Source organism: Schistocerca gregaria, chromosome 6 (assembly GCF_023897955.1).
Source record: "Schistocerca gregaria isolate iqSchGreg1 chromosome 6, iqSchGreg1.2, whole genome shotgun sequence".
NCBI classification, from domain to species: domain Eukaryota; kingdom Metazoa; phylum Arthropoda; class Insecta; order Orthoptera; family Acrididae; genus Schistocerca; species Schistocerca gregaria.
In genome coordinates, this window is record NC_064925.1 from 483,138,193 (window position 1) to 483,282,371 (window position 144,179).

Here is a 144,179-nt window from a genome sequence, read left to right on the forward strand (position 1 = left end):
AAAGCTTACATCGGTCAGACGACGCGCACAGTACATGAAAGGTGCGTTGAACACGAACGCCACACTCGCCTTTTGCAGCCCAGTAAGTCGGCCGTAGCTGAGCATTGTATTACCACAGGACACGCTATGGAATTTTCGGCCACGAAAATCTTGGCCCCAGCGAAAACTTTTTGGGATTCCGTTATTAAAGAATCTGTGGAGATACGCCTAGCGCAAAATCTTATAAATCGTGACGGCGGTTTTCAACTGGACAAGGTTTGGGACCCGGTGATCTCTCTAATTTCCTCTGAGAGAAGACGGTTTATTCTAAATGACACGTCTAGCGACAACTGACGTCTGTTTTTAGCGACGCGGGCGCGCATTCCGACAGAGGGCGGACATGTAGTTTTCACCTTTACGCATGTGCCTGCGCTCCAAAGATAGAACAGTAGCTCCAGAGGGCGCGGACTTCGACAGAGGACGCTCCTGTGACGGTGGCCAATGCGCATGCGTTTTCGCGCCAATTTTTTGCTATAAAGCTGACTCCCGGAACTTGCAGTCTCCAGTGACGCACACTCACCTGAAGATGGCTGGACGATTGCCAGCCGAAATATCGTGGCAAGAAGTCAACGTGATCCGGCTGCAATCCCGAAATCTCATCGAATACTCAGTACGCCGGGAAAACTTCAAGAATCACATGAGCGTCATCGGTTGGTGTTGAAGGGCGTCCTGAATGAGGGTCATCTTTAACTTCCATTCGGCCATTTTTAAACTATGAACCATTTGTAACACCAAGTATGTCCTAAGCACTCATCACCACAGGCTTCCTGCATCATTTGATTTGTCCCTGTAAAGGTTTTCTTGAGTTTCACGCAAAATATAATGCAGACGCATTGCTTCCCTAACTCTGCCATCTTGAAATTCGAAAACTGCATGACACAACATTCTACTCGAGACAGTACTGAACAATAACTATCAAACATACAACAATAAAACTTCCAGCAGTTACACATTAAAGAGGCATGTGTTACACATTAAACAGAGGTGTGTGCAGGGATGCCGATTGCATTTCGGCCCAACACGCTATTGGCACAAAATTATGGATCTTCTGGAATTTTTTGAACAGACCTTCTATTCCAACACACGAAGACTCATTTCTCGCTTTTCGCAATTTTGTCAAGGTGCTGCACTGCTAATGCCAGTTGGTTGACATAATGCAAAGTCTTCAAGTTTAAGGTTCTATTCATGCATAAATCATTCTTGTGCATGTAGAACTTTAGAAATTATAGAACTTTGAGAACAAAGGAATCGTGTACAATTGCCCTGTATAATATTTGATTCATCTCTGACAAGCAAATTTTCTTTTTTAGCCCAGTGATTCAAAAATGTGGTTTTTAGGAACTTTAATTGTAAAGAACATACAAATATAGAGAGGATCGTCAGAACAGAAGAACTCGATAACAAATATAAGAGAGGGAGATATCCAATTCAGCAGTATTTGATAATTATTAAAATGAAAATAAATAAATAAAGTAAAATAAATTATTTCATTTGCTGAACAGGCCTATCATCCTTTCTTGACCTATTTTGGTAATAACTTCATTGTTTGTATAGTGGAATGACGTAATTAACACTGCCAAATGTTCAAGCAGCAAGTCTTAAATGAATCTCAGTCAATTATTAGCCATGGTTTACCTATTTTCTGGGAGTATCTACTAGATCTGGAGACAGTGCCAGAGCCTAAAAATCCAAGAACTTCCAATGCTGTTTCATTGTATTAACAGACATTAAGCACTGACAATGACTTCAGATCTCATTCCATCAATTTTGGTGGCTACATAATTCTGAACATCACTCTGTCTACCTATTAATAAATTTCTGCACCAGCTACTTTCCCCAAAAATTATTAAATATCTTCATTTGTTAAAGTGTACTCTTCTCAGTGTAGTGACTCTGTGGACTAACAGCTTCTTCCTATCCTATGACTAACTTTATGTAAATTCAGACTGAAACTTTAAGCTAAGTTCAGCATTTTCACTGACATTTGTTTGGTATGGTCAAACACAACAAACTAACATAAAATGGTATTTAATGTGTAATCTTTATATCTAGTGGATTGTGAAAGCAATGTTAATTTCACCCATCTACATGACAGTTTTATTTGAATTTCCTATTTATTAATTTCCATAATTGTGAAATTAATTGTGATAATGCAAAGTCCTTAGTGGGTCATCAGTATTGTTGAGGTGCTGAGTCTCGAAACATGCATAAACTAGACTGAGAATAGTGCTAGCTTTCGGATGAAACCTACACTGTAGCTAATATAATAAATGTACACTCACATTCACCTGCACTGCTACTTTTCCCTGGCTGACCACATAGTGTCCACACTGCAGCTCAACTGTGGTGAGGGCTTGTCAGGTAGGATGCATGAGGGGATACAAGAGAGACTGATAGCTTGATGAAGAAGAAAAAGAAGAAGAAGAAGAAGAAGAAGTGTGGAATAGGAATGAACCACCAGTGAGCTTATTCTGGCTGTAAGCAGGAAGAATTGTGTGCAACATACAATAACCTGGAGGAGTGAATTAGGATGGAGAGAGAAAATGGAGAGGTAGGTGTGAGTATTGGATGACTGAAGTTAGCAGGGCTAGTGGAGATGGAGGCCAGGAGGAGGCATCACTTCCAGAACAGCTAATACGAACCTTCAGAATTAGTGTAACATATTGAGTGGGGAGACGATGTTGTGTTAAAAATTTGAAACTTTTTTGTTTATATTATGCATTTCTTACCATGTGAAGCTTCTCTGTCTGTTTATCTCTGCAAACTGTGCATTTGGATTTCAAGTTTTAGGTGTATGAAAAGGAAAGAAACAGGGACACACAACATTGTTATCTATGGGCAGTTTATTTCCACAAAACACATTCTTTGAGGATACCAGATGCTCTTCAAAAACAGTGTCTTGAAATACATACACTATAATAATATACTGTCTTGTTACACACATGTGCACAGTTAACATGTTGACAGCCACACACTTTGTGATGGCTGATTCACTGCCAAGCCAGACACACAGCATTAGGCTCTGCTATGTCAGCAGATGGCACCTGAGCCTTTGGTCGAGATGTGGCCACCAGCGGCTACAAAGCAGTCAGTGTGTTAAGATTTATTAGATTAATCGCCCACCATTGTCATCACGTAAACACAAGTCTGACAATACCTGACAATACCCCTGTACTGCACATTATGCATAGGCTTTCAACATTAACATACTCCTTGCTCTCACATATTCACAGTTTTTTGACTCATTGCTCCGGACTAATGTCATCTAATCTCGCCCTTTGCAGAGATCTCTCATTTCATGGTTTTTATTGGTTGAAAAGAAAATGTGACAATAATTAAGGCGACAAAAGAAAAAATTATAGAGATAACCTTCTGGTATTTTAGAACCATTTAATTCATATATCCGATGTTTTGTATCCTTGTGTTTTATAGAGAAAAAAAAAACAAACAAGGCACTACTTGGATGTACTTTACTGATACTGTATATTTCATATTCAATAAAATTCCCCACCTTCTGGCAGACCAGGCCTCTAATGTATTCAATAAAAGTTTTGATTGTATTTCTTCTAAAAATAAAAATATCTTAAGTCTAAAACAACATAGAATTTGGAAATTTTCAGGCTTTGAGATTATCAGATCAGAATTTAGAAATTATTGCAAGGTATGGGAATGGTTGGTGTCTTGAGATTGTAAATTAATTAATTAATAACTTCTGAATTATGAACATTTATGCTGAACTAATTGTTTTCTCAGAATCATGGACAGTTGCCCAATAAAGTTAATTTTGTTACTGGTTCTTATATTTAAAGTTTGATACAAGTAGTTTTGTATGGTGATGACATTATAGTATCTTCATATCTGGACATATCCTGAATGTATAACCGAGTGAAAAAGATTCCACCGCAGTGTCCCTGGCTTGATGCAGTATATCTGCAATAATAAGAATATTATCATTTACCAAACGAGAAAGTTGAGTAATTCGTGTACATTTATGGTGCAGTCATGATTCTATATTTGTTTGGATTAAACATGTTTTGTTTTTAATTCATTTCAATTTCTACTATTAACTGTAACAATGGAGAAGGAAACCTAACTGTTGGCAAACTCTGATTTACTTATATTTCCAAAAATTTGTTTTGGATTTATTTACCATATTCACACAGAAATGACTGACCACAGCAGCTATAAGAAAGAAAACTTCTGACTATTTTACATGTGTTCCAGTTTTCAAGGAATTATCTTTTTTAAATATTGCAGATAATAGGCCTGTGTGCCGAGTTCAATATTGGTGAGACTCAGTCAGCCATCCAGCCTAGTTATAGCCATAATACTTGTTTGTATCTTTTGCAACTTATGTGAAACATTCTCATCAATACAGGAGATCAACATAAAATCATATCCACAATTGCATTTTAACATAGGGCTTAATTTGGGCTGTAATGCACCAGAAACGGTTCTGGCATCTCCCAGGTGCTCACTGGAACATGTCAGCACCAAAGATTTTAAGTAGTACATGTATATTAAATCATCGCAACATGACTAATTTGCTGCTATGTTGGCACCAATGAACATGATGCTGGGTAACTAACATGATGTGATGGGCAGGGTTGTGGGGTGAGGTGTAGAGAGAGAGAGAGAGAGAGAGAGAGAGAGAGAGAGAGAGAGAGAGAGAGAGAACGTTCATTTATTGTAATGATCACAGCAGGCGATAGCGTCATGCACATCTAAAACGATTGTGACAGCCTCACCCTTTCATTTTTATTTTGTTTTTGCAATAATTCAATGCCACACACACATGCTATACAACAGTAGATTAACAGAACAGTTATCATACACCAAGTATAGATATACATTTGGAAGAATGTGATTTGCATTAAGACATTTGTTCAATTGAACGACATTACCCATTACTGGAGAGAATTAATGCAATCTGATTTAAGGTAGGGGGGAAGTGAAGGAAGAACCTTCAGATTATGTTTTCTGTGTCTTGAACCTTTAAAATTACAAAAAAAAAAAAAAAAAAAGGGAAAAAGTAACTGGGGGAAATTCAGGCAACAGAATAGTTTCAAAATTAATGCTTCATTAAATTAAACTTACCTATCTGCCCTCCCCTCTCCAAATGACACCTAAAACTGCAACACAAAGCAACTGGCCCTCACACAATTCGAAAGCTAAGCTATGGCCACAATCCTTGTACATGCCTATCCTGTGTACTGCATTGTTTCTATGGAGGTAATGATCTTATCAAGCTTTTGATAATTACATCAGATCTATTGATAGGGTATAACTGGACACACAGATGTTTCAAAAACTAGCTATAGACATTAAGAATGTGATCTGAAAGAGACACAGGAACGGAATGCTTTCAATAGGAAGGAAGACATTCCACACACTTCAAATAGTTTGTCGTCAAATTAGTAGGCAGGAAAAGGAAATGATTAGCAAGCTAGTTTCTTAATAAATATTACTTGAATAAAAATTTCTCTAGCAGTGAGGAGAATTTTTCTGCCGATTTGATTACTTTGTTCACATAAAATACCTCAGACATTCTGAACTAGTACACAGAAATGTGTAATTTATGCATATTAGCCATTCGATCGTAATTATCTTACATTGTCCATTTTTCTATTATATACTTTCACATTTTACTACCTTGGGCAACTCATACAGAACTCTCCTGTTGTCTTGCCTTTTGGCCATCACAGAATGAAGCTACCTCACATATGATTGTTAAATCAACAGACTTTCAGCATGTGTTTTTCCTAGAGAAATAATTTGAAATTGCCAGCATTATTTTCATTCAGATCATGATACATAGACTACGTAAAGCTTGTTGCGGACCCAAATTGCTGCATTTAAGGAGGAAGATTGGGGTTTAGCATACCATTTATGAGAGATACCTCAAGCTCACATTGAGCCAGGATTTCAAGTATATCTTTCTCAAAGGAAATGCTGGCACTATCACTATAATTTTTTTCTACATCAATGAAACTTAAATCTGAATGGGCTTTTGTAGTCCCTCAGAGTCCAAGCTCCAATTACAACCTTACTTCATGCATTTCAGACACTGTGAATCATCAGAATCTGTCCAATGAACAGAACAAATGAGAAGTAATATATTTCTACGGAAATTACATTAACACACTCACAGACTTCAGTGAAGGCATACCATTTTTCAAATCCCAATACACTGCATGTGGTAAGTTCACATGTATACTTGTACCACAGGCTAGTGCCATTTGGTGAGGCATCCTACCTTAAATAACAATCAAATTGGTACTTTGATATCTTCCAAGACAGCACTGCAAGTGGGATGGACTGGGCTGAGGACTATGCTTTCCTACCTTTCATCCTCTGCGCGTTGGTTGTGGCAGATATGGCCATGTTCGCAGTGTGAACACCACATGCAAACACTACAGCTGTTAAGAGTGAAGTCACCAAAGTCTACAGTTCTTATGTTAATGTCTTTGCTATGTAGTTTAACAAAGGATTAAGTTGCATATCCTAATTTTACAAGACAGGTTTCATTAGCTTTACATACTGTCCAGTACAGGAAAAGTTACATTTTCCTGCCATGCATAATTTTAAGCCATACTTCATATCAACATACTTGTCCATTTTATTGATTATTTTTCTGAAATCACTGTATGCTTAATATGTTGAATTTATTTGAATTTTTACTGTAAGTCCAATTGCATTTAACCCACCAAAAGGCCACAAATTATCGTTCAATGCATATACTACCCCTAAGGATGGCAGTAGCAACACAGAGCCTTGTGCTCGACACTAATGCCAATGCCAGTGCTAATGCTAGGACTGGTGATGAAATGTCAGTCACTATCTTTGCAGCAGCCCGTGTGCTGAAGTAGGCTGTTCCATTAAATATCACTAGTCTATGGCACAAGTGTACTGATGAGATTCTGTGTATCGAGATTTTAAATGCGGGCTGTCTGTTTTTTTCTAAAGATGTATTGTGATTTCAGTATAAATATTACTTCTCATTTGTTCCATTTATCTGAAAGATTCTGAAGATGGCTGTGCATGAAATGTATTCAGACATACCTTTTCAAAAAAAATGAAAGTGTAAGTAGTTATCGAGATGGACAGTTACAGCAGGTGTTTAGAAATGAATATCTGGGTCTTAAGCATTTATTACATTGAACTTAAAAATTATGAACAGTACTTCAGATGAAATAGCTCTTTTTCTTTTAAGTGTTGAGTGAACACCATTCGTCACATGGAACAAATCGAGACAATAAGTGAGTTCTTTCCAAACCTTGATCAGTGTTTTGCAACAACTGCTTCAATCCTGATTCTAGAGTCATGTAGATGAGTTGGTAGTGGAAGTATGTGCACAGTACCCGTTATGAATAACTCAAAGGTAAAAATTTCATCTCATCAGATCAGAACAGGTGAATGTGGAGGCCATGAGAACAAGCTCTAATTTAGCCCCTTGGGGCCAGTCCAGCAACTGGGTACGACATTGTTAACTAGTTGGGTACTGAGCTATGCCAATGATGCTTCACACGATCTTGCTGTCAAATAAAGTGCTGTGATTCAGTTTATAACAGATCTTTTATGTTGGGATAAATTCATTTTATTTTTTTTAGATGTTTTCATTAAATAGCTGAATAAATTGTAATTGGGAATAATTTAATTAAGCAGAGTAGAGAAGGTAAATTCAAAGAGGTATTCATTGGGTGGACATTGTCGTAATATAACGTCATTGTGTTGCTTGGTTGTTAAAACATGTTTGTGTTCCATTCTGCTGTTCGGTCGTTTGTGTATCTGAAAGGAATTAATTTGGGGACTAGAATAAACTTCCACATAATAGTTATGATTCGATGTTCCGACAAAAGGGGTTAATGTCAGTGTTAATTTGGATTGCGGGCAGCAGGATTAGTTTTGACAGATACGTGAAAACGGACGTAACAAAAGTTGTTCGCGTATCATCCTTGAACGTGACTTATTTAATTAACGACTGCAGGCTCATTAAAAGCTATTATCTCATGATTAGAATCAATTGCTCTTTCCTCCTAGATAGAAATCATTCATTCACATTTACATCATAAGAAAAGGATTATTAATAAAAGTGATGTTAAATGACATTTACATGTTATTCCATTAGTGTGGAACCGACGTAATATCTCTGAAATGACGTTGATATATAATTTGTGTTAAATACTGAACTGAGATAGGAAGTAAATTGAAATTAGTGAACATTTGATACTGAGACTATAGAAGCAGAAGTCCTTAAGGTTTCTCTTCTCTAAAATGGCAAAATAGGTACGAACTTTAACTCAATAGTCGACATTATGTATTGCAAAGACATTAGCATTTCATACTTATTTTGCTGACGCGCTGTTAAACAAAGGAACGTCGAGTCTGTACGAGTAATAAAATTAAATCTAAAAACATAATAATGGTGAACTGTATTGTGTGTTGTCATTGGGCAATAACTGCTCAACCCTGGAGACTTGTGTTGTGAAATTAGAAGTCGGGCATATAAAACAAACTTAAAAATCTATTCAAGCTACAGTGGAGTCGGCACAACACGATGTGGGCAGTTCTAAGTTTCTTCCAATAGTGAAAGAGAATCCTAGGTCTAGCACATCAGGATGATGAATACCAGTTGTAGTTGCTTCACCAAGAAAGAAAGTCCCTTAAACTTTCTCCCAGGATATGGCACAAAAAGACATGCAATTTAGAGCACTGTCATTTGAACTGTACCATATCATGGGGATTTGCTGACTCCCAGTTTACACACCTTGTGTGTGATCACATTTCCACTTAGATATAATGTTGATTAATCACTGAAGACGACATGATCCAGAAGAATCATTATGCAAAAACATTTTGTTCGTAAAGGTAGTACATAAACCATACGACACAGTGCATGTACGTAAGTGTACAAACAGAACTGTTTGCGTTACTCTTTCACCTGATATATCAATTATAATTTAAGTTGAATGTAGTGAAAGATGAAAATTCAATGTGAAACATCTGTTTGTTACTAGTGACATGGTGTAGTACTAAAATTTTGTGTGTGTATGCTTGAGAGAATGCACTGAACATGAAGAAAGAGAAAAATATTCAGTTTCAAATTAATGCACGTCATGTGCCCATTTGCAATTATGTATCAGCACGTTGAAAAATGCATTTATTATTAGGAAAAGGGAATGCAAACAAAAACAAAGATGTCAGATTAAATAAAGCAAATTTATTGCTCAAGGCAATACATTAGAATTATCATGTTTCCAAGCGAAAAAGCTGCCTCTTCGCTTATTCAAACCTATTACATCTTTCTGATAATCAAATGACTTTCCACCACAGTTTTGGCCTGCATCCTCCCAAACATCGCTGGAGACAAATGCATTTGCTTACATAACTTGAAATGACCTAACATTTCAGATAGTTAATGATAAAAAGTTACAGGTTGTTTAAAATTAGTAACTTAACAGTACATAAGAAATGAGTTTTAATTCGCTACGTCTGTCACCCAATTATATCCAAACTTCGATCCTATAAAGAGTTTCTAAAGAAGTTTCTTAATAAAATAATATAAAAATTATACAGAACCAGTCAATTTAACATAAAAAAGGTGAAATACGTTCAAATAGTTAAAAATAAATGCATCAATACAATATGGTAATAAAGATTTGTATTGGTGAAGGATGGCAATGAATTTGTGTTTATGAAATTGTTTTCACAATTTGCTATTGAAATGTATCTGAAACCTTTACCTTTTTCATATTAATAATTTTGAAATGGACTTACAATTCAAACAGTTTGAAATGTAGGGCTATTACACTTTTTCCACACTTCCGAGTTTATGATTAGATACAGACATCGAAAAAATTAAAACTATCTTAAATTTTCCTATTGTAGCAAATCAACATTTGAGACACCACATCATGTGCATCAGCAAATGACTTCCGACTTGTGCTGGTTTCAAAAACACCTATAGACTTGACAGAAGTAACATTGTAAATGAATAGATTACTGTAAATGGCTGTGTTGTATTCTTGTACAGTTGTGGAATGTAACCATATACCTGAACACCCAAGCAGACCCTTCCATAAGTTAATATTTTGAGATTCAAATCATATTTTCCTCAAAATCTTAGGCATCAGGATACAGCACTATAACCCTGTCATATGAAGTGTCACCTCTCTAGGTTGTTGGATCTCCGTTTTGAGGTGGATGTTCATAACATTGAAATTGTCCCCCCTACAATACTTAACACCATGGGATACTTCCCAGATTTGGTCTCTGTCACCTGTGGAATGCTGTCGTGGAACAATAGAATGTCCCGATAATAATACTATACAGATATCTATTAACAATTGCTCTGAATAGTTTTGAGACTGTCATCACTGCTACATATAGCAACTAGTCAATATGTTTGGTATGCACACATTCAGTCTTTCTTGAAATAAAACAGCCACAGGAGAAGATGGAATGAATGGCTGTATATATAAATGTCAAAAAGATTTGCTATTGAAGAGAATAAAGTACCAGCACATTTCAAATGTCATTGCTTAATCTCACAGATGCCACCTTCAAAGACCTAACTGACAGGTCCAACCTCAACTAACTCATATAAAAATGCCGGTCCTGCAGATGCAGGTGGAACAGGATTATTTGCAACCCCATCAGGAGCTGCAAGAGGCATGGCAACTTCCTCCCATTCATCTATGTTGCCACGCCCATCTATGTCTAGCCCCAGGTGGAGATTTGCTGGTGTGCTGCCGATCACGAAGTGCTCTTCTGTCATTGGGTGCAGGTCTTTCAGCAGCAACCTGGACACAGGTAGCAAAATGTTTGAAACATAACATAAAATGCTGTTATATACTTAAAACACAGAAATTTTAAGTTATCAATAAGGTGTACAAATGTTCCTGCTCACCAATTGTGATCGTCAATCACAGTGTGCACCTTGGGCACTGGGAATCCATTGAATGGAGATGCCACAGGTAGTGTATAGGCACCCATGTTTTCAAATACAATCCAGTCTCCCACTTCCAGCTCTGGCAATAAGGTGCGTTCAACTATTTGATCCAGACCATCACATGTTGGTCCCCACACAGAACACTGGCGTATTTTTCGCCCAGCAGCCTACATAAGAATGAAGCTGTGGTTCATACATTATCTTTCAACATGTAAAAACATTTTTACAACTAATTCCTATGGCTTGTTTATTGATGAAAGCATAATAGAGTGCTACTGTGAATAAGAAAAACTATAGTAAAAGACAATATTTCTGTACACTTTTTAAATGTGTTAAATACCACTTGATTATGTCAAGAAGTGAACTGGAAAGGAAATGATTACTACATTTTCAACTGAGTTTTTTGTAACAGTTTAGGGGGAAAAACAAACATTCATTAATAGACTGTCCTGGTAGAAGCATCTGTCAATAGATGTATAATTCTCAAGTTATGTACTGTTATCAACTTACATTAAGAGGTATTGGTGTTACTTCCATATGGTCATACAGCAGGCAATTAAAACTGCCATAAACACCATCATTGACATAGTACATGACTGATGTGATGGATCCGTCCTCATGATTAATAAGTTCTCTCTTGGAATGGACATTTGTGGCTAGTGTGTACGCTGACGCAACATAGTAACGTCCTGGTTCTGCTATAATGTGAACTTCAGGATCAGGAAAGAATTCTTCCAGAGCATTATTTATCACTTCTGCAATCTAAAATGAAGAGAAAACATTTTTATTTCAATACTCTGTTATACCATTAGAAAGTGTATTAAGCATAGTACTGTTACTTTTCAAAAAAGAAAATCATTACTGTAACACTAGTTACTTATAGACTATTAAAAATAATGCTCTCCATAAACTTTCTTTGAAATTGTATGAAAACTCTCTGTGGCTTAGTGCAAGCACACATTTATTGAGTTGATTGGACAGAATAACAGTAGTAATGAAATGAAAATTAGTAGCATTAATACTCTTTCAAATCACCTTTACGAATCTGAAGTCTAAATATAAATAACAACAAGACATAATGCCACAGTATTTCCAAAGCAGAAGCTCAGTAAAATTAAAAACCAGTTCTAGAATAGCTTCACATGTAACTGGGCAAAGAAGTGATTTTATATGATCTCACCTTGTCTATGTAGGAACCCTTGATGCCAGGATAACCACCACCGAGATCCAGCAAATTCATGGAGAAACCTAAAGTTGCACCGAGCTCAAAAAGGTTGCGGGCAGCAGCAATGGCTCTGCGAAAAACAGGTGGATCTTGACATCCAGAACCAACATGGAAACTGACTCCCACAATTTCTAATCCCAGCAAGTGTGCAATCTGCATCAGACGAGGTGCATCAGCTTCTGGATCACAACCAAACTTCATACCCAGTTGACACTGAGCAACAGCTGCATCACATCTGATGCGTATCACCAATCTGAAATAATAGAAGACACACTTTATGAACAGGCTTTTATTTATACTTTTCCAAGCTGTCATTTATTTTTCCATAATGACCAAGAAAAGGCAAGAAACCTGCATGAACTGAGGCATGGATGAGCTGAAACAAGAAAGATTCACTCGAAATTTGGAAAAAAATAATGAAAACAAGTTATCCTCTTGCACTTTCTTCCAAGTCCGTGATTAACTGCTTTTGGCATTGACACTGCCACTCAGTTTTTGATTCCATATAAGTACTACGCCAGTTATGCTAGTGTACAAACCCATCACTGCCATGTTTGTTTCATTGCACATTACTGACAAAAATATAATAGATTTATAGTGAAAGGGTGGAACAGATGCTAATCACGATTTGAACATTTTTATCCGCGAATGACACCCATAAGACTTATTTATGTAGTTGCAAGTATGCTACAAAAATGTGACAGCATAGCATTCTTGCACAGCACAACTTTATCATACAACAGTTGGGTACTTTCTTGTATTATGACATTAATTGCACACAAATTCTTTTTATGGATACTTAATCTCTATTTGACTATACATATGTGACAAAATTTAAGTGTTCAAAAGCTTGCAGTGTTTATTTTTTAAACAGAAAATTCAATTTGGAAAAGGTTTAGATTTACAAAGACACAAATCAAATGTGCATGGTGCAATCTGTTGGTCTGATCATTAAGTTCTGTGACTAAACCTCTTTTACTTCTGGGAATGACCTGTTAATGTGAAAAATGTGAAGTTGCACCATGGTTCACAATCCACATGAAGCTATTGCCACTGGCTAAGTGGCTGGATGAGTCAGTTGAAATGTCATATCGTGTACCACACTAGAGGACAATGCCTAATGAAGCATGGGAGTGTTTAAACCAACCATGTTCATCTTTATCTTACCACAAGGCAACCTCCATCCCCTCAAAAAACTAATAAGATCCTATTTTATCCTGTAAGAAAATATCTGATTCTGCAAGTTAGAGGTGCCATTATCTAATTGTATGGGATCACATCAGCACTACTTAGAGTTTCACTTTCTGTAGGCTGCTACTGGCTATTCCATATTCATTTTAATGTAAGACCAAATATACAGAAGTATCATTCTCTTCCAGAATTACTTATTTAGCCTATTATTCAGTAAATTACAAGTTAAATTCATTAAACCGCTTTTAAATGAAAAGTACACCATTAAGTGCAGAAGTTTCCAGCAAAGAGTCATTATTTAAAGAGGACAGTATTTTTTGGAATTTGGAAACAATCTTGATCTAACAAATGACACCATTTCAACAATTTCATTACACCATGAGCTGGAAATTACCAGTGTGTAGCAAAAGAATGCAATACCCTCATTTAGATGAATGTCAAGAAACATACATACCACACACTCGTCAGTATTATTATTGTGAAGTACGTTGAGGAAGTGGAGAAAATGGTCAATAGATTACAGTGCAATAAAGCAGCTGGAGTGGATGAAATTAAGTTGGAACTCATCAAATACAGTGGAACATCAGGTCTTAAATGGCTACACAGGATAATTGAAATGGCCTGGGAGTCAGGACACGTTCCATCAGACTGGACAAAAGCAGTAATCACACCAATCTTTAAACATGGAAACAGAAAAGATAATCATCTCAGGTATTGTTGAAAGGAAAGTGCGAGTATTAGTTGACGACCAAACGGATGAAAATCAGTGTGGATTTAGGCCTCTTAGAGGTTGTCAGGACCAGATCTTTAGTTTACGGCAAATAATGGAGAAGTGTTATGAGTGGAACAGGGAATTGTGTCTATGCTTTATAGATCTAGATAAGGCATATGACCAGGTTCCTAGGAGGAAGTTATTGTTTGTTCTACGAGATTATGGAATAGGAGGCAAACTTTTGCAAGTAATTAAAGGTCTTTACATGGATAGTCAGGCAGCAGTTAGAGTTGACGGTAAATTGAGCTCATGGTTCAGAGTAGTTTCAGGGGTAAGACAAGGCTGCAACCTGTCGCCACTTGTTTATATTATTTATGGATCATATGTTGAAAACAATAGACTGGCTGGGTGAGATCAAGATATGTGAACACAAAATAAGCAGTCTTGCATATGCGGATGACTTAGTTGTGATGGCAGATTCGATTGAAAGTTTGCAAAGTAATATTTCAGAGCTAGATCAGAAATGCAGGGACTACAGTATGAAGATTAGCATCTCCAAAACGAAAGTAATGTCAGTGGGAAAGAAATATAAACGGATTGAGTGCCAAATGGGAGGAACAAAGTTAGAACAGGTGGACAGTTTCAAGTACTTAGGATGCATATTCTCACAGGATGGCAACATTGTGAAAGAACTGGAAGCTAGGTGTAGCAAACCTAATGCAATGAGCCCTCAGCTACGATCTACTCTCTTCTGCAAGAAGGAAGTCAGTACCAAGATTAAGGTATCTATGCACCAATCAATCTTTCGACCAACTTTGCTGTATGGGAGCGAAAGCTGGGTGGATTCAGGTTACCTTATCAACAAGGTTGAGGTTACGGATATGAAAGTAGCTAGAATGATTGCAGGTACTAGTAGATGGGAACAATGGCAGGAGGGTGTCCACAATGAGGAAATCAAAGAAAAACTGGGAATGAACACTATAGATACAGCAGTAAGGATGAACAGGCTTAGATGGTGGGGTCATGTTACACGCATGGGAGAAGCAAGGTTACCCAAGAGACTCATTGGTTCAGCAGTAGAGGGTAGGAGGAGTTGGAGCAGACCAAGGAGAAGGTACCTGGATTCAGTTAAGAATGATTTTGAAGTAATAGGTTTAACACCAGAAGAGGCACCAATGTTAGCACTGAATAGGGGATCAAGGAGGAATTTTATAAGGGGGCTATGCTTCCAGACTGAACACTGAAAGGCATAATCAGTCTTAAATGATGATGATGACGTTTCTTACATTATCGAAACAATGCAATTATTAAGTAGCAAAAACGAATACTGTCAAATGTGTGTCTCATTGTTAATTTGCAGTCTTACAATACATCTCAACAAGAAGAAGAAACTTGATTTAATTGCAAACAGAATACTCACTTTGCTGTGGGAAACAGGCTTTTTATCTTGTGGAGTTCACACTCATTGTCAAAGGTCATAAGATCAACACCTACAGCTGCTGCATGTCTTATGTGAGAGGCTGGTTTTGCTGGATTTGCAAAGATTATGCGGCTCGGATCCACACCGATGGACAGAACCTTGTTGATTTCAGCCTGTAAAAACACCAATGAACATTTTGCTACAGCTGACGCATCTCTCAAATGGAAATGGTTTTTAACATAAAATCATGTGACAATGATTCCACTCACCTTTGAAGCACAATCAAAGGAAGTACCAAGTGCAGCCAGCACTTCCAGTATAGTCAGACTGTCATTGCACTTCACCGCTGAAAGACAAAAAATGGAATCAGATTACATTTGGCAAAGAAAACCAGACTGAAAAGGTACTTCACAAATTATGACATTGGTACTAAATAGGCAAAACTGTTACAATATGCATTATACCATAGTATGGCTGAACTCTTGGCATTTTAAGTTTCCATTCTTTGTGTTTCTTCATTATATCTCCTATGTCACAAACATAAAATGCTTCCTCCTGGACCTAGAACAAGAAGTAGTTTGCAAAATTAGAGGCAACAGATTTAATTTTAATAAAATGTATTAAAATGCAGTTAAAACAATAATAGTAACATACTCCTGATTCAGCAATGTCTTTGATGATGTTCCAGACATTTGCACCTGCATCCATAACATGGATTCGTTCATCAAGGTTGCTCAGCTTCATGATTGCTGTTGGTTACAATTGGTGGACGATATTTGGGAGAAACTGTGGTCGACTGGACCTTGATTTTCAGAAAAACTGGTTGGAATAAGCAAACTGAAAAGAAAGAAGAATTTTAGCCGAGGTAACATACAAATATCTCAGTTTTAAAACTAAATGTTGATCTCACGCAATACTAAAATGAATTTAAACATGTGTAATTGTGACCTAAATGAAATATATGAAGCAAATTACACAAGTTATTGAATGAAATATTGCAAAATACTTACGAGGCAGCCTTCGTTCAGTTTTGGGCAGCTTGTACGGAAGGCAATTTAAATACGGTTAGATATTTTTGTCAAGCTGTCAGCAATGTGCTACCCAAGGTGGTTCACCGTTCAAAGACAGTCTCCAGTTAGACTTGTACAGGCAGAAACCTGCCGTCGGGCTCTGAACCAGCCGACCAGAGGTATCACTACCCTGTAGGTAAAGGAGTTAGATGTAAATCAGAAACATTATTCACAGCAATTTGAATGTTTGGTTATGGTACGTACCAAACGGCTAACATACCAGTAAAATTTAAATGACAGTAATACTCGTAAATCTTAAGTACACCCCAAAAGAAACAGGTTTTACGTGACCAATGCAGTTGACACCAAACATTATAGTATACAGTCATAATTATTTAAAACTAAAGAAGATTTTACAGCATAACCTCTAAGTCAAATTTTGATGGTTATTAGCTTTAAGCTAATTTATTACTAGTATAAAGTGCAAACAAAATACCCTCACACAAATACAACAAAATCAAAATGAAACAAAAAAAAGGAAGTTACTATTCTTGTACGACTATAACTTGACCGAACTTTAGTTTCAGTAAATGTAGATATACTCACCCAATTAATGTGCAGACCAAGTTGCACAATCAAAGCTTGTGAACGCATTCACTAAGGCCTTTCAAAATTACTTTCTGTGCACCAGCCGGCTGGCGGGTAACTATGCTGTGCCGTTGAGCCTGTGTTGATGCCGTTTTTTGGCTAATACTGAGCGAACTCCGGACCACGCAAGTACCCTGCCTCCTCGTCAGCGTCCTCTGCAAACACTGTGCGTCGGATTCTGCCGGCCGGGCGAAAGTAATTTGTGGCTCAAGAGAGCGCTTCGCTTTTGACACCCATTCGTGGTTCTGGCGACACTGTGTGATGTGGCTGACCGAGCTGCCTTTATATAGATAGGAAGCAGTGTGAGGGGTGGGGTACAGGACCTTATCTAGCCAGTGGTGTTGCAGGGCCAAGGAACAGAGTCCTCTTCAATGCTCTTCCCCTCCCCAGACAAGTAGATTGAACCTTAACATCTGACTCCAGTATTATCACTTATCAGTTGCCACTATCAGCTCCCAGTTCACTCTTCACATGACCACACAGTCAAAGGCCCTATACTTGTTAGAACACCATGAAGTGTTGGACAAGGTCATTTCCCATTTTCAGTATTCGACTAAATATTTTGTATGAGAAACCAATGATGCTCTGAAAATAAATCTTGGCACACCCCTAGCATGTGTTACATTACTCATAAAAAACAACCCTCGTATATGGAAGTCAGAATTCCAAAATATTGTAATAAAAAGCAGTAAGTCCTGCAAAGGATCAACAGCTGATGCAGGTACTGACAGGCTCTTTAAGTATATAAATGTAGCATTTTGCCTTTAAACAGACGAATGATCTATTATTGTTCATTAACAGAATAAGTGACATATCTGGAAATGATAATGGCCATGAAACTTGTACAAAGTTACCCAAGATGGAGTGGTTACACGAAACTATGGACAGAAAAAGTAGATAGAAAGCTTCATTGGAGCAATTCTAAAGAAACGTTATTCAATCATGATTGAGGTTGCTTATAAAGCTCTTTCTCAGAAGACTTGTGATTCCTGCTTGTCGACATAGAACACTGACCAAGAGAGAGAGAGAGAGAGAGAGAGAGAGAGAGAGAGAGAATGAATTTCGTAAATGAGAGAGCATCACTGAGATGCTTGTCAAACTCCAGTATCAGGTGCTACAAGATAAGGTTTGTGCATCAAGGAGGATTCTATACATGGTGTCCTGCGGGATCTTGCCGATCATGACGTAAATATGGAAGAAAAAAAAAAAAAATTCTACTTGCTCGCTGTGCCTTGAAGTACCTCGCGCGACTCACTGCAATTGGGGGGTGGGGGGGGGGGGGTGGTTGGTGGTTTGCTGAGTACTGCGGTATTGTGGCAAAGATGTCATCCTGAATTCTTGCCACAACTTTAGTCAAATAAGGCGAACTTTCAATGGAGGCTAAGTTTGCCTGGTATGTGACAATCTATATTCAGAGATCATACCCACTTCCACGCAGTGTATTTTTCTAAGATGCACTTTAACAGTCAATAGACCGTATAGGTTAAAGAGTGCGTAATGCGATTGGAACCAGTGTTACAACACTGTAATAGTCTGTGTGCTGACCTCAAACATAGAAAGCGTCACAAATGACTTGACTGCTAACGGAAAACGAGGCAACAGACTGAAAACGTCAAGCACACTAATCGACAGGCAGAACATCGGAGTGGATTTTCAGGGGGACACACTGGCCTTGCCCGACAATTGACGAGAACCGTTAATCACTTTGAGCCTATCACGCAACATCCGGCCCACAGGCAGGCAGCAAACGCGGGAGTTTAGCCACGCAAGTCTACTAACCGACAACTAAATGATTGCTCCTCCAATTTGTCAAGTCGGCTGCTGTGAAACACGTGCGTCTGCACAATGCACCAAGGACTTGCGCACTGCTGCAGGTAGACTAAAACCTGCTAATCGAATGTCTTGTAGGAATTTATTTTACCTAAAGCTACGAGCGGGATTTAATTCTGGCGATAGGAACCAAAATTTTAGGCTGAGCAGCGTCGCAAGAGACTGTCACGCGTCGTAAGTAAATTAGCAGTTAGAACTGTATTTCACGTAGTATGGGGATCACTAAGAGTCACTTTCAGCCAGCCAGTCAGCCACCAGGTTTCTGAATGTCACCCACCCAGCCGTCGATGGCAGCTACTTTGAAGTCGTGACCTTTGTCGATGGAACAAAGCTTCGCGCTAAGTCTTATTTTTAGAGCGGAGGCGGGTTAAGTAAACGCCCATAGGCCATTCACAACTATTTCCGGTTCAAATATTTTAAATTCGAGGTTATCCATGTACTGATCGCTATTTAATGACTGACATGTTCTTTTTATGTCAGCAACGCAGTCCACTGCATCCTCAAGAGCTGGTGTTGATCACACTAAAGTTAAATGAGCACATGAAATGTCAGAGGACATTGCCTTTTAAAGGTTTTCGAGTGAACTAGATGTCCCAGCCGACACCAGCGTCAGACGGCTTGATGTTGAACGGGAAAGGGCATAACAAAACACGAAGCCAGAATCTTATGGTTTACAAAACAACCCATAATTATATCTCTTGCAGTAGCTGTTGTATCAGGTTACATGTTTTAACATATAATCGAAACTGTGAGGACGTACAGAATTTTATGGCGATGAGCATGACGTTTCAATAGCGTTGCGACACTCATTCCTGCCAACTGTTTCCGTAAACTGTAATGTTACTCCGAGAAGTTAAATGAATGATTCGATAAAGAAGATTTATAAGTTCTCTGTCTTCCACAGGAAGACGTTTACACTTCTGCTATTCGATAACGCTTGTCTTTGCTTCCAAGGCATGTAGGTATTAAACTAAGGTAGCAAAGATGGACATCACGATTTTTATGTTACGTTTCTCCGACTGTTTCAAGAAGCACGGTTTCATTGTGGCTCTCGTTTCCATTCGTAAACGGTTTTCCATGAATTGTAATGGTGCCATGTGCCTGAGCTCTCAAGAATCTTGTATAGGATACGTAAAAAGTAGCAGCAGCAGCAATGCTTCTTCTGTCGCTAGTAGTACGTGCTAGTAATATGACTAAGCCAGACTGATGACACGTAGCTGTTTTTAACACTGGGATGCTCGGGAAGTTTCCTGACATTTTCCTATCTTGTGTTAATGTCCGATTACATTAGCACAGTGGAGCAATAACGGAAAGTCTACGACGAGTAATGGAAACCATCCACGTCGCATACCGTACTTCTCGTAATGTATATTTTCTATGTTTTATGAAGCACCTCTCGAATATCGTCGTCGTCGCCGCCGTCGACCTAGCCGCTTAAGCAGTAGCAGTAACTCGCCATTTTATCTTATGCAGTGAGGGACCCGCTGCCTTCGATTGAAATGACATATTTGGTCCTTATTTCCAAAGTAAGTTTCACCAGCCCCTAAGGAGCTGGATGTAACGAGTGAATGAACACACGGATATTCATGTAACACTGAGTATATTTTTCAGACTTCCTGAAGTGCAATATCAGTTTATTTTAGGCGTCCTAACAATGGGACAGTGACATGCTACAGTATCACTCCTGTGTGGATATGCCTATTTGTACACATCTTGTATACAAAAATTACTATGTACATTATTGAAACCTACTGCCTTTACATTTTATGAGAGTTTCTCCACGGTAAGCAGTAGAATGAAATATTCTCATTCTCTTTCACGTTTTACAATACCAGGTGGCTAAAAGCATGCTACGTGGACTTACAATTTTAAGTTTGATGAGAACTAGAGCTATGAAGTCAGTGAAGATGATGACTAAAAATTGATTATTCAGTGCAATATGGATGAAATAACATATGAAGAAGACACTGAAAAATGCACTGAACAATTACTGTATTTTATAACATTTACGGTGTACTTTTTAGAACTTATAACCAGAAGGAATGAAGAGCATGTTACAGATTTTGCTCCAGAAGCTAAGCATTAGGACATGGACTGGAAAAATGAACAAAAAACCCTAAGAGTGGTATAAATGCGAACAAACATACACAAACACTAATGAACCTATTACAGAATGCAGCAGAATATGATTGCCAACAGAACAAATTTTCTTTTAGCCAAAGAAAAGGTAAAATCTTTTATAGGTGTAGTACTACTGAGCAGATAACGCAAGCTTCCCCATGAGGGTATGTACTGGGAACAGGCTATTACCTACTGGAATAGCAGGTATTTTATAGGACAAGGACCATATGAAAGAAGTGGTGGTGGTCATTATTCACTCAGATTTACATCTACATAGTAAACAAATTGTACACATATAGAACTGAAAACCCAAATCAGATGCTCTCAGTTTTGGATGCCCGAAAGAGAACAGTGCTGTACTTTTCAAACCACTATTGTGCAACTTAAATCACCTAAGGGATTTGCATACTTCATGGCGTTTCTTATAGTCTTCAGTACTGACATTAAAACTTCATTTTCATAGCTAGTTTTGCCACTGTTCCAAAAATAGGAAATTATAGTTTTCGTACTAATATACCGATTTTTTTACAGAACGTTGTTTTTCATTTGTCACTCAGGGTATCTCAGTGACAAAAACGGTAAGAAAAGTAAGGTCTTGACAAGTAATGGGCTAATGCAGCAACATTACTCGTGCCAAAATCGGTGGGCGAATGCAGCAGCATTACCCGCGCCAAAATCTCTATTTTAGTCATTTATCTCCAGTGTGAAGTTTCAACGTCCCGTCGACACTACAGTTTGAGAACACAACCGGGCAGAACAAGGACACGAAAGGTAATCGCTTGGGGGAAAAGTCTCGAAACATGGCTCAGGGTAGCAGATTACGAGTCCGCTAACTTGTGGCGCAGTCAACTTTTGTCTCGCAGTTTGAGGACATATATCGATATTTACAATTAAACATACAAAATGATTTTTGTAGGCGGGTAAAACTTTTTACGTTAATTTTTTGGCTTGGCCAGCCTGCTGCAGTAGTTACTGGTCCTGAATCGATACTACGAATTTATTTTTATTACGTACAAATTACAACATCAATGACGCATTACTTATTCCCTTTGGCTCCATCCTTGCCCACCAATAAATTCAGGAAACCCTCTGAGCTGTGAAGTCAGTTACAGGGGGCTCTATCGTTTAACATGGGTTTCGACCCACAGTTCAAATTGATGTTTTCCAGATCAACAAACCATTGTTAGAGTTGAGGTATGAATCCTGGAATGTTGTCTCACACCCCAGACGTATACTGAAACGTGAAAGGCGCATTTAACTACGGAGGGGGAAGAAACACTTGCGCTTTAAGACAGTCTTCCGCCACACTGCGCCTAAGCCAGACTTCTTACATAACACGTCCCGGAAATGGCTTAGCTGGGCACGGCAACGACAGCAAAAAGTCCGTCTGATAAGAGGCTTTGTGACACCGGCTGGGCGGCCGCGAACAGCATCTGTAGCAGACCCAGCATCGAGTGTTGGCGCTGGCCCGGATATCGATCTGTGGCGGCAAGGTGCGTCCCCGCCATTGACGCAGTTTGGCGCTGCTACTGAGGAATCAAATGTTAATACTGGCGTTCGCGCAGAGGGCTCAGAGTTTAAAGCTTAGTAAGTGAAGCCGAATTAGCTTTACAGCAGAGTTCTGTCGAACCGAGAAAGAAAAGAATAGGCAACACTCGCCCTAATTGATCAAGATCTTCGTGTACAACATGCAGGGTAGAAACATTCGAGAATACGGCCACAGTACTTTAGAACTGACTGAACATTTGTTTCCTTCACCATGCACTGCAATTTGGCAGAGAATGTAGCTTCAGTGACCTGGCTTAATTTTACACGCTGTTGGGGCAGTTGAGAGAACGTTTGGCACTGGTATTCGAGATATTAAGTGTTCGCGTGAATCTACACTGCGATGTAATCCTACACATCAAAGCCAGGAAATGAACGACTGCGCCTAGATGGGAATGTTACTGGATGGGAACCATTACTATTGATTATTTCACTGTAAGCTTCGCGAATTGTAGAAGGAAAATCTGCGTTAGTGTCCCATCGACGACGCGGTCACTAGAGCGAGTTTATCTGGGTTTGGGGGGAAATGTGGAAGGTAAGCGACCGTATCCTTTTTCAGAGAAACCATGCCGTAAATTGGCTTAATCGATTTAGGGCAACTACGGAAAACGTGGATGGTTGGACAGTGATCCAAACCCGGTCCCTTCGAAGTCCAGTGTCTTAACCACTGAGCCATCTAGCTCTGTTCCCTTACAGAGCACCTTCTTCCTAACGAAATCATAGTGTGACACTACTGTGAATTATTCCTCTGGAAACGCAGCCGAAAATTGCCGGTCGCAATGTCCACTTTACAGTTCACTCAGTACTACGTAAGTAATGTCCAAATTATTTCTACATCTGAACAAACGTAACAGCTAACCACAAAAAGTTACTTGAACGCTGCTTCGCCAGCAACTGTATGGAACTGCGCTGTTTACTGCTCCATCTATTTCAGAATACGTATGGACAGTTCATTTTTGTGCAGATGCAGATTTAGTTATTACATGCTAATTTCTGAGGCACATCCGCACATTTATCACTAACATGGCCACAGAGACCGATATCGATTGTCTAGGAAGTATAGATTTTTGTCTATTACAGCAGGAGAAATGATTCAACAGGCATGTACTGAATATGCACCACAGTTCGAAGAAATTAACTGAAACGGCAAGAGTTTAAACTCACAAAGCTGGTAGAACTGCATTGCAACCGATCCTCTATATTAAAAAAGACAGGCTCGAGAAAACATGTCAGTGCAGTGACTGACGCTCGTCCGGTTACTCTTCCACGGCAGCCAGTCATCCCAGTTCTAGTCAGCAACTATTAGATTCCCAGTTAACCTTTTCAAAACATGTCTAAAATCCTCCTCCCCCCAGCATCATTTGAGGAAAACATGATTTTTCCATAGAACCGTGTGATTAAGCTGTTTCACCTTTTGCATTATTTCCTCAAGTTGCCCCCCCCCCTCCCCCAACCCTCCTATGAAATAAGGTAGCAACCCACTATCAGAAAATTGACATCACCACAACGCTAGTGTAATCATGTCCTCTAATTGTCTATTAAAAAAAAGTCCGTCTCAGTACACCCAATGCTGTAGCCCAGGCTACCTTGCCACGAGCAAGAATGCCCTGCGTTAAGACGTCCGCAAATGAGAGCTAGCGGGGCAGTCAAGGCTACTTCGGCCTTCAGGCGCAACACGCGCAAACGTCATAGGTCTTACCTGCATCGGCTGCCACCGAGCAAGTTGTGTCGCTGCGGTGAAACGCCACAAATTCATTGCAAGGCTACTATACTAACTCGTGTTTCAGACGATACTGTAACAATTACCCACGTTCGTCCAGGAGCGAGGACGACTTATGACCACCTCTCTACTAATAATCTGCAATTTACGTTCGGTGCTCCAGGTAATTTGTTTATCACATTTTCATTTCATGGCATGCTTTGAGAAATTCAAAGTAGAAACAGCTGATAAGTGAGTTAACTCTCACGGCGGTGGTAATACGCGATGCAGGAAACCATAAACATCCTCAATGTAGCCCCTTTCCAATTAAAAACCGTACGCTCCCACGCGCCGACAGCGAATGGAAAGCTTAAATGACGTAGGTGGTGTAACTACACAATGTACATGAAGCCCATTGCCCCTTCAGTATTTTGCTGTTAATATGTAAGTATGACCATGTAAGTCTTACTGGCTGTTATTGAAAAGGGCGGCCTTGAAATGCTCTATCACAAGGATAGCGATAATAGTATGAACTTGCGAAATTGCACTATACAATGGAAGTTTCGTGTCCCATTAGCTACAAGCATTCACCTGAGGTGACGGTCAAGAAATTTAACACCCTCTCTTCCATGCATTTGGCCCGATTTTATCAAGGGATGTAAACTGCCTACGGGGCAGTTAAGTTTTCCTGTCCAACAGATCTAAATCTTACTTTGCTTTTGACTAACAAATTGCAACTGGTGTCCGACTGAACTGTGATGGATATTGTGTAATTGCGTAAATTCCCTCTTCTATGTGTGGAAAATTTAAGGCGAAACCGAAACAGGTCTAAGCTGAAATTCACTCGCCAAATTTATGACTTAACGCATGTTGCATTTATGATATTAAAAAATGCCTTGCATGCAGGACTTTTAACTGCTTTTGTCTAATATCAGACGCATAATTTTGGAAACCTGTCACGTAATCCTGACGAACTATAATCCTCCTCTGGCGAATGTAGTGCACACTGATCGCATAGTCATCGAAATCTATCAACAGTTATTACTTCAGATTAAAAATGCTGCTGTATATAGGACAGTCAGATTGAAAACATTTAGACCTTAATAGAAGAGTTAAGTCTTCAGTCTAGTGTCTCGCATTGTGGTAAATAGCAAATCGCCGCCCCCGCTTTATGTGACGGGGAAAGTAGAAGCAGCAGTATGCGGTCGAGTTAGCAGACTGTCGCATGACCTTGCAGGGCCTGGCGACAGGACCTCAGGAATGCACCCAAAATAAGTCCGTACTTGCCCACTCAGGGGTCTCCCACTATTCACGTGATACACTTCTTTGGAGCAGGATTTCCCAGACCAGTCACAAATCACTTTGTGCAAAGCAGTTGGAAATTTCTTATTCATCATTTAATGTTATTTTTGAACCGGTTAAACGATTACTACGCAGACAGTCAGTCGCCTTAATACTATTACATTCCTGTACCAAAACAATGTAGTTACTCTGGGCAAGACGTATTGAATTACAGCTCCTGAAAATTCATTGTTAAGAGTTAAAGATTTGGTAGTACTTAGTCTGACACTAATTTCTCACGTCAAAGTTCTTCCTTTGAAAAAATTTCTGAAGAGTAAAGTCGTTGCTCTGTTGTATAAAGGAGTCTCAGTTACAAGTGCACTCAAGTGAAACTCACATTTGTATCATCTATATTTAGGTTTTGTACAAATTTAAAGCCCCGTGCAATTATTTTGTACTATTCGACAGACAGCGGTGCAGGATTGGCATTCTGCACATAGTACCGCTTTACATTTTTGAATTACGATGAGCTAGTGTTTGATGATGTACGGCCCTCCTTCGGAAGAGAACTGACTTCTGTTAGTCTAGGCCCATGACGCACACGCCCAAAGAAAACTGTGGTCCGCCACCCACTTCCAAGTTGCCCATGAGTCATCTTGTGCGACAGGGGAAGGCGGTTACTTACGAACGTAAGTGTTGTATTGTTCGGAGAAAAAAAAAAAAAAAATGGAACATCTAGCTGATGCCTATCCAGACGACGCTTAAGCAACGGAGCAAATCCTACGAGCCAGCTACTGTCACAGGCCGGTGAGATCCAGTTTGAAGCGGAGAAACGCGCCTGCGCACCAAGTTTGCAAGCACAACACTCCAGCCACGTCAATCGATAGAGACCTGCAGCTCCTGTTTACGACTTCCCTGGCCTGCTCCTGGAGCATTTACTGTTTGCAGTAGAGACAATTACAACACACCAAGGAAAACAACCTATACATGTACGGTTTTACAAGTTTTCAATCGGTAACAGGAGTAAAATGTGCACAAAGAAGTATCTACAATGACAGAAATATGGTCACTGCAGTTTGGTGCTTTAATGCAGTTAATGAATCTTACTATTGTCCCATCTTACTTCCCTCAGATTAAACTGAACCGTTTAGACCTGCTATGCGTACATCTATGGGAACAAGTAATACTTCTTTGCAGAACACTGCGAAACAGTATACCTAACAGCAAACTGAGAACAGGGATTGTAATTACACCACCACGGACGGTATCACCTTTTTGTCCAACAGAAAACCACCAAAGCTACAACATTGTTATTCGATTGGTTAAAAATTCTCCAGATTTGTGTGTTAGTATACTAAAATGTTTTACTGCTTGCCTAATAGGGATGGGTGTCTACTATTACGGCGCTCTTAAAATGGAGCAGCCTTTCTTGCGTAAGAGTCCTCCATCTGGCTACCTGTTAAAGAGGCCGTCTTAGCTGTTAGTACATTGCGGAAGCGTTTGTTTAAACTAGATATGGGGCGTACTGTGGCTAATTATGCTGTTTTGCTTATACTCTCCTCTGGATTTTTTAAAATTCGTTTCGTTTCTTTAAAAACTATCAAAACGAATGGTCTTTACGAAAACAATAGTTGACAGCTTAACATTTGTTACTGCTATGTGTTATTCCTGGCATGGTTATTGGGATGCATTCAAAATCCTCGACACAAAGTCGTCTGAATTGCATAGAGAACTAGATCTAGTTCACAGATTTTCAGCGTAATATAGCTAGCACTCTCCACTTTCGTTACAAAATATGGGTTCATTATGCTATGCAACAGAATAAAAAATTCCGCCAACAAGTACTAAAACAAGTCTTAGTCACTCTTCACGGTAAAAAATTTAACCTAAAGAGACTTCACTAGGAAACTCAGTAGGTCTTCACACTCGTCAGAGATCACATGACAAATAAATGCATGCAGATAAGCGTTTCAATTTACGGGAGACTTAACACAATCGCTTTGATGACGTTTTGAATTTCACAACGTATTGAAATAGAGTACATCGTTCTGTGACATCACAAGTAACTAATTAAATTTAGAGCTACAGCTTTTAACTGCAAACACTACTACTAAAATTTAACCACGTTATATTCACGTATCTGTCATAATATTCGAGAACAGCAGAAAGGCCACAGCTGAAGTTCTGCTCACTCGCAAATATAAGAAAAGGATACTCAAAATATAGACAATATGTGCTTACCTGAACCGAAGCTAGCCACCCTTTGGGCAGGCGCCTAATTGATGACGGAATGGTGGATGGTTTTTAATCACTTTTGAAGTAATAAGTTAATAACTTTACGAAGAGCTGCGAGGTGGACTGTCGCGCGACCACCACTAAGCCTCCATTACAACAAGAGAGCGCTCTAGTGGCTGAATTTCGAACTACGACCCACCTGGCTTGCTAGTGTCTCTGACCTATTCCAACATAAAGATCTTTGGAACAAAAGCAAGTAACGTTGTGCCAACATGACACAGTCGAGTCCTTACGTGGGCAAGCAAAAGCTAAATGAAACAGGAATCTTATTTTACGCGCTTCTTTCTTAGAAGCAACTGTGCATAAAATTTTGATTCGCGTATTAGTCCGATTCCGCGCACTACGTCCTTTGCTTTCTCCTTTAGGTGTCGTATCGAAAGGCAACAAGCATTAGTTAAAACCAATATATTCGATACCTTCTGACTTTGCACACTCAATTATTTCAGTATATCAGGAAGTGACTGCGAGTCACAATAAATACTGAACGCTTTACGCAGGAGACACTTGTCTTATTCATTCATTAATTCTCAATCTTTATTGTAGCGTTACGGATCGCTCAACCTACAGTTCGTAACGCTCAATAGTGTGTCCCATTCACAAAGTTGGTAACAGCATATGCGTGTGTGGTTATGCATTATAGTAATTGCGTAGAAGACTACGATCGCAGCAGAGCGCGTACTGTGTTTAGTGTCCTCTCATTGTAGACTTGCGCTACAAAAAGATATTTAAGCCACCACGGCAAGGGCGGCCATACCCAAGGTGCAAGGGGAGCCGCGAACACACCTCCCCATAGCTCTCTGCGAAAGGAAAAACTACAATGCAGTCAGCGACGTTTTCTTTTAAGAAAGTGATTTAAGTTACACAGTTTTTTTAGCGGGGTCAGAACTATAACTTTTTTATGGCAACTTAACGAGCCTCACAGGACATAAAGTACTCCGTATTCCAGGTCTTCCCTCCCCCCCCCCCCCCGTCCCCCCCCCCCCCCACTCCTTTGCAACTATCGTTTGGGCACCGTTGTACCAGGCCGTAGGCCGTAGAGTGTATCTACAAAGTAGTAGTCAACCTGGCTCCTGGAGGCAGGCAGTAATGGTTCAAATGGCTCTGAGCATTATGGGACTTAACATCTATGGTCATCAGTCCCCTAGAACTTAGGACTACTTAAACCTAACTAACCTAAGGACATCACACAACACCCAGTCATCACGGGGCAGAGAAAATCCCTGACCCCGTCGGGAATCGAACCCGGGCGCGGGAAGCGAGAACGCTACCGCACGACCACGAGCTGCGGACGCAGGTAGTAGTGATTTTAAAAATATTCTCGTTAGGTATTCGTAAAAATCTGACGTAGAATATCTGGTAAGAACTTACTGTTATTTGCTTTAAGTTGCTTTTGCTCCACATTATACATATTATAATGTATATTTAGTTTCCTACTTCATAAATCGCCATTACTGTGGTACTAATGAGCGGTTAGAAAATTTTGTAGCTAGCAGAGATACAAAAGTAGACGGCAGGTAGAAGAGGTCGACTGCGCGTGATATACATTGGGTGGATAGCTTTTATTGCAGTCATCGTTATTTAATCTATAAATATTCAACGGAATTTCGTTTATCTGTTTTCGCTTAACGCAGCAATATAGATTACACAATTGATTAAATTGCTCCAGTAGTTGGAATTTATGCCGGTCATATTATTAACAGTACTATTTCGTGGCAAATATGGATTCGTTTCATTCACATCATCTCGTGGCTATAGATAGTAGAAACGCTGAAAATCCAATTATTCTTTGGCTTTTCAACAACTCATTAATGCGGTATCACCAAGTGTAAAATGTGTCCTGATACAGCTGGTGTATCCTTAAATTGGAAAGTACTCCCTCTAAGAAGCAGTGTTGTAGTTAAAGTTCCGTTTCATTATGAGTTGTCTGATAGATGGAGTGATAACTTCGTACTACAACTAAACGCGTTCTCGTCATGTCTCATTTTCGTTGTCCTACACTTTAAATTGATATTAATGCCGTCTACAAGAGAGAAGGAACTGGAAATTAGCTAAGACAATGGTGGGCTAAGTTCTTTTTAGGAGCAACTGAGTCAACGCATAGGCAATAAGCGAGACATTTTTATCAGTATGTGATTTTATTGTCAGTTGTTACGGAAATGGTGGATACGCTAGAGTATACTATTTGTGATCCCCTGTTTCTTCTTACTTCAGTACTGTTTCTCGAATGGCGAGATGTTTTGTTCGAAATGACGCTATCTATTTCCTCCCTTATCTTCGTGTTTCGTCTCTTATCGCTTCGCCGTTCACGAAACTTTATTCTTCAGACTCCCTCCTCCTCGCAGGAATGAACGTCATATATGTACGTCACATTTAAATGCCGGTTACAGTACTAGACGACACTAAGTTCTTGTGACCTCGACTGCAAGTAATAATTTTAGGCGAAAGTACGTTTGGCCAATATAGTAAGCAATAGGGTGCGAGGACGCCTCTGATGGTTGAGATCAACTGCTGGCAGAAATTTGTTTTCCTTTGCTTGTAGATTTACTATCTTTTAACATTTTTTAGGACGTGATCGCTGCGTAGAAGGCTGTTTCCGATATTTATTGTGTTTAGATGGGCGTTTACGTTATTAAATGCTTCAAAATGCCGTCGTGAGTTTCTGTAAACACGACTGATTACGACAGTCGGTATATCATTGTAGTACCAAGTACACATTTGCATACGAAGAACTGCGTGTTACTGAAGATTTATCAATGCCCTGCCTGACATCATGTTGGCAGTGGCGCAAGAGAACCTAAGTCTGATGCGAATAACAGCTATTGTTTTCGCGTGAGTGATATCGCGACCACCAAATGATTTTGTGTGAACGACTAAGCAAGTTGTAAGAACTTCAGTGGTATTACTGCTATTCTCGTATCAGAACACACAAACTGAGAAAGATGGTCTTTTTAAGAGATTGTAAACTGCCTATAAAACTGAATGTCTGTTTCCAAGGATAACTTCTTTACATCACATGTACTGCGTGGTGCTATATTAGATATTGCTTAGTTTTTACCACGTGAAATCAGTCACGTGGCCCGAACACAATGCCACAATATCACTTAAGAACAACTCACGGTATTTTGTAAATAATCGAAAAGAATGGCATTTATTGCCTGTTTCCATGATGTTTTATCTGTTATCAGACTGTATGTAGTATCCAAGTACTTACACCGGTCTTAATTATCGTGTGTAACGAACTGCTGGCTGCATGCAGAAATGATAAACAACTGTCGATTACTCCCTATTGGACGGTGATATCTCTCGAGATGTATTCGCTACATAGGATGGCCTTGTTCCTTTCGCTTTCTATGCGAAAATAGTAAGAATATACAAAAAACAAAGAAAGAAAGAATGAACGAAGGAAGACCAGATAGGGAACAACGTAATATTCATTGATTTCAAAGGAGCACCAGCTCAGTCGACCTTAGTTGTTCTTAAATCAAATCGCAAAATACTCCTCGTCTGCCCACTACGATAGGTCATGTTATGATTTTAAATAGGTTGTAAATCTGAACGTATTTCGTCGGTATGTATTTAAATGACAACGGAATATTTTTGATCGTAAAAATTTTATTTTCCTCTGAAGTTATCGTAATTATTCGTTCTTTTTTTGGGTGCTTCTCCTTCGCACTCGTTCTTACATCGTGTGTGAGAAATCCATAGTACTTACAAGGGGAAGCCACGAAGTTCGGATGATGTATTTGCTTCAAACTTTGAATGCTTTCAGTATTCCTTCGAGACAACATGATGTGCAGTAGTGAGGCGTAACACTAATGCGATTTCGAGAAAACCGCAAGAGAAATTTTACACGTCAATGATGTTATTGGCGCGTTGCGACGCTCAGAACGAGCTGGCGGTGGTCATGTAGTTACGGTTCAAGCTCCGTATGCAGTGGAGAGTTTTCCTGAAAATCTGTGCCTGTGGTGGTTTCTGAAATCCTTCATACCTGCAATCGGGCAAGGTAGAGAGAACTGCTTTGCACCTGGACTCTTCGATCTGCAGGATCAGGTTTCAAGGACGGGGGACGGGGCTGGAAAGCCCATGTCAAATATTGATAAATAAAGATGTAAATAACTTCGTCCAGTAATTCAGTGAATTAAAGTGTGGCATAATACGAGGGTAAAGTAAGATTAACCGTCAGATGTGCTGGATGGAAACTTCCATATGCAGAGACGGGAAACATATATTAAATTGGCTACAGTGTCTGAACGCAATTTTCCCGCATGCACATGGAATCTCCAGCATTTCTGAGGAAAAACAAAGCTCGTTGACATTTTAAAAATCTTTCTCTCTTCTGACAATCTGGGTGCAACCTCTGAGTAACGCAACATTTTCGAAAATATCGGTGCCGAAAATTGGCGATGGACGTTTGAATGCATTTTAATAGCATCTTCACGGGAATCAATTTCTCAATCGTTGTCAGCCAAATACGAACAAGTCTGAAAGTGCTTGATGAAGTTTTTCACTTGCATATAGATGTAAAAGTAACATAATATTTGTTGTAATAATAAAAATTAGTTAACAATGAAATAACATCGGAAATCGAACGAAATTTAGTGAAAGTAACGTATCTATTCATCATATTACTTTTCAAATGTTATATGTACGAAGTAACATGATGAGAGTTAAAGGAAATATAAATCGAAGAAAGACATGAGCGGGACTTGATACAGCACTCCATCGATTACGGAACTTGAACGCCAACCACATAACCGCCGACAGCTTTTGCAACGCACCAGTACATACTTGACCCGAAACTTCTACTGCGATTTTATCGAAATCGCCTAAGTAGTAGATTATGTTGTGCTAATAAACTTTTAAGAGTGTACGAAGTTTGAAGCGAATCCGCGTTCCGAACGTCGCGGCCTTCCCTTGTTAGTTCTGTTCTCGTACAGTAATGCGTAGTATGGGATCTGAGATGCCATTGGAAATACATTCCTGGCCATTAAATTTTGCAAAACCGTGAAGGCGGCTTGCGTGAAACGCCATATCGGTATTAAGTGTGCTTCATGCTTGAATATGCAACTGTTTAGCATTACAGGTGAATCCCACAAATCAGGTAGAAGTAACGGCTTCTACATTCGTATACAGTATTACGCAGTGGGTTTCTCATTCAGAAATCGCATTTGAATGTCGGTTGTGTGTGGGAGGAGCAGCGCCGGAATTCAACAGCGGCAGCATCGTCGGCTGTCTAGACTGAAGGTGACGTGTTGCCGCTCCTGTGTACAGTATCCGGTCGAACCACTATCGGCGCGCATCTCTCTTCTACAGTCTGGGAACACAGCCAAAATGGTCGCCTTGATGACAGCCTGCTGTGCTCCAGGTGTCGTCACACTCTCCATTTGGGTACTGGTCTTGATGCAAACGAGTTCATTTCATAATTCGTGCACGAGACGCGGCCGGTGCGATACTGCACGGCCGAGCGGAAAAATGTACGGCTTTTCGGGTGCTAGTCCCGTGGGCCCGTTGAGACCGTGCAGGGAGTAACCTGGCCTCATTGATCCCACGTACACATGGCAGTCACGGGGTCCCTACCAACGCGAGCAAAAGTATCGGGGAACGAAAACCTCAGTCGCGATGGGGCAAGATACTGCCGCTGTCGAATTCCGGCAAGTGCTTGTAGACGTATCTCATTCTTGCGAAATCAGTGGCGTCGAGTGAAAAATGTGTGCCAGACCGGGACTCGAACCCGGTATCTCCTGCTTCCTAGGCAGCTGTGTTAATCACTGCGCCATCCGGACAATAGGTTTATCGCTAATGCACGCTCCCCAGCCGACTCAAACAACACGACTGTTTAGTTAGTAGTCAAGTCCCGGGTTCAAGTCTGGACTTTGCACGCATTTTTTCGTACGTAGTCCCGATGCAGCTGTTATCATTAGTTACTTTCCTTCCCTTTATCCTCCCCTCCTCCTTCAATTTACATAATATGTTCCTCATTCTTACACGAGCTATATTTAGAATTTCTACAGAACTTTGCCAATCTCGGGGATTTTTTTTTTTTTTGTTGCTTCTGCAACAGCGATCTGACCCATTTTGTGTACCAAGGTGAATCGGTACCATCACTCCTTTATTTATCTGGTATATATCTCTCAATTGTCGTCGATACTATCTCTTTGAAATCATTCCACATCTTTTCTATGCTTACATGATCAGATCGCAAGGAGTAAAGGTTGTCTCTTAAAAAGTCGTTAAGAGAATTTTTATCAGCTGTTTTAAATAGATGTACTTTCCGTTTCTTTTTGATGGTAGTGGGTGTTACGGTATTCAGCCTATCAGTAACTGCCTTGTGGTCGCTAATCCCTGTATCTGTCATGATACTCCATGTTTGTCCATGATTAAGTGTTGCTTTCGCAACCATTTACGCCTCAAGTGGGCTCATGAACTAATTGTTCTAAATAATTTTCTGAGAATGCATTTAGTAAAATTTCGGGTGACGTTTTATGCCTGCCGCCGACTTTAAACATGTAATTTTTCCAGCATATCGAGGGTAGATTGAAGCCACCAGCGACTATAATTGTATGAGTGGGGTATCTGTTTGAAATAAGACTCAAGTTTTCTTTGAACCGCTCAGCAACTAGATCTTCTGAGTCGGGGGGGTCGGTAAAACGATGTAATTAATAGTTTAGTCCAATTGTCAAGTTTAACCTCTTCCCGTACCATTTCGCAGTAACTGTCTACTTCAGTTTCACTGCAAGGTGACAGCAATAAATGCTCCACCACCAACTGTATTTTATCTGTCCTTTCTGAACATTGTTAGGTCGTTAGAAAAAATTTCGGCTGAACTTATTTCCGGCTTTAGCCAGCTTTCTGTACCTATAACTGTCTGAGTTTCAGTGCTATCTATTAGGGCTTGGAGCTCTGGTTCTTTCCCAACATAGGTACGACATTTTAGATTGTTGCTACAACTACCTTACTGTGTTTTACCTGCCCCCTTTTAGACGGATGCCATTTCTGTGGTTTCCTGAGACCCTCTAACCTAAAAAACCGCCCAGGCCCATCCATACAGGCCTTGCTACCCGTGTAGCCACTTCCTGTGTGTAGCTAGAGGACTTCTGGTCTATTAAGCGGAACCCGGAAACCCACCACTCGATGGCGCAAGTCAAGGAATCTGCAGCCTACACGGTCACAGAACTGCCTGAGCCCCTGATTCAGACCCTCCACTCGGCTCTGCGCCAAAGGATCACAGTCTATCGACGATGCTACAGGTGGTGAGATCTGCCTTGATCTCGTAAGCAAGACTGCCAGTCTTCACCAGTTGCGCTAGTCGCCCGATACCAGAGAGAATCCCTTCCGAACCAAAGCGACACACATCACTGGTACCGGCATGAGGCACAACCTGCAGTTGGCTGCACCCTGTACTCTTCAAGACGTCCGGAAGCACCCTTTCCACATCCGGAATGACTCCTCCTGGTATGCACACTGGCTTCCTTCCCTGCCTTGGCAGCTATGTTCCTAAGGAGCCCCATTACACGCCTAACGTTGGAGTTCACAACTACCAGCAAACCCGCCATCTGTGAATGCCCAGACTTTGCGGGCTGAGAAGCTTCCTCTGGAACAGGGTGGATGACTGCATCCGGCCTAAATACTTCGTCAGCCACAGATAATGCCCGAAACCTATTCGTAAAACGAACTGGGGAGGCCCCACGATCGTCCCCTCGGAAAGTCCTTCGCTGCCTGCCAGACTTTGGAACGATCTTCCACTCGACCACAGGTGAGAGGTCAGCCTCGGTGCAGACGGTACCCGGGGCGAACACAGCAGTGGACCGATCGGGGTTACACATGGGACGTGCTCGACGTCCCTCGCATCGCCGCGCCCTCCCCTCCCCCCCCCCCCCCCCCCACCCACACACAGTTACACAGTTATGCCCCTCGGCAGCAGCCTCAAGCTGTGTGACGCGGAAGCCAACACCGCTTGGAGCTGTGGACGAAGGGTCACCAACGCAGCTCGCATCTGCACACAACAATCACAGCTCTTATCCATTACCGAAGTCGTTCCTGTTTGAAGTTCGTAAAACTATGTAACAAACGAATGGTGTACTCGGCTTATTAGCAACAGGAACTCGAGGTGCTCTGTCACTGACAGTCTAACTGACTTGAAAAGATAATGCGCAGATAATGGCAGGAAAAGGTTAGTAAAGATTCTTGGGTCTGTGGAAAAGTCTATGCACGAAGCGTACTACCACCACCGTTATATATTATCAAAACATATGGTCAAGAACTCTAGAAAACTCTGGTTCTTTGTACAATCGCTAAGCAGGTCTAAGGTTTCCATCCAGTCACTTGTTTAACAGTCTGGTGTGAAAGAAAAATATACCAAAACGAAAGTCGAGGTTTTAATTTCGCATTTAAGAAATCGTTCACACAGGAGAATCTTACAAACATACGTGAACATCACGAATTGTCTCGTATGTATGGCAGCAATAAGCGTCCCTGTTGTAGAGAAACAACTGAAAGATTCGAAAACTGTTTAGTCGCCGGGACCAAACAGCGAGGTTATCCCAGTATTTGCTCGAAGCGATTTAGGGAAACCAAAGAAAACCTAAATAAGGATGGCCGGACGCAGGTTTGAACTGTAGTCCTCCCGAAAGCGAGTCTAGGTCCGGATGGAATCCTATTCGGTGTTACAAAGAGTACTCTGCTGTGTTGAGCTCTTACTTAGCTTACATTTATCGCGAATCTCTGGCCTATCGCAAAGTCCCAAGCGGCTGGAAGAAAAAGCGCAGCTGACTCGTGTATGTAAGAAAGCTACAAGAAGGGACCCACAAAATTACAGATCAATAACCTTGACATCGGTTTTCTGCAGAAATCTTTAACATATTCTGAGTTCGAATGAAATAAATTTCCTGGAGACCGAAAAGCTGATGTCCATAAACCAGCACGGTTTTAGAAAACGTCGCCTATACGAAACTTAGTTTGTCGATTTCTCACAGTATATATTGCAAACTATGGATGAAAGGCGTCAGGCAGATTTCATATTTCTAGATTTCCAAAAAGCATATGACACTGTATCCCGCAGCAGACTGTTAATGAACGTACAAGCATACGGAACAGGTTCCCAGATATGCAAATAATTATATGGTCCTCCATGGCGAATTTTCATCAGAGGCAAGGGTATCGTCAGGAGTGTCCCAGGGAAGTGTGACAGAGCCGCTATTGTTTTCTATGTACATAAATGATCTGGCGGACAGGACTGTGGTATACGGGAAGGTGTTTAAGTCGAGTGACTCTAGAGGATAAAATTGACTTAGATAAAATTTCTAGTTTATGTGATGAGTTAGTTAACTCTAAACGTAGAAAAATGTAAGTTAATGCGAATTAGTAGGAAAAACAAACGTATAATGTTCGGATACAGAATTAGTCCTGTCCTACTTGACATATTGACGTTGTTTAAATATCTGGGCGTAACGTTGCAAAGCGATATGAAATGGAACGAGCATGTGAGGATTGTGGTAATGAAAGCAAATGGCCGACTTCGGTTTATTGGGAGGCTTTTGGGAAAGTGTGGTTCATGTGTAGGGCGCTAGTGCGATCTACTATTGAGTACTGTTCGAGTATTTAGGATCCGTACGACGTCTGATTACATGAAGATATCGAAGATGTTCAGTGGCGTGCTGCTATATTTGTTATTGGTAGGGTCGAACAACAGACGGAAGTGTTACGAAGATGCTTCGGGAACTCAAATGGGAATCCCTTGAGTGAAGGCGATTTTCTTCTCGAGGAACACTAATTAGAATCGTGCTGCAGTCATCATCAAATGCCGATTCTGTAAATTTTCTACTACCGCCAACATACATTTCGTCTAAGGACCACAAAAATACCAACATTTTGGTTCATGTGGAGGCTCATAGATAGTCGCTCTGTTTGCAAGTGGAACAGGAAAGGAAGTGACTACTTTGTTAATCATAAACATAAACCTAATGTAAACAAACACAAACGCAAGATTGGTCAGCAGCCGTAGCACACGTACACTGCTGGTGTTACTCTCCTGGAAATGGTTCTACTTATGTATTAGATATCTTATTACTATGTTATGTTAAACGAAACCTTAAGATATCCTAATGTGTTACACAGCCACTAACCTTTTTCTAAATCATACTGTATTTTAGCTGTGCAGATTTTATTTCAAAAATCGTGTACAGTCGCATTTTCTGTACTGTTGTGCTCTGATTGTTGCGCTGTTAATACGCAGTGCGAATATGGCAGACGCTGCTTCCATATCCACAGTGAAATTCGTGCGTGGAACACAAAAAGTTGTAAAAAACCATTAACAACTATCTGTTTTCGCTAGTATACAGGAAAACCAACTTCGAACTTTTCCGAAAAACAGTTTGTACTAACGTACTGGCTTTCTAAATACGGCCCGCATCTCGTGGTCGTGGGGTAGCGTTCTCGCTTCCCGCGCCCGGGTTCCCGGGTTCGATTCCCGGCGGGGTCAGGGATTTTCTCTGCCTCGTGATGGCTGGGTGTTGTGTGTTGTCCTTAGGTTAGTTAGGTTTAAGTAGTTCTAAGTTCTAGGGGACTGATGACCACAGATGGTAAGTCCCATAGTGGTCAGAGCCATTTCGAACCGTTTTTTATCTGAATACGGAAAGCTTAGCTGAAGCGTTAAAAATGGTAATCCAGCTGAATCCACGGATTGAAGGTTCAAATCGCTCTTTGGTTGTTCCTTTTTTTCGTTCGATTCGAATCATTTAAATATAAAAATCATCAAATGTACGTCTCATCATTTTAATGAAAAATGCACGTGTCCTTGTTTTTAATTACACATTGAACGCAAGATTCTGGTTTTCACTGCAAATGCAAATTCTTAACTATCAGTAGTCTATCAAAGATCGTTTGAATTAAGGAAACACAAAACTTATTTTTAGGATATGATGAAAAGTCAAACACTCTTCGCTCGGACTATGTCCATTGTTTTATATCACAGATGTGGTCTCACACCAGCAGAGTGGTAAGCGTTTTGGAAACATGGACAACAATTTTCACACCGTTGAGCACACCATAAATAGCCTGCATTTTTACAGTTGCCACCGTAACACTGCTATAATGACCGAACAGATGCGATCTGGAGCCAAGTTAAGGGATTTGTCGCGAGAAATAGCGAGACATGTAAGCTGCCAGATGTAATGGAACTAATACACGAAGCTCAGTCACACGTTAACTGTCGATTGCTGGCGGCATACAGAAAGGCGCGTTGTAAAAGAGCAGGAGAAAATGTGGTGCTTGGATGGTATTTTTGCGTTCTATTGTTGATCCACTTGACAGTTTCAGTACTGAAATTTATTTCTCGGGTTCTGATATGAAAGGAATTGAGGGATTACCAGACGACTGACTGAAGGTAATACCTTCAGTGGCTTCGATATTTAAGCAGTCTGTGAAATCCCTGCAATACGCTTTTGCGTCACACGCATCTCTTAATTACGATAGTGTGTTACCCAAGAACGAGAGCATATTTTGCTTTCCGTCTGTTATCCTAAGAAGCTTGAGATATTGCTGGAGTTTTGCCGAATATTTCATTCTGTTTAAAAATCAAAAGACATAAGAATCTATATAGCGTCTCTTCTGCTCGCCTCTTTTTCACTTCAACTGGTCACATCACTGCAGATTAGTTGGACCAGCTGGCTGTAGTCCCATACTATTGCTTAGATGCTCGTAACGGACAGCAAAAAACGTATTCTTATTGTCATATTTGACTGTACTCGAGACAGCTTAGCTTCCGCTCCACGTGAAACGAAACCCAGTGAGATTCCAGCAACCGCGGAAGAATACATGGTCTAATGTTTGCAAGAGGTTTATTCATATGATGAACACAGTATAGCTGTTGTTCAGGATAACCTCCGCCATGCACAGTACGGTTGCATGCTGAGTATGTATATGAATATATGAATATGAATATTCCTTGTGAGGGAGGGAGAGACAGAGACAGAGTGCGCGGGGGGGGGGGGGAGGGAGGGAGGTTGCGAGGTCTTACGTCTGTCGGGGTGGCACAGAATTTCTGTGGTGTGACCACGCGTCTCGCCTGCTTGGGTCGCTGAGAAAGCGCGCTCCCCACGTGGAGACAGCTCGCCGCGCAGTCCCTGCTGATTGGTGACCCGCGCTGCCGACCCAGCATGACGCATCACCCCCTTCTATCGCGGCGTCCTTCCTCTGTCCGCGATTGCTCAACCGCCGGCAAGAGGCGTGCGGTAATAGGGAGTATTCTTCGGATTCAACCAGATCGTCGTGACGTTATGGTGTTTGTTTACGACGGTGGGCACGCCACGCCACGTCGCCCTGCTTACGTCAGTGAACCACCTTGTTTTCTGAGAGGCTGAACTGAAAACAGTTTGCGAAAGGAGCCTCGAATATAACGACTCCGCATCTGCCAGAGTCACCAAGGAAAAGAAGTAAACAAACGTGAAGTGTCAGTGCTTGTTTGTTTATTTTCTAGTTTTCTTTGCATTATCGTTCTTTGGGTCCGCACAAAATACACTTTTCCTATGATGGATGAAGCTCTTGTTTCTGTAGCCGAATGTCCTTGTCCAGTACGTGACGATGAGGAATGTTACGCGTTTCGCATTGTAATGAAGTCTTCGACGTCATGAAATGCATTTGTTTCTGCAACATAAAATACATCTGCTACACTGTCCCAACAATCCACAGCCCAATTTCACACATAGTGGTGCCAACTGACTGCCACTTTTGATAGGGTTGTTGTTATCTCACAGCTTATCCGTGGAGTGAGCGTAGGCTAATGCGCAGGTTTTCGACTTCAAACCTGGGTAGTCACGTAGTTTTGGATCGACGCTGTTTGTCTACACTCTGCGGTAATAGCGAAACTTTAATATTACATATATTCGCTTTGTTTTATACCCGTTTCTGTACCTTTGAGTTTCGGTAACAGCATTGATTCACTGTTGTCGTTGCTACGGATGTGAATAGAAGTATGTGGAAGGAGAACCAGTTACTTTTCATAGGTATATGCAACTATTATATAATTGTAAATGTCATATTTGTACGAGGGTTTTTGTATATCGAGACACGGTATTTTATTGTAGAGATGATTTCTGCGATTTTATGGCCGTGCCTTTAGGAGACAAGGGCTAGATAAATTTGCGTGTTTGAGTAAACTGCCAGTCAGTGTATACATGTTGGTGCTACGTTCACATGCAAATAAAATTTATACGTGACAGTCTAATTAATTTCCTCCAGTTTATGCAGGTTGTCAAACCCGCGCATGTATCTACGTGCTTCTGGATGAAACAGTTTCCTATACAGTGGCATAACACAGTTAATTACAACGGATTCGACAATGTGAATCAGTGATATAGAAAAACTGAATTTTTTAATGGCTTCCACTTCTTTTATTACTCCAAAATTTGAACATTGATCTTGATTTTTTTACCTTCTGTGCGTACTGAATGGTCTCACTTTACTGGTGGGATGTCGAAAAAATGATAGATTTTTACTTGTCTATCAAAAGTGGAAGGGCAAATAATGGAAAACTGAAAATAATATGCATATCGCTTACTGTAACAATTTCATAGATCCAATGCATTACTTTTTCGTGACATTTTGACGCTGTCTACAGTGTCATTGTAACGTAATTAATTAGAAGAGAGATTCGACAATATGAGTAAGTGCAATAGAAAACAAAACAAAAATGTTGTCTGTCGCTTCTTTTCCCGTTACTGAAAAAAAAACAGAAATAAAGTGGAATCTTAATTATGATACTGTGGTGAAAAAGCCTAATATCTTTGGCCCTCTGATCTTTAAGACAACTTCAATACCTGGTATCAAATTGTTAAGATGTTTGACAAGACGCAATACAAAGTCTCACGGTACTTCTGAAAGTGATCTATGTATACCAAGGAAGTAACAACACTCAAAATACATTAAGCGTTATACAGATTGAAATGCGCAGTGCCAAAATGACATGATTTTAGCTGCAGGAGATGTTGCGGACAGAATTCCCGTTCTGCGCATCCAAATACTCATTCCATAGATATTAATACTCTGATTGCAGCGCTCCACGGCATAGACCAGGGGCGGCGAAGGTTACGGCTCGCAGGCCGTGCCCGGGTATGAGTGCGAAACGCTCAGCGTCGCTTCACATTTCCCCCACCGTCACGCTAGGCTATCTGAACGTGAGGAGGGGGAGTATGGGAAAGCTGCGAACTCGCGGCATTTAAATTGCAGTGCAGTCGCTCCGCGTACGACCTGGTTTCACATTCTTGAACAATGTAGGTCACAACCAAAACAAATTTTCAGTATTAATTATTTTTGGCGCACTGATCACACAATATAATTTCTATTTGGTACAGATTGTCAGCATTCGGACAGCTGCAGACAGTAGTTTTGGACTCAGGTTCCACGTAGTCACGATTTATTTCATTTCATAATCGAAAAAAGGCCTTTCATATGAATATGTCGATCGAAATACTGTAACATTTTGGCAACCTAACTATGGAGACTTTTAAACACTACCCGAGGAGAGCAATGTAGACGTGCTGGACTCTTAATGTAAAAAGGTTTGTGTTTAATAGTGAAATTACCTTGCAGGTCAGTCAATTACATCTGCACGTGCACAGGAGCGCTTTCAACAAACGGCAAACGGTCGCAAGAAACAGCACGGAAACAGATGTAAGAATGACACTGACCTCAAAATCTTTATAAAGCTCTCCATGTAATTCTTTCAAGGCCACAATGAGTTCTTCAAACCTCCCTTGTCAGAATGTGTCCGTTGCACAACGCAATTTTCTTGTTAAATGCAATCAGAAAGAAGTTACCTTGCAATGTCTTACTATGGGCTGTGTACAGTCAAGTTCACTTAAAATGTGGAGCTTGCAATTCATTCTGGATGTTCTAATTTTAGTTCCTGCACTCTTTTTTTCCTTCATAAATTCAACCATAGTGAGTTTTAAATCGAAAAATCGTCTAGGCATTCCTCTTGACTTAACCAACATACTTTGCGTATATGAAGTCTCAACACTCTTTGTTCAATTCCATTGAAAACGGTTGCAGCTGACAGTGAAATAGTGTGTGCAACTTCAGAGATTTTACTATTCGTATAATCAATTTCTTCACGTGCTCCAGGCTGGAAAATTTAGCCCAGAGTACCGTTTTATGTACAGAACAATAAATCCAATCTGTGATCAGTGTGATTTTTTGCTCTTTCATTGTCAAATGTATCTTTAAATTCCTTCTGAAATGTATTGTAATGTCATTTTATGGCAGATATGCAGTACCTGTCGTTATTTGAATTGAGAAGTCTCTTCCCTCTCTTCTGTCATTCGCTGGATTGCCTCCTTTTGTGCATCCACTGGACTTGCGAACATCATTTACTCCACGAAGGTTAAACGGATTGATTTCATGGAGTGTGTGTGAAACTGAGTCGCTCAGGTGTGGAAACAACCTCATTATAAACTCCCGGGAATCGTGGATGAACCAATAGGAATGTTGCTTTTCCATTGCCAGCGTTAAATAAATTAAGAAAGGCACATTCTGCCTCACCTCTAATTACGTCATGAATGCACATACAATTGAACAGAAACATATTTTTGTGAGTACCGGTAGTACCCTATACACTGAAGCGCCAAAGAAACTGGTGTAGGCATGCATATTCAAATACAGAGATGTGGCAATAGCCAGAATAGTTGCTGCGGTCGGCAACGCTCATACAAGACAACTAGTGTCTGGCGCAGTTGTTACATCGGTTACTGCTGCTACGATGATAGGTTAACAAAATTTAAGTGAGTTTGAACGTGGTGTTAAATCGGCGCACGAGCGATGCGACACAATACCTCCGAGGTTGCGATAAAGTGGGGATTTCCCCGTACAGCCATTTCACGAGTGTACCGTATCAGGAACCTGGTAAAACAATAAATCACTGACATACCTGCAGCCGGAAAAACAACCTGCAAGAAGGAGACCAACGACGACTTAAGAGAACCGTTCAACGTGACGGGAGTGCAACCCTTCCGCAAATTGTTGCAGATTTCAGTTCTGGGCCACTCGTTTCTAATTGTATTGAGCGGGTGTGTACGGATATGGAGACAACCTCGTGAACCCATGGACCCTGCATGTCAGCAGGGGATTGTTCAAGCGCCGGCCGGTGTGGCCGTGCGGTTCTAGGCGCTTCAGTCTCGAAACCGCGTGACCGCTACAGTCGCAGGTTCGAATCCTGCCTCGGGCATGGGTGTGTGTGATGTCCTTAGGTCAGTTAGGTTTAAGTAGTTCTAGGGGACTGATGACCACAGATGTTAAGTCCCATAGTGCTCAGAGCCATTTGAACCATTTTTGATTGTTCAAGCTGGTGGAGGCTCTGTAATGGTGTGGGGCGTGTGCAGTTGGAGTGATACGGGGACCCTGATTCTTCTAGATACGACTCTGACACGTGACACGTACGTAGGCATCACCTTTGGCAATTCCAGCAGGACAATGCGACACCCCACACGTCCAGAATTGCTGCTACAGAGTGGCTCCAGGAACATTCTTCTGACGTTGAAACATTTCCGTCGGCCACCGGACTCCCCATGACTATATCTGGTATGCTTTGGAAGGTGCTGTTTAGAAGAGATCTCCACCCCTTCATACTCTTACTGGTTTTTGGACAGCCCTGCAGGATTCTTGGTGTCGATTCCTTCCAACACTACTTCAGACATTAGTCGAGTCCATACCACGTCGTGTTGCGGCACTTGTGCGTGCTCGCGGGGACCCTACACGATATTAGGCAGGTGTATTTGGCTCTTCGGCGTAGATCCTATCGCCGAAATACTTCCATTTCTTCGCACGAGCGTCTTATCATTTAAATTCCAGTGAGTGTTTACAGCAGATGTTTCACCTGTTAACTATTTATGCGATGAGCAGACTACAACGTTTCGCTGAGCAGGAGAGAGCTATCCGAAGTTCAATATTCGTTTGCGCAAACGGGAAGCACCATACACGTGAGAATACGACCCATTCTATTCCTTCTGCAAGAAATCTTACATCTTGGTCTCACGATTCCCATGTGAGCGATGGTACGGGGTTGTAGTATGTTGGTAGAACCATAATTTAAAACCGCTCCTTCAAACGCGTGGATCTTGTTCGAATAGACGGTAGATGCAATCGTAACCGGTGCATCATGGGTAATCTTGCAAGCTCACACGTCCCGCGCAGAACAGGCTTTAGCGTATCTTCGGCTACGATAGGCTTGTAATGATGTAATATTGATTCATTCGTTTAATAATTTTAGTTTGAGACCGTCTGCCAGATGTATTAATTAAAGCTTAAGAATTAATAAGCTTGCCATTGTAGCCATGTGTTATTCACGTTGCGATGTACATATAAAATATTGTACATTAATACAGGGTGTACATGAAGTCCGGGAACAATTATTTATTGCACAAGAACCAAACATTGTACAGATATAATACATATGTCATTTTGAAGAGAAACCCTGAAAGTTTTTATTGATGTATACCGCCACAGCGTAGTTCGGTAATTTGTCGATAGTCAGCGCTAGTCGCAAACATGGCGAGTTCCGGTGCGGAGCGAGCTGTTTCATGAAATGGCCTCCCCGATCCCCAGACGTCACTCCGTGTGACTTTCTTATGTGGGGACACATTAAAGATCAGGTGTATGTACCCCCTCTACCACGTGATGTAGCACAGCTCCGGGGGAGAATACGGGAAGCGACTGCCACAGTCGACGATGCCATGCTGGGCCGGATATGGCAATAATTCGATTACCGTATTTACGTCTGCAGGGACACTCATGGTTCACATATCGAATGCTTGTATAAAAAAAAGAAAAAAACAGAGTTTCTCTTGAAAAATGCAATAGGTATGACTTCTGTACAATGCGCTCTCCGTTCAACTAGGTCGCGCTTGCTTAATACCTCCGGACGGTGATCACAAGAGATACTCTTTCGATCCACCATCTTCACTCTTCTCTCTTCCCCCCCCCCCCCCCCCCCCCCACCTCCTTCCCCGCCCAACCCACTGCCGCTTACAGTTCAGGGTCGGCCGTGAGAACCAGCTTCCATCAGCCAAGAGCCTCGGTGCGCTTGGTATTGCGTTAAAACAATACGCATTCTTCACAACTGAATAACTTAAGAATACAATGTCCGCTGTGACGATAAACGTGTAGGGCTGTTGAACTTAATGGCTGTCTCTGGTGGGCGAATCATCATCGACGTTTTCGGGGCCCACGAACGTTTTCAGACGACGTCACTCCACAAGACATCACGAAGAAGTTTGTTGTTTATCACCAGTTTATGGTGCATAGTGTGGTGATCAAGGACTGTCTGCCACCAATTCCTATCGTCTTCACACCCAAATGCCTATAATGGAAATTTCTTTCACTACCGGTATTTGAATCAGTTACCTTCTCGTTAACTGGAAGCACATAAGAGTGAAGTAGCGACCGACCTTGGCTAAGTGGGCAGGTCATGAATCCATATACTGTATTTCTCTGGATGTTTTGCACCCAACTTTTAAAACTAGTACGTACTCTGTAAGTAGCGACGACCAGTTAGAATTTCTTTATCTGTTTCCTAAATTTTATTCATGAACTATTTTCCAGGCGTTTGTTAATCACTATGCATTCGTAACGCTGCAGGAATTATTCAAGACAAGTGTTCATTGTTTTCGTAATGATAGTGCAATGGAGGTGTGTTCTGGAAACACCTGGAACAGGAGGAAAGAGACTGGTGCTTTACCCCAAGCACTGTTTAATGTTGAGAACACAGATATTTAGACATGTCTCCCTGCGTTATTCACTGGGTTGTGTTTTGTCTTACGTATAAAGGACAAGAAGACGTTTCATCATAAATGCCTTGCGTATTTTGTATCCAGCACAATTTTCAGTAGTATAAAAGTGTTAAACGTGTCGTCTACAAAATTATATGTGTAGATTGAAAGAGCTGGTTTAGAGTGTTTCATCCAGGACAGAGAGGTCAGAAGATAACAATTCTTGAAACATGTAAGCGGGATATTCGAACTGATGTTATTGTTAGCCGGCTGCGGTGGTCTCGCGGTTGTAGGCGCGCAGTCTGGAACCGTGCGACTGCTACGGTCGCAGGTTCGAATCCTGCCTCGGGCATGGATGTGTGTGATGTCCTTAGGTTAGTTAGGTTTGAGTAGTTCTAAGTTCTAGGAGACTAAGGACCACAGCGGTTGAGTCCCATAGTGCTCAGAGCCATTTGAACCATTTGAACCTTGCACAAAATGTACGTTTGTGGCAGTAGAATCGGTTTACAGCCAGCCTGAAATGCCAGTTCAGTCAATTTCCTCAGTAGTGCCTCGCGTAAAAAAGAGCATCGTCTTCCCAGCAGGGATTCCCATCTGAGTTCACGAAGCATCTCCGTAATACTCGCGCACTGATTGAACCTACCGGTAAACAGATTTAGCAGCACGCTTCTAACTATGTTCGATATCTTTCTGTAATCCGATCTGGTGGGGATCCCAAACACTGGAGCGGTTCTCAAAAACAAATCGTACTAGTGTTATACATGCCGTCTTCCTTAAAGATGGGCTACTATGATGATGATGTCCCCATACTCCGAAGAGCGTAGGGGACGATGCGGGAGACCCGCACCGCCGACTAAGCTAGGTCCTAGCGGAGGTGGCTTGCCATTGGACGACACAACAACAAACAGAGATCTCGAGGCAGGGAAAATCCCGGGACCCCTGCACGGGAAGCGAGAACGCCACCGCAAGACCACGAGCTGCGGACAAAAAAGATGAGCTACACTTTACCAAAATTCTACCAATAAAACTAAGTCTAGCATTCGCCATCCCTACAATGAGCCTCACGTGCTCATTCCTTTTTATATCGCTCAGCAACGTTAGCCTAGATATTTAACCGATGTGACAGTGTCAAGCACTTCACTACTAACACTGTATTTAAACATGATTGTTTTTCCAACTCATCCGCGATATTGTATTTTATTGTATTGAACTGGAGACATAGAAACGACGCAGAGGCTTCGTCCCCGCCGGAGCCCTCAGTGGTTCACAACCTCTCAACAGGCTACAGCAGTCCACTCACCCCACCGCCGCCTCACACCGAACCCAGGGATTTTGTGTGGTTTGGTCTCCAGTGGACCACCTTGGGAACGTCTCACACCAGGCGAGTGTAACCCCAAATGTTTGTATTGGTTGGTTGGTGGTTGGTGTTTAACGTCACGTCGACAACGAGGTCATTAGAGACGGAGTGCAAGCTCGGGTTAGGGAAGGATTGGGAAGGAAATCGGCCGTGCCCTTTCAAAGGAACCATCCCAGCATTTGCCTGAAACGATTTAGGGAAATCACGGAAAACCTAAATCAGGATGGCCGGAGACGGGATTGAACCGTCGTCCTCCCGAATGCGAGTCCAGTGTGCTAACCACTGAATGTTTGTGTGGTAGAGTAACTATGGCGTACGCGTACGTGGAGACAGTGTTTGCGCAGCAATTGCCGACAGAGTAACTGAGGCGGAATAACGTTAACCAGCCCGCATTCGCCGCGGAAGATGGAAAATCTGGCTTATAAACCATCCACAGACTGGCCGGTACACCTGCGGATTCGTGCCGGGGACCGGCACGCCATTTTGCCCGGAAAGCAGTGCGTTAGACCGCACGACTAACCGGGCATCCGCGGTAACATGTATTTTCCAACATTTAGAGCAAGCTACCATTCATCACACCAATTAGAAATTTTGTCTAAGACACCTTGTATCCTCCTACAGTCACTCAACGACAACATTTCCCGTACTCCACAGCGTCATCAGCAAACAGCTGTAAATTTCTGTTCAGTCTGTCTGTCAGACCGTTTATGAACACTATACAGAGAATAGGGGGGGGGGGGGGGGTCAAGTCACCATTTCCCCGGGCCAATCCTGACGACACGCTTGTCTCTGATAAACACTCGCCGTCGAGCACAACACACTTGTTCTGTTACTTAGGAAGTCTGCGATCCACTCACATATCCGGGAATTTAATACGGATGCTCAGATCTTCGTCAGCAGTCTGCAGTAAGGGTACCGTGTCTAACGCTTTCCTGGAACCTGGCAATATGGAATCCACCTATTGCCTTCCGTCCTTGGTTTGTAGGATGTCACGTGAGAAAAGGGCAAGCTGAGTATCGCAAGAGCGATACTTTCCAAATCCGTATTGATTTGGACAGAAGCTTTTCCGACTCAAGGAAATTTGTTACATCCGATCTCAGAATGTGTTAAAGAGCTCGGTTTAAGGATATTGGTCTGTAATTATGCGGGTCCCGTCTTTCACCTTTTTTTATACAGGGTAGTCCATTGATCGTGACCGGGCCAGATATCTCACGAAATATGCGTCAAACGACAAAACTACGAAGAACAAAACTTGTCTAGCTTGAAGAGGAAACCAGATAGCGCTATGGTGGGCCCGCAAGTTGGCGCTGCCATTGGTCAAACGGATATCAACCGCTTTTTTTTTTAAAAAAAGAATAGGAACCCACATTTTTATTACATATTCGTGTAGTACGTAAAGAAATATGAATGTTTTAGTTGGACCACTTTTTTCGCTTTGTGATAGATAGCGCTGTAATACAAACGTATAAGTACGTGGTATCACGCAACGTTCCGCCAGTGCGGACGGTATTTGCTCACAATTTTAGACGAAAAGTTGGTAACAGTTAAGTTTTTTAAATTAAAATACAGAATGTAAGTACGTTTGAACATTTTATTTCGGTTGTTCCAATGTGATACATGTACCTTTATGAACTTGAAATTTCTAAGAACGCATGCTGTTATAGCGGGATTACCTGTGAATACCACATTAATGCAATAAATGCTCAAAATGATGTCCGTCAACCTCTGTGCATTTGGCAATACGTGTAACGACATTCCTCTCAACAGCGAGTAGGTTAGCCTTATGTAATGTTCGCGCGTGCATTGACAGTGCGCTGACGCATGTTGTCAGGCGTTGTCGGTGGATCACGATAGCAAATATCCTTCAACTTTCCCCACAGAAAGAAATCCGGGAAGGTCAGATCCGATGAACGTGCGGGCTATGGTATGGTGCTTCGACGACCAATCCACCTGTCATGAAATATGCTATTCAGTACCGATTCAACCGCACGCGAGCTATGTGCCGGACATCCATCATGTTGGAAGTACATCGCCATTCTGTCATGCAGTGAAATACCTCGTAGTAACATCAGTAGAACATCACGTACATTGCACCATCTAGATTGCCATCGATAAAATGGGGGCCAATTATCCTTCCTTCCACAATGCCGCACCACACTTTAACCCGCCAAGATCGCTTAAGTTCCACTTTTCGCAGGCATCGTGGATTTTCCGTTGCCCAATAGCGCATATTACGCCGGTTTACGTTACCGCTGTTTATGAATGACGCTTCGTCGCTAAATAGAACGCGTGCAAAAAATCGGTCATCGTCCCGTAATTTCTCTTGCCCAGTGGCAGAACTGGGCAAGACGTTCAAAATCGTCTCCATGCAATTCCTGGTGCATAGAAATATGATACGGGTGCAATCGATGTTGATGTAGCATTCTCAACACAGATATTTTGAGATTCCCGATTCTCGCGCAATTTGTCTGCTACTGATGTGCGGATTAGCCGCTACCGTAGCTAAAACACCTACTTGGGCATCATCATTTGTTGCAGGTCGTGGTTGACGTTTCACATGTGGCTGAACACTTCCTGTGTCCTTAAATAGCGTAACTATCAGGCGAACGGTCCGGACACTTGGATGATGTCATCCAGAATATCGAGCAGCATACATAGCACACGACCTTGGGCATTTTGATCACAACAGCCATACTTCAACACGATATCGACCTTTTCCGCAATTGGTAAACGGTCCATTTTAACACGGGTAATGTATCACGAAGCAAATACCGTCCGCACTGGCGGAATGTTACGTGATACCACGTACTTATACGTGACTATTTCAGCGCCATCTATCACAAAGCGAAAAAATTGGTCCAACTAAAACATTCGTATTTCTTTACGTACTACACGACTATGTAACAGAAAATGTGGGTTCCTATTTAAAAAAAATACAGTTGATAACCGTTTGACCTATGGCAGCGCCATCTAGCGGGCCAACCATAGCGCCGTCTGGTTTCCCCCTTCAAGCTAGACGAGTTCGTTCTTCGTATTTTTTTTTTTTTCGTTTGACGCTTATTTCTTGACATATTTGACCCGGTCACTATCAATGGACTACCCTGTATACAGGAATCTGTTGCACTTTTTTTCCAGTTGCTTGCGACTTTGCGCTGGGTGAGATGACTTCACCATCACTAAATTGAAATTAAGCCTGATCTTATTATTCTCCTAATCCGTAATGTTGTGAACAACATCACGATCTCTTGTAACTAGAAGTTTTGTATTACAAGATGGCTGTTTCTTCCTTGGATGTCACAAACAACTGTGCTTAGAGTCTTCAGCAGGCTGGCCCCTTTCGGCATAATTACACGTTCTGCAGGAGCACCGGTTTTGGAGTCTGTCTCCTAACACACTTCCGCTCCCACAAATGAGTTTGTCTAATTATGCTGTCAGTCATCATTATTTTGTTGTTAAATATAATTTGCACACGCATTTTTTACAGAGAAAACTTTTCAAAAGATGGTACAGATTAGTTACGAAACATGTACAGCCAGGTCACATGGACCCTTTAATACTTGCTTCTATCGAATTTATGATAATATGGAGGACCTCCCTTCACAGAGCGGACGCGAGGAAAAAAGCGTCAGAATGACCCGAGTGTAATTAAATTTACAATTTCTTTACAAAACGCATTTGTCGATTATTAGGAACGATACTCCGTCGTAGTACAGTATTTACACTATATTGTAGCTAGACCAGTTTACAGTCATACATAAAATAATGTATCAGTTTTCACTAAAACTCGAAAGGGTATTGTACTACGAAAACCCCACTCATTAGATTATTGAGGAGAATGTGGTGTGACAGTTAAAGAGCGGTGAGACAGGACGGTCCATTTGGAGCGAAGTGGGTACGGAAAGCTACGAATGGATATTAGAAAAATATGAAAGGCTAATGCCGAATATCTGCAATCAGGGATGTTGATTTCTGTTGTCATTTGTGGCCACGTTGAACACGCTTTAATGTCCCCTATATACACACAACTTGATAGTTTTGTGTGTAAAGTTACATAAATGCTTACTTTAGATCATTAGCTAAAATAGCAGCTAAATAATGCAAGATGAGAAGCAATGACTTTTTTTTTAAGTAGCTGCATTTTTGTTAACCTACAAGTAATTCCCAATGTGAAGAGGTTAACACTAGTAACTGGTTTTTAGGATAATTTACAGAAATAGCTTGCGTCAGCCGCTTCTGCAGATTGAGACATAATTTGATTAGTTCCAGATCCCGGAAGGCTCATCTCCATGATAGGATTTTTGGAACACAATCAGTGGGTGAATAAAGTGTTACAAAGACGGCAGCTTTATTAGCTTTTGTTTCTCTTTTATTTCACCTATCCCCCATGACGGCGGCAGCGGTGCAGTGCCTGTCTTCATCCAGGCGTGTTTGTGAAGTATACAGGCATAGGTTTCAAAAAATAAATAAAATGATAAAATATTTACGTGTTTTTAAATTTATTAAAACGTACTGTTGTACTTTATACGTTTTTAAGCAGAAGATTGTTGTTTCCTAAAGTACTTAAAATTGGCTGTGGAAGTCATTTATTTCACAATTGCAGTTTCAGCCTTTGGACCATTTTCAAGTGGTACTGCAAAAGATCTTACTTCAGCGCTTGTAAGACTTTATAATCCTATGACATGTATCGTCGTCGAAAATAGGCCTTTTCACTGTAGGAACCCAGAACATCAGACGAGTGCGAAGCTCTGTACATCGTAAAATGATGTAAATTACTTGAAATATTACCAATGTTAACATAATTCACGTAAATCGCTACAAGTCAATGTTTTAGCAAACAGTTTTCATGCGAACTAAGGCCCCTGGTGCGAGTAATGATTGAGGGAGGTCGTTGACGGAGAGTGTTTTACAAAGGACGAGGGAAAAGTAAATATGGATACGAGAACCTCGAACCTAGCTTCTGGAGGAAAGTGAAGTGAAAAGGAGAGAGAGGAGTAGTCGTGATACGGAGAAGAAAAACAACTGGGCAGATGGGTAGATCTCCTGGTGAATCTCATGGGTAACTAGTTAACGTTTTGTTGGGATAGGGCGTAAAGTGTGTAAATGTAAGCTGGGGTGGGGGAGTTGTGATGTATTGGTAAAAGTGAGGCAAAGTGCGATGGTTGATAACCAAGGACGAAATGATCGGGTGATTGGTGCTAAGTTTGCGGGAGGTGTAGGAAACACGAATGTGTGCGATGTGGGAGAGGATAGGGCGGCGGGGATCAACAAATTTCTACAGAATTAGTGTGCGGAAGTTTAAGCAGAGCGCACGTCGTTCGAAGGCTGAAGAAAGTGGCAAAATTTTGGTGAAGCTGAATACAGATGACGCTGGCATAGGAGAGAGTTGGTGGGATTAAGAATTTGTCGGTGTGGTGTTTGCTGTAAGGATACGATCCCAGTGTTCGTCAGGTTATTAGTTTTAGTGTCCTGAGGGCATTTTGTTATATGGTTAGTAGGTGCTATTTCCATGCTAGTTTATGGTCGAGGGTACGGCTATTGCATTTTAGCGTTTTAGTTGCTTGTGCAGGTTGTAAACGGTTAGATAGAAGTCATGAGGTGCAAGCTGAGGTTGTGTAATTATTCTCTGGGTCTTGGAAGTGTTAAGTTCAAAATGGCTCTGAGCACTATGCGACTTAACTTCTGAGGCCATCAGTCGCCTAGAACTTAGAACTAATTAAACCTAACTAACCTAAGGACATCACACGCATCCATGCCCGAGGCAGGATTCGAACTTACGACCGTAGCGGTCGCTCGGTTCCAGACTGTAGCGCCTAGAACCTCACGGTCACTCTGGCCGGCGAAGTGTTAAGTGGTTGGGATGCAGACCACTATTGACTGCCATGGACTCGTTTTCAGAGTCCAGACAGAAGTGTTAGGGAACTTAAGTGGGACAGATCAGGAGGGCAGAGATTGGAGGACGTAGGCACAGCTTGTGGACCGCGGAGCACAGAACGAGGCGAGGCTGGTGGGGGCCCTTCCGCGAGTTTGCTAACATGTTAGTCGGCCAAGGCCGTCAGACTGATAACTCTAGCGCTTCAACACACTGTGGATTTCCAATGGTTGTAGGTGTACTCAGTGGTCATTTCTATGATGATGACAACGAGTCACTGTTACTGCGTAATTAACGAACATTTTATTCTACCAACAGATGAATGATTCGGAAACCTTGCTATAGTGCTATGCTTTGCTTAAATCTTCACACTGTTAAAAACAGACAATTTACATGGGTAACTAAGTAACTGGAGTGTATTGTTCAGACGGTTCAAATGGCTCTGAGCACTATGCGACGTAACATCTGAGGTCATCAGTCCCCTAGAACTTAGAACTACTTAAACCTAACTAACCTAAGGATATCACACACATCCATGGCCGAGGCAGGATTCGAACCTGCGACTGTAGCAGTCGCGCGGTTCCAGACTGAAGCGCCTAGAACCGTTACGCCACCACTGCCGGCGGAGTGTATAGTTCCTCAATTATTTTGTTTACTCGAATTCAAAGGAATCTTTAGGACACGTTCGGCGTGGAGCGTAGCAGTTTGCAACCTTCAGTTCTGGATGACGCTGCAACAGCAAACAACGCGTCTCTTCTTCCTTAACAGCTGATAAGAATTTCCTTGTGTATCACATCTAAGAGAGGGAACTACTGCCACGAAACGCTTTACTAAAAGAAGGAAAACATGCTCTTACTGGTCGTTAATTTCAAAACAGAAGGAAAGTCTGCTCGTTAATGCGAGCGCAACCTAATATTAAGTAAGCGTTATTTCTTTTATTTCAATAAATCACCATATTTATTTTATATGATGACGAAACATTATTTCAAACTCATGACTGCTCTATAGCGGACCAACGGCTTTACCGCAGTGGTAACATCGGTTCCTGTCAAATCACGGAAGGTAAGCGCTGTCGGGCTTGGTTAGCACTGGGATGGGTGACTGTCCCGAAGCTGCCATTGCGCCGACGACATGACCCTCCATATGTGCATCGAGTCACACCTGTCGACGGAGGCCTTCCGAAGAATCTTGCATTAAGAGGCAGGAAATATAGAAAAATGTGTATTCTTGTGGCGATAGTAATTTCCACATGCGTGTGTCTCAGAGAAAGAAAGACAGACAATACATATGTTTTCATACCTAAGTACTTTTGTATGGGATGTGCAAAGCAATTATTAGCAAACAGAATTTCATGTTTACCGAACTATCATATTATATAATTATATAATAAGGCACAACATGCTTAAGTTTAAAGTACTATCCATTTTTATATTTGTAAACTTTTATCAGAAAATGCACGAGAAGTTTTGCAATGAATAATTCTTAAAAGGTAAATATTTCTGAATTTTTCTCGAGAAAAGTATGTTACACATATTTAGTAAACTTGCACTATATGGATTTCACTGAGACGCTTTGCAATTGCTAACTTAGTTGTACTGGAGTTAAATTATATAAAGTAATAAGGACCATCCAGTGAAAACTGTTGTAAGCTGTACCGAAAAACAATCAAAAGAATATGATTTTAATGACCTTTCATTACACAACGGTGATAAAAAATATAAAAATGAGATAATTAAACTAACTTACATCCTTATTCCTTCCTGTCTCACCCTCAGTGTGCAGAACTGTTGTTGGACAAAGATGTTAGAAAACACTCCTTTTCCAAACAAAATATAAGAAAAAATATATATAAATGATGAAATTTAAAATAAAGGTGTTTCCTTTATTTTTAATACGAAACCTATCATTCTTCATTTTACAAGATCTCCTAGAGCCTTCAGGTGGTTGAAGAGACGAGGGAAGTACAAATATTATACACTGACGTCTCCTGCTGTTCTCCTACGTGGCAGAGACGTGATTCACGGAGTCTGTCGAGTATTTTTCTCATTAAGGTTCCGAACTGTCCATGCGCAAACGTATTTCGCTTCATTTACGACTGGGAACGCTCCAATGTCGACACTTCCATTCTTTCAGTGTATTGTTGTTTTCCATGTGCGAACGCTGCTGTTACCGCGGTAGTAGTGGATGACAGGCGTGCCTTCTACTGGATAATAGGATCGAAGGACTGCCAAAATTCATTCTTCCAAAACTTAAGTATTTTTCTTAGAGTCCATCCTGGATGAAAACAGTTTTTCCACTTTGCCTGTAATCATTCAACCCCAACACATCGGAGCTTATCCTTCCCCGTTGTGCTGTAACAACAGTTTGGTATGGAGCTTACGAATACCCGGCAGCGATCACTAGATACAAATTGCCTTTTTCGAAAAATTAAATCTTTTTTTGTCGGGCTGTACCACTAAGCGACAGAGACCCTTGCCAACCGCGATAGGCCGGCTGCTGTGGCCGAGAGGTTCTGGGCGCTTCAGTCCGGTACCGCGGTGCTGCTGCGGTAGCAGGTTCGAATCCTGCATCGGGCATGGATGTGTGTGATGTCCTTAAGTTAGTTAGGTTTACGTAGTTCTGAGTCTAGGGATCCGATTATCTCAGATGTTAAATCGTATAGTGTTTAGAGCGATTTGAACAATTTTTGAGCCAGCCAGGACAAAAAAGTGAACACAACGCAAACTTCTCTATGATGACATGCAGTGGTTCGTTTATTACAGGCTTGCGGTGATCGAATTAAGCAGCGTGATAGGAGATCGTGGCAGTAATTGCACTCACTGATATAACGGGAATCCTGACCACTTATGTAACTGTCAGGAATAGATACGCGCTGGTTTTCTAAAATGGTTCGATCTTGGTTCGTAGTGGATTCTACATGCCTTTCCGCTTCTGACGAGAACGAATACCCTCTTCGCCCTCCTCTTGATAATTATCTTCCTACACGCACTTTCGCAGTTAGCTCTGAAAAGACAGTTGCATCAGGGGTACTTGCGAAAGGACTCTCACGCACTGACTGTGCGGTCTCTAATTATGTAAGGAAAGCGTCGCTCAAAAAGAACTCCTTCCCGTTATTCATTTCCTCCTCTTTATATAGCTGTTGACGCAACCCGCACGTAATGCTTGAGGAAATGTCTCACTGCAGCGCCGGAAGCAACGAACACTCTGATGTGGCGTCTATTGAGAAATCCGAGCAGGAAGAAAGGCTGTTGACAGTTGTGATATTATCCAGTTATCTTTGAAAAATACTTTTGATCGTGACTGTATCGTTATTCAGATTTTTATATCCTTAAATGACAAATACTTCATGGTTACCGAGCAAGTTTAATCATTATGGTGTTCTTCGAAATGCGCGGGAGTTGAGTAAAAAGAGCGTATCGTCATTTTTTGTTTTCCGCCGTTTCTTCGTTGCTTTTCTATTCTCACGGGTATGAAACCTAATGGTAGGCTGTATGCATTGGGTCACACGCGTTTTACTTTTTATTTGTGAACCATCTTCAGTGGTCTGTCATGCACGTTCCTTTTATGTATGTAATAATTTCGTTACATAATAATTACATATATGTTACTACATCAGTTTTTTATTGTTCTCAGGTTAGAAACAAATTTTTTAAGCACAAGCTTAGTGAGGTTAAATTACTGTTTGGTTTTACTTACAATTCTTGATTTTATTATTCCAAATTTGCCGTCCTTGAGTTGTACTTAATTTGTCTATATACAGCAGGATGCACGATTTTCATTTTCGCTGTTCACCTTGTTTCGTTTTGGTGTGTTTACCAGATGTATTGTAGTTAACTGTGACTGAGTTCGCTTGTTGTTTGTGTCTTTATGTAGTTCACTTTCCAAGATTAAGTTATTGTTTGGTATGGTTAAACCCTGTAACTTTGTGCGGTGTTATTTTTGTGGCTAGCATGACGAGTGAGTTGTTACTTGTATTGGTTTGATTATTTATTACTTTCTTGTTCATTGTAAGGGCTCTTTGTATGTGAACATGTTTCTATAATGTTGGGAATGTTTTACTGTGAATGCTTATTGTGACTGTTTTCATACCCAGATCCATGTTGGTTGTGTTAGACATTTCCACACCTCTAAGGAAAACGACCATGTATTCCGTCCTGTGTTCCTGTAGTGTAATGGTTAGCACATTGGACTCGCATTCGGGAGGAAGTCGGTTCAAACCTGCGCCCGACCATTCCGACGTAGGTTTTCCGTGACATCCCTCATCGCTTCAGGCAAATGCCAGGATGGTTTCTTCCTAAGGACACGGCCCACTTCCTTCCCCATCCTTCAGTTAATCAAATCTTCTGCTCCTTCTCTGATGACCTCGATGTCCACGGAACGTTAACGCTCATTTTCCTTCCCTTTAGTAATTTCCTTAATCTATAGAAAGTTACTGACATACATACTGACACACTGTGACATACACTACTGGCCATTAAAATTGCTACACCAAGAGGAAATGCAGATGCAGTACTTACAAGTCACATCTTTTCCAGTCAGTACAAACTTTAATTTTATTTAATGTATTATATACGTAATATGTTTTAGAACAGTTAGTCTAATTCTGCAGACGACGCTCATAATAGCGTCGAAACCTGGTCAATTTTGACTTAACTTTTGTGACCGAGAGCTTATTTTTTCTAATATACCGTTGCGATGTTTTGGAATGCAGACTTCGTGCCAGGCCTCACCGACCGACATCGATACCTCTTCTCAGTGCAGCACTCCGTGAACACTGGGCTGCCATTCCCCAAGAAATCTTCCACCACCTGATTGAACGTATGCCTGCGAGACTGGAATCTGTCATCAAGGTTAAGGGTGAGCCAACACCATTCTGAATTCCTGCATTACCGGTGGAGGGCGTCACGAACTTGTAAATCATTTTCAGCTAGGTGTCCGGATAGTTTTGGCCACATAGTGTATCTCTGTATTTGAATACGCATGCCCACACCAGTTTCTTTGGCGCTTCAATGTATAATGTGTACGGCATGGTGCGACGTTATCCCAGTTAGTTGAATTCTAGACACCCGCTTTTAGCGTGCTATTGGTCAATCTTGACGATGAACGACGGTACTTGGCACTAAACCATTATTTCGGCTCGCCATGACTGTTTAAAAAGAAAAAAAAAAACCTATCAGTTCAAGCAGATGCATACATATTATTTCTTAGAGGTGTTGGTCTACAAAGTCTTTTCAGGTACCCATGAATTTTCTTTTCGGGCATTCGTGCAAAATGTGCTAGCGTTCTTTCCGATGTTCCTCAGTCGCATTAGCCATCACTGATAATTTCCCATTTTGTAGCGTTGCCTTGGTCACGGAGTGACCAGTTCTGATACTGTTGAGGAAATTCCATACTTTTCTTGGTTGGTTCGCACTCTAGGGAGTTGGATGGTCGAATCTTTGGTACCTAACTTCTTACGGCCATGGAAGGAGGTGCACTGATTTCTCCATCCATCTCTTAGATTATGGCTTTCTGGGGATAAAAATGGTTCAAATGGCTCTGAGCACTATGGGACTTAACTTCTGTGGTCATCAGTCCCCTAGAACTTAGAACTACTTAAACCTAACTAACCTAGAGACATCACACACATCCATGCCCGAGGCAGGATTCGAACCTGCGACCGCAGCGGTCGCGCAGTTCCAGACTGCAGCGTCTAGAACCGCTCGGCCACTCCAGCCGGCCCTTCTGGGGAGAGCTGGCCACTTCTATCCGGACTGGTTATCTAGATTTTAGTCGAGTGTACCGTAAGTTGTTCAATGTTTCATGAACACGTAAGTTTCCAGATTTTTTAAAGTTTCATACATTCCTGCTTTACTCCTTGATATCGTCGGAGATTTCTAGGGCCAATAATGGCGTGTACTGAGAGCCATCATGTTGGTGTTGATTTAAGTGTTCCTGACACGATCCTCATCGCATCGTTCAAGTAGAGGTGTACAATGACGAAGAAATACGCAACACCAAAAATTATTAACGAAGAGTAATTATAGTTCGTGGACTTGTGTAAATAATACATTTAAGTACTTAACATTGCAAGATCACAGGTGAATGCAACCGCGACATAAGCTGTTGCAAATCAGAAATGCTGGTACGTTGATATCCAATACAACCCCGAAAATATTGAATGTAAGAGTAAAAACGTGCATGCACTGTGCTGGATGTCAGTTTGTGGGATGGAGTTCCATGTTTGTTGCACTTGGTCGGTAGATACAGGGACGGTTAGTGCTGGTTGAGGATGACGCTGTAGTTGTCATCCGATGGTATCTCATATGTGCTCGATTAGAGAGAGACCTAGTGGTCGAGCACCGAAGTAGCAAAGGGCGGTGGTATAGGGTCAGTGGAGTGCGCGCTACAGGGAGACTGGCTCGGAGCTGACCTTGGAGTAACTGATTTGTAACAGTTCGTTGTGTCACTGTGGTGCCAAATGCAGCTCAGATTGCTGTTGCCGAAGCAGTATGTTGCACCGCTGAAGACGATGGTCTTTGCTTTCGGTAGTGCCACGTGGTCGTCTGGTGTCCAGTTTTGTTGCATCCGTACATTCACGTAACCATCTCTGCCAGCAAACACATACAGTGGCTACATTACTGTCAAGTGTTTCCGCAGTATCGGGAAGGAACATCCAGCTTCTTGTAGCCCCGGTACGCGACCTTTTTCAGAGTCAGTGAGCTGATGATAATGGCGTCTTTGCCACCTTAAAGGCGCCACTCGCATGCTGCTGGCGCGAAATTTGAATAGGCATCATCTTTCAGATGTAGGAACAGGCCTTCCAAGTTTCGTTTATGTCGCAAAACTGCTTCTTGGTGTTGCTATTCTTTTGCCGTCAGCATATTTTGTAGGTATGGCTACTTCTGAATTAGGGTGAGATTAAGACTTGACTGCAGTAAGAAGGTTCAAGTGGAAGTAGGTTGCATTAATTATGCAATGGTGAAGAAGCCTGCTCAGGAAAGACTACGAGGGGAGTTGCATAGAAGTATCTTCGGACTTAAGACCACAACAACAGAAGAAAATCGCCGATAAAAATTTAAAATCTGTAAGATATGTTTTATGTGATTTGGTGCATCAATTTTTATGCTGCCTTCCTTTAGAAAGTAAACTATCCTTAACCTAGAGGAAAATGACAGGACTTTTTCAGCTACTAAGCTTTTAACGCTGTCACCGGTGCGCGGCATTGGGAGTTGACATTGGCGCGAATCGTCGCCGACAGCAGTACAAATAACAACAGCGGAGAACGGATGCGTCTTTGTTCAACTGGCTTCCATCAGTGTGCCTTCTTCTGTGTGCTACAGTATACGTTAGAGTGTGCTAGCAGTAAGACGACAGTAAATTTGTTATCGGTGTTTGTTCTACCGCTATGATATTTTATCACAAGAAAGCAAACAGAGGACAATTAGTTTAGGAGCGTCGCCTACATGTTCCTCTCGTTTGTAGAGCGCTGATATGTGAGTTTAGTAGAACAAGATATCGGTATCGACATTACAGCGGCGGATATCATGGTCGCTTGTCTAAATCATTGTGAAGTGGAAGTAAAATATTTGTGATCTCTTCTGTGAGAATATGATGTGACGTGTAATTGGCGACAGGGTACGAGCCCATTACTCTAATTGTAGATACGAATGAAAATGCAACGTTGATTCTGCGTTAAGTCTGGGACGCTTTGCTTGTTACACTAAATTTATGAGTGTCTGGACGCTAATGTGTACAGAGCGTTAAGTTGTTACGGGTATAATTACACAGAAAAAAGAAAGTTAAAATGCTATTGAATTGACATCTCTGTGGGGAATACGGAAATGATTAATCGACTACTAGAAAATTATATATGAGAGAGATAACCGTATGTAACTTTCGTCAATAAATTTCAAGGTCGCAATCAGCAATTGCTAAGCCGTTCTGTCAAAACAATCTATCACGTCCTCTTCTTATTGGGCACAATAGCATCAAATTCAAAGAAAGACTTAAATATTTCTAGATTGGCTTTTTGGTCAAAGAAAATTTGCTGCCTAACTGTATCTATTTTTGCTCCCTAACTATTACGAGTATGTGTCCAAATTCGTCTGCGCGCATGAAAATGACCTGAAGTTAGCAATGCAGCTGAAGAAGTGTTTATTTCAACTGGAAGACAACTGTGGATATGTTTACTGAAACCGTTAAAAATCAAAGTAGGTTGTGCGTGTGGAAAGAACAAGTTACTGGTATTTTTCAGTATATTACCGGCCGGTGTGGCCGTGCGGTTCTAGGCGCTTCAGTCTGGAACCGCGTGGCCGCTACGGTCGGAGGTTCGAATCCTGCCTCGGGCATGGATGTGTGTGATGTCCTTGGGGTAGTTAGGTTTAAGTAGTTCTACGTTCTAGGGGACTGATGACCTCAGAAGTTAAGTCCGATAGTGCTCAGAGCCGTTTGAACCATTTTTATTGTTGTAAATGACTGCATTATTATTTCACACATTCTGTACTTTTTGATATTATGAGAATAAAAGCTTAACCTGTGCCGAATCTTTTATAGGTAAGGCTGACCTGTCGATTACGCATTCGTTGCATACGAATACCAGTCAAGATAAGAGCTAAAACGTGTACTGGTTGATAAAAGGTGACAATTATTGAACTATATGAAATAAAATCTTCGTAACTTGTGAACAGTTTGCACTAGAACGTTCGAACTGCACGGTTGGCAGCCGGGAATGATGGGAATTAGTATGTGCTGTATGGTTTGGTTTAGCGACGAAGCCCACTTCCATTTGGATGTGTTCGTCAACAAGCAAAATTGGCGCATTCGATGGACTGAGACTCCGCTTTTTGCGATCGAGAAGTCTCTTCACCCTGAAAGGTTGACTGTGTCGTGTGTACTGTCCATTCACGTAATTATCATTGCGATATCCCTAGATGGCACGGCGACTACCGAATGGTACGTGAAGGTTTTGGATGATGATTTCATCTAGATTACCCAAAGTGTCCCTGATTTCGAGGAGATGGGGTCCGTGCAAGACAGAGCTCGACCCCATCGAAGCAGCAGAATGTATGATGTTCTGAAGGAGCACTCTGGGGGCCGCATTCTGGCTCTGTTGTACACAGCGGCCACTGGCATGGGCCTCGTTGGCCGCCATATTCTCTGGATCCGAACTCATTCAGCTCCTTCTTGTGGGGCTATATTAAAGACAAGATGTACAGCAACAACCGCAAAACAGCCATTCAAGAGGTCATCGACATCATCGATATTCCGACACTTCAGAGGGTCATGCAGAATTTCTCTATTCGTCTGGACCACCTCATTGCCAATGAGGCAGGTATATCGAACATGTCATAATCTAAATCCGGATATCTCTAGTGACATTTACATGTTGAATAAACTGTGTGCACGCCGTAGCTTGTAACTAACTTCTGTTTTTTTTTTTTTTTTTCATATAAGCGCAATGTTATAGTTGGTTTTCATAAAACACGCGCGAGATTTTCATTTTACCTCATTCGATACGCACGAACTATTAGTCCTATAGATAAAATGAAGAGGACCTTTTTGTAGGAAAGTTAATGTAGTTATATGTTGTCCTGCTATACGTTTTCGCTGGAGAACACGGTTTTCGAGTTATTCGAGAAAAGCGTACAAAAGTGACCTTCAAACGCACCTATACTTCACTTCTCCCTCACCATTTAGGATATCTAGCATGTTATTTGCTGGTCTCCCTTCCACCACTGTACAAAAATTTCCGACTACACGAACTACTCTCCATATTCGAAGTTTTAGCTCTTTGTTGACTGGACTATTATGCCACCAGCATATTGGCTATTTGATTAACATTAATTCAAACTCAGTGAGGGACATGAACGAAAGAAGACTTGTAAACGTTACATCAAAGCCAATTACGTTGACAATTCGATTCGAACTTAACATTTACAAGCGCAGTAGTTTAGTGGTAAGGAAGCCTTACAAATATAACTATGTGAGTGTTTATTTTATACTACTAAAACTCAAAAAGCTTACGTAAAATTTACACAAATGCCAATTTTACAATTTTTAAGTGGTCGACAAAGCCAATAGCTTAATAACACCAATCAGTGAAAACCAACATAGGTCGAACGTGGGAAATAATTCGTGCAGTCGAACACATTTGTACACTGCTAGGAGGGAATGTTGTGAACAACATACTAGAAATACTGATCGGTGGGGGCTGAGCGTGGGAGAAGGGGTGCATTTAAAGGTAACGTTTTTTAAGTTTTTCGTGAAAAACGTAACAACTACGGCCTCTAGCGAAAGCTTACCCCACTACCTAACTAAGTTAAATTTCCTACAAAAAGGCCTTGTTCATTTCTTCTGTAGGACTAACAGGTTGCGCTAAGCGAGCGAGAGAATATGTAAATCTCGCGTATGGTTTATGGACAGCCATAATACTACAGGTAGCATAAAACGCCATCGGTAGGGAGAGCTGAATGGCAGGAGAAGAAGTAGTAGTAGTAACATTTTTTGGATCGCCCATCGCTTCCACAGTAATTGTGATTTGTAAAGTAGACAATTAACAGTTACTGTATGAGGTCTCTAAAGCGAAGTTATAGCACATAATAATAATTTCTTATCAAATACTTCGTCAAAATTTTATGAAAACCTAATGAATTTGTTTTTAAAAGACTACCGCCTACTGCACACCATGAAAGCCGCAATGCAAACTTGTGGGCGTTAGGTACCAGGTTGACTACCACAGCTCTAAGCAGTGACTACTCATCGTCAACACATTATCTAGGATCTACCAGTAGAGGAGAGTATGTGTAAGAACCAGTGTAAGGTCACAGATCTCATGCAAGGCAATGAAATGGGCTAATGTTACGGTAAATTCGTTTACTTTTGGAGACAATATTTCTTTTAAGAAACTTTAAAAATGTCGTATTAACACTTTCAACGAGCAACAGGTGATGATTACAGTGTACAAGGTGATACGATCGACAGCACACGGTTCATCTCGCAGATGAATGTCTCTGAAAGCACACTTAGTCAGCGAGTAGACTGACCCGTTTGATGTTCCAGCCTTCAGAGACTTTTGAGATGTTCCTCGGAAGCGTGATGCTTTTTGCAATCCTCTTTCCCAAACGTTCACTCAGCTGACCTGAAATTGACCTTGAAAACGTCATCATCTTCTGTGTAATGTTTTTTTGGTTCGGTGAGCACCAATAGATATGATTCACTGTTGCAGATAGTATTGGCACTCTTTTAGTACCATCGACAGAATACAGACAGGCGCTGTCAACAGCTTTGAAGCCTGACCTGTTGACACACCCTCACCAAGATATACTTGTCGATTCACGCCAAATCAAACTGTACACATTAGTAGAGAGACGCAGAGAAACGCTCTAATTTGGCGGCTGTCTAGCTTGTGATCAGGGCACGCTCTCTAACGAGTTAAGAAAAACAAAGGACATCTGCACAGTGAGCTCAAGCAGGCTTCCTTCCAGACGACATCGATAGCTCAGAAGAACTCCGTGAGAATGCAGACAGTATAAATAAACGAGGGACTGATTTATGACAAGCTAACACGATAGCTGAACAGCTCAAGATGCCGTGTATATTGACCACTCATCGCAAGTTTGAGGGATAACCTATGCACTGCTCCGAACTGAGCGCAACGCAGACTAGCGCCCTATGTCAACCACGATTGCGGGGCTATACTGAAAGTAAAAAATAAATAGAAGTATTTACATGTTCAATAAGTTAGATAAATAGGCCATTGTTTCATAACCCGATAAGGAAATAAAAAGCATTTAATCGCAGGTGGGAGCATCTGTACTTACAGAGAAACTGTTTCTCAAATTTAGAATAATAATAAAAAAAGCACATGTCGTTAGCGGTAGAAATATACCAGTCGTTTCTTTTTATGTCCATCCTTGTAATCGATGGTAGTCATTGGTTGATGAAGGGACAGCGCTGTGAAAACCAGAGATGTACGTATACGTGTTATTTAATATTCGATCCTGTTATGACTACACACGAGATTGGATTCCTCCCAATTTAGGTTGTTAAGGGGGTCTGAAGATGGTGCAATTCAACACCGAAACTGGTTGCGAAAATAAATTAAATGCAAAAGAGACGGCTGCAAGGGTTTTAATTTTCATTTCATTCGGAAGTGCCATTGGTTGTAACATATGAAGTACTGTCTCTTCGTGATCTCTGCATAAGCTAGGATATAAACATCCAAATATTTGTGGCAAGGAAGAATATGAATGTTATTGCTCCTCGTTTCACGTGCAGCAATTTGATCTGTCCTATTAGGTTCCTGACTAACCACACACTGACTGCCACATACTCGGAAATAAACAGCGAAATATTTATTTCATCCTTCGTTTTCTAATCAGACTGAAATGTAAATAACATCGAATATTGCAAAACATACTTGTGTTACATTCATAAGAAAGCCATAGAATGTGTTAAGAACGCTAAGATATATAAAAAAAGTATAGCGGGACGCAATCCTACATCCTTGCAGTCCGTAACCAATGACATTATCCATTGCGCTACTACTGAGTCGTGAAGTTTTGGTTTCCGAACTCTTATCACAGTATGTTTTGAAGGCTTATTTCATAATTGCGTTATTAACCGATATTTTATGATAAGAGTAATGTGTTTGTCGTAAATTTTCAATGCGCCATTGCCTTGGAATGGCATACTGCAGATTATAACACAAAACAGCTAAATACGGCAAAATGAATATTGCGCCTGCCACATCGAGTCAAAGCTATTACCAGTACAGTGTAATAGTCTATGACCCTAAACGGAAGTGATATAATTCTGTCGTTAACGTACACTTCAGCAAGCGCTGGATACGAGGGTCGGTCAAAAAGTAATGCCTCCCATTTTTTTTCTACTTAAAAAATTAAGTTAAGTGAAAAATTTGAATTTGGCGCCATTCCTCAAACCTTCTTCTGCAATCCACTGCAGTAGTAACTTTCTGTGTCAACAGGTGGCAGCACAGCAGAAGTTTGTAAGATGGCCGACATCGATGTTCGTTTGAGACAGCGTTGTGTGATTGAATTCTTGAATGCAGAAGGTGAAACGCCCATACGCATTCATGAAAGACTGAAGAAGGTGTATGGTGTTGTGACAGTGGATGTCAGCACTGTTAGACGATGGGTTCGTCGTTGTAAGGAAGCTGAAGGGCAAACACCGTTGACTGACGAAAAGCGGAGCGGCAGGCCGGTGAGTGCAGTGACTCCACACAACATTCAGCAAGTTGATGACATCATTCGTGGTGACCGTCGGGTGTCTGCAGATGAAGTGTGTCGCATTATTTCTCTTAGTAAAGGCAGTGTGATCACGATTATTAAACAATTGGGGTACTCAAAAGTTTGTGCACGGTGGGTTCCAAGAATGTTAACCGATCAGAATAAAGAGGCAAGGAAAACAATAGCCTCCCAACACTTGCAGCGCTTCCGTTTGGAGGGAGATGAGTTTCTGAAAAAAATTGTGACCGGGGACGAAACATGGATGCATTTTTTTGAACCCGAATCAAAGAGGCAGTCAATGGAGTGGCGTCACACAAGCTCGCCGAGGAAGAAAAAATTCAAAACTGTGCGATCGGCAGGGAAAGTTATGGCAACAGTTTTCTGGGATACAGAGGGTGTGATTCTGGTTGATTTTTTGGAGCAGGGATGCACAATAAATTCTGTTCAATACGTCACAACCCTCAAAAAACTTAAAGCACGTCTTCAGCGAGTTCGCCCAACAAAATCAATGGCAGATGTTCTTCTTTTGCATGACAATGCAAGACCACACACCAGTCGTCACACCTCTGACGAGATTGTCAAAATTGGATGAAAAGTTTTGCCTCATCCCCCATACAGCCCTGACCTGGCACCATCAGACTTCCATCTGTTTGGGCCACTAAAAGAAGCTCATCGTGGAATTCATTTTGAAGATGAGGAGGCCGTCAAAACATCCGTGCGTCAATGGCTTAGGAAGCAGAGCTGTGATTTTTACCGTGCTGGGATACATGCCCTTGTTCAAAGATGGACCAAAACTGTAGAGATGGGTGGAGATTATGACAAAATGATCCTCAATGTTGTGGTTTTCAACCTATGTAATTGCATTTAAATTTCCTGACAAACGTAGAAAAAAAAATAGGAGGCATTACTTTTTGACTGACCCTCGTACATGTGTACCAAGTAGAACAGTTTATGATGGGAGGGACCCTACCTAGTATATAGTTTTTGGGAAGAAATTTGTAAAGTGTGTGTGTGTGTGTGTGTGTGTGTGTGTGTGTGTGTGTGTGTGTGTGAGTGAGTGAGTGAGTGAGAGAGTGAGTGAGAGAGAGAGAGAGAGAGAGAGGTAGATGCTGTTGAATGTAAAGCGATGTGTGGTCGTAAAGAAAGTGCGCGAAGCTTTCTACGATTATCGTGTCGTAGAAGAAAAAGATATTCTGATCGTATTTTAATGCCGCCAGTCGCACCAAGGGTATCACCCACATACTTACGGAAGACACCTGAGCCAAATTTAAGAGTAACAATGCGAAAACAGAAACGATGAACTCCGCCGGCCGCGGTGGTCTAGCGGCTCTAGGCGCTCAATCCGGAACCGCGCGACTGCTACGGTCGCAGGTTCGAATCCTGCCTCGGGCATGGATGTGTGTGATGTCCTTAGGTTACTTAGGTTTAAGTAGTTCTAAGTTCTAGGGGACTGATGACCACAGATGTTAGGTCCCATAGTGCTCAGAGCCATTTTTCGATGAACTCCATTATCAGATGTTCATTTACAAAGGAAGACCCAGGAGTACTGAGCCAACGGCTCGAGTAGGGACAGCGAAGGCAAGATATGACTAATTACAGTACTTTTAGAGGCATTTAAGCATGCATTCTTTCCGTACTTCACACGTGAATGCAACTAGAAGAAACTAATACGTACTATGGCGCGGTAAGTACCCTTTGCCATGCCCCTCGCAGTGGTTTGCGGATGTAGACTAACCACTACGTTTTCCACTCTGCGAATTCACAGGAAATATGGAAGAGTTCGTCGTGGAAACATAAGATACTATTCATTGTAACAGAACTTAGATTACTGTCTATACAGTTTTGGAAAATTATAATGTAAGGTTCGTAACATGTGTCTTTGCGTTTGTTTACGGCGTGATACTAACCCCAGTCCGGCACGAGTTTTTCATTTATCAGATAGTTATAAAAATATGTTCTGCCTTCTCGCGACTACTTTCTGTGCTAGCGTCTTTTTTTGCTGTCTCTAGTGGGACTTGTGTTCGGATACCTGTTCCTGTCATGCACGGTGCTAATAAGTTCCAAAAACCCGCGTGCGAAAATGTTTTTTCAGCGTGTTATATCTCGGGTTGTGTTGATCACAGAGATAAGGAACCAAGTGTTTTGGCCCAGCGACCATTTGTATACCTATCGGAGGAACGGCTATACTGTACTTACGTTACAGAAAAACATAGTAATTTTAGTATTACTCACTTACTTCAGCCCACGGAAATTTAACAAATCTGTTGGTTCTTTTGCTTTGGGTGTGATCTAGAGTTGACCTTAGGGGGCTTATAGAAACACCATTAGTTTATGGTCGGTTCCTGAGAAAGCCGGAAGTACCGAGGTATTGGGGTATGAGAAGCACCAATCGTGCGGATGGCTACTTCCTACCATTTCTGTTCATGGCAGATAGTCGAAATTTTTACCGTATGTTTATAAGTTTATATTCTGCGGCAACCTTGAAACCTTTTTCGATATCGTTATCCGTTACTAAGAAATAGAGGTTCAAAGTTACAGTACTTCTACATTTAAAATATGCACCTAATACTCGGCCCGAGGTGCAAATCTCGTTTTACTGATGTAGTGGATACATGAAAAGGATTCTAGGGTCATCACAAAGGTTAGTCAGCGTTTTTGCGGCAGTAAAACTCACGATGCTCGGTATAATGCGCACTTCACGCCTTTACAAATATTCGCAAAGTGGAACTGCAGTGGCAAAAAATGGGCTACAAAAGGTCTTAACATGTCTTATAAGAACTTAAAATGATTGTCAAACATTGTGCAAAACTGGAAAGACTGCAAATTCATCAAAATATTTATAATAACATTTGTCATAAACCGGGCGTTTTCAAGAATTGCGATCGATGAGCAAGTATCCAGAAAAAAAGTAAATTAAACGATTTTGTGTTAACCTTATATTATGCATACTTATTCGTTGCATATATGTGTCAAAGTATGTAAATGTGTAGAAGTATATAAATAAACTCTCAAAATATTACTGAATTATGCAATTCGTTTTATATAGAAAGGCCACCCTGTTGCAAGAGGGAAAAGAAGGGAACCAGCTAAAAAATGCTTCAGTCGGAGTACGAAAACAGGCGAATATACTGCTCTTTAAAAGATTGTCACAAAAAGTGGAGAACAAGCTGCCTCAATTCTCTTTCTGCCTTCATCAACAAAAATTTTGGCATGCAAAATATTCGCACATTTGAGACAAAGTAGCAGAGAAACAGTGACAGTGGAAGAGAAAGAGAGGAGATACTGTTGTACAATGAGAGAGAGAGAGGCAGTAAAAGAGAAAGAGAGAGAATGGAAATAAAAAAAAAAATGCAGAGACTGCACATAGGCTTTGGGGGCGGATCCTGAACATCCACGACTGGCGAACTTTAAAATTTAGGCACAGGAGAGGGTGCATTTTACCGCAATTTTAAACATTTGCATCTAGGAGGAGAAAGAAACTGGATCTGGAATTAGATGCACAGCTAAGATGGGGACGGTATCAGTGGGAAAGAAGACAAATGTAGATAGTGTGAGTGAGAGAGGAAACAGTGGCACAGGGGCGGTGCGATATGCTGGAAATCAATGGGAGAAAAAGAAGACAGTGGGAGAGAGACGTAAGTAGACAGTGGCAATGAGACGGAGGTGATGAGTATGAACTGTTAACTACAAAGACAGACTGAGCAAAAGGATTTTCTAATGTTCTGTGTTAAAATGCGGTAGCGTTGTCTCTTCCCGCGCCCGGGTTCAATTCCCGGCGGAGTCAGGGATTTTCTCTGCCTCGTGATGACTGGGTGTTGTGTGCTCTCCTTAGGTTAGTTAGGTTTAAATAGTTCTAAGTTCTAGGGGAGTGATGACCATAGGTGTTAAGTCCCATAGTGCTCAGAGCCATTTGAACCATTTTCTGTGTTAAAAGAGTGCGAATATATCACATTGCTAAAATATTTCGTGAGGAAGGCGGAATGATGAGTCAGCCAGCTGGTTCCGCATCTTTCTGTCAGAGTCTTAAGGGGAGCATATTCATTTTCTTTGTGCTCTGACAGGCGCATCTCTGCTCTGGTTTGTTCTGATCATATCTCTGTCGACGCCTGTTCAGAAAAACTTCATGCCATATTGTCTATTGGTACTTGCAGCAACGGGAAACAAAATGAGGTTACTGTGATAAGATATTACACTTCAGCGAGACATACTTTAAGAACGATGCCGCACGCATCCCTTCATAGATAAGCCCTCGCATGTCCACCTTATATACGATATAAACTTCATTTTAAAGTTCCAATGTGGCTCGTTGTTCAGCAATGAAGAAGTTAGTAAAGAATAATTGTGTGACAAGTGTCAATGGTTCGTAGTTAACAAGTTCCAGACTATGTCATCTTGCTGTGGAGTCTAGTCAGTGTAAACTTCAGCACCATCTGTTGTTCGCACAGTAAGGTGACTAAAGGGAAATTGTGAAGAAAGAGGGAATGTGGACCTGAGCCTATCGTGTATTGTTCAGAGCTTCGGGATAAAACAGAATGTGGGACTAACAAGAATGATGACATTTGCTCAAGTAGAAATCTTGTTTCGGGGCGCATCAGGAGCTCATTGGTAACATACTGTATAGTTATACCCATACGTGTTTATGTATAGCAGTTGTTCGAAATGGTCAGCGAATAAGGCAGCGCAGAGGAAAGTATTCAGGAAAACAGCGGTACAAATCTCCCCATCCCAATTTAGATTTTCGGTGATAGCGCAGAATCGTTTCAAGTGATTACAGGAATGGTTCCTTTGAAAGGGGGCGACTGACTTCCTTCCCCACTTTGGGCCTGTGCTCCGTCTCTAAGGACCTGGATATCGACGGAACGTTAATCTCTAATATTCATTTTTTTGTTTCGACATCATTGTTCTCTTTTTCACTTCTCTCCACATTCGGGTGACGTGCGCTATCACAGCTTGATTGTCACATTTTTCGTATCCCAGGCTGCCTGAATGAAAAGAGCTTGCGCTAGTTAGTGGGAGAGATAAATATTTATACCCAGTCGGGCTCTCATGTTAGTATTGTACCCAGTGTCAGACAGCGGGAAAGCACTCTCTACGACCCTACTTGTAGGGAGCCACTGATTTGAATGTGTAGTGGGAGAAGATGGTAAAAATAGCAACACAAGTAAAACATTTAGAGACTAGCATAGACGTGTATTCTGAACTCTTGACCAAGGGCAGCCACCACTGACAGACACATTCACAGGATAACATACGTAAATAGTATTCCCAATAGCTCCAAAAGTTTAACTGAAAACGCATCGGAGAAGAAATACTGAACCATGAGAAGTAGGTTACGACAGCAAAAAGGAAGATGGGAGGGGGGGGGGGGGGGGAGGAGGAGGGTGGCTGGTAGAATTCTGTGAACCTTACTGGCGCTGCTGCTCTCCCGTAGTATCACGAAATACTCGCGATCGCCAAACGACCGAGGCGGCTATTGAATTTGAGCGTCACTATTAAAGTGTGTCCGAAGTCACGAGCCGTTATGTCTTACCGTCGCATGGCGGGGCGTTCAAAAAATGGCTCTAAGCACTATGGGACTTAACATCTGTGGTCATCAGTCCCCTAGAACGTAGAACTACTTAAACCTGACTAACCTAAGGACATCGTACACACCCATGCCCGAGGCAGGATTCGACATCAGCCGAAATCTGTTTATAGATTTCTTCAGATTTCGGTTCCTCTCTGTGTAAGGGCGTGTTATTACAATGTTTCTTACGTTACTTCCAGTTTTTTAGATGCTTTAATTCGCGACTGAATCTCTAGATACTTCGACATAAAACTGATACACATATTGTGGATAGAGCAGCTATTTGTTCGCCATCAAGAGGACCCAAATCTGTCACTTGATTTCCTTAATTACTTCTGGATCCATTCTTTATTTCTGATCCTTGCCCAGCCGCCCACGCGCTCGTCACTGCACTTCGCGTCCTTGGGAGCACTCGTAACACGAGGAGTTATAAACGGTATGAGATTATCTGCAAGGTATTTCCGCGATGATGTTACAAACTTTCAGTGAAGTTCGAGACGGCCTATTGTATCAACTTGAGATAAGGACCCTCCTGCGTTGGAGGTTACGAGGCCAAACGTGTCGTGCGATAACTCTGCCATCTGAATACGAGAGCCTACAAACTGTATTATGTAATAAATCTATTTGTTACGTGCTTAATTGTTAACATTGTACAGTAGGTGTTCTCTGAAAGGCTGGTGGTGCTATTTCATGGCTAACAAGCCGGACGAGGTGGCCCAGCGGTTCTAGGCGCGACAGTCTGGAACCGCGCGACCGCTACGGTCGCAGGTTCGAATCGTGCCTCGGGCATAGATGTGTGTGATGTCCTTAGGTTAGTTAGGTTTAGTTAGTTCTAAGTTCTAGGGGACTGATGACCACAGATGTTAAGTCCCATAGTGCTCAGAGCCACTTGAACCATGGCTAACACGTGTATATGATCTCATTTGATTTTATTTAATCGTGTAGAAGCATGAGAAAACTCGTGTACGTGACATCTCTCGAAGCTCTCTGTGATATGGTTCGGATAGCGGTATGGTTGCTCGAAAGGGTGCAAAAGAAGTTTACGGGACGATTTCAGACCTGCATAGTATCGCGGGGAACGAAGTTTTGATTTACCACTGTGAATGTGTCACCTCCGTAGTTGAGTCTGCTGGCACGGTAGCTCAGCGTGTTCGGTCAGAGGGTTAAGTGCCCTCTTGTAATAATAAAAAAAAAAAACTGAGTGAACGGATCAACGATGAACGTGTACAGGTGTCATTGGACGTCCGCCCCGTACAAAAGTAACGAATAAAATGAGATAAAAAGTGATTAGCGCGACGGACTACCATGTGGAGGACTCTGGTTCGATTCCCGATATTGCCAGGGATTCTTTCGTTGTTGGGAGGATTGGAACGTGTGCACTCAGTCGCGTGATGCCTTCTGAGAAGCTACTTGGCCAAGTAGTAGTGGCTACAGGTCGCGAAAACCGGGCGAGAGAGCGGTGTAGTGACCTCTCGCGGCGAATAATCCTGGCATTCACCTTTCGCCTTTAACGACTTGGAGAAATCACATAAAACCTTAATTAGGGTAGCCAAATGGAGATATGGACCAGCGTACTTCCAAATACGAGTCCAATGTCTGACCACTCTGCCCTCCCAGTGACTCATTGATTTCCAGAGCAGGGTTCCCCATCTCATGTTGATATAATTGACTTTCTCCAAGATTCCTGAAAATTCGAAACGACCCTGTAGCGTTCTTTTGGGTCTCAATTAGTTAGTTTTGCATGAGACGATTTCCCTTCATTAAGAATGACGTGTTGAATTTTAAAGTTGACTGTTACATCGCCACTTTCAATACAGGGTGAGTCATGAGGTTTTCCGCCGGTTGCTGGAGGTTGTTCCTTAGGTTATTTGGAACAAAAAATGTAGATACAGTAATATGATCAGATTCATAACTAATAAGCTACAACAGAGTTCCGAAACATGCCACGCTGTATGGAGCGCTACACTTGTGTTCTCGGGACACACGATCAGTCTTCGGTAGACAAGTTCAGCGAGTGGTACGTTTGCATAACAAACACGTTATTGATACTGTTGATACTGCAGTCACTGTTTACTGTTATTGTCTCCTGTGTTCAGTACACTTTGTGATTCCATATAAGTTTTCGTCGCAGGAGGATGTAGAGATGGTGTATATTTTGGGCTTCTGTGATAGTGACGTGGCCGGCCGCTGTCGCTGAGCGGCTCTAGACGCTTCAGTCTGGAACCGCGCGACCGTTACGGCCGCAGGTTCGGATCCTGCCTCGGCCATGGACGTGTGTGATGTCCTTAGGTTAGTTAGGTTTAAGTAGTTGTAAGTGACCTCAGATGTTAAGTCCCATAGTGCTTAGAGCCATTTGAACCATTTTAATGGTAATGCGAAAGCTGCTGTCGCCTAATATCACTGTCGGTATACTAATCGTAGGATTCAGAGTGCCAAAACATTTAGTGGAACATATCGAACATTGCTAGTAACTAGTTCTCTTCCCAGTATTCGTGGCGTTCAAGAAGAGGAAAACATTCTTAATTCAGTAGAGCGCAGTCCTCGTTCAAGTTCAAGACGCTTAGCTAACCGATTGAACGTTTCACAATCTAAGGTATGTAGGATTCTTCATGAGAATGGACTGTATCTTTTTCATGTGCAGAAAGTCCAACAACCGTTTGAAATTTTGTAACTGCTTAAATGGAAATCGGCAGCTCTATCGCTTCATAATGTTCAGTGATGAAGCAACCTGTACAAGAGATGGCATCAACAACATGCGTAACATGCATGTCTGGCCAGACGAAAATCCCCATGCCACGGTAGTATCTTAATTTCGACGCAGATTCAGTGCCAATGTCTGGTATGGTGTTGAGAGTGACCAGTTACTGGGGTCCTTTATTTTCCCGGGAAATTTAAGTGGCCAGTTGTACACTAACTTTTTACGAGAAGACTTACCGCAGCTTCTTGAAGATTTTCCTCTGGAACCAAGACGCCACATGAACGTCCAACATGACGGCACCTGCACACTTCCACCATATGGTAACAGGTTATCTTAAGGAGCTATTCCCACATCGAGGGATAGGTCGCGGGGGCCCTATCAACTGGCCTGCCAGATTCCTAGATTACTGCATCTGGGGGTGGATGAAAGACATCGTGTACGAAGTTAAGGTGAAAATACGAGAATTGATACAATGCGTTTTCGATGCCGCACCGTCAATAAGGAACGAGCATGGGAAATTACAAAACGCTCACGAGCTGTTCACTCGAGTGCCAATCTTTAGCTTCTAATGCATGGAGGAAATTTTGAACACTTCCTTTCTACTCTGAATGCAAGAGACTGCTACAAATTGTTTAAATTAATTAGTAGGTGCATTTTTGATAGTGAAATCCTACAATAAAAGTTTTTTCTGCCATTTTCTTGTTTTTCAGTTATTGTAGCTCCTTAATTATGGGCCTGATCCCATTACTGTATTTACATTTGTTCCAAATAACCCAAGGAATACCCTCCAGAAGCCGGGGGAAAACCTCATGACTCACCGTGTATTTAACTTCTTGTTTTTACAATTCCATTAGTTTGGATTCTGGCGTAATAGTCACTGCAGCCTTACCTAGTATCGATACGAACGATTTACTTACCTTTGCGTAACTTTTGAGGCATCGAGAAAGGACTCAAGGCTTCCGGATGAACGGACCAATCAGGTCACTGCCCACCGCCCTGAGAATCTTGTGGCACGAACTCAACATTGGCACTTTTGTGTTGGGCCGTGTTAAGGAATTTCTATTGTTACTGGTCCGTGAAACGGGGAGGTGATGGGATGTTGCTTGGCTGCATGTAGCAAGTGCATACTTGCAATACGATTTTGTTAATCACTAACGACTAACCTATGGTTCAAGCTTAACTACTTTATTGATTTGCATCGCGAAGTTGCCGCAGTTTTCACGTGTTGCACATCGGTCCCACATATGGATTTCGGGTCTTTGCGAGGCGAATTGTTTTGAGGCTCTGTACACAATCTGTTTGCGATCCGAATGGTAAATGCTTAGCGATTTATATGGATCATACTTCCTTTGATTTTCCTACATTTTGGAACTGTGTGACTTTTTTTCTGGGCACCAGTGTTACATCTGCCTTAGTGATGTAGTCATTTTTGTGAAGTCAGTCATAGTAATTTACATTTTAATATTGTTTCCAATCAAATTCCATGCCACTCATTCGTCCCTTTAAAATAATTAGGCCGACTTGAACTCAGCAGTTGGAATATGATAACCAAATGCAAAACGTTATATTTGGGTCATCGCAATAGGTATACTTCTAACGAATGTTACACTTTTCTACATCTACATCTACATCCATACTCCGCAAGCCACCTCACGGTGTGTGGCGGAGGGTACCCTGAGTACCTCTATCAGTTCTCCCTTCTATTCCAGTCTCGTATTGTTCGTGGAAAGAAGGATTGTCGGTATGCTTCTGTGTGGGCTCTAATCTCTCTGATTTTATCCTCATGGTCTCTTCGCGAGATATACGTAGGAGGGAGCAATATACTGCTTGACTCTTCGGTGAAGGTATGTTCTCGAAACTTTAACAAAAGCCCGTACCGAGCTACTGAGCGTCTCTCCTACAGAGGCTTCCACTGGAGTTTATCTATCATCTCCGTAACGCTTTCGCGATTACTAAATGATCCTGTAACGAAACCGCGCTGCTATCCGTTGGATCTTCTCTTTCTCTTCTATCAACTCTATCTGGTGCGGATCCCACACTGTTGAGCAGTATTCATGCAGTGGGCGAACAAGCGTACTGTAACCTACTTCCTTTGTTGTCGGATTGCATTTCTTTAGGATTCTTCCAATGAATCTCAGTCTGGCATCTGCTTTACCGACTATCAACTTTATATGATCATTCCATTTTAAATCACTCCTAATGCGTACTCCCAGATAATTCATGGAATTAACTGCTTCCAGTTGCTGACCTGCTATTTTGTAGCTAAATGGTAAGGGACCTGTCTTTCTATGTATTCGCATTACATTACACTTGTCTACATTGAGATTCAATTGCCATTCCGTGCACCATGCGTCAATACTCTGCAGATCCTCCTGCATTTCAGTACAATTTTCCATTGTTGCAACCTCTCGATACACCACAGCATCATCTGCAAAAAGCCTCAGTGAACTTCCGATGTCATCCACCAGGTCATTTATGTATATTGTGAATAGCAACGGTCCTATGACACTCCCCTGCGGCACATCTGAAATCACTCTTACTTCGGAAGACTTCTCTCCATTGAGAATGACATGCTGCGTTCTGTTATCTAGGAACTCCTCAATCCAATCACACAATTGATCTGATAGTCCATATGCTCTCACTTTGTTCATTAAACGACTGTGAGGAACTGTTTCAAACGCCTTGCGGAAGTCAAGACCCTCTGAGTCTCGTGGACGAATAGCGCGAGCTGGGTTTCACACGACCGTCTTTTTCGAAACCCATGCTGATTCCTACAGAGTAGATTTCTAGTCTACAGAAAAGACATTATACTCGAACATAATACGTGTTCCAAAATTCTACAACTGATCGACGTTAGAGATATAGGTCTATAGTTCTGCACATCTGTTCGACATCCCTTCTTGAAAACGGGGATGACCTGTGCCCTTTTCCAATCCTTTGGAACGCTTCGCTCTTCTAGAGACCTACGGTACACCGCTGCAAGAAGGGGGGCAAGTTCCTTCGCGTACTCTGTGCATGCTTTTCAGCAGAAAATATAGGTTTTGGATGGGCCTCAGATGGCAGAGAGTGCTTGATTGCACAAAAAGTGTGATTATTCGAAGCCATCTATTTCAGTATTATTATAACAAACTGGGTCCACAAGCCATGTTGCCTAAACACTTTTGTGCTTGGTGAGACATGTGGAACGATTGCTCATTTTCACTTCAGTTCTTTTGGTTTGCCCACTGAAAACTGTTGAGCTAATAGAAGTAAGCTCTTTTTTATTATGATTTAGGGCGCAAAACTGCTACGGTCATAAGCCCTCATTCTGTGGCTTAGGGAAGGGTAAAAAACCGAATGTTAAATCAACAGCAATGGGAGCGAAACTCAAAAACGAGGGAAACTAAAAACAGAAAACCACTATTAAAGTGGGGGGGAGGGGTTGTCTCCAAAAAAGGAACTTCAGATGACCGACGTCATCTTACTGACACGGATAAACTTATGGACGCGATCGGCTGAGCGCGTGGCATCTGCTAAAAGGGAAGATATATCAGGCGGCAGCTGTAAACAGGCGCGTAGCGGAGTAAAACAGGGGCACTGAAGTAAAAGATGTCTCACCGCCCACGGTTGAGAACAGTGGGAACAAAGCGGGCGAGATCGCCACTTAAAAGAAGTCGATGGCTAAAAAGACAGTTCCCTCTCCGGAGTCAAAATTACCTCCTCCTGACGACGAGGTTGGGAGGAAGAGGTCCAAGTACAGGGAAGAGGTTTTACGTCTCGTAATTTATTATCGGGAAGCGTACACCAATGTGTGTGCCATACAAGAGCAACGTGACGATATCAACTAAGGAAATCATGCGAACAGCGGGCCGAGGAAGAGAGACTGCAGCCTTGGCCGCTATATAGGTTGCCTCGTTTCGGCGGATTCCAACGTGCCCTGGGGTGCAGAGGAATGTCACAGAGACGCGCCCGTCCAGTCCCTCCCCCCCCCCCCCCCCCCCCTCCGCTCCCCCCTCCCCCTCCCAGGTGAAGCAAACGAAGTGGAGGTGGTCCTGAATCCGGTGGACCAGAGGGAGGACGGGATAAAGAGCTTGGAGGTTGAGGAGAGAGATGAGCGAATCCGAGCATATAATATACTGTAGCCGCTTATGGCGACTGGTGTATTGGACAGCCTGAAGAACAGCGTAAAGCTCCGCAGTAAAAACCAAACACTGGCCGGGAAGCCGAAATCTGTTAGGGGTGTCGTCAACAATATAGGCACTCCCAACACCAAATGTGGCATCCTCCAGTTATACACAAAGAGCAGAAAATGCCCGACGATATGGGGGGGGGGGGGGGAAATAGTAACCCTATCCTTGGGTAGCTGACAAAGGTCACGGAGCAGGCACGTCCGGGGACGAAGCCAGGGTGGCGCCGTACCGCCATTTGTCAAAAAAGTTATAGGAAAGTGAACGTAGCAGTTGACGGTAGCGGACTCCCTGCGGGATCTGAGAGGAAGAGCGGCCTGCATACCCTAAATCCAACGAGGCGTAAAAGAGAGAGAGAGAGAGAGAGAGAGAGAGAGAGAGAGAAGAGCATAATCAAGAAAGCGGTGAAAGCCTAGCAAATTTTCTAGAAACTCCGTGTAATAGAATGCTTGCTAAATTTGATTTACGAGTGGAAACTTTGTATATGAGACGGCGTATTTCTCTAATCAGGGCATACCCGGATTTAGTTTCACAGGTTGTCTTCTCAAAAAAAAAAAAAAAAAAAAAAAAAAAAAAAAAAAAAAAAAAAAAACTTGCACGCACCTTAGAAGTTCTATCTGCTACGAATTCATTGTTCCAATCGTAATCTGGTATTTTGTTCACAAGGTATCAGTGCGCAACTATATGGAACCCATTTCGGAAATCACAAACACAGGAACAACGTAGGCGTCGATATCTGCTATCTACTGGATTTCAGAGTGGTCCATAAGAATGCAGATTGCGGATCCATGTTGATTTCTTTAGAAGAAAGTCTCCGAAAAGGCCAAAAATGAAACGTGTTGCATAATTAAAGAACAAATTGATGTTAGCGATACAAGCTTATTCTTTGTCCAACGACCTCTCTTGGAAAGAGGCACGACTTGCCCCTTTTTCTAATCTCTTGGTGCCTTTCGTTGCTCAGGCGATTCACAATATATAGCCGCTAGAAAAAGAACATGGTTTATCTCACAATCTATCGCTTGGTATTTGTCATTTCGACTTTCGGGCGACGACTGACAGGAAAAAACCGTGTTACAGTATTCCGCAGTGAAATAAATTCGGGGTATTGGTTTCAGTATCTTGGCATTCTCAGCATCTCTCATTATTTAGGTGTTAGTATGATCAGTGATCGACTGCGTACATGATTTTTATTCGTTTACTCATTTTACGTAAGACCAAACCTTCTCATTTTTTGCCAGATATTTAAACGTTTACTTTCGAGTTTCTTGAATATTTTTCGCTGTTCTATCGCCCCACATATATATCTAAAGCTTACTGTACATCAGTGTTGAATTTATCCACTGATATTGTTATCTTCGGCTCCAAAGATGAATCTTTCATTTTTATTTAAGTTTATCGTCTTCTGAATCGTGTCTATTCAGCCATCCCAACAGTAATATCAATTATGACGATACGAAAATAAGGAGAACACAACATCCAGTTCCAGAGCGGAGAAAATCTCCGACCCGATCGGGAATCAAACCTGGGCCTTTTCACTTTGCAACCCGCCGCGCTGACCACGCAGCTACCTAGGCGGACGAATGTTTGATGTTGCTTCTCAGATAATCTGCAGACGCAATCATCGTAAATCACAAAATCATTTTTTCACTCAATTGTTACCAAATGTTGTGTTTGTGCATGATCCATTTTTAAGAGTTATTATCGTTTAGTTATGGTCTCGTTCACGTAACATTTTACTCTATAGCAGGACTCCGTAATACGTTAGAGATAACGTATTCTTGCTCCATATTGTATTTATCACTGGGACAATGGTGGGTGGTCAGATAATTTGCTGTGGTCACTCACTGAAACAATGTTACATCCTGTCCAGAGGAGGAAACATAATTCGCTAAATAAGGTGATACGCTGTAAGGCATCTTATCACTATAGTTGTTCCGATCACACGAAACTCTTTCAGTATAAGAGACAGAAAAAGACACCAAGGAGAGCAAGAGATGAAGGTTACTAGGGTCCCTGAGTAGTGTTTAAGTTGCAAGACCATAAAATAAGGTAAAAATAATTCAGTTTTGATTAGTCACTATATTATCAACATTCAGTATTAGATGCTGAATAATGACAAAAAAAGAAAAAGGCGTCAAAATCTACTGTTCAAGTAGTAAGGTCTTACAGTCAGTAACTGAAGCAACGCAACCTCGAAAGCAATATTCCTTGCAAAAGGAATTTGTACCGTAAGATTTCCCCTCTTAGCAAATATCAGACATTTGAACGTTGCGATGTACGTGTTTATGTATAATGCTAATAGACATTGTTTCAAGAGTGAAAAGCTAGGCAACTAGTTAATTCACAATTATCAGATTATGATACTGATAATTTATTACTACGGTGGTAATGAAATGGTTTGCGTGACACTGTCGTTCTGTGGATGCTATGGAGCAGTCTAAGGTATGTCCGAGTTTTTGGGGACGAATGTTAGAAGGAGTAACTGCTCACTTTGGATAATGAATCTACATTGATTTAAATCTGCAACCCGCAAGATGTGCGTTTGGACGATTAATATCTAGTAAGGCAGTAGGAAGCATCTGCTGGAGTTTTTGTCAGGCGTTTCAGGACCTTGTGTGCCAAGGGCGCTCGCTTTTGTCTGCAGCGTGTAGACAATGAGGTTGTTTGCCCTAATCAGCGAGAAATGAGTGAATATTATGGTAAGAGTCAGATAGGCTCACGTGAGTGTTACGAACTTTCCTGTTACACCTGGTGTCCTTCCAGTAGCAGTAAGAGGGAAATAATGATAGGAATAATCACTTAAGAGGCAACATTTATCGGAGGAGTGCTATCAGCGGTAGAAACATTTGAGAATAGCTGAGTTTCAATTAAAAGACCATCATTCTGAAACTCACTTGCCAGGCACAATTTGTTGAAAGAGCTCAACGTTTAAGAGCAATTTAAAGAAGTGGATGGTGCTTGCCAAGTGTTGATCTCTATTGGGCATCATTCCTGTGATGTTTATGAAAGTTGTTCGTACATTCGTGTCTGAAGTCGTTAGTGTCGATAAAATTATTATTCCCGAACAGAAACTTAAGAGATTTCGCAATTTTTTGCTAGCGAAAGTAGCGTTTGCGCACTTGTGTTTGGTCGTCAGAGACATTGTATAATAGCGGGCAGTTATTACCCAACTGAACGTGGTATCTGATGAAGTGACACACTAGCAAGGTGTAATTAAAGAAAGTAAGCTCTGCTTGTTTCCGTAGGAACAACGTGTTTTGATTTCGTCTCGTTGAAATATGTAGCTCTGAGTTGTTATAGCTACTGTTTGCCTTTGTAAAGATTCTGATGAAGCTGGAACGAATAATTTGAAGATGATGCATTGATTGTTTGCAGCGTACGTTTTCCATTTGTTTGTAGAGCCTTGAAATCTTTCCGATTGCGATTATTCCAAGGCCTTATCGCTGACGTAAGAGTGGTGACTATTTTAACCCTGTATCGCAGGCTGACACTATCTTTATCATTACTGTTTTACAAATAGCACTACCGAGAACTGATTCGGCTCGATAAACGTTACGTTATCAGTGATGTAATGTGTCACACTATTTCGTTCGCGTGCCTCTCATCACAGGCACTGTGGTGAAACTCCACTTAAGGACCGTTCGGCAGCACGTCTAAATACACGCTGTTTCTTTAATGTTGTAAACAGTGATGATCGATTATTTAACCGGTCTGAATCGATTATGATCAACTTCAAACTATTCTCTGAAATGAATATAGTGTTACAACTGATAAGGACACAGAGAAAGTAAAAGTTAATAAGGAAGGCCTATTAAAACCAAAATTAATGAAAAGACTTGTACCCCAGGTGGTGAGCGAAGTCGGCGCGTGTAGCACGAACCACGTGCGCAAAGGCACAAACGTCGACTGCTGAATAGCGTAATCGCGCTATGGATTAAATAGGAGAAGCTCCGCCCAAAGTCTCCCTCATGGCGTCGATAGGAGCCAATGAGGCGAAACATAAGGTAAAAACGTGCAAACAGTATTAGAATTACAAATCTGAGTGTAAAAAAACAGAAATTATGCTTTGTTCTACATCGCTGTTAACTACTATGAGCAATAGTTAATCAATGAAACAATAATAATATCTAAATACAAAAATCTGTAATAACCTGTTACGGGAACGACAGCTGCCCTCTGTGCGCAGCACGAGGAAATACAAAACAAATCGTAGGTACACAATCGCAGTAAAGATAACTAAAAGTGGTGCGTGCCATCGGTTGTCATTGAGATGGCGTGAGGAGTATCGACGTGGTACGTCCGCAGGAAGCAGGCGATAAACCAAAGATGTTAATGGCGACAGGCGGGAGCTGTCGATCGCCATGAAGATGAAAATTCGGTGAACCGCTTTTGCATTGAAAAGCTGACGCCGTCAGCCGTTATTGAGACGTAGACATTCGATGAGCCGCCAGGAACTGATGAGAGAAAAAGTTGTGATCCGTGGCACTTCTGTGCTAATGCAGACGTCGCGAAAGTTGGAAGAATTTAAAAAAGAAATAGCTTTTCCTAAACAGGTTGCTAGGGCCAACAATTCCAATGCTGATGACGTTGTTGTTTTGTTCAATAAATTACGAAAACCAACATCTTTTGTTTTGGCCAACAACGTAAGTTACTAAAACGACCTACGTGGGTAGCGTTTCTGACAAATAAACTGTTCAAAAATACTTGTATGAATATCAGTTTCTCTACCAATAACCTTCTGCAGAACAGGCTCAGTCATACGAGTAAGGTAGGCAGTCACAATGACGAGTACCCCATTTCTGGTGTTTACAAAGTTCCCCGTGACGACCACGACAAATAATACATCGGGCAAACTGGCCGCAATTTCCTTATCTGTTTTAGAGGATTGGTTCAAATGGCTCTGAGCACTATGGGACTTAACATCTATGGTCATCAGTCGCCTAGAACTTAGAACTACTTAAACCTAAATAACCTAAGGACAACACACAACACCCAGCCATCACGAGGCAGAGAAGATCCCTGACCCCGCCGGGAATCGAATGCGGGAACCCGGGCGCGGGAAGCGAGAACGCTACCGCACGACCACGAGATGCGGGCTTTTATAGGACACTGCTTGTAGTAATCATTATTTGGCCAACACCTTATGCAGTGTAACCATTCTGAAGGCTCAATCCAAAATAACTTAAAAGTTCTGCATAATGCCCTTAAAGAGCATTTGATAAAAATCCTTGAGTAAATAGGGATTTATCTATTCTACGAAACGTAGCCATCTTCTTCACTAAATGAGCAACCGAACTTCAGAGTAAAACGTTTCTACGATGTTTTCGATGACTCGGGCTCTTTTTTTCTCTTTTTATCCCAGTTTCTCTCTGTCATAGTATATATTTTTATATTTTTTTACCTACTGATTTTAGCTCGTTTTATCCTTGAGCCACATAATCCATAATTTGTATTCACTGCCTCAAATTATAGTTAGTTTCCAATGCGAGTTCATTTTGATCAATTTTGGTCAGTCGTGTATTTTTTTGCTCCCAAGTTCCAGGCCAACTATTTTCTAGACAGCATATTGTGGCCTCTGATATATTTTTTTGCATTCAGATTTCAGGCCAACCACTTTTTAAGGCTCCAAGTTTCGGTCTGTTCACCGATTTTCAAATCTCTATCGCGCGCAGTGGCTATTTGTCGCCACTATAACAATGGTGCGACGTCCGTTTTACCACACAGGCGTTGCAGATCATGACCTTTTTCTCTCATCAAGTCCTGGCGGCCTGTCGAATGTTTATGTACATCTCCATGGCGACCGACGGCGTCCTCTTTTCGAGACATCAGCGGTTCACCGAAGCTTCGTCTCCATAGCGACCGACAGTTCCCCGCCTCTCACCATTACATTTTCGATTTATCGTCCGACTGCGGGCGTACCGCACAGATGCTCTTTACGCTGTTTCCGTAACAACCGACGACACCACTTGTAATTATCTTTGCTGCGATCGTAATCCTACGATCTGTTTTGTGCTGTCCACAGAGAGCAGCTGTCGTTCCCATAACCGATCGTTATTTGTTTCTGTATTTACTTTTTATCGTTGTTTTACTGATTAACTTCTGCTCGTAGTAGTAACTAGGCTGGTGTGATCTAATGTGTCATTCCTGGTTCTTTTGTACTCAGACTTGTAATTTTAATATTTTTACACGTATTTACCTAACGTTTCGGCTCATTGACTCTGATGTCATGCGGTAGGCATTGGGCGAAGCTTCTGCTATTTGACCTGTAGCGTATTCACGCTATACAGCAGTCGACGTTTGTGCCTTTGCTTGTATAGTTCGTGTTGCGCCCACCGCCCCCGCGCACCACCTGGGGTACACGTCTCTTCATTAACTTTGTTTGACCTTGCAGGTCTTAGTATTTAATTTGTACTGTATCTGTGTCCAAAGTTGTAACATTGTTGTATTTCAGAGACTGGTCTGAAGACGACCATAACTGATTGAAACCGATTACCATTTCAATGTGTATTTTATGCGATCAAGTCTGTTAAAAAGTTGAATTTTATACAGATCGTATGTTTATGTACATATAATTTCTGTTTTCCTAAATATACGTGGTGTTACTTCTTCAAGACATTAACAGTTTATGTATAAAAGGATATTTCGTAGGAGTTACTGTAAACCATCTAACACCATACAGGCACGGGAGACGACGCGATACTGACCGATCCCCTTATCAGCCTCTGCACTTCAGAAGTGACAAAATGCCCGCCACAAATTTATCAGTAATCTCAGTGACTACAGGTGCGGAATCAGAGTGAGTTAAATGCCGAGCTTTACGTAAGGAGCAGTATCTTGCTTGATACCCTAAATGTTCTTACACGTGTGACAGTAATTAGTTGGGAAGCAATGGAAGGGTCTATGTCTCGCTCACAGATGGCGTTGACGTTGACGAATTTCTGTTTTGTTATCGCAGCGCGTGTTACCTAATAACGGCCTTCTGGCTGCCGGGAATAGTCAAAACTATGGAAACGCTAATAACACAAAACATTACAATGCGTAATAGTGTGTAGGCAAACCGTTGGCCTTCCGCCTCGGAATGGATAAATACAGATCCCGATTTGTTTTCGAGGGAGTCTTAGTGGCGAATTCAGGTAAAGATGATGGAGATGGGTAGTGGTAACGCACCCTTGTTTCCAAAGCAGACCACAAAGGGATCAATAATATTAAGATGCGAACAGTCGTCCTGTTGCTCCCAAAACCAGTTCTGGATGATTCGGTCTGTGTGAACAGGTACTCGTCGTTTTGGAACACAGGATCACCATAGGAGAACAAACACTGTACGGTGGGATGAACCTGATTAGCGAGAATAGTCATATAATTCTCGGCAGTAAAGTGACCAAGCAGTATACCCATGAGACCCATAGAATACCATGATATGGGTGCCCAAATCATCACCGATCCCTTCCCCCCCCCCCCCCCCCCCTCCCCGGACCCCCCACCACCAACGTTCCACTCTTGGGACGTAAACTCGGCAGAAGTTTCAGAAAGTGTGACTTTCTTCCATTGCTCCATAGTGCAGTTTGTGGCTATTGCACCACGTTTTCCTGTACAGGCATTTGCATCACTGATGCTTTGTTTTGTTCCAGCTAGCCCCGGAATTCACAGTTTATGGTGCTCCCCGTTGCATTGTTTTGGTGCTGATTGGATTCGCGAGTTGGACATTCATTCAGTTCGGCAATGACTTTTGCAGCTGTCGTCCTCTTATTTTTCGTCACAATCCTCTTCAGTGACCTCCCGTCACGATCAGTCAACACACACTGTCGTCCATATTGTGACCAAGCCGATGTTGGATAGCCATCTTCCGTGTATGCAGTGTAAATCTTCGACATACTGCCTCTTGAAACACCAAACTCTTCGGCTCCATTGGTTACGGAAACACCAAGTTCAAATGGCTCTGAGCACTATGGGACATAACTTCTGAGGTCATCAGCCCCCTATAACTTAGAACTACTTACACCTAACCAACCTAAGTACATCACACAAATCCATTTCCGAGGCAGGATTCGAACCTGCGACCGTAGTGGTCGCGCGTTCCAGACTGTAGCGCCTGGAACCACTCGGCCACCCCGGCCGGCGGAAACACCAAGTATTTGGCCACGTTAGAAGTCACGTAGCTCCGACATAATGCACTCACAACTACACAGAACATTGATTTGACCACGACTGAATCGTACAACGCATTGAGGACATTGTATAGGCACCGTTCGTGGTGACACACAACAGTCCAACCTGCAGGCGTGGGTTGCATTTTCATTTATGTTCAAGCATGCATTTTTTGCGGTGTTTCCGCATTTTTATCCAACTTCTGAACAGTTATTGTTTGTATTCATTGCTAAGAGTACAACTGCAAAACCCCACATTTAGAAAATTCTTTATGACATACCGTCCACACCAATGAAAATTCATAGCTTCTCAGTTGTTAAGAAATGAATTCAAAGACTGCTCTAACTCTTTTGAAATGATAAAGGTAAAGGTCAGCTTAAAAGTGCAGCACAAATGGAAACATCGATAAAACACACAATGTGGATCGGAATGTTCGGTAGGGAAGGATCAGAAAATAGGTGACGCCGTAGGTATTGCAGCCGACTGAAAGCCGGTCACAAAATTCGAGTGATAACCTCTCCTTGCAACACGCTTTCACTAGCGGAGCTCTGGATCGCTTAAGTGGAGACAGATTCGCAAGCAGAATTTACATTGTCGGCACATTTCGGTAACGTGAGACACATACTTCTTCCAATACTGACACCTATCCACACTATCACTTTGCTGCCTTGACACAGGGAGGTTTCATGTGGAGTCGTTTCCTGTGGCCAGTATCACATGTCAACACTCTGGTTGTCAGGATGATGTTTCTTGGTGCCAGTATCTGTCTTCACCACCTTAATAGGACATAATTAATGCATCTGTATGGCAGAAGCCTAATGTTGAAAACTCAGGTGGGTATTCTGCTACCTGTAGCAGTTTGAAAGGTTTGTAACACATTGGTTGCATCGTCCCACCAGCTGCCATTTGTAAGTAATTGCTCGCGGACGATCTTGCACTAATCTTCGGAGGGGAGATTAAGGTTTAACGTTCGGTTGACGACGGTGTCATCAGAACCAGAGCATGAGCTTAGGCTGCTGAAGAAATTCGGCCGTGTCCTTTTCAAAGGAACCACCCAGGTATTTGCGTCAAGCGATTTTGTAAAATCATGGAAAACCTAAATGTGGATGGACATGCGAGGATTTGACCTGCCGTCGTGAAGAATACGAGACGAAGGTCTTAACGATTACACCATCTTGCTCGATGTGCTCTTCGAATATCTTGTGTGCTATGAAAATGGAACAGTTTTCTACCAGGCGCAGTGACTGAGTATTTATTGTTGTGCCAGCAGCCCCTCATACACAGATTAAACTAAATCATCATCTTGGCACGATGTGCAACATTTATTCGTAGAGAAGTGGACTATCAGGGAGCACCGTTGCTTTCAGTATCTCATCAATACCCCACTGATTTTAGCTCTGAAACTGAGATGGTTACATTAGCGGAACGGCCTGTTTCCATAGCGAAACAACCGGTTGTTCTGCCAGAGGTAGCTGTACTCCAGAGTGTCCTAAATACAGCGTATTCCTCAGTAGATTCCCCTTAGGATTCATCAAGGTATCTTAAGTGGTCCTCCTCCTTGTTTTCTTGTGGAAATGACACAGTCGATTTCCTTCTCCATATTTTCAAATGGCTCTGAGCACTATGCGACTTAACTTCTGAGGTCATCAGTCGCCTAGAACTTAGAACTAATTAAACCTAACTAACCTAAGGACATCACACACATCCATGCCCGAGGCAGGATTTGAACCTGCGACCGTAGCGTCCCCATATTTTCCCAATCTGAGCTTGTTCTCCATCTTTAATGAGCTAGCTGTGAAAGGTATGTTAAATCTTAATACGCCATCATTCCTAATTGTTTTGTCCAGATATCAGGTCACTACGAGGAATTATTTGCCAGTTGAGCCGTGCGAGGCATGTGTTCATGCCGTTTATTGCTTGGCATCTTGTCATTGCGGTTATGGCATCTCGTTTCTTATTCGATTTACTGGCGTCACTAAGTTGCTGACTTGCCCGCCCGTCAGTGGCAGCAGCAGTGCTTATCGATACGAGTACTGTGGTACTATCTTTGGAGCATTTCCGGGCCGCGTTGTGGGTAGTGGGTGAGTTGCGAAAGGACATCAGGTCGGTTGGGGGCGCAGCAGCGAGCAGGTCCGTGCACTGCAAGGGCAAGCCGGGGCTGCTGGCGGCGTGCTGCCACTGCCGGATCGAGGAGGGGTAGCTGTGAGAGCGACTACTTCGTTGCACGCCAAACCCTGGACGTTTGAGTGAAGAGTTAACTGCTAATGTAACCTCGACTATTCCGAGATCTCGCCTTCGGTCGGCGGTTTGTTGCTCCCAGGGCCACTGAGCCTGGCGGCAACGAGTGAAGTGTTTCGAGGTGGTGAAATATTGTAGCTGTTTGTGATTTGAAGTTGTGTGTGGCCTTCAGCAGAGCAATAATTTCACTTCTTTCATAATAAGGCCTTCAGCCGTGTTACAATAAGATTTTTTTAAAGCAAACTTGTTTTAAAAGCATTCTTCTGAATGGGAAAATATTTTGTTGAGCCCAACCTACATAGGTAGGAATGATCATCAAAATAAAATAAGAGAAATCAGAGCTCGAACAGAAAGGTTTAGGTGTTCGTTTTTCCCGCGCGCTGTTCGGGAGTGGAATGGTAGAGAGATAGTATGATTGTGGTTCGATGAACCCTCTGCCAAGCACTTCAATGTGAATTGCAGAGTAGTCTGGTAGATGTAGATGTAGATGTATTTGTTGAGATGTGTACTATTTGGAATTGTTTTTCTGATTTCTAATTAAGGCTTTCAGCCGTTTCTTGTTTGAGGTTTTTGTCCGTGGCTTTCGGTCCTAAAATTGTGGAATCTTTTGTGATAAGGCCATCAGCCGGCATACAGTCAATTGTGTTTTTTTAAGAGATTGTTTTAAAATGTTAATTTCTTTAAATGAAATTTACGTATTTGTTGTGCAACCGAGAGTAACTGATTATGGCCCCATCCACAATAGTACCCTAATCATGCCCCATCCTGAGAAACCAGCTCTCACCAGTATGGACTACCTTTACCGGCAGGAAGTATTGGAATGGTATCGCACTACTTGTGAAGGGCAAGGAGTGGGAGAAACACGTGTCTTTGCGCTAGCGACACTTTTGGTGCGGAAATGTTGCTCGTCTTCATTGCATAACGTACTGCATTTGTTCGTTTACTGCAATGTCGAAAAAAGATCGGAACACCAAGAAAGAGTTGTGCGACATAAACAAAAGTTGATTGGCGTGTTTCTATATCTCAAAGACAATGCGTACTCGTCTTTCACGCCAGTCGCATAAGAGTGACGGTCGTAGCGCCACTACGAGGATGCAAATCAGGTTTGTTTGAAATACACGCTGTAACGGCCGTGAGCGTTAGTTACCTTTGAGACTGGACGTATTGGGCTGAGGTTAGTCAAGAATACTTTTAAGGCGACAAGCCGCGCGGGATTAGCTGAGCGGTCGGGGCGCTGCAGTCATGGACTGTGCGGCTGGTCTCGGCGGAGGTTCGAGTCCTCCCTCGGGCATGGGTGTGTGTGTTTGCGCTTAGGATAATTTAGGTTAAGTAGTGTGTAAGCTTAGGGACTGATGAGCTTAGCAGTTAAGTCCCATAAGATTTCACACACATTTGAACATAAGGCGACGAAGACGACGTTATCGACACCCAGTGAGTCCAGCGAGGTTCTGTAATAGGTCTACGAGAAGCTGGATGTTCCTTCTGCGATACTGCAGAAATACTTCACAGTAGTGTAGCCACTGCACATGGTTGCTGACATCGGTGGCCACGAGGATGTACAGAGGTAATAAGACCAGGTTCCGGACGGTCACGTGGTACCACCGAGCCTGACCATCGCATTCGGCATATGGCTTTGGCGCACCGGACTGTTTCTGCAGCGGCTATTTGTGCAGCAGTTGGTACCGCTGCGACACAGCTGACTATTAAAAAAAATGGTTCAAATGGCTCTGAGCACTATGGGACTCAACTGCTGTGGTCATCAGTCCCCTAGAACGTAGAACTACTTAAACCTAACTAACCTAAGGACATCACACACATCCATGCCCGAGGCAGGATTCGAACCTGCGACCGTAGCAGTCGCACGGTTCCGGACTGCGCGCCTTGAACCGCGAGACCACCGCGGCCGGCATAACATTCGTGAACAACATTCGACCTGTTTTGATGGCATTCGCGAACAACATGCCGGAGGGTGTTTTCTGACAGGAAAACGCTCACCAGCATACCACTATTGTAAACTAGCATGCTGTACAGAGTGTCGACGTGTTGGTCTGCTCGATCACAAGATCTGTCTCCCAGCGAGGGTAATGGCACATCATCGGACGACGACTATTAGCGCCATCCACAACCAGCATTAACCGCCCCTATATCGACCGGACAAAAGGAACAGGCATGGAACTTCATCTCACAAACTGGCATCCGACACCTGTGCAACACATTGCATGCACGTTTCCATGCTTGCATTCAACATTCTGGCGGTTACACAGGTTATTAATGTATCAAAATTTCACATTTTCAAAGGCTTATCTCACTCTTACAATAACCTGTGCCTCTGCGATGTTAATCACTTAAATATGCTACCTCGACAAATGTTTTCCCGACGTTTCATCACTCTTTATTTTTTTGGTAGTGCGATTATTTTTCCCTCAGTGTAGGTAGTATGGGTACATATCCGAAGAAATCGCCGCAAGTGACACCATCTCAGAGGAGTCAAGTCGTACATATTCTGAAGTCCTATTAGGAAGAGGAAAAGGAAGGCCTCACTATTCTCTTACAGACAGCTGATAAGAAAAATAGCACGAATTACATTAATTTGTTGTACAAATATTTGAACGCCAATTTTTCGGTTAAATACATAGTGCTTGATAATTTTCACAGAAAATAATCTCGCATCCTTGTTTTTTACAACGAAAATATATTGTTGTTATGTCACAGTAACAGAAGACGGGACCAAGCGAGAACTTGTAGAAACTGTTACGGCACGTAAACTGAACCTTCCGTTCACTGTGAACAGGTTATAAGAAAGAAAAAGGAGTTTTATGTTACCGATTTCTTTCCTACTGTTGCAAACTAACTCAAATCTAACTCATGTGGAACAGTATCAAACAAAAAAGAACCGTAAAAACTATCAGTGACACTTTTTTGAAAAGGCTAAGGGACTAACAGAACCAGTGTAAAAGAAGTAATTGTAGATCACTGGAGATTGTACAAATGCGTGTGCCCACGTTAAATATGATGATAAGAAATGTTAGTGACGTCATGCTTTAAAGAGCAGGAACTTGTAAATGCTATAATTTAGTTACGAGGAAAAAATATCTAGGGCAGCAGCATAGTTTACTACTGAGCACAGTACTCAACAAGACAGTGTACTGTAATCAATACCTTAAGAATATAATATGCACGCTTCTATTTTCTCAGTGTCAGTAATATTTTGAAATGGCGTTAGGATCACAGAACAGAGATTTGAGACTGCTTTCCCCGACTGCTAATCCAATACCTTATCTCTGTTATAAGACATTCGAAGAAAAATAAAAAAAAAAATGTAAACGAGTCAGAGACAGCGTTTAAAAAATTTGGAGAAAAACTTCTAAAATATTTGATTTTTTTTCAATTAACTATAATTTATTTCCTCTTTGACGGAGGGCATTATGAAGCAGACGGCTTACATTTTTTAAGTGAGGTGGCAGAGCGGGCCTTATTATCTGCCTGTACTTTAGTATTTAATGTACTGCTGTACGGTTTCATTGCACAGGCGTAGAAGGCGTATGCTAGCTTGTCCGGCGGACTGGTATTATCTTCCCGTGAGAGTGACATTGAATTGAGCGTGCCAGGAGAGTAAGCTTTTGTCTCAACTATTTCCAGATATTCTGGGATTTTTTAAAGCTTCTTTCACAAGTTATTAAAATCTGGAAATGCCAGAAGATAAGCACAGGCGCAGATATATTCCTTAACATCCAACGATGCAGTTTCAATTAAAAGTTGATTACAGTTAATGTCACTGAATGCGAAGATGAAAATCTGCCTGAAATAGATTGGCATGATATATCATATACTCCTATCATGCATTAGGCTAAGATCATGTTGTCTTCAGAATCGACATTGTACAGGTGTTTTAATTTACGTCGAACCGACGGCGTGTAGTAGTTTGTGTTTTAGATTTGCAACATAATCAGGGAAATTGATATCGCAGTGCAGCGTATCTTACAAAATGAAAAGATGAGTTATGAACATTATAGAACTCCCATGCTTTCTGTGATTTTAAACGAGGGCAAGCACATGTTTAGGTTCTTCACTGTGAGTCGAAGAGAAGAGGAATGTCGTGAGATTTTGTACGGAAAGGATGTTTAACATTTAACCAATGGCGACAGCATTAGAGATAAAACACGAGTTTGTTTACTGGAGGGTAGGCTGAGGAATCAACAACTGCGTATCCGCACAACACTATGGCATTTGAGCTGTGTGATGCTGACGACCAACCTCGGCTTCGCGGGGTACCACTTGTGAACTTTGTGATATTGGCGGCCCTCCTTGGCTTCGTGGGGTACCACTAACTGTCTGCGGCCGGAAGACTTGCCTGGCGTCGCGGTAATAAATTACTTACACAAACCTTTCTCGCGAATCAATCTGTCTATTAGTGAAAACCGTATCTAAACTCCCACAGCAGTTCGTGAGATCATCGTTCAGGTACGGAAACGTGGTGGAGGTCTTGGTAGTACGTATATACACTCAAAAGAGGAAAAAATAAAATACAATTTCAGAAATACTAGATCATTTATTCAAAAGAAAGAGCCTCGAAAATTGAGCAAGTAAAGTCAATAACGCGTTGTTTTACCTTTGGTCCTTAAGCAAGCAGTTATTCGGCTCGGAATTTATTGACAGACTTGTCGGATATCATCCTGAGGTATACGTGCCAAATTATGTCCAACTGGCTAGCTAGATCGTCAGAAAAATGAACTGGTTAAAGAGCCCTGCCCATAAAGCTGCAAGATCCGGCGACCTTGCTGGACAAGACAGAGTTTGGAAAGCACGAAGCAAGCTGTAGAAACTTACGCTGTGTGCGGGCGGGCATTATATTGTTGAAATGTAAGCCCAGGATGGCTTGCCATGGACGGCAACAAAACGGGGCGTGGAATATCTTCGACGTACCGCTGTGCTGTAGGGGTGCAGCGGATGACAACCAAAGGGGTGGTGCTATGAAATGAAATGACACCCCAGACCATCGCTCATGGTTGTCTGGCAATACGGTGGGCAGTTATATCCCACCGCTGTCTGGGGCATCTCCAGATGCCTCTTCGCCTGTCAAAGGGACTCAGTTCGAAGTGGAACTCTCACTGAAGAGAATTCTACTCTTGTGAATGAGATTCCAAGTCGAATGTGTTCGACACCAGTGAAAACGGGTTTGTTGGCGTACAAAGGACAATGGTAATCGCCGAAAGGGGGTCCAGCATCTCAGCCCACCATCTGCGAGCCGCCTATTAATGGTCACTGAATTACCAATTGCACGTCAGACTGATGGTAATGATGAATCCTGGGGTCTGAATGCCTCTCTGACGATTGCGATGTCCTCTTGTCCAGTCTCTCTAGGTTTACTGCTTGCTTTTTGACGATGTGTTCGACCGTCTTTCACCCATTACGGATATAGCCATCGCTCCTACTGTCTCTGTGGCAAACACTTAAGTGTAAATGTCGACCATCATGATAGTGAGAAAGAAGGGTAGCCTGTTTTCTATTACCGCGAAATAGAGGAGATAGTGTCACGGATACTATAAACAAGTTGATGTGGCAATCATTTAAAAAAAGAAGGGAGTTTTTCGTTGCGTCGAGATCATTCACGAAATTTCAACCGCCAACCTTCTCTTTTGTTCGACCTTCTACTCCGTCAGACTCGTCGGTTATGAATCCCATAGCGCACAGCAGTACTCCAGAAGTGGACGGTATAGCGTTGTGTAGGTATTGTCTTTAGTACATCTGCCCTCACCTTTGAAGTGTTCTGCCTATAAAACGCAGTCTTTGGTTCGCCTCTCCCACAACATTTTCCATGGGATGGTTCCACTTTAAGTTGTTCGTAACTGCAATATCCAAGTATTATGTTGGATCGACAACTTCCAAATCTGTATGATTTATTATGTAACCGAAATGTAACGGATTATTTTTCGTGCTCTTGTGGGCGACCTCACACTTTTTTTATTGTTTATGGCCAGTTATCACTTTTGGAACCGTCTGTCTTGTATAAATCTGTTGCAACTTGTTTCGATCTTTTGGTAATTTCACTAGACTGTAAATGACGGTATTATTTGCATACAATCTAAGAGGACTGCCCACACTGCAGCATAAATCTTTCACGTGTGTTAAGAAGAGTAGTTTCTTGTGTAACCCCATATATCACTTCTGTTTCAGTCGATGACTTTCCGCCAGTTGTTATCAGCTGTTATCTTCCTGACAGTAAATTACCAACCGAGTCGCAAAACAGAGTCCATGCTCCATAGGCACGCAACTTGATTGTTAGCCGCTTGTGAAGAACGGTGTCGGCAGCCTAGTGGAAGCTATGGAAGCTTTAGCAATGACACATGTCTTCTTTAGTACAGTAGCGTAAGTGGAATCAGTGCCTATTTTCTCAACTGCTGTCACTATAGATTTTCTTAAAACTGGGTTAACAGCTTTCTGAAAAACAACGAATCCCATGCAAAGTGGCATTTCATATTTGTTGCCATTTTTGACAATTTCGTTCAAAACTTTTAAACTGGCCGTTGTGTTAGATCCACTTGTAAAGACAGCTTGTTCCTCTGCAAGGTTAAAATGTAAACGTTTGTTTTGTGTGGTTTGTGATAATTTTTGTAAGGATCTTGTACATACGGACTGGAGAATATAAGACGAAGAATCGAAGAATTGGGAAGCATTAGATAAACATGCCATAGACGTCGAGTTCATAATGCCAAAGTGCAAGTTCAAGTTGGAACAGAATGGTGAGTGCAGTTGATCGTAACCTTTTTTAAATTAACCATCGTGCAGCTCATGACAAGTGGCTAAGTACACCACGGAAATTGAAACAGGTTGACTGAACTGGCATTTGAACCTGGCTACTCCTGAAAAGCAGTCGAGTCTCTCAATACGAAGAATTAAGCTTACAAAAGAGAACGTGGACATGTGTTGAGAGTATCAAATGTTAAAACACCAACGTATTTAATAGAAATTTTGGGAATGAGATTTAAAGATGATGCCACAGGGCATGCAAGGTTGATAAAGTTTTCTTTAGCTAAGTTATTTAAAGAAAAAGATACGCAGAAACAAAAGACTATGGTAGAAGAACGAAGTCTGCAGCTGACCTTGCCTTGTCTCCGAGCAATGTTTTTTAAGCGTATTACTATTGATAACATGTCGTCTGCTAATCTTTATCTCTAACAAACATTCCATGGTAAGAAAAACAAGAGGCCGAGTGTGCATTGATCATCAGTCAGTAATTTAAGCTTTATCTGTATTAATTATACGTAAAACAATCGCACCTGTCTTTCGCCGGATGCCGAGACAAAAGAGAAAGCTCTCAGACTTGCTGTATGTTATTCGAAAGTTACGTCAGTCTGGTGACAGGAAGAATTATTACATTAACAGCTGTCACTTTTAGGTAAGAAAACAAAATAAGTGGTCGTTGAACTTCCCGCAGAAAATTTTTTATCAACACGTATGCTGGTCAGGTGGATTTAATTGATTTCGGTGTTTTGAAGGTATTGGGAAACGGCCGAGATGTCAGTATGAAAATCAGAAAAAAATATGCTGTGCCCACATATAAGTGTCTGCTCCACATACGCGTGTTTCATTTTGTAATGCTGAAGCTACTATTAAACGATTAGGAAAATTAAATATTTATTAAAGATATGTGCCAATGACTAGCAGTGGAAGATAGGGTTAGAAGAATGTGGGAGGAAATAGAAGATAAATAGACGAAACAACATTTTCAGAAAATAAATCTGGTGGAGCGAACGCTGCGTAAAACAGTTAAATTCTCTTTTGTTGGTCGCCAACTAAGAATTTTTTCAACTAACTTTTGGAAGATTAGTTATTGATCAGAAGTGTATGTAATATCCCTATACTGATAATCGCGCTAAGTATAAAAATCCATGACAGTGGCAAGTGACTAGCGACCTAAAGAAGATTTTTCTTCAGCAGGTATCTCATAACTGTAGAACGAAATCTCAATTTGGTCTGAAATTTATAATAACGATTATAGTCTTTCGTATAGGAAACCGTATTGGGTAAGTTGGCAAAGTACTGGAGCAAACAAACTACAGAAACGAATCATATGACTTGTACATCACCGTAAGCTGGAGCGCAGGCTGTAAGAGAGGTTGAAAGGAACAAAGAAAAAAGAAACAATGACTGGATACGTTTTTCAAGATTTCTGAATCGTCATTTAAGAATTACGGATACGATGTGCAAGTAACAGTATGTCTACATTAAAATTTCTGGAAAGCTCTCGCACTGAATAACTAGAGCATTGACAAATAACGAAGCTCCGTTTGAACTTTAACTGAACTGCCCTTACAATTTCAGACAGGCGCCTGTCAGTATAAAGAAGGTTCCAAAGGCAGTGAGGCCATAAACAGCAACTGGTAACAAAGCTGCATTGCTTGTGACGACGTGCTTTCCGAAGTACAAAATGCATGTTGCTGAGGATGCATTCCATCAATACTATGCGGCCTTATTTCCGGAACCAAAGTTTGCTGCCACATGTTTCATATATTCTTCTCTGGAGTCAGAAGTGGTCGCACAGTAGTCTTATAAAAAGGGAGGAAAGCAAAGCAGTAGAAGGAGGTGCAGCTCCCAGCTGTTACAGCCGACAAAGGAAAGAAATAGGCAAGGGAGAAGTCGGGGGATGTGGATGCGTTACTTTTTAAGTAAGCAAAAAGGTTTCGAAAATTGCCCTTGAACTGAGACCCACCCTTTCGAGAACTTCGCTAGAACGTCATAAAACGACTTCGAATATCTTGGAAATGAAATAGGGTAAAGAATTGCTGAGGCTGAAACCACTATGAGAGACTGTGTCTGGTTGCAGCCAGATTTGTCGCTACCTGTGAGTGAAACAGAAGTATTCTGTATCTTTTTTTTTTTTTTTTTTTTTTTTTTTTTTTTTTTGTAGTACACGTCTCATTGATCAGCCTTTTGGCAGCAGAAGTTTGCAACGTAGTGGTCGAAGAAGTAAATGAATATGAGTAACATTTTAAAGACGTTCAAATCTTAAGCCGGCCCTGTGGACAAGCGGTTCTAGGCGCTTCAGTCCGGAACCGAGCGGCTGCTACGGTCGCAGGTTCGATTCCTGCTTCGAGCATGGATGTGTGTGATGTCCTTAGGTTAGTTACGTTTAAGTAGTTCTAAGTTCTAGGGGACTGATGACCTCAGATGTTAAGTCCAATAGTGATCAGAGCCATATGAACCATTTTCAAATCTTAATGCTAGATCGAAAAGTCACCGTGGTAACACGAAAGCTCAGTAGCTTCACCAAAAGGTAAGGGTACGAGATTCTAAAATTGCCTGTTTTTGTTTAATTAATTTGGCTAGTTTTAAAGCCTATCTTGTCCCAAGAAGTACACAGACCTTTTTTACGTCAAACGATTGATAGTATTCACTCAGTATTTTGAAGGTAGAGTACTTTTATACATAAACAGTAACCATACTTCAATAACATATGCAGATATCATAGTTTTATTGTATTAATATATATAACGACGCCACCTTTTTGATTCAACGATCAGAAATTACATTTTCATATAATTAAACATGTGATATTCAAAGAGTTAAGAAAAAAAACAGAAAATACTCTGGTACAATATTTCAAATTTTTAGGTAGATGGTTAGAGAATTGTGGTTTTTTACGCACGTCAGGTGGTTTGACGATTCATACGACATCGATTTCTCGGTTGCTGTCGCAGTGTTGTATAGGTTTGCTCATCTGATATTGTGATAGCAACTTAGACATATATGTCACATGGATGTCAAGTCCAGCTGATGTACGCAGAAACCATAATTGTATAATACATTAAATTATCTACTTAAAAATTTGAAATATTGTGCCAATCCATTTACTTTTCACAGATAACCTGAAGATGGCAATCAAACCGAAATAGGTCTATAGTAATAAACAACATAATTAAACACAGCAGCGCCCTTGGTCTCATAAGAAAATACACGTATTTACAAAAAATTAGCTGTATTCCCATTACGTTATGTGGAAACTGAAAATTAAAAGAAAATTTGAAATAGAAAAACGTTGGAACGACGGAGAAAATCCTGTTGCATATCAACAAAAATAATCAAAAAAAAGTCAGTTTAATACACCTCGAAGAGGATAAACAGGGAATAAAGTTTGAGAAAGGCTTATCCAACTCTGATGCCGCCTACAATGCACAATTCTTTACAAAACTTAGCGTTTGGTCACGTTAATGGATTTATTGCATTATTTTAAAGCTTTTGCATTTTTTAATGTTCTCTAGCATAACTAAAATCGTAGAACACGCGTTTCGTAAGAGAGATTTTTTTCTGTTAGTTAGCTAACGTGCAGCCTTGACCCATTATACGAACGGGGGATGTCTCCCAAAACTATAGACCTAACAGTCGAAGACTGACTCCTCGATTCTCCAGTACGTGACCGTTATTGTGCGGCTATGCGAACCGGACTTCAGAACTGTAAGCACTTTGACAGCTCTCTTCCAGAAGTGCTAGTTCCGCAAGGTATGCAGGAGAACTTCTGTGAAGGTTGGATAATGGCAGGTGAGGTACTGGCGAAAGTAATAGCTGTGATAGCGGGCCTTGGACGGTGGCTGAAGAGCTCAATCGGTAGACCACTTGCCCACGAAAGCCAGAGGTCCCATGTTTGAGTTCCTTTCCTGCACACAGTTTTAATCTGCCAGGAAGCCTCAATGCTGTAATGAAAGAAAAATAACTTACCCAGATTTCAGGAGGGGCCAAGTGCCTCCTGATGCCCCACCTCCCTCTCCTCCCTCACTCTCGCTCTCCATCCCCCTCGCCCCCCACCCCACCCTCTCGCAATTGTGGAGCGCTATGCGTGTGCAAGTCGTCTTCTAAAATACCAGTTGTACCTAAAGTTTGTCGAAAGTTTTCTTGTATTGGGGCAATGGCGTATCAGAAATTTCCACTGTAAGGTAATGCTTCGAGCAAAGCTGTATATACAAGTTAATGCAAGTGTATTAAAATCCGTATGAGCAGACGCAGTGGATGAACCGTACAGAATACAGAAAAATACAATAAAGAAAGAAAGACAAGAAAATGTGAATGATTTCTTGGAGGACCCAGGTGATCAAGCATTACAAGACACAAGACTCACGATAAGTTTCTTCAGTAGTACAAATAGTGCAGTGGTTACATCACTTAAGTCCCATTCGGAATTACTGTTCAGATACCTCTGCCAAATTAAGGATTGTTGTGGCTTCCCTTTACCGTTAAAGGCGACTGCGAAAGTGGTTACTTCGAAAAGAATATGGCGAATTTTCATCCCTCCGTGCAGTCCGTACACGTGATCCGTGTCTGACGATCTCGCCGTCAACAGAACGTTAAATTCAAACCTTACTTTACTTCCGGTGTAGTGCTTATCAACATAAATAGTTGAAACGCAGGAGTTGCAGTTGAAGGTAGCACAGTGAAAGCCGCAGTTTTGAAATTCCGCGTTTAAGAAATCTTTGACGGAGGAGAAGGTACGAACATGCCTTCGTTGGACCATTGCACAGAGTCCCGTATGGACGATATGGTAACAAGTATCCCTGGCCAAGAGAAACAACTGATAGCGTTGAAAACAAATAAGACACCAGCTCTGGATGGAATCCCAGTTCGGTTTCACAAACGGTACTCTACGACATTGGTCCCTTACTTCGCTTGCTTTTACCGCGAGTCTCTTGCCCGTCGCAGAGTTCCAAGAGACTGAAAAAAAAAAGGACAGGTGGCTCCTGTATATAAGAAGGGTACGAGAACAGACCCTCGAAGTTACAGCCCAATATCTTTGCTGCGTAATTGTAGAACATATTCTGAGTTCGAATTTACTAAATTTCCCTAGAGACTTAAAAGTTTATGTCTACGAATCAGCAAGGTTTAGAAAGCAACGCTCCTGTGAAAATCAGCTTGTGTTTTCCTCACATGATATACTGCGAACTATGGATGACGGGCAGCAGGCAGAGTCTATATTTCTAGGTTTCCGAAAAGCATTTGACGCGGTACCCCACTGCAGACTGTTAACGAAGGCACAAGCATACGGAACAAGTTCCCAGATATGTGAGTGACTAAGATTTCTTAAGTAATAGAGCCCAGAATGAGATTTTCACTCTGCAGCGGAGTGTGCGCTGATATGAATCTTCCTGGCAGATTGAAACTCTGTGTCGGACCGAGTCTCGAACTCGGGACCCGCAATATCCTTTTTTCCAGGAGTGCAAGGTCTGCAGGAGAGCTTCTGTGAAGTTTGGAATGTAGGAGACGAAATACTAACGGAATTAAAGCTGTGAGGACGGGTCGTGAGTCGTGCTTGGGTAGTTCAGTTGGTAAGGCACTTGCCCGCAAAAGGCAAAGGTCCCGAGTTTGAGTCTCGGTCCGGCACACAGTTTTAATCTGCCAGGCAGGAAGTTTTAATAGAACCCAGTTTGTTGCCATCGATGGCGAGTGTTCATCCGAGTCAAGGGTATCGTCATGATTGCCCCAGGGAAGTGTGGTAGGACCACTATTGATTTCTATACACGTAAATGATCTTGCGGAATGGGTGGGCAGCAATCTGTAGATTTTTGCTGATGATGCTGTAGTGCACGGGAAGGCGTTGAAGATGAGTGGCTGTAGGATGATACGAAATGACAACATTTCTGTTTGGTGTGATGAATGTCAGGCGCCTCTAAATGTAGAAATATGTAAATTAATGCGGATGAGTAGGAAAAACAAACCCGTAACGTTCGGTTACTGCATTAGTAGCGTCTTGCTTTACATCGTTACATCGTTTAAATATTTGGGCGTAACGTTGCAAAGCGATATGGAATGGAACGAACAGATGAGTGTTATGGGAGGGTATGCGAATGGTCAACATCGGGTTATTGGGAGTATTTTTGGACTGTATGGTTTGTATATGAGGGAGTCCGCTTATGGAACGCTAGTGCGAACTTTTCTGAGTACTGTTCAAGTGTGTGGGATCATCATGAGGTCGGGATAAAGGTAAGACATCGAAACAATTCGCAACCGGCCCGCTACAATTGTTACCAGTATGTTGGCACAACACGTGAGTTACAGAGATGTTTCGGACACTCAAATCGGAATCCCTGGAGGGAAGGCGACATTCTTTTCGAGGAACACTGCTGAGAAAATTTAGAGAACCAACACTTGAAGCTGGCTGCAGAAAGGCCCTACTGCCGCCGACATACGTTTCGCGCAAGGATCACGACGGTAAGAAACGAGAAACTGGGGCTCGTAGGGAGGCATATAGACAGTCGGTTTTCCCTCGCTCCGTCTGCAAATGCAAGTGGAAGAGGAAAGAAACGCCAAGTAGCGGTGCAACGTACCCTCCGCCACGCACCACACGGAGGCTTGCGGAGCATGGCTGTAGATATAGATGTTGTGGAACAAGAGAAATGCGGAGATGATCAGCAACCTAGATTTTGTTGAAGAGGAAACATATGGATCTGATCAACAACGCTACTTAATATTTATTCGGATCTAGAATTTCCTTCAGAAATAATTTTAAATAAAACGTGTCTCATTAACGGCATAAATTGATAAATTGCTCTCTCAGTAGTTCCGAACGATGGTGATAAACTCCCAAAAAGCAATATTTACTTTAGGCGAATTTCAAAAGAAGCATGAACAAACAAACAATAGACAGGGGAGGGTGGAGTCAAAATCAGAAAAATCGTGAGTCGTATTCTTGATTAGATGTTATAGTTCAAATATCATGCATGTGATAACGTGTACCGGCATAATCATGATGCATGACTATGTCCTAAGGTACGTAGCCCACAGCACCTAGAGCCACCATCCATTGTCATTGTTGCGTTGTTGATTAATATCCAGGAATAAGTCTTACCGAAGCAGCTCCTGTACTATTCAGTATGTGGCAAAACTGGGCTCTCTGAGAATAACACTCAAGAATGCTGGCGAGCGCAATTAACGATTGTATTGCTGGCGAATACTTTAGCGATATAAAAGTGGAATAAAAGAATATATCGTATTAGAACTGAATATCTTATCTGTTACTGAACAGTTTTTGAATTACAAAGATAATTAGGAAGATCCCGCCAGCAGATAGGAGTACCTTAACTTTCTAAAGGTCATTCTAAGTAATAGTTTCGAAGAGAGGTTGGGTGTTATTAACGAAAACATTAGTCTGTCAGCTTGAGAAGAAAATTAAAACAAACTCTTCACCAGTGGACCAGCTATTACATAAAAAATGGTCGAGAAATATCGAGACACCTCATTTTCGAGCCTTACGGAATGGTCAGCTGCGTGCAGCATGCTATTTGCATACCGGATATTCGGTGTTTGACTACTGAATGGAATTTACTAGCTGTCTAGGAGTCTTGGTGTCGGTAACTTATCGGTTAACTTAGCCGCAAATTTAAAAGTGAAAGCCTTACCAGCTGTGGGGCTCTTTCTTCGTTCTAGTTTCAGAAGCAGAGCATGGTGACCTGGTTGGATGAGGGGGGGGGGGGAATTTTTGCTAAAGGCCCTCATAAACGAGCAACGCAGTTTGTCAAATGAGCCGTTGTATAGCTAGGGATTTTTTAAACAAATCCATACACGTACAAAGTAAGTCTGTCAGCTGAACCTCACTTTGAGGCAGACGCTGTTCGCCTTCGTGAGTACTTTGACAGTAGTGAGAATGGCCACAAATACAGGAAAAGCAGGCGGAAAAGAGGACAACTGAGTGTCAAATTTGCTCTTACCTAACCACGGATTTGTCAAACAACCCCGTACACGTACCAAGGAAGCTTGTCAACCTTAGATTTGAAGCAGACGCTTTTCGTGTGTGCTGTATTTTGACACTAGTTGGAATGAACCATTCACACTAGAGCAGGTAAAGCATTTATAACATTGACTCTGGCACTGTGTTTAAAGAAGAAGAAAACAAGATGCTGCTCCAGGGAATGGTTTAAAATGAGAGAGGAATTTACAGATGAACCGGATAATGGAAGTTTTACGCTCGAAACATGATGATTACGTGAACTTTCTGCGGACGAACACTGAAATGTTTAATAACTTGTTTAAAGTTCCTACGCCCTCACACTGAAAAAGAAGACACATTTATGCCAAAATTTATTCTCTTCTACTTGTCCCTATAATGACAATTCTTTAAAATACCGAAGCATTTAGTGCACATCGTTCGTGGAAGACTTGGAGGATTTCGATTTCTTTTATTTCATTCTTCTCCCGCTTGTCCATTATGCGTGAAATAGTGATTTAGTCATAGCCCCCTTTCTGCGTGATACATGACAGGGAAAGTGTGATATCTCTACCATTTAGGTATTTGTCCTTGCTGTTTTGTTTTCATCCTTGACTGTAGTTTCCACAATTGTGGAAACTCATGGTACAGTGTCATAAATTGTAATAAAACAATTTTTCACTAAACATATGCGGCGAATCATCGACACAATCAACGTACGTCAAACTTTCCATCAATCAAAATTTCTCGCAGGCACGTCAGACACGCTCTACTCTTGACAAGCACATCAAACGGTCAGTTATTTGATAGGCATAGTTAAGTTTGACAAAATGTTTAATCGTTTACGGGGGCCTTAACGTAACGTTAAGTCCGTCTGAGTTCAAACAAATATAGAAAGGTGTTTGAATCGAAAGTACGTGATACAGCGTGCGCCATGCTGTGTGAAAGTAGTCTAAGTAAACCTTCAACTGCAGCTTGTTTACCTTTTAAGTCTCCGTTGTTCCAGAGTTTTACTGCAGTTAAGAGTAGAGACTAATGTAAGACAAAAAGCTGTTCCATCTACTAATATTAATGGCTATATATTTGTTTATGCCAGGCACTCAGAAGACATGAGGTACTGGATTAGATTAAAACGGGGTGTTGGATTTTCAGAACAAGTCATCAAGACATCCATTATAATACAGCACAAGAGTCGATCTGATGAATTATATTATTTAAATCATGTAACTGTTCTGTACAGTGACTTCATAATCAGTTGAATAAATTTTGACGGTTCATATACAATGCTATCTCTACAGCAGGTGCCTATACATAACAGTATGTTCAACATCACTCCTATACCAAACAACAGGGAAAGAATGTTTATCGTCACATTATGTGCCCTAACGTATTCACTGGCCATACACTTTTTTCTTCGTCCTACTGTCCAGAAACCAACAAACTGTATAGAATTTTGCTTCTGCTGCGTGTCACAAACTATTCTTGAATAAATATGTACAAAAATTTTTCTGTAATTACAAATATTACGTTTGGGGCACTTTTCGAACTTGTAGCAGTTGCAGGGAGTTTTTATCGGGTCGATCTGGGGAGCGTGTCTGGAAAGCCGGAGTGGTTAACCGACCACTCGCGATAAGCGGTAGATCCGGGTTCGATCACGGTCAGGCGCAAATTTTCATGTCACGAATAAAATGTGGCTGACGTCAAACCGTATTCGCAATTTGCAAATCCATTTCAAAATTTTTTCAACAGCTATGCATGTCTGAAGGCCATTGTAAAGTAATATACAGGCACTGTTTAAACACAGGCACCGTGTAAATTATATCGTGTAATAGTCTTTACACACTCTGAGACATGAAAAAGTTTGTTAAGAATATGGCTAATATAATAATTTACATAGTTATTCCCTTAAATAAATGAACTGAAAACTGCGGCTTGTATTTCAGTGTAACTGTTATTTAATTTTATTTAATTTGACACTCAGTGAAATCTTGGTAGAGGCCCAGGTTAGTAGGTTGAAAGATGGCAATTCGGGAGTGAGGTGGTGAAATCAACGAATATAAATAGAAAATGAAGGTCGTGGCAAAACCTTTACCTATACCTTCTTCCGACCTTTACGTTCGGCCATATTCAACGCACTTTCCGTCATAAAAACAACCAGAGGTAAATCTGCAACGAGTATTTTGTTAGTGAAAACCGCTTAAGAAGGGACCCTGGAAAAAAAAAACTTAGAAAAAGGAGTTTGTAATACAGAGAGTACTAGAGACCACTGGTACGCCCATAGCTGTAAAATAAGTTCTGATCCGGAAGAGAAATAGTGATAAAACGTTACAGCATTAGCAAGATATGTTACGGTGTTACGATTGACTCTCATTCAAAACTGTGCTGAATTTACTACGAATTAATGTTGTACGCGGAATAGAGCTATTGGAGTATACTTCTTGGGCTAGAATTTCGTAGGACCACGATATCAGTGCAGGTTTCGCATCTTCAGACCCGCGGGTACCGTTCCATGGCCACATAATCGTTGTGGAAAGAATCGCAGGCACTTACAGAACCATATAAACAGAACAAAAGCGTGCATAAGAAGGTGTCGTGAGTTCTCTTACCGCAGGAAAAAGCACAGTCTTCATTCACTTCAGAGGTAGTGCTACCCGGAACCGCCACCACACGTGGGGAATCTTGTTAACCTCAGGCTGGAAACGACGAAGACAGTGCAGCTGAACCTCAGCGGAGTAACTGGAATCGCTCTGAAGAGGACGCATTTGTCAAGGCCACAGAGTGCACAAAGAGTGCTGCAACCGCGCGCGTACCGGTTGTTTGTTATTGGTCGTTAATGGCAAACACTGGCATTCCCCGAGGTGAGAGGCGGAAACAGCATGAATCATGGTGATGATTCACTTCTGTGGAACTAGATCTGCTACGGGGATCGCAGAGGATGCATACGCTAATGTACGGCTGCTACGGAAAGCACACACACACACACACACACACACACACACACACACACACACACACACGGGCGCACGCGCGCGTCAAGCAGCTGCAAGCAATGTGGAAAATTACAGTAGGACTGTCAGAGCTGTGGCAGTTGTTGTCTACACATGGGAGAAACACCAGACAGATTCAACGTTTGCATCTTCTATAGAAAACATGTGCCGTAGAATGTGAAAGAGCGAGGAAAAACGACACTGTTGGGAGTGCCGCAGGCTGTTCGCATAGTTGCTGGGCAGTTACAACATAAAGTGGAAGTGACGTCCACGGACGGCTATACAAGTCTGATCCCTCTTCATTTTATTGGGAAAACACTTTCTGTAGTTCTGATTGTGATGTGCTTCTCGTGTAAGCAGATTTTTAAGTCACAAAGCGTGACTGGGCGATTGCGAAACACTACAGATTTTGCTGCTCCCCAAAGAAAAACCTCTGGTGGAGTTAATGTCCGGAGAGCTAGGGCCATGAGGTTTTTGTGATGGAGATGGCACATTCCCCAAAAAAACTCTACCAGAAAACGGATAGGTTGTTAGCTGTCTTCACAGTCGCAGTTGTTGTTGTTGTTGCTGTTGTGATCTTCAGTCCTGAGACTGGTTTGATGCAGCTCTCCATGCAAGTGCAAGCTTCTTCAACTCCCAGTACTTACTGCAACCTACATCCTTCTGAATCTGCTTAGTATATTCATCTCTTGGTCTCCCTCTACGATTTTTACCCTCCAAGCTGCCCTCCAATGCTAAATGTGTGATCCCTCGATGCCTCAGAACATGTCCTAACAACCAGTCCCTTCTTCTTGTCAAGTTGTGCCACAAACTCCTCCCCAATTCTATTCAATACCTCCTCATTAGTTATGTGACCTACCCATCTAATCTTTATCATTCTTCTCTGTAGCAGCAGATTATCGTCCATGTTTCACTTCCATACATGGCTACACTCCATACAAATACTTTCAGAAACGACTTCCTGACACTTAAATCTATACTCGATGTTAACAAATTTCTCTTCTTCAGAAACGCTTTCCTTGCCGTTGCCACTCTACATTTTATATCTTCTCTACTTCGATCATCATTAGTTATTTTGCTCCCCAAATAGCAAAACTCCTTTACTACTTTAAGTGTCTCATTTCCTAATCTAATTCCCTCAGCATCACCCGACTTAATTCGACTACACTCCATTATCCTCGTTTTGCTTTTGTTGATGTTCATCTTATATCCTCCTTTCAAGACACTGTCCATTCCGTTCAACTGCTCTTCTAAGTCCTTTGCTGTCTCTCACAGAATTACAATGTCATCGACGAACCTCAAAATTTTTATTTCTTCTCCGTGGATTTTAATACCTACTCCGAACTTTTCGTTTGTTTCCTTTATTGCTTGCTCAATATACAGATTGAATAACATCGGGGAGTGGCTACAACCCTGTCTCACTCCCTTCCCAACCACAGCTTCCATTTCATGCCCCTCGACTCTTATAACTGCCATCTGGTTTATGTACAAATTGTAAATAGCCTTTCGCTCCTTGTATTTTACCCCTGCCACCTTTAGAATTTGAAAGAGAGTATTCCAGTCAACATTGTCAAAAGCTTTCTCTAAGTCTACAAATGCTAGAAACGTAGGTTTGCCTATCCTTAATCTTTCTTCTACGAAAAGGGAGGCAGTGGTTGGGAAGGGAGTGAGACAAGGTTGTAGTCTCTCCCCGATGTTATTCAATCTGTATATTGAGCAAGCAGTGAAGGAAACAAAAGAAAAATTCGGAGTAGGTATTAAAATCCATGGATAAGAAATAAACACTTTGAGGTTCGCCGATGACATCGTAATTCTGTCGGAGACAGTAAAGGACTTGGAAGAGCAGTTGAACGGAATGGATAGTGTCTTAAAAGGAGGATATAAGATGAACATCAACAAAAGCAAAACGAGGATAATGGAATGTATTCGAATTAAGTCGGGTGATGCTGAGGGAATTAGAGTAGGAAATGACACACTTAAAATAGTAAAGGAGTTTCGCTATTTGGGGAGCAAAATAACTGATGATGTTCGAAGTGGAGAGGACATAAAATGTAGACTGGCAATGGCAAGGAAAGCGTTTCTGAAGAAGAGAAATTTGTTAACATCGACTATAAATTTAAGTGTCAGGAAGTCATTTCTGAAAGTATTTGTATGGAGTGTAGGTAAGTATGGAAGTGAATCATGGACGATAAATAGTTTAGACAAGAAGAGAATAGAAGCTTTCGAAATGTGGTGCTACAGAAGAATGCTGAAGATTAGATGGGTAGATCACATAACTAATGAGGAAGTATTGAATCGGATTGCAGAGAAGAGAAGTTTGGGGCACAACTTAACTAGAAGAAGGGATCGGTTGGTAGGACATGTTCTGAGGCATCAAGGGATCACCAATTTAGTATTGGAGGGCAGCGTGGAGGGTAAAAATCGTAGAGGGAGACAAAGAGATGACTACACTAAGGAGATTCAGACGGATGTAGGTTGCAGTAGGTTCTGGGAGATGAAGAAGCTTGCACAGGATAGAGTAGCATGGAGAGCTGCATCAAACCAGTCTCAGGGCTGAAGACCACAACAACAACAAAGTCGTAAGGTCTGTATTGCCCCACGTGTTCCAATATTTCTACGAAATCCAAAGTGATCTTCAGTCGCAGTATCTTGTCGAAACCATGAGCACCTGATTTCGTTTTCCTTTTGCTGGCCAATGAAATCGTGCATCATTAGATGGTAACGTTCACTGTTCACGGAATCTTCAAAAAATATAGCTCCAGTATTGCTAGTAACTTCCAGTTTTCTGATTCTACAATGGCGTTTCAAGCGCAGCGCGAGGATTCTCCGTTGGCCATAATCGTGTGTTTTGTGTGTTAACATGACCAGAGAGATGGAACCAGGCCTCTTCCGTATACGAGGTGGCATCAAGAATGTCACTGACATTCCACTCAGCAGAAGATATAAACCATTTATCGTAACAGATTTGCTTTTCATGATCCGCATGTTCCAATTGATGCACTGCCGACACTTTACACGGGAACAGTTTCAGTATCTGCACAACCGCTTTATGCGCCGCTGCAAACCGGACATCTTTTTCTTGTGCCAGCACGCACGATGGTTTTGCTGGGCTTTGCTGCATAGAGTCAACAATATCCAACTTCTGCTAATTTAGTTAAGGTGGTCGTCCAGTTCGATTGGCATCTCACATTGAACCTGTCTCTTGAAATTTCTCAAATAGTCGACGAACCGCATTAATGAGATACAACTGTTTCTCAGGAAAGGCCTCTTGCACTAAATAAGTGTATTCATCGCCTCATCGAAACATTATATTGAACAAGAAAAATATGTAATTTAAAAGCAAATTAAACATCTGAACACCACACCTTGCAGCCAACAGTTGCAATCAGCTGAACCAAGCAGTAGAACGAGTTAAAAAACAATCACGTATCTGTGAAAAAACAGCTTTGCCAACTTATGTTCTGCCAACTTTTTTTCGAATTTCAGACATCATCTACATCCGTAACCTGTTATCCAGTGCACAGCGATTTTCCGAAATGAATGAGGCTATCATACAGAACTCTAAGTGAATTTCGAATGAATAAACGCAAAATTTTTCGCCACTGTTAAGTAAAACTTCATTGTTGCATATACAAGAAAACAAGATAATTACAGCAATAAAGTCAGCTAGTGAAATGTGACAGTTTATTTTTGTATCGCATCTGAATTGTACACTGACTTTGCAGTTGTAAAGGTCGTAACTTTTACATTAAATTTTGATCAACCAAAAGTAGTATAAAAATAAGTAAAATGAAATACAAAAATCGATTTAGAATTTTATAGCGTATTTGGCCTTTCCGAAGTCGTGGACGAAGTTACGGAACGGAACACTGAATGTGAAATGGACCGCCTTGAGAAACAAGACATCGATTTAAGCTATATTAGTATAATGAGACTATATTCATTGGTGGAAGTAAAAATTATCGTGTGGCATTGATGGCTGGGAGTGCCCACCTGGGTAAGCTCGGCCGCCGAACTGCAAGTCGATTTAGTTGACGCCTCGTTGGGCTACTTGCGTGTCAGTGATGATGACGATAACGTAACACCGAGTTCCCTAACGGAGAAAATCTTTGACCCCGCCGGGAATCGAACCTTGGACGCGTTGACCACTTTCTTTTCCCTTCATTTTGATCGTTGTTGTTCATGGTATTTGGTCTGGGCGGACGTGACATGACATAGTTCTAGTTGATCGTCGAAGACGTCACTAAGTTTTTTTTAATTATTTTATTACAGAGGCAGCCTGTCCTCTGACCGGACACGCTGAGCTACTGTGCCGGAAGTAGTCAGCTAAGGGGTTGTATACTCCGTTGGACTTCATCAGAATACTCGTGAATACAGAATTTACAAAAATGGCTTGCAACGAGATTCCATTTAACCAAAACTGTAGTCTGTTGACCTAGTGGAAGTTTCCAGATCGTTAACTGTGGAAACGATAAAGTATTACGAGTTAATGGATCACAGTAGAACCTCCAATTTTATTACGGACATTGTACTATTGGACCGCAATGCGAATGAGCGTTCAGCAACAAGTAAAATGATGTAGTACAGAAAATTTGTAATTAGGTCTGAAAATATTAGAATAACACTAAAATTATGTATAGTCAATGTTCTGAATGGCAGTTGATGCCCCGAACAGTATTTTAAGCTACAGATTTTGTGACTGTACAGCTAAAAGCAATGGGTCACCCCGCTATCTTATTTTGTGTGGTGTGGTAATGTACATTTTGTTTTGTTTCGACTGTAAGATTTCAGATTTCACTGTAAGTACATGGGACGGACACTTCTGACGTTGTTTTTACTGTTCAGTCCTCAGCCTTCATCTTTTAAAATAGTTTTTTACCGGAGGATACCATGACACTCTAAAGCATGCCACAGATAATTAATAATTTGTCGTGTTGAAGTACTTAGCCATCTGAATATGACCTTTGTGGCCGACACCGGTAATGGTCCCTTCACCGTAACTTATGAAATACGTCATTTGCGATACAGGGACATGCATTACCATGAATCAGTAACACCATCTTGTCACGTCATTTAAGAATGGTGGCTTTCGGCAGACATGCTGCCCCATATACATTCTTCCTTCTCCGACTGATGTCTACCGGTGTTTGTCCTTCGGCATCCAAGAAAAGGATAAAGGCACGTTGGCCCTAGTAATAATGTCGCCATAGTTCACGTTTCGGCATTTACCGCATACACGTCGGAAAGACACGAATGCCACACAAATCAAATGGTTCAAATGGCTCTGAGCAAATCAACTTCTGAGGTCATCAATACCCTGGAACTCGGAACTACTTAAACCTAACTAACCTAAGGACATCACACACATCCATGCCCGAGGCAGGATTCGAACTTGCGGGTCCAGACTGTAGCGCCTAGAACCGCTCTTCCACTCCGGCCGGCCGCCACACAAATCCCTTGCTTACATGCTGGTACTTTTATATTCGCATCGGAGTTGCGCTACGTTGTATATATGCTGCAGCAACGCCCTCAGGCATAAACTTTCTGGTCGCCCCTTCTGCATGCACAAATATATTCTACCAGGTACGTTTTAAAGTGTGGCGGTTGAAATTCCGTATATCACTATTAATTCCCTCGTTTCTTGTTCTAATCACTATGGTGCGTGTGAAGGACGACAGGGAAAGCCTATGTGTGAGCTCGAATTTCTCTTACTTACTGATCTAAATGCCACTGCGCAAGTATGTCACCTTTTAATCGAATTAAAATGCCTAAAAACAACAAAATTATTCAACACCTTTAAAGATTTTGGAGCTGCTGACAAATCAGTGGCGAGCATAAAAGACATACAAATAAATAGAAAATGGAAAATTACATTTTTAGGCGAAATCTCCAGGACTTTTGAGATCAAAACTGGTGGAAGACAAGGAAATGAATTGTCCCCCACTGCTGTTCACTTATGTACGAGAAAAGGTAATCAGGAAATAGAGGAAAGGAAAAGAAGAATAAGGAATTTAAAAAAATTAAACATAATTGCGAGGAAAGGGGACAAACTGAGAACTGATGGTCTTACTTTTACATACGATCTTCCCATCTTAGCTGAATCTATAGAAGATGTAGCAATGCAGATGTAACTCCTACAAGGAACGGCATGAAAAGCAGGCTTGTTAATATTTTCTGAAGAAAGAGAGTATATAACAAATGCGAATGAGGCTTCGAAAGACGGGGAAACTGATTGTGGAAGAATAGAAAACACGTAACTTGATTATTTAGGTGAAAAATACGACTAAATGCTTTGGACAATGAAAATAACTTAGTAAGGGCAAAGAAAATGGAAGTTACTTTTAAATTAACAAAAAGCCTTTATAATGACAAATCTTTATCCATAAATACAATACTAGGGCACTTAAAACATTGTCATTAGAACAGAATGTCTTTATGCCTTAGAACGACTTTCATTAAGTATAATCAGTCAGTCAGATGAAATAGAAAAGAAGGAAAGGAAAATAATTGGAAAAATCTTGAGATTTAAATATGACAAATAGAAATGGAATTTAAGAACTAATAAAGAAGTTTGTGAAAGAATAGAATGTGTATTAGACACAAACAGGAAAAGAAGATTTGTAATATGTGGGCACCTAAAAAGGCTAGATGAGAAATGAATAACAAGAAGAATTTTTATCCTTTTTTTTTAACGGAAATCCAAAAATACCAACGATGTGGATCAAAGAAGTTAAAGCACACCCTAGGAAAATTAAAATAACAGAGAAAGAAATAGGAGAAAGCGAAAATTTCAGACCAAAAGTAAAAAGTTTCAAGGGCATCCAGGAGAAAACAAAGGAAATGACCAGCGAAACGGAAGAAATCTGCTTCTACATCTACTCCGCAAGCCACCTGACGGTGTGTGGCGGAGGGTACATTGAGTACCTCTATCGGTTCTCCCTTTTCCAGTCTCGTATTGTTCGTGAAAAGAAAGATTGTCGGTATGCCTCTGTGTGGGCTCTAATCTCTCTGGTTTTATCCTCATAGTCTATTCGCGAGAAATACGTAGGAGGGAGCAATATACGGCTTGACTACTCTGTGAAGGTACGTACTCGAAACTTCAACAAAAGTCCGTACCAAGCTACTGAGCGTTTCTCTTGCAGCGTCTTCCTCTGGAGTTTATCTATCATATCCGTAACGCTTTCGCGATTACTAAATGGTCCTGTAACGAAGCGCGCCGCTCTCCGTTGGATCTTCTCTATCTCTTCTATCAAACCTATCTGGTACGGATCCCTCCCCAGTGAGCAGTATTCAAGCAGTGGGCGAACAAGTGTACTGTAACCTACTCCATTTGTTTTCTGACTGCAGTTCTTCCAACTAATCTCAGTCTGGCATCTGCTTTACCGACGATTAATTTTATATGGTCATTCCATTTTTAATGGTTCAAATGGCTCTGAGCACTATGGGACTTAACATCTATGGTCATCAGTCCCCTAGAACTTAGAACTACTTAAACCTAGCTAACATATGGACATCACACAACACCCAGCCATCACGAGGCACAGAAAATCCCTGACCTCGCCGAGAATCGAACCCGGGAACCCGGGCGTGGGAAGCGAGAACGCTACCGCACGACCACGAGATGCGGGCCAATTTTTAATCACTCTTAATGTCTTCTCCCAGATGATTTAGGGAATTAACTGCTTCCAGTTGCTGACCTGCTATATTGTAGCTAAATGATAAAGGATCTTTCTTTCTTTGTATTCGCAGCACACTACACTTGTCTACATTGAGATTCAATTGCCATTCCCTGCACCATGCGTCAATTCGTTGCAGATGTTCCTGCATTTTAGTACAATTTTCCATTGTTACAACCTCTCGATATACTACAACATCATCCGCAAAAAGCCCCAATGAACTTCCGATGTTATCCACAAGGTCATTTATATATATTGTGAATAGCAACGGTCCTACGACACTCCCCTGCTGCACACCTGAAATCCCTCTTATTTTGGAAGACTTCTCTCCATTGAGAATGACATGCTGCGTTCTGTTATCTAGAAACTCTTCAATCAAATCACACATAGTCCATACGCTCTTACTTTGTTCATTAAACGACTGTGTGGAATTGTATCAAACGCATTGCGGATATCAAGAAACACGGCATCTATCTGGGAATCCGTGTCTATGGCCCTCTGAGTCTCGTGGACGAATAGCGCGAGCTGGGTTTCACACGATCGTCTTTTTCGAAGCCCTTGCTGATTCCTACATAGTAGATTTCTAGTCTCCAGAAAAGAAATTATTCTCGAACATAATAAGTGTTCCAAAATTCTACAACTGATCGACGTTAGAAATATAGGTCTATAGTTCTGCACATCTGTTCGACGTCCCTTCTTGAAAACGGGGATGACCTGTGCCCTTTCCCAATCTTTTGGAACGCTACGCTCTTCTAGAGACCTACGGTACACCGCTGTAAGAAGGGAGGCAAGTTCCTTCGCGTACGCTGTGTAAAATCGAACAGGTCCAGCGGCCTTTCCTCTTTTGAGCGATTTTAATTGTTTTTCTGTCCCTCTGTCATCTATTTCGATATCTACCATTTTGTCATGTGTGCGACAATGTAGAGAAGGAACTAGCATAGCAAAAAGATTTGAAAAACTAGTGGAAAGAAAGAAAGAATACGTACGTTATTTAGTGTGGTCCTTAGTAGGACAAACTATTCAAAAAATTGTTAAACATCTTAGTTTTACGATCATCCACCAGATACGTATCCTACGTCACAAGCGGCAACATTTACATTCTGTACATCTTGTGTGTGTGTGTGTTTAGTTAGAACATGGTTTTCGTCTTCTGATTCGAAAAAGTTATTCTCCCTGTACGAATCATCTGCTACTTCAAGTGAAACTAGTAAATTCCTCTGCATGTCGAAACAATCACTTTACGAATCTAACTGCAGGTGCTATGTTCAATGTTACTAACACTTATGAGCCAATAGATTACACGTATTCGACAGAAGTCATGGGATGGCTCGTAATGTCGTGTCGGACCTCCTTTTGCCCGGCGTAGTTCAGTAACTCGACATGGTATGGATTTGAAGTCCCTTGCAGAAATATTGAGCCTTGCTGCCTCTATAGCCGTCCATAATTGCGAAAGTGTTGCAGGTGCATGGTTTTATAGACAAACTGACCTCTCGATTACTTCCCATAAATGTACGATGAGATTCACATAGGGATATCTGTGTGGCTGAAATGTTCTTCAAACCAGTCGCGAACAACTGTGGCGTGTTGACGGGGCGCATTGTCATCTATAAAAATTCCATCGCTTCTTGGGAATATGAAGCCATGAATGCCTGCAAATGATCACCCAATTATCGAACCACCACCAGTTGGCACAGTGCCTTGTTGACAACGTGGTTTCATTGCTTTGTGGTTTCTGCGCCACAGTTGAATACTACCATCAGCTCTTACTAACTGAAATCGGAACTCATCTGACCAGTCCAAGGGCTTCCAGTCGTTTAAAGTCCATCTACACTACCGGCTATTAAAATTTCTACACCAAGAAGAAATGCAGATGATAAACGGGTATTCATTGGACAAATATATTATACTAGAACTGACATGTGATTACATTTTCACGCAATTTGGGTGCATACATCCTGAGAAATCAGTACCCAGAACAACCACCTCTGGCCGTAATAATGGCCTTGATACGCCTGGACATTGAGTCAAACTGAGCTTGGATGGCATGTACAGGTACAGCTGCCCATGCAGCTTCAAGACGATACCACAGTTCATCAACAGTAGTGACTGACGATTGTGACGAGGCAGTTGCTCGGCCACCATTGCCCGACGTTTTCAGTTGTTGAGAGATCTGGAGAATGTGCTGGCCAGGACAGCAGTAGAACATTTTCTGTATCCAGAAAGGCTCCTATAGGACCCGCAACATGCAGTCGTGCATTATCCTGCTGAAATGTAGGGTATCGCAGGGATCGAATGGAGGGTAGAGCCACACATCTGAAATGTAACGTCCACTGTTCAAAGTGCCGTCAATGCGAACAAGAGGTTACCGAGACGTGTAACCAATGGCACCCCATACCATCACGCCGGGTGATACGACAATATGGCGATGACGAATACACGCCTCCAATGTGCGTTCACCGCGATGTTGCCAAACACGGATTCGACGATCATGATGCTGTAAACAGAACCTCGATTCATCCGAAAAAATGACGTTTTGCCATTCGTGTACCCAGGTTCGTCGTTGAGTACACCATCGCTGGCGCTCCTGTCTGTGATGCCGCGTCAAGGGTAACCGCAGCCACGGTCTCCGAGCTGATAGTTCATGCTGCTGCAAACGTCGTCGAACTGTTCGTGTAGATGGTTGTTGTCTTGTAAACGTCCGCATCTGTTGACTCAGCGATCGAGACGTGGCTGCACGATCCGTTACAGCCATGCGTATAAGATGCCTGTCATATCGACTGCTAGTGATACGGGGCCTCCTATACCCACTGATTCCATATTCTGCTAACAGTCATTGGATCTCGACGAACGCGAGCAGCCATGTCGCGATACGATAAACCGCAATCGCGATGTGCTACAATCTGACGTTTATCAAAGTCGGAAACGTGATGGTGCGCATTTCTCCTCCTTACAAGAAGCATCGCGACAACGTTTCACCAGGCAACGCCGGTGAACTGCTGTTTGTGTATGAGAAATCGGTTGGAAACTTTCCTCAAGTCAGCACGTTGTAGGTGTCGCCAACGGCGCCAACCTTGTGTGAATACTCTGAAAAGCTAATCATTTGCATATCACAGCATCTTCTTCCCGTCGGTTAAATTTCGCGCCTGTAGCATGTCATCTTCGTGATGTAGCAATTTTAATGGCGAGTAGTGTAATATGGTCACGAGCCAATGAGAGGTGCTGCAAGATATGTGCTATTAGCAAAGCCACTAGCGTCGGTCGTCTACTGCCATAGCCCATTAACACCAAATTTCGCCGCAGTGCCATAACGGATACGTTCGTCGTTCGTCCCACATTGATTTCTGCTGTTGTTTCACTTAGTGTTGGTTGTCACTTAGCACTGACAACTCTACGCAAACGCCGCTGCTCTCGGTCGTTAAGTGAACACTGTCGGCTACTGCACTGTGTTGTTTGTGGCAAGAGGTAAATGCCTGAAATGTGGTATTCTCGGCGCACTCTTGACGTTGTGGATCTCGGAATGCTGAATCCCCTAACGATTTACGAAGTGGAATGTCCCATACGTCTAGCTCCAACTACCATTCCGCCTCAAAGTCTGTTAATTCCCGTCGTGCGGCCATAACCATATCGGAAATCCTTTACATGAATACCTGAGTATAAATGTTAGCTCCACCAATGCACTGCTCTTTTATACCTCGTGAACGTGATAACCCCGCCATCTGTATATGTCCATATCGCTATCCCATGACTTCTGTCACCTCAGTGTATGGTCAGCTGTTTAACAGTGTGTTGATCAACATTTGGAACGCAGTTCAAATGGCTCTGAGCACTATGGGACTCAACTACTGAGGTCATCAGTACCCTAGAACTTAGAACTACTTAAACCTAACTAAACTAAGAAAATCACACACATCCATGCCCGAGGCAGGATTCGAACCTGCGACCGTAGCGGTTCCAGTCTGAAGCGTCTAGAACCGCTCGGCCACACCGACCGGCTGGAACGCAGTACATGTTGGTGGTCTGAAGGTACGAAGCTGACGAAAAGTAGCGTCCTATACGTGGCCGAGATATCAGCATGAGTCCACTGTCCTTAAACCACTGAAGTACAATTCTGCATTGCCATCCCCGTTGGGGAAGACATTGAGTGTGGAGTGACCTGCTGGTCCTCAGTAATGTTCACATAGTCCACAGCTCTTGTGGAGCCTTACATTGTTGTCATGGGTCCCGTGTTGATGTCTCCTGTAGCATAATACAGGGTGTTTCAAAAATGACCGTTATATTTGAAACGGCAATAAAAACTAAACGAGCAGCGATAGAAATACACCGTTTGTTGCAATATGCTTGGGACAACAGTACATTTTCAGGCGGACAAACTTTCGAAATTACAGTAGTTACAATTTTCAACAACAGATGGCGCTGCAAGTGATGTGAAAGATATAGAAGACAAGGCAGTCTGTGGGTGCGCCATTCTGTACGTCGTCTTTCTGTAAGCGTGTGCTGTTCACAACGTGCAAGTGTGCTGTGAACAACATGGTTTATTCCTTAGAACAGAGGATTTTTCTGGTGTTGCAATTCCACCGCTTAGAACACAGTGTTGTTGCAACAAGACGAAGTTTTCAACGGAGGTTTAATGTAACCAAAGGACCGAAAAGCGATACAATAAAGGATCCATTTGAAAAATTTCAACGGACTGGGAACGTAACGGATGAACGCGCTGGAAAGGTAGGGCGACCACGCACGGCAAGCACAGAGGGCAACGCGCAGCTAGTGCAGCAGGTGTACCAACAGCGGACTCGGGTTTCCGTTCGCCGTGTTGCAGCTGCGGTCCAAATGACGCCAACGTCCACGTATCGTCTCATGCGCCAGAGTTTACACCTCTATCCATACAAAATTCAAACGCGGCAACCCCTCAGTGCCGCTACCATTGCTGCACGAGAGACATTCGCTAACGATATAGTGCACAGGATTGATGACGGCGATATGCATGTGGGCAGCATTTGGTTTACTGACGAAGCTTATTTTTACCTGGACGGCTTCGTCAATAAACAGAACTGGCGCATATAGGGAACCGAAAAGCCCCATGTTGCAGTCCCATCGTCCCTGCATCCTCAAAAAGTACTGGTCTGGGCCGCCATTTCTTCCAAAGGAGTCATTGGCCCATTTTTCAGATCCGAAACGATTACTGCATCACGCTATCTGGACATTCTTCGTGAATTTGTGGCGGTACAAACTGCCTTAGACGACACTGCGAACACCTCGTGGTTTATGCAATATGGTGCCCGGCCACATCGCACGGCCGACGTCTTTAATTTCCTGAATGAATATTTCGATGATCGTGTGATTGCTTTGGGCTCTCCGAAACATACAGGAGGTGGCGTGGATTGGCCTCCCTATTCGCCAGACATAAACCCCTGTGACTTCTTTCTGTGGGGACACTTGAAATACCAGGTGTACGGCCAGAATCCAGAAACAATTGAACAGCTGAAGCAGTACATCTCATATGCATGTGAAGCCATTCCGCCAGACACGTTGTCAAAGGTTTCGGGTAATTTCATTCAGAGACTACGCCATATTATTGCTACGCATGGTGGATATGTGGAAAATATCGTACTATAGAGTTTCCCAGACCGTAGCGCCATCTGTTGTTGACAATTGTAACTACTGTAATTTCGAAAGTTTGTCTGCCTGAAAATGTACTGTTGTCCCAAGCATATTGCAACAAACGATGTATTTCTATCGCTGCTCGTTTAGTTTGTATTGCCGTTTCAAATATACCGGTCATTTTTGAAACACCCTGTACTTCCTCCATCGATTATGGTCCATAAATGTTCCTTAAAGCCTTTCGCCTTGATGACAGAGTATCTGGATATGATCAGACCTTGTCTTACTAGAAACGTGATGAATTTGACCAGGTGACGCGTTGCCATTGATCCACAGTTCAATCTTGATAAACCCCATCGCATTACGGTCGTAAATACCGAAACCGTCAGGTCAATATGAGAAGCTGTGGAGCGCCATGTTCAACTATGTGCGCTGATCGGTGTCCTCGGAAACTTCTGTGCCTGCGCTAGCATTGCAGTTTGCTGTTGACCGTGCTTTACAGAGCTGCCAATCTTCGGGCTTCCACCATGCGCGACGAGGTCTGGACCTTCAATTCCTTGTCCCCTATTTGTAATTTTACAACCCTTCAGCCGCTTTCCATTGGTACCCCCGACAGAAGGACGCAAACAACCGATCAGTTTCAACGTTTCCGAGATCGTCGTTTCCAGAAGTTGTGGCATAACAAATTGGCTCTCTTCAGAGTCGCTTATGTTATTTGATTTCAGTATCGCCGTGAAGAAAGCAAAAAAGAAATGATTGTCGAAAGGACTGACTCAGAACATAGAAAAGTCAAAGCAACTTTCGGTGAAATCAAAAGCAAGAGCCATAATGTTAAGACTGCAGTGGGAAATCCACTGTTAAATGCGAAAGAGAGAGCAGATTGATGAAACAGTACTTGACGCCCTCTGTGAGGGGAGGACTTACCTGATGACGTGATATAATGACAATCATGATTCTATAGGGAAAATATAGGGACCCACTACTAGAAACAGAATTTAGAAGAGTCTTGTAGACCCAAAATCACATAAGGCAGTAAAGGTAGATAACGATTCCCCAGAATATCTAAAATCAGTGGGGGAAGTGGCAACAAAACGATTACTCACGTTGGTGTGTACAATATACGAGACCGGCGATATACCATCTGACTTCTGAAAAACATCATCCACACACTTCCCAAGATCGCAAGAGCCGAGAAGTGCGAGAATTATAACACAATCAGCTTTGCCGCTTATACATCCAAGTTGCTGACAGGAATAATATGCAGAAGAATGGAAAGGAGAGTACAGGATCTGCTAGATGATGATCAGTTTGACTTTAGGAAAGGTAAAGGCCCACAGAGGCAGTTATGATATTGCACTTCATAATGGAAGTACGAGGGTCACTCCAAAAGAAATGCACATTAATTTTGTAAAAATACGGTTTTCATTCTGCATGTGTGAAAGTTTTACAGTGTGTAGATACATCCTTCGCGGTTGTTTTTAAACTTAGTTCAACCTGTTCCCGTGAGTGGCGCCGTCACAGCATCGCTGCTACACTTAACGTTCGTCAGAAGCAACGTGCTGTCATAGAATTCCTGTGCTGTGAAAACGAGACAGTGGGAAACATCCACAAGAGGTTGAAAAAGGTGTACGGAGATGCTGCTGTCGATCGCAGTACAGTTAGTCGGTGGGCAAGCAGGTTACGTGATGAAAGCGGGCAGGGGAATATTGAGGATTGTCCTCGCAGCGGCAGGCCTCGTACTGCACACACTCCAGACAATGCGCAGAGAGTTAACGAATTGGTGACTGCTGACTGACGCATCACAGTGAACGAATTGCTTGCTACGTTGGGATAGGGGAAGGAAGTGTTTGCTGAATACTGAAAGTGTTGGCGTTAAAAAAGTTTGTGCCAGGTGGGTTCCCAGGATGTTGACAGTGGCTCACAAAGAAACAAGAAAAACGGTATGCAGCGAAATTTTGGAACAGTACGAGAATGGTTGAGATGAATTTCTTGGAAGAGCTGTGACAGGTGATGAAACATGGCTCCATCAATTTTCACCCGAGACGAAGAGGCAATCAATGGTGTGGCATCATGCAAATTCACTCAAGGAAAAAAATTCAAAACCACGCTCTCTGCTGGAAAAGTTATGGCTACAGTGTTTTTCGATTCCGAAGGACTCTTGCTTGTGGACATCATGTCAAGTGGAACCACCATAAATTCTGATGCATATGTGACGACACTGAAGAAACGTCAAGCCGACTGAGTCGTGTTCGACCACATTGGCAAAAGTAGGATATTTTGCTGTTGCACGACAATGCACGGCCACATGTCAAAAATCCATGGAAGCGATCACAAAACTCAGATGCACAACACTGAAACACGCGCCTTACAGTCCTGACCTGGCCTCCATGTGACTATCATCTCTTTGGGAAACTGAAAGACTTTCTTCGTGGAACAAGGTTTGAAGATGATAACTCCCTGTTGCACGCTGCCAAACAGTGGCTCCAACAGGTTGGTCCAGAATTTTACCGTGCGGGTATACAGGCGCTGGTTCCAAGATGGCGTAAGGCAGTTGAGAGGGATGGAAATTATGTGAAGAAATGAAAATATTGTTCCTAAAGGATGTATCAACACATTGTAAAACTTTCAAACATGTAGAGTAAAAGATGGATTTAAAAAAAATAGTGTGCATTTCTTTTGGAGTGACCCTCGTAAGACTGAAGAAAAATCGAGACACGTTCATAGGATTTGTCGAATTGGAAAAAGCATTTGACGATGTCAGGTGGTGCAAGACGCTGGAAATCCTGAGAAAAATGGGGCTAAGCTGTAGTGAAAGGCTGGTATCCCCTTGCTGCTGCAATTTCTACGACAGGATGGAGGTATCCGTTTGCTGCATGACAGTGCATGTCCGCACACGGCAACTGCGACGCATTGCGTTCTTCGTGGTTGCGACCTCACTAGCATAATCACCAGATCTCTCACCAGTTCATCAGTATGGTTCAAATGGCTCTGAGCACTATGGGACTCAACTGCTGTGGTCATCAGTCCCCTAGAACTTAGAACTACTTAAACCTAACTAACCTAAGGACATCACACACATCCATGCCCGAGGCAGGATTCGAACCTGCGACCGTAGCAGTCGCACGGTTCCGGACTGCGCGCCTAGAACCGCGAGACCACCGCGGACGGCTCATCAGTATGGGTCAAGATGAAGCGGAAACTCACTCGTTCACCAGGGTCTGCAAGAGCCATTGTCGAATTTCATCAAAAAACGAAGCCGCGCGGATTGGCCGCGCGGTTTGAGGCGCCATTTTACGGATTGCGCGCCCCCTCCGGCCGGAGGTTCGAGTCCTCCCTCGGGCATGGGTGTGTGTGTTGTTCTTAGCATAAGTTAGTTTAAGTAGTGTGTCAGTCTAGGAACCGATGAACTCAGCAGTTTGGTCCCTTAGGAATTAACACACATTTGAACAAAAAACTCAAGATGCTTGGGACAGTCTCTCACAGGATGCCATTCGCCACCTTAATGATCCTTTAAATGCGAGGATAGACGCTTGCGTTGTTGCCAGAGAGGGTGTAAACTGTGTAACGAGGCGACTGTTTGGGCATGGTATACCGTGACGTGTGTGTTTCATTTGATCAGATATTGTTATCGTATCCTACAATGCTGAACTAACTGTCACCTCATTTGTCAATAAAGTAACCTTGTCTTTGAGCTTGTTTCATTTGTTTCTTTCAGTGTATGTACTTCGTAAGCCACTGTACAATGATTGGTGGGGAGGGGGCGGGATACTTCGCACCAATAGTAGCGATTTTTTGACCTACACTCTTGGAAATTGAAATAAGAACACCGTGAATTCATTGTCCCAGGAAGGGGAAACTTTATTGACACATTCCTGGGGTCAGATACATCACATGATCACACTGACAGAACCACAGGCACATAGACACATGCAACAGAGCATGCACAATGTCGGCACTAGTACAGTGTATATCCACCTTTCGCAGCAATGCAGGCTGCTATTCTCCCATGGAGACGATCGTAGAGATGCTGGATGTAGTCCTGTGGAACGGCTTGCCATGCCATTTCCACCTGGCGCCTCAGTTGGACCAGCGTTCGTGCTGGACGTGCAGACCGCGTGAGACGACGCTTCATCCAGTCCCAAACATGCTCAATGGGGGACAGATCCGGATGGCCAGGGTAGTTGACTTACACCTTCTAGAGCACGTTGGGTGGCACGGGATACATGCGGACGTGCATTGTCCTGTTGGAACAGCAAGTTCCCTTGCCGGTCTGGGAATGGTAGAACGATGGGTTCGATGACGGTTTGGATGTACCGTGCACTATTCAGTGTCCCCTCGACGATCACCAGAGGTGTACGGCCAGTGTAGGAGATCGCTCCCCACACCATGATGCCGGGTGTTGGCCCTGTGTGTCTCGGTCGTATGCAGTCCTGATTGTGGCGCTCACCTGCACGGCGCCAAATACGCATACGACCATCATTGGCACCAAGGCAGAAGCGACTCTCATCGCTGAAGACGACACGTCTCCATTCGTCCCTCCATTCACGCCTGTCGCGGCACCACTGGAGGCGGGCTGCACGATGTTGGGGCGTGAGCGGAAGACGGCCTAACGGTGTGCGGGACCGTAGCCCAGCTTCATGGAGACGGTTGCGAATGGTCCTCGCCGATACCCCAGGATGGAGCTCCGTATGCCACGGCAAACTGGCTGACACTGACGGCAGCGGTGCACAAATGCTGCGCAGCTAGCGTCATTCGACGGCCAACACCGCGGTTCCTGGTGTGTCCGCTGTGCCGTGCGTGTGATCATTGCTTGTACAACCCTCTCGCAGTGTCCGGAGCAAGTATGGTGGGTCAGACACACCGGTGTCAATGTGTTCTTTTTTCCATTTCCAGGAGTGTATATCATTTTGAGCAAAGGAAAAATGACTGTCTATATGCACCTGTACACGCCCTAATCTCTTGTTCTCTCATCCGTATAGGAGATCTGCAATGGTTGTAACAGGTCACAGATTCGTCGATTACCGGCTCTCTATATTTATCAAAGAGGATAACGCGAGACCAGCACCGTCCTTCATCCGAAGATTCCTGTTTAAATTCCCATAACATATTTGTTACACATTAGTATAGGCTATACTGTATCTGAGTATCCTAGCCGGCTGGAGTGGCCGTGCGCTTCTAGGCGCTACTGTCTGGAGCCGAGCGACCGCTACGGTCGCAGGTTCGAATCCTGCCGCGGGCATGGATGTGTGTGATGTCCTTAGGTTTAATTAGTTCTAAGTTCTAGGCGAGTGATGACCTCAGGAGTCGCATAGTGCTCAGAGCCATTTGAACCATTTTTTTGAGTATCCTAGGAGTGCGTCTTTCGAAGTCTGTGGACATGTCTTCTTGGCAAGGCCTCCAATACACTGGAATTCGTCGCACTAGTGTATATTATTCGACTTCCTTAATAGATGTACTACACATACCTCACAATCCTTCCAAGAAATCTGTCTTCCATTCACCTTACCTAATAATAATTTTGTGACATCGTTCTATCCCGTGTGGGCGCTCTATTTCATAAACCCATAAAACGTTAAACCATGTGACTTGAGCAAAATGTTCGTCAGTATTCTTGTTATCGGATACTAGACGGTTCTAAACACAGTGACGTTATGGAGCTATGCGTTTTAACACCGGAGCACTTTTAGTAATACACGGAAGCTTACTGAATACGTCTCTCGTTCGTTGTTCACTGGAAAATCACTGATTACATTAACACTTGATGTCACTGTAGTGATACTCATGCGATGTACATCATATTTATTGTGAGTATAGCAAGTCTTGAGACCATCAGAAGGAGCTACGAACTGGTGTTACGACACTCAGGAAGGCAGCAACACGAAAACACGGCGAACGTTTCGTGTGAACTTTGGAGAAAATCAGGCAACTCATATATAAACACCGTCGATGTTGTGGATGCACAGAAGGAGCTTTCAGGGGAAAACAGCGTAAATAATTCGTTGCTAAACAGCTGACGTGGCCGTTTGCGACTGCCTCAGTGCATATTTTCCCAACACTTCAGAGAAAGCGACGTTCACAATAGACGTACTGAGCCATCGGTCAATACGGAGGACAACCATAACGTTAGTGACTCAGGTCCCCACATGAATTCTTCATTCTTGACCTGCTTGTAGTCACGGCGATGATAGTCACATCCGCCGCTGTTCTCCTGTGGTTCTGGCCCCCGTCTCACAGTTAACGATTCACTTATTCAGCCGGCAGCGTGAAGCAATTCTAGCCAGCGTTGTGCTGTGCCACACGCATGCGTATAAATTGCTATTCAGGACGGAATCAATCGTCAGTTTCAGGTGACCCTAAAATTGTGCATGAAACCGCTCTTTAGTGACTCCAGTTCATACATTAACGATAACTTGCGTTGACGGAAGGTGCATGAAGTTAAAAAAAAAGGAACTCTGTGACTTCGTTCTACAAGTATTTGCTGTAAATATCACTTGTTAATTGACACACTTCCACTCAACAGTCGAGTTCTTCAACCGGATAGCCGGCCGCGGTGGTCTCGCGGTTCTAGGCGCGCAGTCCGGAACCGTGCGACTGCTACGGTCGCAGGTTCGAATCCTGCCTCGGGCATGGATGTGTGTTATGTCCTTAGGTTAGTTAGGTTTAAGTAGGTCTAAGTTCTAGGGGACTGATGACCACAGCAGTTGAGTCCCATAGTGCTCAGAGCCATTTGAACCATTTTTCAATCGGATATGTGTTGAGTAATTGATGGAACATCTGCTTATCGTTCTCAAGTCGAATAGGTGAAAGGGCAACAGAATCATTCGTTACTTTAACAACTCCTGGAGACAGAAATCGCATCTCACGAAATCGGATAAACATTGAAGCAACTGTAAACAAACCATCTCTTCCGTTCCCTTGCTCGCAGTCTGGCAATTGAGAGTAAGACGGGAACTCACACGTGAAAATGGTGAAAAACTGTTTATCATAGTTGGTTTGTAGTAACATACCTTTCTTTCTGTGAATTTTAAAGAAACGCACAAAAATAAAATATTGTATGAAAACAAATATACTGATATGTATTTATCGATTGTTCACTGTTTGTGACTGTACAATCTTTATACTGTGAATTAATGAAAAAGTTAACCGTGTAAATGTGGTCGGATGCGGATTCCGATGTCAACACTTTGTAAGAATTATTATTTTAACGGGTGAGACTTGAAACACCCCCGTTTAAATTCCTTAATTGGGTTTCGTGTAATTTACCGAAGCCGCCAAACTGTCAATTATTATGAAATTATTGATTATTATGAAACTATTAATTATTATAATTATGTAACCGTGTGCTTCATGGATGAAAGGCCATCGGTTTTTCTGCTTTGGTTTCGGGGGTATTTCAACCGAGTGCGGCTGTTCTGAGACGGAATACTGGAATGATTGAAAGTTTGTCTATTATTAAGGACAACAAAAGTTGCGACGTATAAACTGATATGTATTTTCTACTAACGCACAATTTATGAGGCAGTTGCTACCTTCGCCTTACACGTTTAATTACGGTTATATCTTTTTATTGGTTGCCGATTTCAAGTATTTTATCACACGCAATGATGATGGTTAACATTCACAACAATCCTCACTGCAATCCATGATTGTTGCTGGCCGACGCGGTTGACTCGAAACACGTAATTCGGTACTTGTCACTTTTGGTTTCATATCACTCGCGAATCGTTATCGATGAGGATCAACACCACGACGATCAGGGGGACGCGCTCATTTGTCATACTCCGGTGAATTTATGGTTTACTACTCACTCGACCACCATTCTTGCCTGTCTCTCCAGCACCACAGCTCACTCGACACTCTCCTATACTACTGCTCACTCGACACCAGTCTCACTGCCTCTTGGAGCGCTCGACAATCAACTCCTGTCTACTATCGATCTGGGAGTATTCCTTACAGACTACTGTGGACGCACATTTCATCCGCATAAACAGACTGCTTCACAAAATCAGTTCGACCTGTTTAAAATAACCCAAATATTCGTTTTCGTCTTTGCTTTTGCTGAAGGCGGTGCTGATTGCTTTTGGTCAGCAACCAAAACTAAAAAAATATGCATTACATTTTGGCACAGAGCTAGCTCATAGTTATCTGCCCATTTAAAATATACCAAACAACTTCTTCTGGTATATCTATGCCGTGAGCTGGTTCATATCTATTGTTTTTATCGATGATTATCCTTCACCTTGTTGACAAGTTGTAACCTCCACAACAGGTGTAATATGTATGATGTAAAATGAAAGGCCAATAAAATGTGCGTGAGCGGCCTGCTTCACAACCTCTCTGCTGTTCACTGTGATGACTAATCTGTGGACGTAACTTTCGTAAGTAAATGCGAACAGTAATTTGGCGAATTTGGGTTTTTTCGCTATCCTGGCACTCTACGGGTTGCAACGAGTTAGTTGTTCTTATGAAAATGCTGTCAATAAGTTATACACGGAGCCAGAGGGGCCGGTGGAACATTGTCATCTTCAGTCATGTACATCACCTTCAATTACTGCGTAAGAGCAATGACTTAGATAGGCTGTAGAATCGTATGGTAATCCTAACCAATGGTCTATTTGATGTCAATCCAGTTGATTTCATGACTGTAGTCTGTGGAAACTTTGTTATTTTCCGAATACAGTATTACCTTGGGTAAGATTCTGCTCCTGTTTCCTCACTGTTTTCCGAGTACTAGTAGGAAAATATGTTGCAAATAAGTATTGCATGAACGAAACTTTCGTCTAATTTACACTTTTGTCAGTCGTATGAAGTCATTTTCATCGAAAGACTTGGTTCAGTAACATCAAAGACTTTCAGTTTAAATATTATTTCAGTGATTAAGTAACATTTCAGTAAAACTTCTGGTGACCACAGATTAATGAGATGTCTAATAAACATTGATAATGGAAGACAATATGCACTTAAATAGGGTACTTTTAATTTCTGTTTGATGTGACGCACTGCACTGCTTTTTCCTTGTGTTTTGATCCGATGACAGCAATCGCCCGAAACGTTCAGTGTATGTGGATAAACGAAGATCGATCCAGACGGCTAATTTTGGATATATAACATATTAACTAAGTCGACCCAAACTAGTTAACCACAGATGAACATCGACTGGCTCAAAGAATTTAATTGTAAATTAGCAAATGTGTAGAATCATTAAGAACAAAATTCAAAGCATTAAAATACTTAGAAACTATATATCTCAGTTACTAAAGGGCTAAGATTTGAGAAATGACGTGAAAACTAATATTCTTCGATGAAGTGTTTGAGACAACACAAGAACCAGCCTGCGTCTATGCGAGATGCTTTTAATAGTTTCCACAATGAAATAATGTCTCAAAATATGGTAGGAAAACCAAAGAGATTCTGGTAATATGTAAAGTACACAGTGGCAAAAAACAGTCAATACCGTCACTGCGCGGTAGCGGTGGAAGTGTTACCGATGACGGTGCCACTAAAGCGGCGTTACTTAATACAGTTTTCCGTAATTCATTCACGAAAGGAGACGCAGTAAATATTCGAGAATTCGAAACCAGCTGTTAGCATGAGTGACATAAAAGTAGACAGGTGTTGCTCAAAAATGGCTCGGAGCACTATGGGATTTAACATCTGAGGTCATCAGTCCCCTAGATCTTAGAACTACTTAAACCTAACTAACCTAAGGACATCACACACATCCACGCCCTAGGCAGGATTCGAACCTGTGACCGTAGCGGTCGCGCGGTTCCGGACTGAAGCGACTAGAACCGCTCGGCCGCAACGGCCGGCTTGGGTGTTGCGAAACAACTCGAATCACTTAAGGAAGGCAAGTCTTCCGGTCCAGATGGTAAACCAATCAGGTTCCTCTCAGAGTATGCAGACACAATAGCGTCTTTCTTAGCAATCATATACAATCGCTCACTTGACGAAAGGTCTGTTCCTAAAGACTGGAAAGTAGCACAGGTCACACCAGTATTCAAGAAAGGAAATAGGAGTAGCCCATTGTATTACAGACCCATATCACTGACCTCAATTTGCAGTAGGATTTTGGAGCATATGCTGAACTCAAACATTACGAATCACCTTGAAGAAAATGACTTATTGATACATAACCAACACGGATTCAAAAAATATCGTTCTTGTGCAGCACAGCTAGCTCTTTATTCCCGTGAAGTAATGAGTACTGTCGACAAGGGATCTCAGATCGATTCCATATTCCTAGATTTTCAGAAGGCTTTTGATACCGTTCCTCACAAGCGACTATTAATCAAATCGCGTGCATGTGGAGTATCGTCTCAGCTGTGTGACTGGATTCGTGATTTCCTCTCAGATAGGTCATAGTTCGTAGTGATAGACGGTAAATCATGAAGTAAAACAGAAGTGATATCTGGCGTTCCGCAAGGTAGTGTCATAGGCCCTCTGCTGTTCCTGATTTATATACATGATCTAGGTGATAAGCTGAGCAGCCCCCTTAGATTGTTTGCAGATGACCCTGTAACTTACCGTCTACTAAAATCATCAGACAATCAATTCCAATTACAAAATGAACTAGAGAGAATTTCTGTATGGTGCGAAAAGTGGCAGTTAGCACTAAATAAAGAAAAGTATGAGGTCATCCACAAGGGTACTAAAAGAAATCCGATAAATTTTGGGTATACGACAAATTGCACAAATCTAAGGGCTGTCAGTTCGACTAAATACTTAGAAATTACAGTTACGAGCAACTTAAGTTGGAAAGACCACGTAGATAGTATTGTGGGGAAGGCGAAACAAAGAGTGCGCTTTGTTGGCAGAACACTTAAAAGATGCAACAAACCCACTAAAGAGACAGCGTACATTACACTTGTCCGTCCTCTGCTGGAATATTGCTGCGCGGTGTGGGATCCTTACCAGGTAGGATTGACGGAGGACACCGAAAAAGTGCAAAGAAGGGCATATCGTTTCGTTTTATCGCGCAATAGGGATTAGAGTGTCACCGATATGATACGCGAGTTCCGGTGGCAGTAACTGAAACGAAGGCGGTTTTCTTTGTGGCGAAATCTATTTACGAAATTTCAATCACCAGCTTTCTCTTCCGAATGCGTAAATATTTTGTTGACACCCACCTACGTTGGGAGAAATGATCATCATAATAAAATAAGAGAAATCAGAGTTCGAACGGAAAGATTTAGGTGTTCCTTTTTTCCTCGCGCCATTCGAGAGTGGAATAGTAGAGAAATAGTATGAAAATGATTCGATGAACCATCTGCCAGGCACTTAAGTGGGTAGATGTAGATGCAGGTGTAGATCCACAACAAAACCAATTTTTGTAGGAAATAGGAGAGTTGATGAGGGACAGAAGTGAATTAAGAGTTAACAGTATTAGGAGTGGTACAGAGTTTATGGGTCTCAACAAGGATTTGAAGAAACGTTGATGAGAAGATGCCATGTCGTACAAGGAATGATAATAAGCAAGATAAGGGGCAAAATATCAAACAACAAGAAAAGGAAATAGCTAATTAGGCTGCGTAGGTGCCTCATCCCAATCATTAAGACGCTGGACGGAACCGTTAGATCCAAGAGGAAGGTGTTCACAGAGTTTGTTGAAATGTTCTGTAGGTCACCCAACGATATGAGAACGAAGGTAGAGCACTGCAAGAACGAATACGATCCTAAATACATTCATGAGCGATTTAATTAGATCAAACTGCTATGCTTGAGAGAGTGCTGGGTTGTGGTCGTACCTTGTACTGATCGTCTGCGTGACATTTGAGCGCAGTGAGAGCAAGACGCGGGATGTTAGCACATTTTGTCGTGGCATACTTCATCTCTGGGGTTGTGCACGCACTGGAGAATCCACGTGACACCGTGTCAATGGTGTACAGTAGAAATCTCAAAGGGTCAAGTGTTTTGACAATAGCAGTTGCCATCGACTGCATAGGATTCTTGCAAGAGATAGACAGGAAATATCACAGTAAATCACTGGGTGTTTCGATGGCGAACAACAGATGAGCTACCACTCAGAACTACATCCCAGTTGGAGGAAATAGAAGCCACCGCCCTAATCGGGTATCACTGTTTTACACAAGTCACAGGGCACTGCCTCAAGAACTCAACCATTGGACGCTATGGAAGAAAGGTTGCCTGATCTGATGAGACGTGGTAGATGTTGGTACTGAGGCATGACGGAGTAAGAGTACGTCGATACATATTTTTAGTGATGCATCGTACATATCAACAGAGTACCATTCAGAAAAACACTGGCGTGATCCTATTAACTTCCGCCGGCCGCGGTGGCCGTGCGGTTCTAGGCGCTGCAGTCCGGAACCGCAGGACCGCTACGGTCGCAGGTTCGAATCCTGCCTCGGGCATGGATGTGTGTGATGTCCCTAGGTTAGTTAGGTTTAAGTAGTTCTAAGTTCAAGGGGACTGATGACCTAAGATGTTAATTCCCATAGTGCTCTGAGCCATTTGAACCATTTATTAACTTCCAGGAACTCTGTTCACTGTAATAAGCGCATACTGCTCACAAGTGCGGGCTAAGATTACGGTCGTGTTTCCTGTTACAACTTGCGCATGATGGCAACTACAGTCCATACCGGTTATTTTTGGGCATGCCTCTATTTGAATATGAAAAACACCGTTGCTGTGATACAGAACGCACTGCAGCTACTTCTGCTATTTCTTCAAACTGTTGATTGGCGACCTGTGGTACTTCGAATGCTTATGGTATGGCAAGAACTTCCTCTGCTGTAGGATCTCTTAATGGTAATGATTCTTTTCGCCCCTCTATGGAGCAGGACGGACAACGGCGTCACGTTTTAAGAAGACTGCGTGGGGCTGTTGACAGTTTTTAACAAACGTAGTACTGTTGGCGGTTTAAACAGATGAATTCATGAAACCTAAGTATCTCCCGGCATATAAAATGTTCAAACAACCAAGGGGAATGCAGGCGGACGTCATCTTCGAGAACTGTCGATATTTCGACGGGTGAACGCTCCGTCATTTTCAAGGCACAAATGCGAGAGAATACTTTGCAAGGAAATTTAAACCCTCGGTAGGCGGGGATACGTCAACCAGAAAACAAAAGCCGCCGTAAAAATAGAGATGGGGCTCCTCCACGCCCGCACCGACGTGGTGACCAAACCAAAAGTTCTACTGTCACCTCCGTGAACATGTTAGTTATCTAGTAAGTGGATCACGGGAGACTGGGCTGTGATGTTGTCCGTGCGTCTGGGTAATACTGCGCATTAACACGGTCCATCAGGTGATAGATAGTGGACGAAACGCGAGTGAGGGTAGCGATTTGAAGAGCAGAGGGAAAAAAGTGCCATGGCTCGTGCCGTGGGAAAATAACCTCTGCGACAGTGGGATGGGTAGTAAGGCAGTAGTGGCTGCGATAGTTCATGCAAGGTTGGATTAGTTAGTATAGGTATCATTCATCATTACCGTGACAAGTGATGGCGATGTGTCCCAGTGGCTGCTGCTGCTACATTCCTGGAACAATCAAGATCGTTATACAGTAGTGGGAGATCGGCCATAGATCATCTTATTGTGTGGGGGATGTGTGGAGCTTGTCTGCATGCAGTGTACGGTACGGCTTCCCTGTGTGGTGCCAGTTATTCGGCAGTATATTCCAGCTGGATATCCAGTAATGGCGTCTGATTAACAGGGGCTCGCCTGTAAAGTTACGTTTGCGTATGCTTGGCCATAGATGTTAGGTCCTTACAAGTATGTCTTTTGGTCTTTTATGTTTCCATCTATGGTTGTGGTCGTAGTTCCCCAGATTCAGAATAAACGGGTTCTGCGAATGTCTGGAGTTCCTGTATAGTCTTGTGGTGAGTTTGTGGATTACCTCCTTGAGAGTCTCAAGTCGGTATTCCCGGTGGAGGTCCGCGATTCGTTTATATTGTGGAGCATTGCTTACGATTTTGAGTACTTTGTTATGTATGAGCTGCAGACGGCGCAGGCGTGTGGGCGCAGCGTATCCCCAGAGAGGGGCTGCGTACGTCATCAGGGGTCGGATAAGTGTCACGTACATGGACCTCGACACCCTTCTGTTCAGTGTGCTACGCCCGTTGAGCAAAGGATAGAGCTGTTTGAGCCTCGCGCTTGCTCGGTTGGTCATGTGTTGTATGTGGTCCCCCCAGAGTAGTTTCCGATCCAGCCAGACACCGAGGTATTTGACTTTCTCGCGGAGATGTATTGGACGTGCATGTAGAGTTATTAGTCTGCAGTAGCGGTGTTTGCGCAGTTGCTTCGGTCTTCTAGTGAACAGAACGGCTTCGCACTTGCCGACGTTTACTCTAACACGCCATTTCTCCAACCAACGCTCAGCCACTCTGAGTGCAGTCTGTAGGCGTGACGTAATGTATGATGGTTTCCAGTCTTGCGGAAGGATGGCTGTGTCATCCGCGTATATAGCCATCGTTGTGTTGTGTGTGGTTGCGAGATCGTTTATGTAGAGGTTAAACAGCAGGGGCCCTAGGATGCTTCCCTGGGGTACTCCCACGTGTATACCGTGTCGTGTTGATTGTTTTCCCTGCACGTCAGTGTTGAAACTCCTGTCTGTGAGGTATGGGTGTATTAGACGCACCAGCCCGTCGGGGAATCCCGCGTCGCTGAGTGAAAGCCGCCGTATGCAGAAAAACGTCACGCGCCGTAAACAACTAGCTCCACTACACAAGCAAAGATGACCGAAGTCAGAAGTTGTCGCATGACCAAGTAACTTTAATTATCTGCCTTTGTAATTTGACCAAGGAGAGAAATGAATTCCATGCAGAATTTAAGCTGTGTTTATAAGGTCACTTGCTCAGTTAAGCTCGACTGCTTCCATAATAGCGCTATCCCAACAGCTGGAAGTACACGCCAGAATCTCTGTGTTGTTATACTCCATAGGATGACTGATACCAAACCAACGTTCTGCAGTAGCAGATTTGGTAGGCTACTGTAAGCGTGTCTGACGTTTATGCTTTGTATACCGGTGCTCCACGTTTCTCGTGGGTTGGATGACATTCGACAGCTGCAATCGATACGGTGGACACACGCCTTAGCTAACTAACAAAGGAATGAGCCAATCCGACATGCCGAAACCTACCTTAAAAGTTTTTTAAACACGTGAATACACCGGAAGAAATGCACTGTGGGAATCTTAGCTGTTAAGGCGCACTCGAGTAATTTTTTTAATGTCTAAGTTACTCATTTTTGAACCGTGAAGGACCGCTTATAAGAGAGGTTTGTACAGCCCTTCCTGCCTAGTTCTCGAATCGGCAAAGAAGCAGACGCAGCCGTGACAAGGAGACGTAGTGCCAAATCCAAAGTGCACATACGTGAATTTTAAGATCTTAAACCATCCCAAAAATATATTACTTCATTAATTTCTTGAATAACTTGCAGATCATATCTACAGTTAAACTGTTGCAGATATAATTGTTACATAATTGACTAACAGGGGAAAGAAAATTTAGGCAGTGTATGATGTCACTTTACTGACGACTTCCCTCATTCGGGACTGTAATTTGTTGACATTAAATATCTTATAACTATTTCCGTAGCACAATTCTGACGATAATTGGTGAATATGTATATTCTGCTAACAATGAAACAGTTTCTTGTTTATTTCCTGCAGCTGTCATATAAATGCGAAGTCTCTATTGGATGACGAAAACAAATATTTTCTTTATACCAGACGCATCTGATAAAAGAAAAAATAGCGCATTCAGGCAGTTCACAGCAATTAATAATTTTATTTAGGCAGAACTGGAAAGGAGCAAGAAATGGTCTGCCGTTGCTCTGCATATTGTGCTGCGTACCACACATACTTGATCAAATTCGTAAAATGATTTAAGACAAGATATCTGTATCGTGCGAAAAGTGGCAATTGAGCCTAAACAGTAAAAAGTGAAAGGCGTTCCAGATGAGTACTAAACAATCAGCCGGCCTGTGTGGCCGAGCGGTTCTAGGCGCTACAGTCTGGAACCGTGCGACGGCTACGATCGCAGGTTTGAATCCTGCCTCGGGCATGGATGTGTGTGGTGTCCTTAGGTTAGTTAGGTTTAAGTAGTTCTAAGTTCTAGGGGACTAATGACCACAGCAGCTGAGTCCCATAGTGCTCAGAGCCATTTCTTCCGAGGGCTGTTGGCAAGCGGGGTGCACTCAGCCCTTGTGAGGCAAATTGAGGAGCTACTTGATTGAGAAGTAATGGCTCCGGTCACGAAAAGTGTTATCGGACGGGAGAGCGGCGTGCCTGACTACACGCCCCTTCGTATCCGCATCCAGTGACACCTCTAGGCTGAGGCTGACACGACGGTCGCTCAGTACCGTTAGGGGCTTCCGAGACCTGTTCGGACGGAGTAGGAGATGGAATTCGTACCTGATAGGATTGACAGAGGACACCGCAATGGTTCAAAGAACGCCAACTCGTTTCGTATTATCACGAAATAGGGGAGGGAGTGTACCGGATATGATAAGCGTATTAAGGTGGCGATCAAGGACGTTTCTTGTTGCGACGAGATCTTTTCACGGAATTTCAATCATCAGTTTACCTCTCCGAATGCCAAAAAATTTGTTGATACCCACCTACAGAGAGAAATGCCCGTCTTAATACAATAAGAGCAATCGAGCTCGTTTTTGCGACGGGCTATTTGAGAGTGGAACAGTCTAGAAATAGTCTGAAAGTGGTTCTATGAATCCTCTGTCAAAAATTTAATGTGAATGGGAGAGTAGTCATATGGAGCTATAGATATAACAATGCCGACTCCATTATTTGCTTAACACTAGGAAAAGAAACTTCGTTGCCAGTGTAACTTCCACCTATTTCATTGATACAGACTGAATTAATTTAAAGTAAAATGCATTAGGCATGGAGTCGAATTCTCGTCATGCAGACTTGTTAAGATAAAGTTTTCGTTCATGTTCCAACGCTTTCTTGGACAGGACCTATCGAAACTAAGCTGCCGCAGAATGCCAAGTCGTCCCGTTACGGGAAGAATGTTACCATCTTTACCAAATATCCACCCTTTGCTGATAAGTGTCTTGACAGTAAACATTCAGTGTGACGCGGTAGGTGACTCATTCCATGCGACAGCACAATACCTACAACAAACACAGAGCAAGTTGGTAGCGTTGGAAAGTAGACGGTGAACTCTGAACTGCAAGCCGTATGAAAAGCGTGCGATTGGAACGTTCAGCGCAAAAGCGGGAAGAATGGTAACGTCTTTAACAAATACCCACCCTTTTCTGATAAGTAGATCGTCAGTAAACATTTAGTTTGACGTACTAGATGATTCATTCTACCCAGCATTACAATACGTACAACAAGGAAGAAGGAAGTTGTCAGCGTTGGAAAGCTGGCTCTCCTAGGAGCCGCATGATAAACATGCTATAGGAACGTTCGGCGCAAAAGTGAGAAACAACTCTGCTATTACAAAGTTGCAGACAGCAAGGATATGTGGTGCTCTTTACTCTTTATAATGAAAGACTCGCTCCCTTTTGCATTCAGCTCTGAATACGAAGCGCTGAATCAACAGCCCAAATTCTTCTCTCATCCTAGAGGGTCGCATTTATCATCCAACTCCTACTGTCGTCTTCCAGCTGACAGCATCCACGTGGCCAACATCGATCAAAATATGCACATACGGCTGCTCCCTTACTTTTGCAAGGATGCACAATCGTGGGCTACTTTTCAACTTGCATTGGGAGCCAGCGTCTTCACTAACGAAATTCTCATAATCAGGAAGTTCTTTAGATATGCAGCAAATCGGTTTAACGACATCCTTATTGTTACGAATTCACGGAGTGCCCTCGAAAACCTAGAAAGTCAAGAATGGGACGTCAAAAGTAAAGTGCTTGATGTATTTAAATTAATCTGCCAATGTGAAAGTCAACACAAACGTATCATATTATTATGGTTAGAGGCTGACTCTGGTATCTCATGTATTGAGTTCATGGGCCATCTGGGGAAACGTAATGTGATTTATGGCCAACTTCACTACTTCACTACATCTGCCTGCCGCATACGGACTTTCTCTTTTTGACATTTTATATCGATCGCTCCATATGGGCCCGGCAGGGGGGGAGGGGGTGCTGTCAGCGGTACAGCCAATCCCTTTTTCAGCCAGTTCTCAAGAAAATGTAAATGGGATGAAAGAGTAATAAACAGAAAAGTGAGATATTTACAGTGGATTCCAAACTTTTAAAGGTAAAAAAAAACTTTTAAAGGTAAAAACAAAATGAAAGTTTTTTTGTGTAAGAGACATTACTTCCTTCGCTTTTGGTCAAAAACAGTTGTAATAAAAGGTAAATATCAGACACACAATAAGATTGCATTAAAAAAGGTTAAAAAAATTCATGTAGAACACTAATGTAAAAAGAAGCACTCCACTGGTACTATAGCTGGAAGGACCTAGTTTAGGATTAGTAGTCAGGAGGGAAAGAGTAGTTACTGAGGAAGATAGGTGGTATGTGGATGGAGGACTGGTGCGGATGTATCGATGGCGTGGGTGTGGTTGTTGGGATACAAGAGAGGTTGGAGTAAATGGTTATTAGTGAGCTAAAATTTGATTTGGAAAAGGGGGTATGGAAAGAAGGGTGGTAAGGGTAAAAAGGGGCAAGGGAAAATAGGAGGAGAGAGAGAGGGAGAGCTCTGACGATGTTGAAACAGGTGAGTGTGTTTAAAGTTGATAGGAGGGGGACGGAGCTCATGATCTTGGGGGAGGAGAAGGTTGAAGTTCCTTTGGGAGATTATGTGAAGGGTGTGTACGTGCGATGTGATAGTAGAGGCGCGGCAGTGTGATGGGGTTGGTAAGTAGAGGGGAAACTATAGGATTATTGGAGTCGACTTTGCGGAATATGTAGATCATTGGGAGATGTTTAGTGTGAGTGAGGAGAGGTGGGAATTTGAAGAGGTGGTAAAGGATCCGTGTGGGGTAAGGTAGACGGATGGGGAAGACAAGGCCGAGTGCATGACGTTCAAGGATCTGGGGGGACTTACAGAGCTCTGGGAGGGTGCGGCAGATATCCATGCAGCACTCGCATAGCAACGGATGGGTCGGATCAAGGTTTTGTAGGAGTGGAGGACAATGCCTTGGTCAGTCCCCAAGTTCAGCCAGTTAATAGTTTTAATGTGTTGTGGGCTCTCTCTTGGTTGGTCAGTTGATGAGGTTTCAACGTTAGTTGTCCGTTGATTGTTAGTCCAACACATTTTAGTGTGTTAGTTAACTGGATAAGAATGGTGAGGTTGACGTCATGGAGACGGAAGATGCGAGTCGTGAGTCCTGTAATTATCGCCTGAGTTTTGGAAGAATTTATCTTGAGGAGTCATTGGTTACACCAGAAGATAAAATGAGGTGGATTTGGAGGGACCATTGACATTTGTGGAGTGTAGGATAAAGGGTGAGGAAAGTGTTCTCTTCAGCTTACTGAAGGAAAGTGGTGGACTGGTGGAGGTGGCTTGGACATCTCAGCCAGCGGACTTGGTTGTTGGCTGAAGGAAGAAAGTCTTTCAGCAACGGACACAGATGTGGAAGACCTCACTACAGTTGAAAGGAAGAGATTACGCTTCAGTACAGCCAAGCATCCCGCCAGAAACCTAGTTTTCACAGATAAAACTGTCTGGGCAACATAAAAGTAATATAACACGCATCAGGCTGGATCACGGCTGTTACTCTTCGCACTTATTTGGAATGTATGTTCAGCCTTCTCTGTACCACGTAGAACATCCAGATGTCATCACAGACCTCAACCATCTGATACTGGGGTGTTCGCAATATGAAAGACTTGTTAAGAGCAACAGTTATCCGGTTTCTGAAAGAAGCTGATATTTTGATATATTGCAGACGCAAAGGTAGAGACAAAAAGGTCTCCATTCTCTGCAGTGCGTCTGATAAAGTCTTGCCTCGTCAATTGAATCTAGCGTGAGATGTCTCATGTGCACTGTCGAAGAATCAGTGGTAAGCAAGACGGATATCGGCGAGGTACATCCTTAATGTCGTCGGATGAGCAGTTTACCTGTCCGTGCATTGTTCGTGGATCTTCATATGTTCAACGTATCCAGACGCGACGTATTCGGAGGACTGTGTAGAGCACCGGGAAACATTTATTCCTTACTTTTATTGGTATAGTCCAAGACGCGAAATGAAATAATAGCTTTCATTTTTTACAAAGTGTGTCATGGTGTTTAAATTGTATTAATGTAATTTAAAATGCTAATGTTATGTATATAATATTGACTAACAGTTTGTAAATACTCACTTCCCTGGATAAATAGCTAAAGCTAAACATCAGCTGTGGCACTGAGTGCCATGAGGGGCTAAAGCACTTCATAATAGTTTGTGAGATCGTGGCATTTATTCATACTTGTGATATCTGTTACTTTAATTGTGAGTTGGGTTTGTCTGTGCAGTACACCTACATTGGATATATGAACATTTACAGAAGCTGACTCACAGGTTTCTCTGATATTCACTTAAATGTGGACTCGGCGACAGCTGCCTTAGGCCCTGATGGTTCTCAGCGCCGCAGTGAAATGAATTTACCCCGAGGCAGTTGATAGAAAAACCTTACGAATTCGATCGGAAATTACAAATTTTCTTCAGTGACTTTCGACAAGCTTATGAGATCATTGACCCCAAATTTTAGCCTTCTTTTCTCACTCGACTTGTCAAGCACGTTTCGGCAACCAACTATTGCCATCATTCAGTATTCGAAATGGACTGAGACAAAGAGATCCATTGGCCCAAATACTTTTCAACTGGAGATGGTGGGAGCAGGTACATTCCCGGCATTTACTGAGGGTGTGATTCAAGGTGACACGCAAGAGCAAGTACGCTCTGATACTTCCTGATTTCTCCACAAAGCGAACAAACTTGAGCTGGTGGTGAATGATAATAAAACAAAATATTTTATTGCAACATGCCGTCAAGCTCTTCCATCCCACCATTGCCATTGACGAGCATATCTTGGAAAGAGTTCGAGAATTCAGTTACGTAGGAGCAATACTGGCTAATAAAAGTGAAGTGACAAAAGAAGTGGATCAACGAATAATAAACGCGAATTACATGCCCTTTAGTCTGAACAATTTATTCATTCCAGGACTGATATCAAGGAAAAATATGGTCTGGCTGTACATGACAATAGTCCGGTTGGTACTTTTATATGGTTGCGAAACGTGTGTCTTCCAGAGGAAGGTGCTTCGAAAGACCTATAGAGCCATCGACAATATAATCGACAGTCAATGAGAAAGAAGAACGAAAGACGACCTGTAGGAGCAGTTTGGAAGCTACACATTGGCTGAATAAGTAGGACAAAGTGGCTACAGTGGTTTTGCCGCATCTTTCGAGCTGATAGATCCCTCCCTGCTAGCAAGCGTCAAAGGGGATGTCCAAGGACGCGTTGAAAGGATCGAATGTTAATAGTCCTTGAACAAGAAAAGCCGACAGGGGTGGAACATGAAGCCAGTGACGGGCATCGATGGACTACCATCTGCATCGATATCTCTTCTGCTGCGACTGATCTGCTTCTTTATTGTATTTTTTTCTAAAGTGTTCGTTTATTATTTTTATAGTGTGTTGTTTTTTCCTTTTGTTTTTCTGATGTAGGCCTTAAAGGCCCGTTAATGCAATAAATGATATGAAAATCATTAAATGAAAAATGGCAACATTTTTGTGGGCAAGAAGATGATTTCCCGGCCTATCAGGAAGACAGAAACATTTTGACCAAAAACTGACATGATTCTAAACATTTTCCTCTTTCAGATCACTGCGCCACGTCCAGCGTTGTTACAGTTAGTGGACTGCATCCATAAAGTGGAATTCTGGATATCCACAAGCCCTATGTCTTCTCCAGGCACAAAGTTCTTTAAGCTGTGGAAATAAATGGAAGTCAAAAGGATGTAAAATCAGATGAATCGCGTGAATCTTCTAACAATTCGTGCATCGAATTCCTCCGTTTTTTCGTTTAGAAGGTGCTCTAGTTAAGCATGTGCGTTGTCATCATGAAATAGAATTTTTTCCAATTATGGGTTCCGTTCATGTAATTTTTCATTTACATATTCGAGAAGCTTGCGTAATGACCACCAGCTACTGTTCTCCTCTGGCTGTTTGACCGATAGGAGTAATGTATCCTAGACATATAAACATCTCTAGCCTTAAACTCTCCTGTAGGTGACATGGATTCGTCTTCTTTCGAGGTACACCACGACCTTCCAGCATTTCTTTGATTCCTGTGCCATTTATGCCGCTTAACTGTCGCCGCATGTCACATGCACAGAAGAAAAGTGGCGCTCGAAATCAGCTGAACTTGTTTCAAAATGACCGAAATACTAGATTTCAGATTTGGATGAAGTTCTTTGTTTTAGGAATCGATTAACTGTGTTATTTGCGAATAAAATTCTCATAAAGACGCAACAACAACTTTGAATATTCTGCTAAATTAACAGTTGAACGTGGTTTAAATTTTTTAATGGTGTTACAACCTTTGATCTGCAGCATAAAACAAGTTGTGCTCATATTTGTGTTTTAAATGAACGATCCGTCAGTACATACACGAAAGCATAGTGGACCTTAAGACTGAACCTCATGGAACCCCGTTATGATTCATCCCATCCCCCGTCTTTCTGTCCCCTCAGTAAACTTTTCCGTTTCCGCAGCATTATAGTCATGCGAAGTACGAACTGAGCCATTTGTTATCGACATCGCTAGTTTCATAACACAGGAGTTTTTATGATAAAATACCGCCACCGTCTCACGTCCACAGATCTACAAGATCATTCAAATTCATACCATTGCTTTTGCGATCCCAGAAAAAGCTATTGCTTTAGAACCATTTAAACACAGTGAAAACTAAATTTCTCAGTACTAAATTTATCAACACTAATAAGATAAAAGCATCTGAAAATGAAAGTTGGCTTCAAAAACTCTAATTTGCGAAATGCTTTCTGGCAATAAATTACTTTGTATTCATGATTGGGAAACCTTTAGGCAAATTTAGCACAGTGCATTTTATATCTTTCGACTTACCACTGAAGCAATAATCTGCCCACGTTCTTCCGAACATACAGTTGCTTTGAACTTCCTGAGCATTATTAGTAGTTTGTATCAAATAGAGCAAGTCATTTGACTTAGAACACATTCACTCGGTAAGTGGTTTTCCCATCCGATATTAATAAACTCCTTCAAAGAATGAAGGCCGTCTAACTCGAATGAATCGGGTGATTTGATCATCGTCATATAGATAACATTGC

The 144,179-nt window shown here is 42.2% G+C and overlaps 1 protein-coding gene across 4 annotated transcripts; it reads right to left on the minus strand.

Annotated features, from left to right (window-relative positions):
• Positions 1 to 9,239: 9,239 nt before the first annotated feature.
• LOC126278697 (ornithine decarboxylase 1-like) lies at positions 9,240 to 107,519 on the minus strand. Of its 4 annotated transcripts, none has more exons than XM_049978965.1 (10): positions 107,283 to 107,519; positions 16,549 to 16,738; positions 16,193 to 16,375; positions 16,003 to 16,099; positions 15,808 to 15,884; positions 15,539 to 15,711; positions 12,171 to 12,468; positions 11,501 to 11,752; positions 10,949 to 11,157; positions 9,240 to 10,841 (listed from the first exon to the last, which is right to left on the minus strand). In XM_049978965.1, exons 3-10 carry the CDS (start codon positions 16,280 to 16,282, stop codon positions 10,610 to 10,612), a joined length of 1,428 nt encoding a protein of 475 aa, XP_049834922.1. In that variant the 5' UTR covers positions 16,283 to 16,375; positions 16,549 to 16,738; positions 107,283 to 107,519; the 3' UTR covers positions 9,240 to 10,609. The 4 variants fall into 4 exon arrangements, with proteins under 4 accessions (XP_049834922.1, XP_049834923.1, XP_049834921.1 ...); XM_049978966.1 differs by lacking the exon at positions 107,283 to 107,519 and adding an exon at positions 83,450 to 83,518; XM_049978964.1 differs by lacking the exon at positions 107,283 to 107,519 and adding an exon at positions 27,914 to 28,167.
• Positions 107,520 to 144,179: the final 36,660 nt, after the last annotated feature.

What these genes read in the sequence shown, in the direction of transcription:
- LOC126278697 (XM_049978965.1), bottom strand. Translation starts at nt 16,282, where the DNA reads ATGAAGCTGAGCAACCTTGATGAACGAATCCATGTTATGGATGCAGGT. An exon ending in AGCCTGTTTCCCACAGCAAA is followed by an intron (nt 12,469 to 15,538) that starts GTGAGTATTCTG and finishes CTATTATTTCAG; the next exon opens with ATTGGTGATACGCATCAGAT. An exon ending in AGGGTTCCTACATAGACAAG is followed by an intron (nt 11,753 to 12,170) that starts GTGAGATCATAT and finishes TCTTCATTTTAG; the next exon opens with ATTGCAGAAGTGATAAATAA.